Source organism: Patiria miniata, unplaced genomic scaffold (assembly GCF_015706575.1).
Source record: "Patiria miniata isolate m_02_andy unplaced genomic scaffold, ASM1570657v1 HiC_scaffold_20, whole genome shotgun sequence".
In the NCBI taxonomy this organism is placed as follows: domain Eukaryota; kingdom Metazoa; phylum Echinodermata; class Asteroidea; order Valvatida; family Asterinidae; genus Patiria; species Patiria miniata.
In genome coordinates, this window is record NW_024037059.1 from 28,648,422 (window position 1) to 28,769,622 (window position 121,201).

The 121,201-nt window shown below is 39.5% G+C and overlaps 7 protein-coding genes across 8 annotated transcripts; 3 read left to right on the forward strand and 4 right to left on the reverse strand.

Moving 5' to 3' along the window:
* The first annotated feature begins 1,497 nt into the window (after positions 1–1,497).
* On the forward strand, positions 1,498–4,620 carry LOC119727213. Its single transcript, XM_038199076.1, has 3 exons — positions 1,498–1,694; positions 2,135–2,286; positions 3,033–4,620. The coding sequence occupies exons 1-3, from the start codon at positions 1,574–1,576 to the stop codon at positions 3,294–3,296; spliced, it is 537 nt and encodes a 178-aa protein (XP_038055004.1). The 5' UTR covers positions 1,498–1,573; the 3' UTR covers positions 3,297–4,620.
* Positions 4,621–38,007: 33,387 nt separating this feature from the next.
* Positions 38,008–45,514, reverse strand: LOC119728498 (DNA-binding protein inhibitor ID-2-like). Its single transcript, XM_038200760.1, has 3 exons — positions 44,482–45,514; positions 40,940–41,081; positions 38,008–39,976 (listed from the first exon to the last, which is right to left on the reverse strand). Exons 1-2 carry the CDS (start codon positions 44,947–44,949, stop codon positions 40,983–40,985), a joined length of 567 nt encoding a protein of 188 aa, XP_038056688.1. The 5' UTR covers positions 44,950–45,514; the 3' UTR covers positions 38,008–39,976; positions 40,940–40,982.
* A 22,570-nt stretch (positions 45,515–68,084) lies between these two features.
* On the forward strand, positions 68,085–72,923 carry LOC119728501. The gene is made up of 4 exons (XM_038200763.1): positions 68,085–68,311; positions 68,922–69,071; positions 70,394–70,547; positions 71,678–72,923. Exons 1-4 carry the CDS (start codon positions 68,233–68,235, stop codon positions 71,760–71,762), a joined length of 468 nt encoding a protein of 155 aa, XP_038056691.1. The 5' UTR covers positions 68,085–68,232; the 3' UTR covers positions 71,763–72,923.
* Positions 72,924–73,879: 956 nt separating this feature from the next.
* On the reverse strand, positions 73,880–81,779 carry LOC119728502 (peptidase M20 domain-containing protein 2-like). Its single transcript, XM_038200765.1, has 7 exons — positions 81,525–81,779; positions 80,876–81,047; positions 80,223–80,371; positions 78,989–79,131; positions 78,308–78,462; positions 76,995–77,235; positions 73,880–75,898 (listed from the first exon to the last, which is right to left on the reverse strand). The coding sequence occupies exons 1-7, from the start codon at positions 81,746–81,748 to the stop codon at positions 75,744–75,746; spliced, it is 1,239 nt and encodes a 412-aa protein (XP_038056693.1). The 5' UTR covers positions 81,749–81,779; the 3' UTR covers positions 73,880–75,743.
* A 1,613-nt stretch (positions 81,780–83,392) lies between these two features.
* On the reverse strand, positions 83,393–92,470 carry LOC119728503 (ADP-ribosylation factor-related protein 1-like). Of its 2 annotated transcripts, none has more exons than XM_038200766.1 (8): positions 92,375–92,470; positions 91,639–91,773; positions 90,189–90,276; positions 88,930–89,012; positions 88,705–88,786; positions 88,110–88,180; positions 87,890–87,990; positions 83,393–86,149 (listed from the first exon to the last, which is right to left on the reverse strand). In XM_038200766.1, the coding sequence occupies exons 2-8, from the start codon at positions 91,729–91,731 to the stop codon at positions 86,059–86,061; spliced, it is 609 nt and encodes a 202-aa protein (XP_038056694.1). In that variant the 5' UTR covers positions 91,732–91,773; positions 92,375–92,470; the 3' UTR covers positions 83,393–86,058. The 2 variants fall into 2 exon arrangements, with proteins under 2 accessions (XP_038056694.1, XP_038056695.1); XM_038200767.1 differs by having other exon boundaries at positions 92,409–92,428.
* A 519-nt stretch (positions 92,471–92,989) lies between these two features.
* LOC119728504 (prostamide/prostaglandin F synthase-like) lies at positions 92,990–98,503 on the forward strand. The gene is made up of 5 exons (XM_038200768.1): positions 92,990–93,224; positions 94,474–94,678; positions 95,397–95,512; positions 96,131–96,206; positions 96,735–98,503. Exons 1-5 carry the CDS (start codon positions 93,159–93,161, stop codon positions 96,899–96,901), a joined length of 630 nt encoding a protein of 209 aa, XP_038056696.1. The 5' UTR covers positions 92,990–93,158; the 3' UTR covers positions 96,902–98,503.
* Positions 98,504–105,243: 6,740 nt separating this feature from the next.
* LOC119728505 (NIPA-like protein 2) lies at positions 105,244–120,560 on the reverse strand. The gene is made up of 13 exons (XM_038200769.1): positions 120,160–120,560; positions 117,274–117,342; positions 114,313–114,496; positions 113,900–113,959; positions 113,024–113,076; positions 112,096–112,164; positions 111,671–111,767; positions 110,784–110,919; positions 107,755–107,843; positions 107,193–107,256; positions 106,912–107,018; positions 106,036–106,163; positions 105,244–105,579 (listed from the first exon to the last, which is right to left on the reverse strand). Exons 1-13 carry the CDS (start codon positions 120,175–120,177, stop codon positions 105,427–105,429), a joined length of 1,227 nt encoding a protein of 408 aa, XP_038056697.1. The 5' UTR covers positions 120,178–120,560; the 3' UTR covers positions 105,244–105,426.
* Between the last annotated feature and the right edge of the window lie 641 nt (positions 120,561–121,201).

Below are 121,201 nucleotides of genomic sequence, written 5' to 3' on the forward strand. Positions count from 1 at the left end.
CATGAGCATAAGAACCAAAAAGGCACCCTCTAAAATGGCCAAAAAAAAATAATAATAAGGTTAAATGGGACTTAAATGCGCATTTTGAAGGATTGCATTAAAAAATTACATTGCATGGTCCTTTAAGCCAGTCCTGGTCTACTTCACAAATAACAGTCGCTGCGATTGGTCGAAAGAGGACGCTATAGGCTGGCCCTCTGGGACCAGCACACAGATCCTATAAAATGTAAAATTGGCTCATTTATTGACTCAGTTTCTTGCAAAAGCGGACTTTTTAATAAGAAAGCACCGTGAAAGAATTGTAAACATTTGCCAGACTTGGAATTCTAATCCCTTGGGAGGTATTAAATGTTATACATGAACGAAACCAACCTGCCAGATGACAGAAAATGAGCATAAATCAAACATTCTGGCTCAGTGTTTCTCCGTGGGGGCGTTCAAGATTAACCTATATACACTCTAGCAGGCTTTATCGCAAAATACCATGCAAGTTTATGGAATGTGATGATATAAATACAGTTGTTGTGTATACAAATCCTTAGAATCATTTCTCAGTTGGTAGAGGAGAAACAAGGTTTATCATATTCAGTTTGGACTTTATTTTGTGTATATTGGAAACAAAGCTTTCCGATCATAAGACACTCCCTCCCCCGATTTAAGCTCCGCCTTTAAAAAAAAGTATTCGTAGTCTCCCCTCGCATGACAAACATGCATTAAAAGAAGACAAACTCCACACAGTTTCATAGACTGTGGTGATTGCCGTGCTTACAAATGCTAAGATAACCATGTCTCATTTTGGTAAAAGAGGAACAAATTGTAGGTCTTCGAATTGTTACTTGCTTGTAGTGCCTAAACTAACAAAACATGGTGAACCGTTCATTTTCTCATGCTGGATGTTATGGATCAAACTTCCTCAACATATTGCTACCTCCCAAGAGTTTAAATGTGCTCTGAAGACCCGCTTATTTCTAGCAGCATTTCATTAGCTCGTCCATTTTGATTTGTTTCTCATGTTGTACTGCTGTTTTATAGTTCTCCTTAGTGTGAATCTTATTGTTCCCTCCGGTTTTTGTTGTATTAGTTATTGTTCCTTCTGCGCCATGAGCATCTAATTAAGGCGGATCTGGCGCACCGTAAATGTTCTGTCCTCGATATTCACTTATAGTTTGGACATTTGTGTACATTTGGAAACACTACAGCTTTCCCACGAAGTTAAGAACCGTCCCACATTTAAGCCCGCCACTGAAAAATGTAAGGTTTTTAGTCTCCCTATGCGTGACAATTTTGCTGTAGATAAAACAAACTTGATCGTCATTCGGCAGTCGGCATCTAACGGTCATCTATCAGCTTCCCATGACGACACCATAACACAATTCAGGTCGAGCATATAATTGGGGGTATTTTTAAGTGATGATTCACGCACATTTCCCGTGCGTTGCCTGACAAGAAGTTTATGCATTTAAAAGATGCTCCTCGCCGGATTGCGTTGCTTAGTGCTGTCCGAGGCATTGAACTTTCAAGGCAGTGATCATCCTATTAAGGACAAGTTACGCTGCCTGAATATTTGTGCAACATGAATCGGTCTGTTGTATTGACTGCGTTGTTGTTGGTGTTTGTTTACGGCGTACATGGATGTAGGCGGTCGGGCACCACCGGTAGCAGCATACCACCGAAAGGCCAAGAACCCACGCAAGGTAAGAACAATGAATTACAATGTATTAAGAGTCAAACTTATTTAGTGGGTCATTAGTTTGTCAACGGTCGTAAATCTCGCAGTGACGTCACCAACGTCTGGAACTGCAACACCTCTGGGGGAAGGATCGTCGACTATAGTTCTAACTGCCATTTTGTGACATAACTGGGAACAATGCCAAGTTGAATTTTTCATGAAGCCATGTTTATCAATGCACCTTTCAGACTGATCTTTATGTTAAAGTAAGTGAAAGTTTGATGGTTTCAAGGCAAATATCAGAAACCTGAACTATGTCACAATTTAGGCCTATATTGCTCTTCACTAACGAAACGACGTACAAAAATCGCAAACTTTTATCTCGACTCGGCCTACTTTACTAGAGCAGACTAATAAGATATTACAATCCGTGAATCTTTCCTCACATTTTCATTTAAATTTTAGATCCCATTTCTGATGTCTGGTTGGGTCGACTCCCTTTCGTAAACTACATGTGTGGTTGGCCTAATGACACCATGCGAGTTGGTATCGTTCGTCGGCAGGTCATCGACCCCTTCAAGTTTCTCCCCAGCAATCTGGAACCGGTTCATACGATGGTAATACCATAGAGAGCATACAAGGATCCATTTTTCCGTTTCTCGGTGGTAACAGAATTTGAATGTAAATCATATAATGGTCAAGTGATGTGTTAGGCTTTAGGTAGGCCTTAGCCCTATATAACATGATTAATACTGTGAGAGGTTTGAGGTCTACATGTTTTCGAAATACCAAGATGGTCATTTTCGGGGTTTCTCTGCTTTCAAAAGGGTGACATATCTAATGTCCTTTTGTATACGAAAGGGAAAAGTTAGGTAAAGAGGGAGCAAAATGATTAAGGGAATTGGGTGTTCTCTTTAATTGGAAGGGGAGCCAGGTTGGCGCAGTGGTTCCTCGCCTTCCACCGCTATGACCAAGGTTCGATTCCTGCCTTGGTCCACATGTGGATTGGGGTCCAGTCCCACCTGATACCGTGGGTTTTTCCCAAAATATTCTGCTAAGGTTTTCCTCCCACATCTAAAACTGTAGTTTCTTCTCATTGTCTCTTCTTCTCGGGTTTCTAAAGGCTTTCGAGCTACAGTGCCTGTGGCATTTTTTAGGAATCCTTGGTTTCATTACCAGAAATAAATGCATATTATAAAATGAAATCAATAAGACTATTCTAAGAAATAAAAAAGCAAACAAACAAAACCCAACATTCTTGTGTATGTTTTTCTATATCCTCTATTTTTGACTTAAAGGGTGATGTTTCAATTCATGAGATGGAAGGTGATGTTTCTGTTTCTTTCTGGGGGTTTTTCTTAAGGTGTATTTCCGAGGAGACGTGTACGAGTGGGGAGCCGGTTTGTTGCGATCCTACGACCGGGGCACCCTGGGTCGTGATCCCCACGGCTGCCCAGCCCAGTGGATGCTGCACGGACAGAGTAACTGCTCAGCCACGGAGATCAAACAGGTGGCCGCGAGCTACCTGCCTCGTTACGGACCTTACAGCCTGCTGAGTAATAACTGCCATAACTTCTCGGAGAGATTAGCTGAGAAGTTGCTGAGGGGAGAGTGTAGTCCTTTTTGAAGACACCCGAGAGACAAGCAAGTGTGAAGAACTGAGTAACAAGGAAGAAACTACATAAACAAAAAAAGGATGAGACTTACAGGGTGGTCCATAAAGACGTTTACACTTTTTCAGTTGCAGATTTCATGGAATCGGGGAGGCATATTAAAATTGTTTCAAGATACATGTATTTCTAAACTACAGCATGCATCTTCGTGATGGTATAATTACGGTGAAAACGGCACTGAAAATAAAGCCTAATTTAAGAAATGGCAATATTGTTTAAAGAAAGATGGTCAAAAATTCACACGGTCAACACAATAGCACTGCACACACAATTAAAAGAACTGCGCAATAATTGTAATTAGGTCTACATGACTGCCATAGACGTGGGCAAACTAGTTTTTGACCATTTTTCTGCAAGTGGCCGCTATTTCTTAACTTGATTTAATTTCAGCTCCGTTTTCACCATATATGACCAAGATCTTGCAGTTTAGGAATATCTTAAAACAATTTCAACATATCTTTTCAATTTTGAGGAATCTGCCTCTAAAAAAGTCTTTTTTGGACCACCCTGTAGAACTTTTCGCAGATTTAGAAAGGCTCACAAAGATGCATCTAAAAACAAGAACAAACTTTAGTGCAAAACTTTTGTTACTAGTGAAGGGAGTACAAAAACTGGGGTTTTACGTTTCGTTTGAAATTGAAACGAAAATGTTTAATACTTAACCCTATTGGAGGACAGTTTGGACTGAGTTTATCCTAGGTAAAATCATTTTAAATGTCAAGCTGTTTCTAAACAACTTCTGTTACTAAAATAAGTTTGTTGACAGGATGTATTAAGCCTACTGATTCACACCGACCTATCTTGTTGGTGAACATTTTATTCAATAAACCAATTTACACACAAAATTGCTCTGCGGAAATAATAAATAACGGCATGAGTCATGTTCTGTCAACTACTGAGTCAACCACTATACCGACGTAGAAGCTCTGTCTACACTCGTACTCCACAACTTTCTTCAAGTGCGCCCTCCCCGACAATCGATTGCTACAAAGTTTACGTTTACCATTTTGTTAAACGATATGAGGGCGCTCTACAGTTAAAACTGTCGGGGCTGAAAATTGCACTGGTGTCTTATGAAATTTGGACTCCTATGAAATCTAGTCTCTTTTTCCTTGTATGGAGTCTTACCCTCACACCTGGCCTGTCACTGTCCAAATTATCTTCATTTAGGCATGCGCAATACAATGAAGGAGTCTGTATTTGTTAGAGACCAGATTTTCCACCACACCGGCAACGAGCACCCTGGGTTGGTAAAAACAGGTTTCTGCGAATGTGGGGAAAAAACGCACACATCTTCACTGCAGTAAGATAGATGTCTTTGCAACATAGGCCTAGTAATGGTAAACACATCCTTATTGTCTCGGAGAAGATTGTTTTGTGGCCTTCTTCGTGTTGTAATTGGGAGAGAATAACATTTGAAGTTTGAATTTCCTTGGAAAAAGCACTTTTTTAAATAAGAGTTTTACTTAACAGGAACATCATACCATGGAGCTATAGCTCCATGATCATACCAACGGTACAGCGCCCCCAAGTTGTGAATGGTAATGATCAGTCGTTATGTTCCACGACTGTTCCATCTTATTTTGAGCAATTACATTTTGGGACGTCATTCTATTTTGCGACCTCATCAAGATTCGTTTGGATTTTTTTTAGGGAATATGTCTTGATTGTCTATGGGCTATAGTAAGACAGTCATCATGTTTTTTAAAGCGAAATATCGTTATACAGCAATGACATGAATACATTAATGACTCATTGCAAACGTTAAACAGCCGCCGGCTACATTGACGTACAAGTACATGTCATGTATGCAGACGCGCAGCTGTGCAACGACTCTCCATCACGACTGTTTGCGGACCTCAAGATAATCCCTCCACTAATTGCTCAATTTGTTTTATGAGAAAAATGTACATCGCTTCTGAGCGAGCACAAACAGGTGGTAGAGAGCGTGGGAAAACATTGCGGACATGAAACATTGAACAATGAATGTGAAATTAATGGGAAGATGAGGATTTGTGGGCAACATTTCGATTAGTTTGGTTGGCATCTGCATGGCTTGTATCTCCGTAAGGTGTTATGTAATTTTCCCCCTGTCTTTAGCTTTTCCCACGTATATTAATTATTGAGACAAGATATGGACTTAATGAGTCTTAATGACCGTGTGAACAGTACAGGAAGAATACGTACGTCGCTGTGGTGGAGGGAGACGTGCCCTATTTAGCCGAATGATGTCGGTCTGATATTGGATGAAGAAGGGCAGTGTTTAGAACTAAAATAAACAAACACGACAGACAAATTGTCCTGTAATGTATAGGTAGACCTGTACGTGCGATTACGGGTTTTTTTAATCTCGAAGATTGAACATCATGGCAATCTTCCAGGGGTTGGGAGACGTATGCAAGTTAAGTGCATGCAGAGAGAAATGATTCTGAAATGGATGTGGAGATAATTTTTATGCTCGTATCGTGTTTTAGTGCGAGAGATCTCGGTTTAACATGGGGAGAATGTCTCAGACACTTGTACTCGATAACGCAGTATTTTGCAGCTGAAAGACTGGTTCCATTGAGGCATCAATCGCAATTTGAGAGTAAAGACCATTCTCCTGAGTTGTTACCATGGAAATAGAAGAAGAGCTATGTGCACGGAAATGAAAGGTCTTGAACAGTCGCGAGTATCATACAAGGGGTTGGGATGCCATATTTTGGGAAGTACAGACTGTGTGCCCTGTGACGTCATGCTGACGTCATGTTACGTGGCCTACATTTAACAGTATTATGTAAACAGTTTCAAGCCATTCACATTTTAAGAAATATATATATGCAGCGCAAAAGTGACCCGTTTGCTGAATTAAAGCTTGCATCACGTGACCACAACATCCAATTTTTGAAAACAAATATCACTTGGTCTATAAAAGAGTGTAACTCTTTCTAAAAATATGTTTTTAAGGGGTTAAGGGGGGAGTTGTTTAATCATAATTATAGGTGTCCCCCAATACTCTGTGCTATAAAAGCGTTAAACCTTGACAGAATAAATTGCCATTGTTTGGTCGCACACGGGGCAGGTTTTATGATAACAAATTGAGGCATGGGCCTTATTCACGAGTCGGCCATGATTGGATTGAGAGTGACGTAAAATCTTCATTTTTTAAACTTTTGTAGAGAAATGAAAGTAATGACGTTACAAATTAATACCAGACTCTGCTCTGATGAATAATTGAACATTTGTGATTAAACATACTCTAATGATTTAAGCCACATTTTAAAAATAAATGAAAGCGAGTCTAGAGTGAATAAATAGTCTGGCACCATCCCATTCAACAGTTCACAATTTATGAAATACATTCAGGGAACACGACAACAATGGCCAACTTGAACATAAGGCCCTGGGGCTGGTTTTATGATAATTATTATGAAGACTTTTTTCTAATCATAAAAGTGTCAGTCTACGTGTCCATCCTAATGGAGTGACATAGGTCCATGAAGCGTGGGAAAACACATAGCCTCGCCGCGGATTAATTAGTGAATGCAGGTGTGTTCTGGCTGTAGATGAAGATTAAAGTGACTCATTAATAATAGCTCCAGTAATATCACAGGATCCCCGGCTGCCCGTGAGACTCGTAAACACGGCGCGACTTATTATGATAGCAGGCTGAATTGCTGTATACTGCGTACCAGAACCAATGAAATATAGATGATGGAACATCTGTTTACTTGCGGCAAGGCAGCCAATGACAAAGAAATTAAACGAAGCTTTTCCAGTCGGGTTCTTGTACTCTGATACAATTGATATACGTAAAACATATTGCAACAATTTGGGCGGTAGTTTTGCCTGAATATGCTTGTGTATGTATTTCAGTGTGATACTACCATTGCCAGTGTATCACCGTTTCGAACTTACCGGGGTGTTTGTTTGTTAGGGTGCTAGGTGTTTGTTTGTTTGCTTGTTTTGTATGTGTTATGTTTGCAATATTCAAACTGCTACCATGGAGGAAACTATTCCTTTCACCATGCTGCTACAAGAAGGTTAATAAAAATAGGGGGACAACAATTAACCAAAATATTTCTGGTAATGAAACCAAGGATTCCTCAAAAGCACAATAGGCACTGTAGCTCGCAAGCCTGAAGAAACCCGTAGAGAGAAGACAATGAGAAGAAATTACAGTTTTAGAGGTGGGAGGAAAACCCCAGAAGAACATTCTGGGGAGAACCCACGGAATCGGGTAGGGACTGAAAACCCAATCCACATATTGGCCCGGGTGGGATTCGAACCCGGGTCACAGCGGTGGAAGGCAAGGAAAGAACTGCTGCGCCAACCTGACTCCCCAGTATGCTTGAAATTAACATGGACCTACTCAAAAGTCCATGGAATTACCCCCCCCCCCACTCCAAAAAATAAGTTCAGAAGCGAAAAGTCGTTTCGAATTTGGACCTGCGTGTTACAACGATCCCATCTCTTTTCTTAAATTTATTAACAAACTCATATTTAATCATTTTTTTATAACCGTGACTACTGCTGTGACCAGCTGTTTGCAATGAAATAAAACAAACATGAATAAAGATATTATTGCAATAAATTCAATCAAAAAAGTAATAAATGAGAATATCATTTTTATGCCTCCCAATTAACTTTTTTGTGATCCGTGGACAGAGCCTTAAAACGGCGGTTGTGTTTAAAATTCCGTAACTTGAAAGGTATATGAGTGATTTGAATGATTCTTGTACTAAAAGAAAGCTCATGAATTAGGCTTTCATATCCTAGGTTTTGAAAGTGCTACATGCAGAACTTCAATCAAACAATAGTCCCGACATTTGGGTTTCGATTTTTTTTACTCGCGCTGTATATTTAAGTTTTGATGGTATTTATTTTTTTCAAGAGGGTTTCTTGCAATCTCGGAATTTAAATATTTGAATAATTCATCATTGTGCATTACAAAAGTAGGAATTATATAGCCAGCCGACCTGCATGATTTATTTGTATTATGGTTTATTTATTTATTTGAATTAAAAGCAGCCAACAGGCTGAAAACAGTCAACTTTACAACTTTTTTTTTTTTAACTTAAAAAGTATATAACCCCCCCTCAATTTTTTTTTAAATACATCTAAATAAATTAATAATTATCATTATTACTAAAAATTACAAGATAAACAAAGATATTGCTGATTAAAACAGCAACTGCACCGAAAAGGGGGAGACAATTGGGGGAAATCATAAGAAAAAAATGGATCTTAAAAGGAGGAAACACAAATGTGAATTCAACAAAATAAATGGAGGATGATTGTTAAAAAACAACTAAAAGAAATCAAAGTCCAGCATAAACAAATTTATGTTAAATTATTTCAAATTGGTACAATTTATGTTAAATTATGTAAAATTTGTATACAAAATTTATAGATTGCAGAGGCTATATTCATATTAAACAGAATATTTTACAATTGTGGCCAGTGAAGGAATAGTAGATTAAAAAATATACTTAAAAATATTATAAAAATATTAATAAAAGATTTATTTCAGCTTGTAATTTATTTTGATATTATAATCTTCTTATGCTTGATGACATTCAAGTGAGGAACAGACTGTTCAAATTTGGCATAAAACACTGGATTACTTGCATCATATAAAGGATTTTTTTTAATAGTCATGATTTTTAGGAGAATAATTCAACGATCACCTTGATCCTTGATTAAAATTGAGAATTCATTGTTTTACTAATTAATAGCTCCGCTCTTTTTTTCTCCATGAAATTTATTCTTATTATTGTTTGCTTCTTGTCCGAATACGTCATAATTATTTTATTGGTTTATGATTATTATAATAACTTTTTATATTTTTGGTATTGGATTACAGTTTTCAATATGACATGAGAAAAACATTCGCTGGGCATGTAGTGCGACACGATCTTGTAAACATTATTGATTGAAAACTGTATGTTTTTTAACAAATATGCTATTTGTTATCTTATAAACATCTTGTAGTAAGAATTTAAACTGAACATTCTCCCTAATTATTATTATTAATATTTCTGCATTAATATCTGTTTTAGGACCATACTTGGTACGTGCATCACATCTATAAATATATCGTAGGCCTAATCTGTTCATATGAAACGAGCAACATGTCATTTCAAAATTTCATTTCTTCGCATTCCCTTTTTTTTTTTTTTTGGGTCGATAAGCACAATAAATCGTTCCTTTTCCCGAGACTTCAATTCAGAGCTTCGGTTCAGCAAAAGTCAATTCCTATTTCTCCATACTTGTTATCAAACCACAAGGCTCACGTCATGCCCGAGGTAAATGACGCAAAAATAAAACCAGATTTTAAAAATTAGAACACAAGAAAGGATAACATAAAATACGATCTGACAGATTTATTTACAAGTGACCATTGAGAGCATGCGGCTGGATTATATTTTCCCCCAAATGCAGGCCTTAAAACGTCTGAGACGTGTGGCGATGAATCTTTTCTTTCTGTGCCTAAAAGAGCACATCTTTTCAGTCTCGCATTACTTTGCTTTTCTTTACATACTTACCCAGCAGCAACTGTCATGTTTATTCGTTTCTCCCCAAACTGTCTTGAAACTAATGAAAACGAACGCGCTCTTCTCTCGTTTTTTATCTTTGGATGTTATCTTTGGAGGATTTTTTTCGGCGCGGGAATCGGATCCTGAGGCGCCTAGCAACTGATTTATTTCATCCGCGTTATGAGATGGAGATATCTAATCACAGGGATCGCTCCTTGTCCAGACCCGCGAGTTATTGTGCATTGGTTGTTGGATGCTGGAATCCCCCTTCTAGATCATTATCATGTTGCGGCCATCTTGATTTCTTCCCATTGAAATCAGCGTAACCAAAGCGAGGCTGGAAGGAAAAATAGTCTGGTACCTTTTTTTGTACCAATTTTTTTTTTTATAATTCATTACTGTTATTGGATACAGGGAACATGGCAGAAATGGTGGCAGCATGATAAAGGTCTATACCATAATCGAACAATACCCATAGCTTTGGATAGTATTGAATTGAGTAAAGAACTCATGAACTTCAGCTCAATTATTGGATGAAGTTGCAGATGGCAGAATTCTCGTTCCGCTTTTCTGCTTACGAAATTTGGCAGTCAGATTGACTTGAAACTAAGCACAGACAAAGACCACTTAGTGGCGGGGTGGGTTTTTTTCTAGAGAGGGCAGCCTGCGATATTAATATCTGAAGACTGTGCGTGTGTGACTTGGATAATTTACATGCTCCAATTTGCGAAAAAGCAGCATCGACCACACAACGGAAACAGATTTTTTTTCACATGGTATTTTTGGTTGTAAGACGGCAAGACTCGTCTGTAGCTGTATACAGCGCATGTGTGTTTATTTGAGCAATGTAATCGGCCGCTGTTGTTCTAATTTAGGTATGTCATAAGGTCATAAAAAAATCAGCAAAGGGTACGGAAAGTTTGTCCATGGTTTATCGTGGCATGCAAATTCCCTAGAGCTGCAAACGACGGTACACTTGAATGCACCAAGCTTTTTTTCACTGAAGGTTGTAGGCCCTACAAATAATCGCATGCATAGACATGGTTTGTGATTTTTTTTGTCAGTCATTAAGGTTGGTCTGATTCATCAGTTTAGATTCAAAGCCTAGCCAATGGCAGTTCAGATCGCAGTGGAGCAATGTCTGTATCCAAGCTTCTTCCTCGGTACGATTCGTCATCAGAGAAACGCTAATAAACGCAGTGGCTGCAGCGCTGCAGAGCAGCGCACGTCGCGGCGCAAGCACGAACCCAGCCCCGCTATCCACTCTCTCCAACACAGGAAACCACGAACCTGCGCCGGAGAGCGCTTCAGATGGATGGCCTGCCGACTTCTATTCATTATCTTGTCATATTTGCCCCGAGGCCCTGCACACCTGCATGTTGGCGAAATGAAGGCAACATAAAAGCCTCATAAAAACCCTGTGTTTTGGAGCAGCAATCGCTCAATAAAACGCCAGTCCCCTCTCGTCATCCAAAAAAATCTCCGGTAAAATAAAAGCCGTTTGTGGAATTCGAGCCGGGTCTGCGTAATTACATTTTCTTCTTAATCAAAAATGTTAGATTCGTCCTCTTGTATTGCTTCTCTCTGTGTGCCTTCTCTTGTTTCCTTGAGTCAGTCGTATTGACGGGATGATTCTGCCAGCGGGGTTTGCAGGTCGACTTCTACGGTAATTACTCGGGGAGTGGGGCTCCCCTTCCTGGGGCGAGAGGCCGGGGGAGAGTGGGGGAAAGAGACTGCATTAGGCCGCATCCGGCTCTGACGCACGTGTTCGTGCTCGGACTACGGCGAGGTTTCTGCGGGCTTCTCCTCTCACGCGAGTTTCATCCTCTGACCTTCTCTTTTTATGAGTTCCAAGGAGATGGATTGAAAAGATGCGTGCTTTTATACCGTTGTCATAGTAACAGTAGTTATCATGTATGTTACACACTATAGGATTCGGGGTTCATAGTCTCACGAGTGCCTCCACGCGCTTGTCAATTTTTTGAAAGCTATTATGAATGAACTCTGTAGAATGATCGGGTTCTTCCTTCAACTTTTTTTTTCTCGAAAAGTTGTCCTAATTTATGTTGTAAATTGTGTGGATTTTATTATGAATGATATGTGTAGAATGATCTAGTTCTTTCTTCACCTTTTCTCGAAAAGTTGTCCGTATTTCTTTCCTGAAATTGTGTTTTAAATTGTGTTATTTTGGTGCCATTTTGGTTTTTATTCTCAAATGCGAATTTCCATATTCATGAGCAAAAGTGTGAGGTCATTTCAGGCAGAACCGTCCATGTTACAGCTATTTCAGCACCAGACATTGCCAGAATTTCGGAACTTTTTTTCAGTCGTGAATTTAGTTTTCTTTGGTGATTCGTTGTTGTGTCAGTACATGGCAGTATTGCCAGTGAGCAAATTTTTCTCACAAACTTTTTCAATGAGCAAAGTTTTGGGTTCACAAGTTGAGCAGAAAACCCCTTAAACTGAACAGTGTCTTCCTGAAATGATATCACAGCAACAGTGCCCTCAGCTGTCCAGAAAAGCATGGAAGATATTTTATGTTGAAAGAAATGCAGTTTTCAATAACATTAACCAAAAAGGGATATCAAGTAGTTTTCATACATTTGAGGAGGAGTAGAAAATTGCACAAAACGTGTTCCTAAAAAACAATAATCGCATGGACCCTTTAAGTTTTGTTCGATGTTGGAAAAAAATCAAAGTTGGCTATCCACTCTGTACTGTCAATGTGTCACTGAGAAAGCTAATGCACATTGGAATTAATTTGGCAATATGAGTAGTCAGTCATGTATTGTGCGGCTACCTGTGATAAAATGTGAACATTTTGACCGATGGAGGGTCATTATTATGCTTGTATTGCGATATGCAAACTACTTCAAACCGTAACGCAAACAGCAGTGGAAAATAAAATCACACTTAGTGTTGGCCTAATTTTCACTGTGTACACTTACAGTCTTACCATCTTGAATGTCTTCATTCTGTGAAGACCGCTCTATATGTAATCTGATCGATATCTGTGGCTCATCTTTCATGAGATCCCTCTTGTAAAAGCTTTAATTTGATATACGTGAATAATGCTATGTGGAATGATAGTGAGTTTCGAGAACAAAAATGCGCAACCCAAGTCCGACTTGTAAGTGATATATACGTGTTTTATGTTCATACAAAAAAGGACATTATGCACTTTGGTGTGTAAATAAGCATGTAGATTTGAACCCGAAGTAACAAAGGGCGGATCCAGTGCCAAAAGGTTTTTTTTGGGGGGGGGGGGGGAGAGGGCTTCACTATATTTTTTCAGAAAGGAGAAGGGGATTAAGTATAGGCCTATAAAAAAAATTATCGTGCGCTATTTCCACATTGTACTATTAAAACTAAAAGGCATATGTGAAGCTGATGGCTTGCAAGGGAAGTACACAGCGTTTTCAATATTTTCTGAACATTAAAACCAAAAGGGGGGGGGGAAATGTTGGGGTTTTTTATTGGGGGGGAGCAATGGCCCATTGTCCCCCCCCCCCCCCCACCGCCAATGTAAGCAACTATAGTTGACTCGTAAAAATACTAAGTACTAAGTGCTCACATATTATTTTATCAATAGTCCTCACCCACGCATTTCCGACATTTTGTACCCCAAGAAAATGTCAAATTCGCGAAGTGTTTGTTCTTATAATATAAAAGTGGAGACTGGATACGCTTTCAACATACTGAGTAAATTAATGTTTCTGTCTATTTGTTTTGCTGGGTAGTACATGAGGTATAGTAGGATCATCATTGTCGTGTAGTGACGTAAGATGAGAGGCTCAGAGAAGGTCGCAGACCTTAAAGGCTTATCGTAGATTCTTTGCGATCAACGCATCCATCGTTAACATTCTGTATAACATTTGGGAAGAGGCCTCTTTCAGGACTGTTGTGAAGTTGTCTGTGAACTGCTCGTTATGATTACGCTGGCCATGCCCTACACCTGTACCGCCCAATAGTGATAGCCTTGTTGCCAATGATTCGTGGCTCTGGAGGATTTTTGAAGGGTCTGACTCCCGCCGCCCCTCAAGTCACAACGAGAATGCAAGCGCGATACCAGACGACTACAAGGCTACCACTAACGCGAAGTTACACACCTGTAAAGTTGTCGGCGCAGGTTGCAGCCCACAGCCCTGTGCTCAAGGTTGCAAGGTGGATTGAAAGAACTTTCATATTCGTTACTTAATTAGTGAAAAGAAAAAGTCACGGAGAATGACAAATTGTACATCGACTGCCACAGACAGAGCTGCAAGTGTGTGCACACGATCAGACAAAGAGCTACCGTCCTCAAGTCACAGGCGTAGCCACTCCAACACCTGACTAGACGGAGCGCCAGCCGGCTCGGCACGCGGACCCAAAGCCCCTCAGCCACGCGCAGCAAACGGCTACATTGTTACAAAAGTCACTTAATTGGCTCAGGGTTAATAAGATATTAATTGTTTGTAGTAAATTGACTGAGGCAAAAGAGGGGGAAAAGACGGTGGCTTTAGGAAAACCGCTTCATTTAGAAGTTGCATAGTGGCTCTTGCCCCTTGAAATGACATTGTTCCCAGCCGTACGTCCGAGCGAATTGTTCCTGCAGTCGGCTAGTCGTACCGTGCGGTGCGAGCGTGTGGCAGCATTTCATACGCCGGTTTGGTTCTGAAAAGATCGGCGGTGAAAATCAAGGGGTGAGCGGGAAGTCCGGGAACTGATGACTCCCTCCCCAGCTGAAAACTCCCTACCCCTTCATTCAATACAGCCCCTAACACCCGACTCTTTCCCAACCCAGCCCCGGTGCCGTTGCTGTTCTTAAACAAAAAAGCTGGTCGGCTAGGTGGGGGAAAAATACCCCCGATTAGTTCATAAAGCGGGGGAGAAGGCTTCTGTGAGTGGAAACGTGGACGGATTGAGTGCGCGGACAATGGACGCGTGGTCGGGCGCGTGCGCGTCGAACCGGTGTTGAAGCAATGGAATTTTCACAGCGTTTCATGACATGAAAAGAAAGGTCTTCGCGGTAAAAAAAAAAAAAAAAAAAAGGCCTATATTAAATTTTTACCGTTGTAAGTGTAGGCTATATTTCTCGTTGTGGTAATTTATTACGGATGAAAAAGAAGGGCAAAATGAGGTCATGAAAAAAGTATGAGGAGACCAGTCATGTTAGCCTACGGAATACTGATCAAGAAATGTAATGATGTATCACAGAAAGGACTGGGCATTTAGAAATGATAAGCACTGTTTGTGTCAATATAGTGGGGCAGATACAAGCATGGAATTTGGCACACAGTCAGAGTTTGTCTTAAGAAAGATATTAGGCTATAGGACCATCGCAATTTTGTCCTTTGAAAAAATATAGGTAAAATAACAAGCAATTTTAAAAAATTTCAAAATGACTGCCATTGCTTGTTATTCTACCTATATTTTCTCAAAGGACAAACCTGCGATGGCCCTATAGCCAGATATCATTCTCATAACATACTCTGACAGTGTGCCAAATGCCATGCTTGTATCATCAAAGGCACAATCCCATCACCTATCTGTCGTGCTAAAAAGGCAAGTAGACGTGGTTTATGTTATACGAAAGAAAAATATGGCATACAAATCACGAAATGTAATGATGTACCAGTTGGAGGACAGGGCATTTAGAAAAACAGACACTGCTCCTGTAAAAGACAAATTAGACTTGGTTATAATAATGGATGATATATACACGCATAGAAGTTTTTGCAATTGATGGGTGTCTTGGGGAAAGGGAGAATATATAATATTACACATTTTTATGATGATTGAGGAGAGTTGTTTACAAAATCAGGACTCATTAATTTGGTTGTGACAAAATGAGAACATGTATACGATTTCATGGAGATTGGAGAGATAAGCTAATGAATATTTGAAGATGATCTATGGAGTGGCATGCACGTGAATATAACGAAAATTAAAATGAAAATATTGTATCTGGAAGAAATAAAATCCAAAAGATGTAAACGATAGTTCAGAATAAATCTGATGATCAGAGTATAGAAAAAGGGATATACAGTAAACTGTAAGGAATATTGTGATTAAAAAGCAGGGTTTTCAAATGTGTGTTGATATATGATGAAGATGGTGATGAAAATAAGGCGGAGATTTGGGGTTTAAGTATTAAGCGCCAACATTCAAATCGTTCCATTGTTGTGAAGAATTCATGAGAAGATGTATGATGACAATGAAGCTTGAAGATAGAGTGTTTGATTTGATAAATTATGCAGAAAAAAAAAATCAGTGTATTGAGTGTAAAAGAACAATATACAATATGCAGTGTACAAGATGAAAAATGATTGACTTCGGAACATGGTAATAGTATAAAATATTCAGACGCTCGACAGGAACGAAAAGGGCGCAGAAGTAACATAAATTCAACGTGATCTTTTATTCATGGCTTAGCACATGATTTACTCTCCAAGGGCAAAACTCCCCGTGTTGAATTCTGCACAGAGAGGGAGACAGAAAATACATGAATAAATCTAAGCTCAATCTCCTTGGTGACACTATACCGAAAGATTCGTCAGTTTCCAACCATTATGCAAATTTACACACGGTACAGTGATTTCCCCAGCTTTGACTGTTCCCAGCGCGTGAGATATTGCCATATCCGGAGGCCAAATTCGCTCCGATTCTCAAAAGTCAATCATCTCGAAGAATCGATACTCGTCTCGTACGGGGCTGGGCGGACAAATAATCCGAGTCATTTCCAATCGATTTTTCTTTTCTTTTTCCCCCATTTTTCTGCTCAGTCTGTGAGCGTGGGATTGAACACACTTTGCAGTAAATCAAGACATTTAAATATCTGATTCTTTGGTGTGAGTTATTGTCACAGAAAATATGCTTCAAATGACTTTTTTTTAACGGGGCAGAACTATTGAGAAATATTTTGCGCTGGAGTTTATCACCATATGTTTCGACTGACAGGCAAAAAGGACTGAGAAATAAGACATTTACTTATTTTTTAATAAAAAAATAAATTTAATGCACCCACACAGGCATATCAAATTATACATTTAGCTGGTTCTTGTAGAGTGGATGTTGCATCTGCCAATTATCGACATAATTTACCCCAAAAAATTCAATTCTCTTCCTTACAATATTAGAAATGATATTTTCAATTCCTCCAGAACGGTTACACACCTATGTTCCGACACACCTATGTTCCGACACACCTATGTTCCGACACCCCTCCCGACACACCTATGTTCTGACACCCCTATGTTCCGACACCCCTATGTTCCGACACCCCTATGTTCCGACACCCTATACGTTCCGACAAACCTATATTCCGACAAACCTATGTTCCGACGCACCTATGTTCCGACTACACATATTCCTACCCCTAACCCTAACCCTAACACGAACCGGGAGTAACAAAATATTATTATGTCAGTGCGGGTTGTCGAAACATAGGGGTGGGGGTGTCGGAACATAGGGCAGTCACCCTCCAGTGTAATGTGAACATCTTAAGGAGTTGTATTTTCCAAAATTTGAACATTTTGTGGGTATGAAACCTAATTGATGTTCCTATCTACAATCAGCGAGGCAGTAATTTGTTTAATAGTATGCAGAGTACTCTAATTATAAGAATGTGCTCTTAATTCATTTCCCCTGAACTATTATGTATATTTATTTTTTTTTTCAAATGTAAAAAACAAACATAATTGTCGATAGCAGTCCTGGGAGCTCCTAATACAGAAGGCCAGTCCTTCTCTGGATAACACCCCCATTCATACTGTCTTTTTGTATTGTTTTTTTTTCTTATTTTTTTGATACCATGTATTAGTAATATGTTTGTTTATCACTAAACAATATACATGTATGAATGTATGAATGGAGATAAACAAACAAACAAATCTTCTTACAACTCTCTTACTGTCTTCACCATTCACTGTCTTTTAAAAAATCAATAGTTTCTAATTAAGAAGTTTTTATATTAAGCTGAAAGCAAAAACCTAGATTCGCATGTTTCGAGTACGCGAGATTCATTTGAGTGATTTTGTTTCCTAAGGAGAAAGCCTTCCCAATCCCAGCGTCTTCTTGTAAACTCATTAAATCGTTTTTCCACCCCGGAGCACAATCGCCGGCTTTCAGAAGGCTTCGTGTTTTCATATTTTGGCCGGCTCATATCGATTTTATCTAGAAGGGAAGTCACCCACTCTTACAGTTATGACCGGATCGGCAAAGAGATCCCTTAGATGATGAGATAGGAGCGCGGAATAATGCTGGAGGCAGAACACGTGCGCTTATGAATAACCGAGAAGCTGTGGTGCGCCTCGAACCCGTACGAAGGGTATATAATACGTCACGTGATCACACCTGTGTGTCGTGTGAGGGCGTTTCTCATTTCCACAGCTATTTTTTTGATTAAAGAGACTACCCATAAAAGCAGATTCAAACTGTAGTTTCTTGATTAAACGTCATCATGATGTCATTTGGTGGCTTATATACTCGGTGGACAAAAACTGGAAAATGAGTACTGCGTATTTTTTTAGAATGTACATGTAATATTTTATGGCTTGTGTTGGATTATCTCAGTGATGTTCGAACAAAATTGTCTTACGGTTGAAGACGATACTGATGCGGTGAAGGTGGGAATAGAAATTCAAACGGTGATTAAATGAGATGAAAATGGTAACTAGATGAACTAGTTATTGTGGCGACAATCCTTTAACTTGGACAAGGATTAAAGCATAGAAGAGCATGGAGAACTCTTTGTGTTGTCAAGGCAACAGAAAATTTAGAAATTTTGATGACATTTTGTAATATGATTCATTTAGGGCTTATGACTCTGCCTCAATGTGTGAAGAAACATGCAGGTTGTTAGAATTCGTATACATGAAGAGTAACTTTCCCAAAAAGGAATGGCAATGCGTAATTCAAGAAACTTGTCACGTCTACTTGCGCATATGTGAGGAGGATGCGTTGTAAGGGAAGGATGCATTGTAAGGGAGATGACTAAAAGTGGAGTATTACAAGACCATAGTAGAGTGTAAGTCAGCATTAACATTATGCACGGCTATGCAGGTAGGCACACAGACCTGCGTTGAATAAAACATGCGTCAAGATTGCCGCTCAGAATAATATCACCCCAAAAAAAATGCATGAGCGCTGCTGGCTATGCAACCTCCGTTCTCTCTCAACGAGGTCTCTGTTGGCATGACAACCCGTCAGAGCAAAAAGAGGAGAGAATGAGACGGAGGGAGAGAAGGCAAAGAGAGACGGGATCTATTGTCGACTTATCCAAACAAGTCCCCGGTAGAGATCTTAAGCCCATCTCTTGCCCCGAGATGAAATCTCGCTCAGCCGTACGTCAGTCGTGGCCATTCTGTGACCGCTGATTCCCCCCGTACATTTGCCGTTATTTTACGGTCGTTGAAACGAGCTGGGCTTGTTGTCAGCTTCTTGCCGCCGGCCTCACGATATCTCGCGTGGCTTACACAGGAAAGAGTCGAACCTGTATAAATGTCTCTGCAAAAAGTCTGTTATGAGGATCATCTTGGCCAGTTTGGGCTACATTAAAAAGAAGCAACGATGTAGAAATTTCATTTGGAACTTGAAATCGATTATGTTCAAGTCAAAATGTATTTTAAGACAAGAGTTAAATTTGACATGAGAAACTTTATAGTCTTATTCATCTTAATGTACCCTAAAGGAGATCTTTTTCGTCATTCGTTATACGTTAGGGAGAATGTCACAGTTCCTATGGTTTTGAAAATAGGCTAGATCGTTGCTCGTGATCCAAAACATAAATATACCCAAATTCGTGGGGCAGGATAAGAAAATTGGGGTTACGGGACATTAAAGTTGGAACATTTTTGTACACAACCCTATGGGAATGCCTCCCTATATGGCACCATTTCCCGTAATAATAGTTATATTTAGCATGATAGCGAATTGGCTCTACATTGCAATATTTCCAGTGATTTGTAGCACCTGTAACTGGCCTATTCCCGCCAAGATTAACGATGAAACCTCGACATTATCCAGTATGTGCAAATTCACTATACGACTCATAAAAATACCTATATATCGGGGGGAAATTCTATGTAATTTATGCTAAGAAAGCGATGTCTATGATTATGTTCATATAAATGTGTGAGTTGCTCTTCATGTGCTCCGCAGTAGGCCTATATAGACGAAACAAGATATAATCTTTGAGATGTTATCTTGCCGATGAGCAAACCTACTTACTTCATCAGTTACTTCCTTCGAGTCTCTCTTGAAAAGATATCCAAAGATTAATTTGACGGTGGAGTTTTCAGAGGCAGTTTCATAAGATTCAACGAGCTTGCTATATTATGATCATACGTGAGCACAGCTTCAGCGCATAGCCCTATGAGTTCTATTCTCTGTCTGAACAATTAAAATGCTGAATACAATTTTTGATAGTTTGCCTTAGGAAAATAAAATAATTACATCAGCCCAAAGAACTATACGGTTCTATTTTTATGAATACGAATGAGTTTGAATAAGAGGACATTATTCTTGTATGCAGTTTGTTGATCTTGCTTTCGTAGATGCTTAACATTAAATGTAATTATCTCATAACTTCTGCAGATGTCGTTTATGCTCAATTATACTTCCCCCTTTGTTACCAAGGACGAGAGACATAATGCCTTTATATGAAACATTTCAGTTTTCAAATATTTGTTCTGTAGTTGATAGAATAGTGCACAAATGGCAAACACAATTTATGAAATCCTTGCACGGCTGCAGACAGCGCGGTGTAAAAATGATTACTTTGCGCTATTACCAGGTATAATTTTTTACTTCGATGCCGGCGTTCCGATTTCAAGCATATGCAAAACCACCCAACCGCGATTCAGCGCCTGCGGCGGCCGAAGAAAATGTCCTCATTTCCCCACAATTGCGTTGGTAAACAGCCGGCGCGGCGAGCCTAAATTTGCGCTAATAGAGAAGAGAGAACCTTTAGTTTGTGACTCACTTCTTCTCTTTTGGGTAGTTCTTCTCTTTTTCGCTCGAGTGGAGGTTAATCGATCGGATGAAAGTCGGGAGCCGGGGGTGGGGGAGCGTCTTCGGTGAATGGTGGATCGATAGAAATCAAGGTGGTGAAGACGGTAACTGCTGGACACGAGATGTTGGAGCAACATTTAAGACGGCTGGGTGTTCCAAAGTAATATTATGTGTCGCAATCCCAAACCCGCCTATGCAAACATACATCCTGTGCCAAGTTGTCCTTTCAGTCAAAACCAATCAAGTGACTGTTTTCAACAGTTAAGAGTTCCAAGCCTACACTAAACATGATTGACTGGCTGTGACTGTTAATGTAACTGCTATGCTTGGACTGTAGGTGATTGATAAGCCAGCTGTGCCCATACCACTTGTCTGCTTTTGTCTGTTGACTGAATTTGACTAGCCACAGTGCTTGCTTGGAATATGAATCGGACTGTTGGTGACTAGCCTGTGTAAAAAGGCATGGCAGGGGAAGAGGATTGATTTTTTTTTTACTGCCTGGGACTGTTCAGATTTAAGTTTATTTCATGACTTCTTCAAACAATGCTGGTTGGACTTGAAGCACACGAAATGTTGGCGCAGCAAGACGGTTGGGCGTTCCACTGAGAATTATTTTGTGTCACAATCACAGTAACCCTCCTACGCAAACATACATTCTGCGCTAAGTTGTCCTTTCAGTCAAAATCAATCAACTGACTATTTTTAACAGTTAAGAATTCTCAGCGTACATAAAGCAGGATTGACTGGCAGTGACTGTTTATATAACTTGATACAGCTTTGCTTTGACTGGGTAATTGATAAGCCAGCTGTGCCACAACTTGCTTGTCTGTTCATGGTCTGTTGACTGAGTTTGACTAGTCACAGTGCTTGCTTGACATGCGATCTGACTGCTGGTGACTAGCCTGTGTTAAAAGTATAGCAGGGGAAGAGGATAGACATGTTGACTGTCTGTGACTGTTTAAATAGCAGTAGGGTTAATCAATGATGTAAATTAGGAAAGAATGGAAGGTTTGCGGTAACACCACGTGAATAATATCCATTTTGAGTTGTGTGGTTCTGAGAAGAACTAGTTGTTTTAACTCGACGTTTGGAACAGTGTGTTCTGTTCGTCATCAGCAGACACAAAATTAAAGCATACATGCTGTATTTTTTTGCTGTCAGTATAATTTTGCTTGATATTTATTAATAATATATTTCTCACCATAGTATGCTAAAGACGACTGGTGAATTCAGAAATTCATGTTTAAATAATAAAGAAAAATAAAGGAAGTTAAGAAATCATTAACTTCAGCCTGTCCACATACATGTATTTAGGTATTTTCATCCTGTACTTTCGTGGAATATTAAAATCAGACAGATTGTAAGATATTTGTTGGTATGGTATACACAAAATGACAAAAATGATTTGAATAATTACCACAACCATATGAATGAATAACTATGAATGACTTTATAGTTATACAAGAATTTGTCTCCAAATAAATGAAATTATCTGTAATAAATTACGCGTCTCTCACTCCCGCGTTGCTAAGCTTGTGACTCGCGCGAGGTCTTTTTTAAATTCATTTCTCATCTCCAAATTCCTTCTCTCACACTCGGCATTTCCTTCCGTCATCTCGCCCGTCTCCGCGCTGCCTCAAATTAAGACCACGTTCTTGGTAATAATATCAAGCAATTAATAATTCCTGGAGCAAAGTACGGCTGCATTTTATTCCCTCTCTACCCAGGTCTTTCGTTATCAATCTCAGAAACCTGACGACGAGAGACTCGCGACTTATTAGCAAGCGCTCCATCCACATCGTCAATATTGACCTAAACCCAACAACCATCCATTAATATTGCAATAAAATCTTAATGACTAATGAGGTATTATTGATCGTAGAAAAAAAAACAAATACAGTATTTTTTTTATTCCAATTCAATACATCAGCATGTGTATACAGCACTGGGGAAGAATATGTGAAATCTGTGCTGCATTTGGGTTTTTTGGTAAACACTTGACTTAAATGTAAATTAGACGTGGATGTCGCCATGATAATGAGAACACCTGCAAGACACTGATATGTGGGGTTTTGTTGATTTAAGAACTCCCTGAAAGGATGACAAACAGTGTCTGGAGACTATGGGGGATTCGGTGTCATAGAATATTGGGTGTGATGATCCTTCGTGTCGGGTCTTCTGAATTTATGTAATTAAGACTGCAGTCCTATACACATCGGTCAATTTAAAGGGAATGTACATCATTGGCTTTTGCTGTAATTTTCGGAAATGGAGTATTTGAGGGGTTAGTATAATATATCAAATATTGTTACACTGACATGTTTGAAGTTTTATGTTCGAAAATGCTGGAAAAACCAAGAAAAACAAAATTGTTCAAGTAGTCTGGTTCCCTGACTCCTCTAAGGATGAACTGGATCAATTTATAGTTGCCAGAAAATTGTAAGGTAGGGGAACCAGTCTAGCTGGCCTGCACCCGTTCATGAACATGTAACAAATACCAACAAAATTTGGACTGAAAAAAAGGTAAATTTGGAGCAGTAGTTGAAATATAGTTAGGTTTTTCCAACGGTGGTCGGCCGACCACCGTTGGAAAAGTATACAAAAATACCATTTTCTTGGAAATGACTTCACACCAGGTGCCATAATTTTACAGGACGCTTTAGACTCTCATTTACCAACATCCTGGTAAGGTATTTCTTAAAAACTTGGTAGTTTTATTTTTCGATGTTTGCAAATGTTGTATATTCCCTTTAAATTAAAGGGCAAGACGTTGAATGTTATCTTGAAAGGCTCTTTTAAGTATTATTCGACAACTAGATCACAGGATACAGGTAAATACTTTTTAATGATTTACACATTTTTATTTGCTTATAGTTTTTATGTTTTATTACCCCCGCCAAGAACGATATGTTTTCATCGGATTTTGTTGGTTGGTTGGTTGGTTGGTTGGTTGGTTGGTTGGTTGGTTGGTTGGTTGGTTGGTTGGTTGGTTTGTCTGTTTAACAAGATAACTCAAATACGTCATGGATGGAATGGCATGAGAAAAATAAACGGGTGGTCTCTTGTACAAGTACAAATCGATTAGATTTTGGAAGAGATCCGGATCTGGGTCTGGATCCAGAATTTTTTAAGGATTCTTCACCATTTATGGAGTTTTTTTTTGGGGGGGTGGAATTGTTCAACAAAGGCAGAGGTTTGCGCTCTCTGAGTGCATTCTAGTTGCTTTACTGTTACTTGAATTACTTTTAGAAATAAATAACGAGAAATAACGAACTTCATTATTCAGTTGATGAGAAACTATTTACTTTTATTGTTATTGCTTTATTATACCTCAATTACTTTTAGAAAAAACGAGAAATTGTTAACTTCATTGACCAGTTTGATGAGAAATTTTACCCGTCAGAAATGTCTGGGGAAATCATTAATACGGGGCAGAAGATGCTATCGAAATCTTGTGATTAAATCCAACTCGCGAACTCCAGTTTCGTTTTTTAATACTGCAATTTTTTGTCAGCCTGTACCGTCAACTTTCCCCTTCCTTCCCTCTGCCTAAACCGTCTTTTGTGCGGTGCAATCGTTGTTTCTCTCCCTCTTGAGAAGTCGCCTCCTCCTTCCTCCATTCCAAGCATCAGTTTCATGCTATTGATTCTTGTTTCATCTCCGTTGCTTTCATCCAAGCTCACTTCTGGTTTCCTCCCGAGAACCATGTCTCTTTGTGTCCGTGCAGCTATATTTCTTTCTCCTCTTTTCTCTTCACGGGGATATTTTCTGCGGTTCATCTTCGTCTTTCCTCATCCCAGCCGTTTGGCAATCTCATTTCGAGCTCGTCATAACCCAGGCTGACTCTCTTTTCCCCCTCCCCCGTCTCGGATCAAATTTCCTGCCAGGCAAAAGACTTCCACAATGACTGGCAATTTGGCGGTGAGTTTTTCGTATCGTCAGGCGAGGCAGCGACACTGGATGAGAGAACGGTTATTGTGATCCATCACAATGCCTCACAATGCCTCGCCCAGCAGAACAAAAGACCGCACTTTAATTGTGAGATGTGTCACTTGAATTGTGGCGGTAATATCTTCATAAACGTCCGAGCTATCGAGGTCTGCACACCACGGTTAGAAGCAACCCAATCTGAATTGATTTTAATTGCCATCACAATTAAAGTAGCGGCCACGCACGCAAGTCGATACGGCTCCAACTGCCCAACACAAAATCTAGGTAAATTGTAGGTCCTTTTCCCCCTAATTTTATTAAATACTTTAACAGATGCCCGAAAAGTGATTGAAACAGCTCTCAAGATAAAGCCTTGCTCATTTTTTTCATTTCATTCTTTTTCTACCATCATTTTATAGGCTTCGTGAAGGCTAACGGATTTGATATACGTCTAACGTTTTAGCTTCTGATGGGAAAACCACGATGAAGAAAAATTGCTTCCGAGGTAGACTGTCAAAAATCATCTCCCAACAGAGATATTTGATACACTAAGACCACGGCAAAAAGCCCAGGAGAACAAAATTATACCCGGAAAAACGGTAATGGAAGACAAGGATGTTTATTCTTTCCCTAATGAGAAGAGACAGCGACACTTTTCGAGAGACAGAACTGTCAGGAAAGTCTCTGGCTACAAATTGCAATCTTTGGGATGGGAATTTAGCCGATGTGTTTATCAGGCCAGTGCAAATAAACAAAACAGGCGGGGGAAAATGTCGGCCATTATAAAACATGTCGCCGTGCCGTTCCCTTATTAATCACTCACGAATTGGGTGATGGAAAGAGATGAGAAATTGGCTTGTGAACTTGGCGGTTAGTCGCAGGCAAAGGACGGAGACATTAACATAAAGGATTACGCAAAGTGATGGTGCACGACTCGCATCTTCAAGATGCAGACTGCATCGTCTTAGAGTCTCCATCAAAGCTGAGATGTGACTGGCGTTTCTGTCTCTATACTTCTTCATGTTTTAATATTTTGAAGACCTATATCTACAGAAATATAGGTCTGATTGGATTGAAACTTGGTATATGTATGTACCTAAAACGGGATGTGTTATAGATGGAATTGACGTTGTGATGAAATCATCATATGACATGTGACGTAACATTCAAGGAGCATTTTTCGTAGTCCTATATGTACAGAACTACAGGTCCGATTGGGTTGATATTTTGTATGCACTTAGTCCAAGATGTGTTAAATTGAAATGATGTCATGATTGCGTCATCAGGTGTCAAGTTACACCGCATTAAATGTACATTATATGAAGCTCATTACATGAAGCTCTATGTCTTTTCAACCACAGAGCCCGGTATTCGCTTGCATTTTGCACACTAATATTATTAATGCTACAATATACTGAATCACAACTCGCCGAAACAGCCCTGTGTTTGTTAGATACTACAAACAGTCTAGATTGTCATTTTACTCTTCCCAATTCGAGGTTGTCAAACAGTTGATTTTATAACTCAGTTACACAATCCTCAACCCTACTTCGATTGTCACCTCTGTAGACCAATCATTTTTATTTTAACTTGTCCATTATCACACACCTCCATCTCGTCATATTGACCACCTCATCCAATCCAAAAACCCTCGCTTCAAACTCAACAACAATGGCATCTTCGTGAGAGTGTCTAGATGTAATTACCCAACGTCATTAACTGCGATGGACAATTTTCCAGATTGAATATTCCGGGGACAAATTAATTTCCTGGGACCCCCGCTCCGCTCGGCAATCACGAAGCGTTTGGATGCGGCAGCTTCCTCGAGAGGCGAAAGAGGAGAAAAATAATATGTGTGTCATCATCATCGTCGTCATAATCATCATGAGAATCATAATCTGCTGTTGAAATGCCAGAGGGTTGTTACAACAATCAGGAAAAGACGAGAAACAACGAAGTGATCACGTTATGACCACCAGAAAATAAGGCTGCATGTACACCGTGCACATTGAAAAATCTCTGTTATTTCCATTCGTTAATTGTTCTGAAGATTTGGCACCCTGAAGGGACGAAATTTAGTTATAACAACGAGATGTTTAAAGCTGAAAGCATCCAATAATATATTACCCTTCACCGATGTATTCTGTAAACACTGTTGTCCGAGTGCTTGTGAGAGTTAAATCACCAAGTACTCGGGTGGGAGTCGAACCCACGGCCTCCGCGAATTCCATCTCATGAATAACTGAATTTCATCTAATAACTGACACCATGTTGAGTTTTGTGAAATTGTATATATGAAGCAATGACAAACTACTCGGGTTGGAGTCGAACCTACGGCCTCCGCAAATTCCATCTGATGAATAACTGAATTCCATCTTATGAATTTCTGAAACCATGTTTTGTCTTGTGAAATTGTATATTTGAAGCAATGAACGGCAAGAGTCAGAGTATACGCTGGCTAAGACAAACTACTCTGGTGGGACTCGAACCCACGGCCTCCGCAAATTCCATCTTATGAATAACTGAATTACATCTTATGTATATCTGAAACCATATTGCATTTTTTTTGTGCAGTTATAAATACATGTATGAAGCAATAAAAGGCGGAGTATCTATACGCTGGCTATAAGAAGACATGGCGGTTTCTTAAAGTTAGATGCAGAGAGGTTGAGGCTGGCGCTAGATGATGATGATGATGATGATGATGAAGATGATGATGAGGGACAAGATGGAAAGGATGAGGTTGATGACAGAGAAGATGATACGCCTGGTCGCCAGTAAAATGAGGCTTGACTTCATGGAAACGGCAGACATGATAGGCCCGTACTCAATGGCTTCATTTAGAGCTCAACTATGGACTTCGTAAAATGACTGGTTAATGATAATCATCTTGATGTCTCTGTTGTTGTGTGGATAAGTCGGCTTCTTTTGACTGATCGTCATTCGTTGATATTAGTATGTGGGTAAACTCGATTTTCACAAAAAGGCTCCTCGACTCATGGATAATCGTTGATGATAGTTTGTGGATTAATATTCGATTCTCATAAAATTACTAGTTGACTCATGATCGGCATTCGTTGATATTAATATGCGGTGCGGACAAACTCAATTTTCATAGAATTTGATTCTCCTTGACTTATTGATAATCGTTGATAAGAGTTTGTGGATAAATTCGATTTTCACAAACTTAGTTGACTTATTGGTATTCGTTGATATAAATATGCGGACAAATTCGATTTTCATATTATTTAATTCTTGACTTATCGAAAATCGTTGATGATACTTTGTGCATTCATCGTTTTTCATAAAAAAAAGTTAATTGTTGACTTATCGACATTCGTTTTTTGTTATTTTGCGAAGAAAACTCGATTTTCATATAAATTTCTTCTTCACTTATCGAAATAAACTCTAGTGGGTTAACTCGAGTTTTATAGAATTTAATTCTCCTTGACTAATCGATAATCGTTGCTGATAGTTTGTGGATTAATTCGATTTTCATAAATTTACTAGTTGACTTATTGGTATTCGTTGATATAAATATGCGGACAAACTCGATTTTCATATAATTTAATTCTCCTTGACTTATCGATAATCGTTGATGATACTTTGTGCATTTATCGTTTTTCATTAAAAAAACATTAATTGTTGACTTATCGACATTCGTTTGTGTTATTTGCGAAAAAAACTCGATTTTCATATAAACTTCTTCACCACTTATCGATATTCGTTGACATTAGTTTTTTAACTCGATTTTCATAAAATTACTAGTTGAGTTATCAACATTTGTTATGTGAGTTTGTGGATAAACTCGATTCCCCAAAGTAACTGGTAACTTGATAATCATCAGCATTGTTTTGTTGATAATCATCAGCATTGTTTTGTCAAGATGTTGCTCATTTCAGATGTGATAAATCAGTGGACATGTTTATGATGCATGAATGACTTTATCTCTCTTAAATTGCAGATAGAATCGATTAGAAAACGGTTGTTGCATTTGTGGATGTACTAGACCTCCACAAGAAGTTGGAGTACGTCCCCCCCCCCCCCGCACTTCTTGGTTTCCCCGCCCCCTTCATACTCCCCTCGTACACTCCTTGTAAATCTTGACTAAAGATTTCTACTCAAAATCAAAGATGTCAACATCTGGTGGCAACGAACTCTCTTCGCGGCTAAATATATACGCAGTGGTATTCCGAATTTGTTTTTCTTCAAAACTGGATCATCAATGCAGACACGTTGACGCTAACGTCTGACAACTGTCGTCGCACTCTTGACGAAAATGTCAAATTTATTATTGTATTATTTTAAGGAAACTCTGGCGAAGGAGTAGGGTCCTTTACTGCTAACAAAAATTATCAACATTTCTGTCTTTTGGGGGAGGGAGCGTGTTTATTGTGATAGTGCATCGGTGAGAGTCATTTGCACTCTTTACGTAGCGCCATTGATTCATTAATGATGAGTGTCAAAGGTCAAGTCCAATGTGACGACGACTGTTACATGTTTAGAAATGTACCACCCGTCAAAGGCATTGTGTAAACATCAGTTGCCGTATCGCTGAAATGCCAACTTTGTATTGATAAAACAAGGAGGAAAGTTTGAGTTCGAAAACCTTGAACACGGACGGAATAACCCAGGTAAACCGTAATCAGGCGAGGACTGAAAAGGGCCGCCCATGAAGCTCTGACGGGAATCGAAACGGGATCTTTAGAAACTGCTGACTTTTTGGCAAAACGACTTTAAATGGCAGTCACTCTACAGGATACACGACTGGGTCGCTACACATTTCAAGGCCATTGTGGAAACAATTATTTTAGAAGTCGTGAGATGAAGGCTTTCATGTTTCAAACTAATGACGAAATCGTGCCTTCTACAAACCGGAACGAACTAATGAGTTAACCCCCTCCTCCTTGGGGATTAGTCAAACATAAACAGCCGTCGGGGAAGACCACGGCGGACCCGTCCCATCCCCCAAAAGACCTAACCTACGGAATCCAGGCCAATTATTTCAGAAGTATCATTAGCGAAGACACGGAAGAAAAGTGCCTGCCGTGGCATGTATATTTGATGGGCCGAGGTGCGAGATATTTATTTCAAGGTGCTTGGCCCTGCGAGTGATTGATTGGACGAGCCTAACGTGCGCGTCCATCTGTTTCTTCCTTTCGTACCGACGGCCGTTTCGTGATTTGAATTTTTGAAGTCGCGTGTCAATTCTTATGTAGTACATAGAACCGAATGCGATAAATAATAACTGATATGCAGCATATAGGAACAAACGAAATGTGGATATTTTATAGGAAAATAATTTCGCCATTGTATGTTTCGTCTAAAAAAATGCTTTAGTTGAACATATATGTACATGTACAACTAAATTGAGCTTAGAAAGATAACCCATTGGTTAACATTAATGCAAAACTTATTATTCTTTTAAGGGATATCTGTTTGTTTGGACCGTTTTCGTGGTTGTAGAAGAATAAACTAGTTGAATTGGATTCTTGAAATCTAAATTACAACCAGTTTTTAATAAATGATACAAACAGTAGAAAATAACAGGCCTGCAATTTTGAAGATGTAATTATATTGTGCACCCAGTATGATGTAAAGTCAATGTGTAAAGATAATTTTTACCATTTTATTTTAGAATTATGGAGTGATCGTGCCAAGCTATGCAAGTATCCGATAGATCCTTCGATAAGGTGTGTCGGGGGGGGGGGGTCTTCAATGATTATTAGAAATAATGTTATCAAGTTTTTTTTTCTGGCAAGTGTTTGTCTGACATATAAGTTTTCAAAAATTACATCTCAAGTCGGAGTGGCTTTTGTGAGAGTGAAAATTGTCACAGATATATTTGAGTATTAGTTAATATCTATGAGCGTTTAAAGCCACAAAATGTAAACCATATTATTCATTGAATATGGGGGGAAATTTCATTAGCAGATTATTGCCAGAACATGAAATGACATTTAATGAATACCTACTTGACATCAGTTTCTTGATCATGTGAATGATAACTTAGGAATTTGTAAAACAGGTAAATAACGCAACTACATTCGCAGTGGCCTACGCAAACCCACACACAGGCAAATGCATATATTCTAGTCTTGAATAATTACATCCGACCGTCAAAATTCTGCATTTAGATTAGATTTATAAATAATTTCCAGCTTCAATCATCAGGAACAGTGCTTGCCTTAAGGAAGTACATGTACACGGACAAACAGAGACCTACACAAAACCGCATCTGAGCTCAGAAGAGATCGCATCATGCATAAGTAAAGTTTACCACGGCAGAAGGGGACACTAAGCTTGTCTCGGTTGTGCAGCAAGGGTTTAAGAGACGAGATTGAAAGCTTGGGTCAGGCAAACACAGTGCCATATGGAAGGCTACTTCTCATTACAAGAATGGGTCCATATGGGGATCCCAGGCTGAAGATTGTCTTGATAGGCAAAGAAAATAAACCCCTGGTCCTCGTGACTGGGAGGTAAAGGGGGGTTCGTCCCGAGAGAGGGGGAGGGGGACTGGGGGAGATGATGAGGAAGATGTGGTTGAGATGGCTGTGATGTGATGTATCATTGCGAGTGGTGTATCGGTTTGGGGTGGCCAGATGGGGCATACACGACGGCTGTTTCGTGTGTACAACAGTCATTTACCCATCGTTGTCATTTAGGCGTGTTTGCACACGACAAACAGGTTCAATTTTATTCCTTAATCAATTTTATTTTAATGGATGAAAATATAAATGCCCAATCGTAATATTCTGAGATGTGTCTTGGGATATGGCCACACTATCATTCTGAATAAAAACGTATTAGCTAACCTGCTAATAAGATTGCTTCAGTCTCGTCAAACAAGCTTATCATGTCGCCGAAATATAACAACAACATTTACTCAGCAAACCATCCAGCCACGAAAGTGCGGAAACGACAACAACCGACCAAACCCGAGGTCGTGGGTTCGAGTCCCACCTGTGTGAACCTGTGACTATTTTTCACGGATAACACTACACATATACCCAGTGTTCATAAAATCACGCCAATGAAACTGGCAAAAATCAATCTTGAATTTCCATATTGTCCCCAACACACACAAAATTCATCTAGCGACCAAAAACTGGCTAACTTCTTTAAACATTCACCCAACAGCCGTAGAGTTGATCCCACCCTCAAAGCCGAAACTAGTGAACAGGTTTTTTGGTTGAGAGTGTTGATGAGTAGACCCGTACAGCCTGGCCATGTCGCCTCACTCTGCTCGCCCGTGTAAAACTGGCAATTAGTCCAATAAGGAGTACACGGCCAAACATGTTACACTGAATCAAGTCCTACCGTCTGTCGTCCCCACAAAATTCCCCGCTGTCATCATCAAATTTTGAAGTGGTAAAATTCCTCACACATGTCACGATTGCCTGTGTGTCAAGCCTTTGTTTTAAATTGAGGTTGCTGATTGCCATGGCTACGCATCTTTTCCTTGCTCTTAGACAGATGTGTGCTGATGTGTACTGTCAGTAGGTCAAACTCATTATTGCTAATTCGAGTTTCCTATCATTGTCCTCCAAATAGTCGGAGAAATCTAAATACCAATCGTTGTTTGTTGGTCAAATATCTGAATTTAATTTTAAAGGACCCATGCAATGATGCAATGTAATTTTTACATCCACCAAAGAGGTTATGTTTTCATCGGACTTTGTTAGTTTGTTTGTTGGTTGGTTGGTTTGTTGGTTGGTTGGTTGGTTGGTTGGTTGGTTGGTTGGTTGGTTGGTTGGTTGGTTGGTTGGTTGGTTGGTTGGTTGGTTGGTTGGTTGGTTGTTGGTTGGTTGGTTGGTTGGTTGGTTGGTTGGTTGGTTTGTCTGTTAACAAGATAACTAAAAGTTATGGACGGATTTGCATAAAAACATTTTAGGGGTGGTCCTTGGTACAAGTACAAATCGATTAGGTTTTGGAAGTGATCCGGATCTGGGTCTGGATCCAGGAATTTTTATAAATTCTTCATCATTTATGCGAGTTTTTCTTTTATTTTTGGGGTGTGTGACAATATGGCGGGGATTTGTTTAGCCTTGGCGGAGGTTTGCGCTCTCAGTGCTTTCTAGTTTTTTATAATGCTGTCCTTGAAAATGCACCTTTGTGTCCCATTCAACCTCATTTTTAATTTTCGTTTTACCATTTTGAAGGGTATTTTCGTGCCTTTTTGGTTTTTATGCTAATGCTGATTTCGCTACTCATGAGCAAAACTGTGATGCCATTCCGGGCAGAAACCTAAATGTTACAGCTATTTCAGCACGACAAAATTCTAGAATTTGTGTAAAACACAAAAAGTGCAAAAGAGGGTTCATATTGTACAACCTTGTTTTCTCCAAAATAAATTCGAAACCGCGATTTTATAGACAGACATGCATAGAATCCATTGCGTTTGTTTGAGCCGCTTCGTTTTATCAGCATGAATAAATTATGTAAATTCGTGTACACAGAGACACTTCTGTTTACTTGGTATACCCTCACTTTTCAAAAACAATACGTGACCACGTTTTGGTCACGTCGTTTTGAGTTTTTGTTTTCAACCTTTTGTTATCATGAAATATCTACCTGCATCTTTGCAAGTACATACAGGCTTGCTTGTTGACTTGACAAACAAGATACGAAGTTGAACAGGATACGAAAACGAATTCGTAAATCAATTATTCCCGAGTTTAGACCGTGTTTCCAGCAAACGATATACAATAAATATTCATATATAAATACAAATTAAAGCGATTGAAGCCATGGTAAGCGGGCCGCGTGATGAATCTAATTTGAATTAATTAACGTCGATATTTCGTAGTGATTTTTGTGTTTTGTCCAAAATATTGTATTTGCTTGTTTGTATTCGAAATTTACGAAATTGAATTCGTAAATCAATTATTCCCGAGTTTATAACGTGTTTTCAGCAAACGATTTACAAGAAATAATCATATATAAATGCAAATTAAGTGATTAAAGTCAGGATAAATATGCCGTGTGGTGAATCTAATTTGAATTAATTAATGTCGACATTTCGTAGTGATTTTTGTGCTTTATCAAAAATAATTTATTTGTTTGTTTCAAGGCGAAACCAACAACTTAAACAAGAATTATTTTCGAATCAAAGTATTGAACAAGACGTATTTTAAAAACAACTTGTTCAACAAGAAGTGTTTCAAAAACATTTATGATGTTGGATACTACAGATAAAACTCGTATCGCTGTCGTTGGAATTAGGAAAACCAATTATTAAATCGACAAGGCAAGAACTTAAAAAGAGACGCTTTACACAGCGATATATTTATTGCGATGCATATTGTGGTGATGGATGGTGAATTGTGATTTTTGTTTCCATTTTGAAAAGGAGTTCAATCCTCTCGATTTTGACTCATTTTGAGACTAGAATATAATTATCTTGCGATAATGTTGGTGCACAGGGTGAGTCAAAGAAAATGTGACCCCGATTAATTATACTTCCCCTAAAAATGCAATTAAATTTGACTCACCAACGAAGCATGTATTAAAAGAGCATGTTCTTCAACTCATATGGAAAAAAAGAATCAGAAATTGATCCATGCATGCTATCAGAAGTTTTGCATGTTTTACTAAAAAAACCTTGTACACCTGTCCATGGATTGCTAAATGCTTAGAGCTGACACACAGGCATTCAAATACAGAATGAGATTTTAATGAGTCAAGACTAAACCATTATTTTCACCGTCAGATTTTGTGTTTTGTATAATATGAGAAACAAATCAAGTCTCTTTCTGTAATGATGATGGTGACTTTTGCAAGTTTTCGTTCATTCATGGAGGTAGGAAGGCCCATGATTCATTGTATTTAAATGATCATTGTATCGGTAAATGATCAGTGGTGGAAAGCTGAATGTTGTGGTGTTTCTACGAAAATTGAAATAACTTGTGATCAGAAGATGCAAATTACGTGAACTTTTCAAAATTACAAGTCAATAACATGTACTTTATTCCTATGTTATTTTACTGAATGGGCCAAGCCATATATTTTTTTACATATTTGTCTTAGTCTGTAACTTTCTTTTTGACTCACCCTGTAAATGTATTTATTACATGAAATGAATAATGTATGCTAAAAATGGTGGACCATTTCCCCAAACTGTCGTCCCGATACCGTATGGCCATATTTTATTGCTGTGAATACTAAGCAACAGCTCCCTAGTTTTTCACGAACTCTTAGAACAACGCATAATCTATATTCATAGGTGCCCGGTTTTGTATTAAGCTGGTAGGGATTTCATGGCATTCGTAAATATAAATTGCCCATGTTGTTATATACGATGACTATGTGGTTGTAATTCTCCTTTTCATTTGTGTTTTGGAGCATAGTTTTCTTTGTGTACTTTTTTTAATGTTTTTTTTTTATGTCTATCATGTTATTGCATGGGGATTCAGAGTAGAATGCTCATGAAGGCAAATACATGTTTTATTGTAATCCAACTTATAAATTGTATTTACTTAAAGGGTCAATGAGATGGATTTTTCTTATGAACATATTTTGTGCAACTTTCTACTCCTCATTCAATGTATGAGAACTATCTGACATCCCTTTTTTGTTAATTTGATTAAAAAGTGCACTTTTTTAACGTTTTTCCGGACAACGGAGAGCGCTGTTGCTGTGATGTCATTTCAAGAAGGCACTGTTTAGGTTAAAGGTTTTCTGTTCAATTGTGAACCCACAAATTTGTTCCTTGAAAGGATATGTGAGAAAAGTTTGCTCACCGGCTTACTGCCATGTACCGACATAGGCTAGCGAATCACCAAAGAAAAGAAAATTTACTACAGCAACATTTCCAAAATTCTGGTGCTGGAATAACATTGAGGTTTCTGCCTGGAATGACATCACACTTTTGCTCATGAATATGAATTCGTATTGGCTTAAAAACCAAAAAGGCACGAAAATACCCTTGAAAATGGCAAAACGAAAATGGAAAAAAAAGGTTCAATGGGACACAAAGGTGCATGTGCAAGGATTGCAGTAAAAAATATTACATTCCATGGGCCATTTAAAATATATCTACAAAGTCTTGAAACTTGGCTGGAATAGCGTTGTTTTTATCATTAATTAATTTGATTTACTCCACGTGTTCTTCGTTTTTATGTTTCTGTATGAGTGTACGTCCTCTGCCGCATAAGATGGATGTCCTTCAGGAGAAACACTTTGCCATGATGAAAATGCATTTCCAGATGTGTCATATATTACAGATTCCATCTTGTAAAACATGCCAGCCAGGATGCGTGTTCCCGTCGTGGCTTTAGTCGTCTTCGACCATCTGCATAGGTCTAAAGTACCTTAGGGAGCAGGGGGAAAGCGATGGGGAAAAACTCCGCGGAGTGAGTAAGTTATCAGCGGGGAACGCAGGGAGAGTGCCCGGTGTGCTACGGGGAGCGAGAACCCGCCATTCCGGTAATAGGATTAGCGTCGACCGCGGATGCGCTGGGCGATACCCAAGCTTCCATTAGAACAAATTGAATCGCGGGGAAACTCCGATGTAAAGACAGAGAAAAAGCCAGAAAGGCATAGGGAGCTCTTACCAATTTGTGTAAATGCAGCACCTTGGTTGCACACGACGGTGACATATTGCACGCAGTGTGTGTTCGTTCACTTAGAGGCATCCGTTGCCTAGGTTTCACCATGGTTTCAGCTAGGCATCCCACCATCTCACGAGATGCGCCATTCCATTATTTAATTTAGCCTGTCGGCGTTTTTTTTGTTATATCTTGGATGGAAAACGGAATATAATATGGCGCTCTTATTCATTATGGAAACAAAGGGTGTGTAAATTTAGGTTCGTGCCGTAGTCCTAATCATCAAAACGTGCATAATGTTTCAAACACTCATGAAATGATTGAAGTGTGCTATTTATAATATCTGCTATAATGGTAGCACATAACATTTGCCTGAATTGTGTTTGCTTAAGAAGATGGGTTTTACAAAAGATGTAAACAACTGTTTAGCAAATATCTACGGTACGCAGCTTAATTAAATTCAACAGAAAATTTCCATTAAACAAATTCAGCACTCAGATATAAATAGTTTTAATTTTTAGCACGCAAGCGAAAATGCTTTTAATTTGTCAGTACATGAACATACGAAAGTCTTACTAATTTTTGCTTTTTGTTGTACACCGTGCCTACATGATAAATGCATTCATGTTTATGTTCACTGAGTGGTGAATGATACGGTCATTACAGTCGATTCTCGTTAGTACAAACTCTGTTAATACAAAATTCTGGTTGTAACAAACATAAAGCCCTAGTCCCGACTGTGCGGGACTCGACTGTATTTTGTGCGTCTAAGGTTTTGAAAGCCGTTTGAACTGTGTTATATGTGATTGGACATAGCGCCCTCTATGCAACTCAATGACGTGAATTATGTCGAGTACAGTACATGTACATGAACAGTGTACATTCTGTACATGTTCAAGATGTATAATTATGTACATGTACATGTACATTTACACATACATATGTAGTACCAATATCCAATGTATATTGTGCGTTTATACACCTGTTCATACGACAGTCATAGGGCCTTAATATTATCGAGAATGACTCTACCAAGTACAATTGTTGTTTGAATCTTACAGTTTCACTGGATACGCGTGAGTTTTCGTACTCTTAATGCACAGTATAGCCTTTTCAGCGGCTATACCCCCCCCCCCCCCACACACACACACACACACACTTACTGTTTTGAGCTACGCCCATTTCAAAACACCCAACGATTGAATGCATTTGGAATTGACAGAAATGTTAGTAGGTGTTACATAACCTAACGAATTAACAACAATGGGATTTTAATCATATTTCAACAAATGGTTGGCAAATTGGGTCATTGTGGTAAAGACGTTCACATGACGTAGCAAGGATATCGTTCACATGACGTAGCAAGGATATCTTTATTCTGATAAATTACTCCACCACGCGCATGCTCAGTTGCGAGAGTACAATTTCATCACGGGTACAACCTCATCACATTGATTTCTATCAAATGGCTGTGAAATGTTTTTATCAAATTCTGCATTTCTTTGTTGATGACCTTTTTTATGTCCATGACCTAAGAAACATTGAATTTCTGCAACACGCACGTAGACGACATCGTCCGTTACAGAATACAGAACACTAATTTCTATATACGCATATTGCATTACTTCACGAAGATAACACGCAACACGGAAATCCAACACGCAAGGACACAGAGGTTAAATTCTTCGAGTGTTTTTTATTCTTTTATAACAATCATTATATACATGTACATGTAGACATAACATATCAAGATAAAGAATGAGCCGAATGTCCGTAATATTTATATGACATTGGAGAGCCACATTATTTCAATGCAACTTCACATTGTTCAAACGGTTCGCATGAACCACAATTCAATCTCTGATACAAAACATAGAACATTTGTTTAAAATTCTAAATGTAATGGTCCCAAAACGTAAATGTCTTCAACACGAGCAAGTACTCATTACAATTGTATAATGTAACCAAAGAAAGTCAAGGTGTTAACAAGGTTTGACGAGATTTTAAGCATGTATAAATATATTATATATTGTTTTAGAAATCTTCCATTCTTCAAAGGTACATGTATATTGTAGTAACGGACAGTTATAAAAAGCTGGTCAAATATCGGGTAACGATAACAAAACCTGGTAGGACGTATTGTTAGTTAGCATTTTTTTCTGAACTTTCCTTTCATTTTCTGGCGCTTTACTGAAAGACAGAACCAGGACAAAATGTAAGGGTACTTCACAAGGAGTATAAGAGAAATATGCGGGTTGGTTTTCTTGCGGACGAAGTTAATTACTTTTGGAAGGTTCCGTACTGGCGCACGGCTTACGGATTTGATTAGATTTCATGAATAAATTCATGTTCTCGGTCACAGCTTGATTTCACAGGTTTCTGCTGGTCACCTACTCATCCATTTCCATAATGACCACAGAAAAGGGTCTGGAAGTTGTCACAAAAATCAGAAGGTTTAACACCCGACGGGGAAGCACTGTAATGTAAAGAAGGGACAAAGACTATCATTCGGCTCTGTTAAATAGAAACCCAGCGATTGTTCGTCTTACAAGGACAGTTTCTCGAGCAACAATGAGACATTTTCAGCGTGGATGACCCCACCAAGGTTTTCTTCTTTTTTTTTTACATCGAACATTGCCCCCGTTTAACACCGTTTGACCTCAAAAAGACAAATAACATAGTAACAGCCAAGACAATTTGTGTGTTTACAAAGAAATGTGCAAGGTTGCAATCAAAGCTATATCGTGGCAAGTTTCAACAACACATGAATGACGTACATTACAAAATATATCGCTAACATTCAACATCTCTGTAATAATGTCAATTTAATTGACACAAGTAATACCATATATGAGTACTCAATCTTTATTGTTGTAGTGACTCCAGTGCTTAAAAGCCACCTATGAAATAAATTGGAATTTAGTCTTATCTTCTTAAGATACAAAGCCGGATAATCACAAATATTTGATTTATTTTGGAATAACCTTTATTAGAATAATTGGGTGCGAACTTTAATAACAAGCCTAGTGTTTCAATTCCAATAATCTTTTGGTAATGTTTATTGTGTGACTTGATGTTATCGTTCCTCAAAATTCATCTTTTTTTTTCCATTTTATTTTGGAACTATGTTCCATCCCAAAAAAAACACAGAAAAACAATTGACACAACTCTTCAAGTCCCAATGTTAAAATCGAAAAAGTCAATGAATTGGTTTTCAATGAATAAATGTTCGGGGGTAAATGTAGTATTTTGTTCTCAAAGGCTGTTTAAAAATTCCTCTAGTTCTAACCAAAGAGTACTGAACTGTATGCAGTAAGCACCATGGTTCACCCACGATATGAATTTATGTATAAGCGTGTCATCAGACGTGCTGCCACCTTCTCGTGACTGAGTGATATACGCCTGAATAATGCATAAACAGGTGCCAGCGCTGATCTCTCGCGCAGTGTTACTACATGTACAGGTATTAACACCTCCGAGGAGAGATACTGTGACACCGGTGATCCGTGCAACGCGTCTGCCGTCTAAAGTGTCGAGTTGACGGTAGCAGTCGGCACCCGGAGCTACGGTGTATACAGATAGGTCCTCGTAGTGTGGCCAGTGTCATAGGGGTATCTCGTATAAAGACGACTCACATATGTACAGCTGGAGAAACAGAAAGAGAAAAATTAACTTGATAAATAAAAGTAATTAATACTGATATTTTTATATCGTTAAAGAGAATCAGTAGCTTTAAACAGGAGGTGGGCGTGGCTTAAGAAATTTGTTTTTAAAAAGTTGAGGATTTTTAATCAACCAGCATGGACTCAATGTCAACGAAGAATATTTTGACACAAATTGAAATCAATCACAAATCCGCGGTTGCACCTTTTGTGTTCTCAGGGTTTTGATCTGCAATTTCAAAAACGATACAAGTCATGTTCAAAAGCCACGTAACACCCCGGTAAGAATGCCACCAATTACGGCAAAACACCTGTTCTTTGATAGAATCCAGCCGGGCAGGTCTGTTACCAGTGAGTCAATTACAAGTTTACTTTTTTAATGTGACGGTACATTTGAGCCGAGTTTGAGCAATTTCTTTTTCTTCATCCAAGCATGATTCAATTTCACGGTTCGCCGAACGGCGGGACGCAAGTACCAAAAAGGCCTCCATAATTTATTACTGGCATGGAATGTTAACTATGCATACACGACTCCGACTTTGTGCAAGATTATAAATCTCCATTTGTATCAATTTACTCATTGTTTCAAAAGCAAGAATAGCAAGGGGGCAAACTGTATGTATATTATCAACAGCACATTCCAATTTTCTTGGAGACTTTGATTTCAGAAGCCTGCCTCTGAACATATTTCGGAAAGATGATAGCAAAGTGTGTCATGTCATTTTGCTATATGTGATTTTGAAGTAATTCGTTCACTTTAGGTTTAAATACATAGCCATTTCTTTTACTTATTGTATTCCCAAAAAAATCTTTCTGCCGCAATTTATAACTGAAATGTAAAAACCACACCCCAAATATTTTGTCCGATACAACATTTCTGCGTAGAAACCTACTGAAATGTCTCAGTTGTTTAAGACGAGTAGTTCAAGCACTATTTTCAACCTACCTTTTTCATATTTACAGCATTATGTACACGTGTCGACAAATCGCTAGCAACTACACGTTGATAATGCCTCAGGTGAGCTGTCGGGCGTCTCGTAGGGGTGTAACTTTGTTCCTCTTGTCGATGACGTCAGATTGAGCAATGTCTGAAAAGATACAACCAAAAGACAGAAAACGGGTTAAATAATTGTCCCAAATTCATTGGTTCCTTTAAAATGAGTTGTTGCTCAAACTAACTTTTGAAGGTTAATAATGAACTGCGTGCAAATTCATGTGAAACTCTCTCCTTAATTAGCCATTTTAAAATTTCAACGAATCAACAGTTGTTCTTCAAATTCAGTTTCACAGGGAAAAAAATCAGAAATGAAACTGCCTAAATTTGAAGAAATTCTTACAAGCTTTTTTACATTTTACAGAGGACTGTCCACCTTGTTAAGCCAAAACACAACCTGTACGCTCATAATGACCGAATCTGCCAAAGCGAAACTAGGTGGGCCAGTAAGCATATTTGCTGGTTGCGATCACTCAGGAAGTAAACGAAATAAAAACTGGCTGAATCTATTTTTTCCCAGCAGCTGCCACTTAACGAAATACAACTCTATAGCAGGTGCATGAGTCAATTATAAAAGGGTTATATATCAGTCATAGGAATGGGAAACCGTGGGGAAACAATTTCAAATAATTTGTTGAGGAGTTATTAGTTGTGGCATAGCCCTCCGAGTCTGAAGAATGTTATCGATACAAACAAGTTAGAATATCGAAACTAGAAACACATGTCCATTGTCGGATCCTGAAAAGCAGCAGGTCGATAACACATGGCAGATACAGCCAGCATAATACTTGTCTTTGAGTTTGGGATATTTTCATATTTGTTGCAAGAATAGCATCTCCTTAATTATAGTTTACTCTTCAATTCATTTATCTGTTCCTTGCTCTATCATCTATGCTTCATCTAAGCTTCGGTCGTATTCAAGATTCTACTTTTATTTAGATGACAATCTGATATTTTGGTGTATTTTTTTTCATGCTCGAAATACGGGGGAGTGATTACATCAAATGTTGGACAAGTTTGGTTTTGTTCAAAAGGACAATCACACATCCTGTGGAACACCAAATGTCAAACCTCAAGATAAGTCAACAGCTGGATCATGTTTCACGATGTTTCTTAGATGGTGGAAGGCAATAAAAATACGCCCACATTTGCTTCAACTTGCATTATTTACAGTTACCACCGAAGGATAAAACTCACATCGGGCATTTTTAGTTATTTCATGGCAATAAAATATCGTAATTATTTCATCCACGTGAACTTTTCGACCTGTGGTGTATGAGTGGAGTGTATGGGTGGAGTCCTACATCAGCTAGTGAGAACCAAATTCATAGTGCGAAACAAAAATACTGAAACGCAAATATTAGGATCTTGAAATGTCCAGAGAGAGTGCCGTGTGTTTATTATTGCTGCTCACCAGGCAGGCATTCCCCAGATTACCAAGCCTGCGTGACATGGCTTTCCCACGATACACCGACGCCAAACTAACCCAGATCACGGCCTCATTTGAGTCCCGAGAAAACCAAGCCCAGGGAAAGAAAGACTCCATTGCAAATTGTAAGAAACTGGGACAACTGAGATCCAGCAAGTGTTTTACTCGGTCCAGGCAAGATCTATTTTCTTCAGAATTGGAAGGCAAACGCGGAGGACTATTTCATCGATTTGGATTGATTTTGTAGGGTCGGCAACCTCCAGGGAGACAGGTGATGATTTCTCGAACAAAACTCCTCACTTAAAAATTCTGTCTGAAGTTTGACGATGTCATGCAAGGATAGAATAGAAATGTAAAGTTATCAATGGGTAAATAATTAATGGTGTATCTGTTATGTCCTATCGCATTTCAACAGACTTTTCTTTGACATGAACATTATTTCCTCATGCTGATCAGCGACACTGACTGGTCAACCTCATCCTGGTCAAACAAAGGTCAACTTTCACCTATTGTCTTTTACTCCATCCTTCCGCCGAACAAAATGCGTAAAAGGAGAATAATTGATTATTTATACAGATGCCAGTAGGCCAAACACAAAGCTCCTTGATTTCAAGTCTAAGCAAATAAAACATAAAAACCTCAAAACCACATCGCTGATATCTTTTAAAATAATGCCAGAAGTTTAGGCTTGCTCTTCTGCACTTCAACAGGAAGTAAAAGGTGGATGGTTGGGAGTGGGACCATGGAACAGAGTGACATCTTATCTTTAATAAGAAAATGTGGCGTGGACATATCTTCGTCACCCCTCCCGGTCCAAATCGTGGCGCCAGGGCCAGCGGCCGCACATTACCCCCAAACAGATCGTAATTTTTCGGTAAATAAATCAAACAAGTGGCACGAGGACCACCGTGAGCTTGTGTTGATGTGTCCTCGTGCCCAGTCCGAGGGCGTCAGCGATATACGAACCGCCGACGGCAGAGGGGTTAATGTCGGCGCAAGTGACCCGGGGAGAAGGGAGTGATTGACAGCGATGGCTGGGGATTTCTCAAGATCTTCCAAACCCACCACTCCCTCCTACAGAAGAAACCTCAACATTTCTTGTTTATCGTCCAAGAAAAACGAACTGACAGCTTCACGACTGTCCGGGTTATTTATAACAATCATCTCGATGAACTAAGTTGTACCCGGCAAACACACGGCAAAAGAAGGAAAGTGTAACGAATTGGGAAAGTGATCTCTGCGACAAGTGTAATTGCAATTTGGAGGTGAATTCCTAGGGTGCCATTTCAGCTTGTTCAAAGTGTATATCAAGACAGCTGGCAGTGGAAGACAACTCCGACCGAAATTAGAAAACGGAGAGGATTATGGGTGCTGTTTCAGCTCCACTACTCGGTCAGTGAACTTGAAGTTGTTCTCTTTTTTTAGGGGAAGATGGAAATGAAGTGAGCACAGACAGTTTGTGGTCTGACATGATAAGGTCTGGTTTCCTTCCTTGAATCATTGTAAACACACGGAAGGAAAGATCCCTGTCGGTGTGGAAACCAGATTGCAAAGAGAACTTCCCGCTTCAGGCCAAACAGATGTGCACCAGAAATTGCGTTCTCAATTAACAGAGAAATGTTCAACTTTCGGTATAAAAGCAAAGAGCTGCCACTCCATGCACTAAGATTAACTTCTTAACTAAAGATAATGATAATCATATGCATGACCAGGATGACCTCCAGGTTACCTAGGCAACGGTCAACATCTAGCATCATTTTTTTACTAGACAGTAAATAGTGAAAGATACAATTTTCATATGAACAATTAAATTGGACAGTTGGAATAAAATGGTTACATTGATATTTAGATATTGATGAAACTGACAATGCAATGTTGAATAGAAAATAGGGAAAATATAATTTGTAATGAAGTTAGCAATGGGTCCATGAATAAATTAAGACAAATATAGAGACCAGAGACTAGAAATTCATGAAATTGGTGCAATTCAATACGATTATTATTTCGCAATGCCTACTGTTGATGAACAAGAAAACAATTTCCGATGTTATATGACTGAACTCACTCTTTGCCAGTCGCAGTTTTCTAAGTCCGCTAACCCGCTCAACATGTCGAGGTTTTGCTGGGGCGTCAGGGATGTGAAGGGTGTTCTGCTGTTCTGGCCACCAGGCATACCAGGCATCGCGGACCTCCTGACATTGATGTTGTGTGATTCCAGAGCCGACTGCAAGTCCTGAATGTAATCAATGACATGCTGTAAGATCTCCACCCGTGTGATCTTCTTGTTCTTGGGGATGGTTGGCACTAGCTCCTTGAGTCTCTCGTAGCAGTCGTGCATCGTGTAGTTGAAGGCGCGACTCTTGGAGGAGGATGTTGTGGCTTTCTTGGGATGCACTCCTGATCCTCCTGCCGCGTGATGATGCGACATTATACTCTCCTCAGTGGGACGAGTTCTGTGCATCGCGAGATGAGATTGCGACGCTAAGGAGTGGGAGGACTGAGCTAAATTCTGACCGGCAAGTGTGTTCTTCATCTTGAAAGTTGAAGGAGTATAAATTCCTCGGGCTGAGAGGTCGGAGAATTACAAGATGGATGCTGTGACTCGAAGAGAACTGATGTGCATGTACGATGTACCGTCCGCAAGTTCGCGTTTGATATGAACGGAGTATCAGCGACAACACAATTTTTTCACGTCAGCTGGGTACACAGCTCTGACGCGGGGTCTAAAGTATGCAGCACAGCCGGAGTGGACCAATGAACGAGCTCCCTCCTGATTAATTATGGAACGCACACTGTGGGAATTTTATGAGCAGCGTGACAGCAGTGACGCGCGTTGGACCAATCAGCGGTCAGTATGACGCCCCCAGCTGTCAATCACCCTTATCCCGCGGCATATCACAGTCGGCGCTGACTTTGTCGACCCCGAGACATCAACCCGCCCCTTTTAAATGTCCACAGCTGCACACAACTCCGAAATCTCTCCGTTTTCACTCGGAGAAATAAGCCCCTAAACCCGATCCTGCACCTCTGGAGGGTTTGTAGGGGTAAGGTTCTGATCCCCTTCGAAAAGATTTAGCTGTTTGGGGGCCCGGTGTTGGACATCTGTGCCGGTCCGGTTGTGTATCTTTCGCATGAGGATCAGAATAAGAATTGACACGTGATTAATTGTTGAGTGTTGGTCACAATCAACAACAGGGAGCTCCGCCAGACTGGCGCCGTGCCGTGTGACGTCACCCATTCAGGCTGTGCACTACTCTGCCGGGCTGGCGACAAGATGGCGGTCGCCCTAGCAACCGCCCTGTCAGTCAAACCCGAACACAAGGGGGCCGCGCTTGAGTCAATTACTTACACGCCGTTGAGAGGTGATAAATAGCTTTTTAAATCGCCACCTCGAATCTGGTGTCAAGTCGGCCCAGCACACCTGCAATCCTGCCCGGGTTATCTGGCCGCTAATTATCGGCACCCGCCAACAAGTCAACGGTGAAATATTTTCACACCCAGAGATGGTCTGGAGTCGGGGAATTCCGAGTGTTCCTTGTCAATAAAAATATGCCAGCGATACGCTGATTATGCTCCAGAAAAATGATACCATAAAAATTGAATAAAATTAGACGGGTTTTTTAACCGATAACTGCAGAGGAGAGATCCCGCCGGTTTGTTGCAAATTGTGACCGTTCCAGTTTGTGATAGATTGTTAACATGTTGACACTGATGTCAGCTATCTGAACCTGTTGCACAAGTATCATAATTTTTACCTTAGCTGAATTTTAATCTGGATGTACCAAAATTGGAATCAAATTTCGTTTAGTCCTTTTTTACAAAATGATGTAAAAGCTATTTTCATTCATACTTTAACTCATAATATCTGCCTTTTATGACCCTTCGCATGACAATTTCAAACCAAGAATATGTTATGTTATATCATTCATAATGACTACACCTTTCAATATTCAATGACATCTGTCTCTTCTGATATTAACTTGAGAAAAATTAACGAAAAATAAAATCAGTACACAGACGTTTTTGCCAAGGTTTGAGCATAGAGCTAGGAAGTGTGCAAAGAGCTTGACTAATAAGTCTTCATCCTAAATATGTCGTCTGTTAATTGCAAAAACGAGATTGAAAACCTGTCGGATTAAATTACTGGCAAACCTTTTCTCACGGTCCGAGAGCCCAAGTCCTGAAAAGAAATAACTCCACAAAGCACCAGCCAGCAAAGCAAGGGGTAGGCGGGACCACTGAGCCCACCCCAGCTGGCAATTTACACGTTTGTTGTGGCAAGTTTTTTTTTTAACTGACAGGAAAGTTTACGTAGCACCCCGATCCCCCAGACAAGCCGGCGCCGCCCGCTGTAAATTACACGAAATTATCTGGCGGCTCGAGTAGCGGTAAGCACTTGAGGTATTCAAGGGTTAGTACTGGGCAAATATTGGCCTCCCCAAATCGTTAGCGCCCCTGTGTACCGCCTGTCCCGGCATTGTACCCCACACACACACACCATCAGTAACATCTGGGCCCCATTCCGCTACTTGGAACACGGAGGAAGTAAAATAGGACAGACCACTCAGCTCGGAACTCCTCCAAACTCAACGACAGGCCTCAAACTTATAAAAATAGACTTATCGATATTTATAATCCTCAACTTTGATCCGATTTTTTTTGAACCTGTAAAACTTGTGGCTTTTTGCAAAGAAATGCTTGTCATTTGTCTGTGAAGGATTGCCTGTAGCCACATTCTGTCGTAATTCGTGTCGAGTTTTTTGGTGTGGAATTGATGGTAATTATAAAAATATATATGTTGTAACTTGTAGTTGGCCGAAGAGGTTCAGTATTGGGGAAGGAAGTACGATTTGAAGGCATGAACCAGTCTTCAGTAAAACTTTGACCGGGTGAGGTGCAGGATATTTCCCTTTTTGTCAGTAAGTTTGCCATGGAGGAATAAAACAATACACCATCAGTCCCTTGCAAAAGTCTGAGGTTCATTGCCAACATATTCTCCGTCGTTTTGATTGGAGTTGAATTCAAAATCGGATTTCAGCAATCAGAAAAAACCTGATGTTTCATTTGTTTTCGAAAAATGACAATGTTGTTGTCCTATTACTTAGGTTGACAGAAAAAAGGGGGTCAGTACCAATCTTACTTGCATCATGATCATTGATCATTGCACTTCATTTTGTTTCAAAACAGATTCATGCGAGCCTTCCTCCATAGCTGCGTCAAGCCGTCAACGAACTATCTAACTGTCTGAAATTTAGGCCAAGAAAACAGGCAGACACAACAGAGCGAACAGAAAGTCTAGGCGAGGTCAGACAGTTGTTATGAACCTTGTTTCTCCTACAACAAAGTTTATAAACTTCGGGTGTTAGTGAGCGGTGGACGGTGGTTGCCATCTTTTTGGAGGCAAAACAGGATCAAATTGCTTATTTGAACCGTGGACTAAACAGCACATAACACAAACTGCCGAACCAACAAACCCACCAAACTTTCCCCCTGTAAACCAGAACACGAAAACACAAGAGCAACAGAGCGCGTCGAGGTATTTACTTTTGCGACCTAGCTAACCCTGACTGGCGCCACGATGTCTGCGACACCCCCACACCCGCTGAACACCTGTGCCAGGCCAACAATGCCGACATGATTACTCATATCAGGTCCGGACTTGATAAAAGGGGTGCTAGATGCTTGATCACAAACCCAAAATAATAATCCTTGTTTTGTAAAGTGCTGGCTGTAAATTGGTGTAAAGATTGATGGCCCGACCGGTGTCGTTTTTTTTTTCGACAAATTGATTTTGGTGCTTGTAAATTTGTTAATGGCTTTTCCTGATGTGAGGTTACTTTTTTCTTCGCTGTAGAGCGGTCGCCTGGAATCATTTCAGCGGCTGTCTGGTTGAGTGTTTTAGTGAACGCTAGACTAAAATCCAGGTAAAATGTCGTGAGAATAAGGTACTGTAAGGGTTTCATCAAAATCCTGATGACAAAATATGTTTTGCATCAGAATTCGCTTTGGGCGTCTTGAATTTTTGAAGGATCGTCATGGCAGCATGTAATAAATCAGTGTCTTAATGAAGAACAGGTGGTGAGCAGAAGTGCGCAGTTTCAGTTCTCCTATACGTCCCGAGAAATTGCCGGGCCGGTATTTTGTGCCTCTCGCAAGAGTGGAATGATAACAGTTGCTGCTGACATGGTGAACTTGTGTTGAGTTGACAGTTTGTGAGGTTTGGAATGTTTAGGGTCAGCTGGCTTTTATTGGGGTGCAACTGGAGATGTGTTTGACCGGGTGACGTAGGGGGAGCTCATGGTGTGTGTGCCGGCTCCTAACGGCTTACATCTCAGCCGAAGGCCTTGCCAAGTTCTGTTGGAGATGTTTTGCTTCTGTCATGCATTAATGGAGTTCCGTGATTTAAGTTTGACATCGTGTGTTGCCAATTAACGTCAAATTGGAAACAAGGCTGAAAATGACAGGCCCTTTCTCGATGTTTCATGTCTTTCAGCTTAAAAACACTGAAGAATGATTTGTGTCGAAAAGAATTTACACAATTTAAGAAGTTATCACTACTCTTTCAAACCATACAGCACCTCTAATGTTCAAAGTCTTCTTGCGTCTGAAAAAAATATATCATGCGATAAAGTTTGCCTTTAAAAGAAGTTTAGAATCCTTTTCGTTCATAAACCAAAATAACCTAAGCTGAAAGCTCGACATACGAATACTCTTCTCTATCTCTATGGAACCATATGAGTCTTCTTTTTGCAAGATAATTAACAGCAAATTCTTGTAAGACGTGGCAAACCCGTGTGTTAGTCTGTGGATGATTCATGCATTTTCTGCTGTTTGTAGTATAAATTAAGTACGTTTTCCTTTTTTGTTTTGGCTAGTCAGGCAACGAAGGAATGTACATGGAAGTGTTCAGTTCTCCGCGCTATGAAATCAGAGCTCTACTTTTAAACGAGGTCTCGACCTCTGACGTGCCCTCTCTCACAGACAACCATGACTCCGCGTGCAAACCCACGATAACGGCACAGAAATGTGCAGCTGCCTAGTTGATCATTGAACACATTTTATGGAGTGCTCTATTGTGGGATGTATTGATAATGCTGATGTCACAATGGAGTATCTAAATGGAAGAAGTTAGTCAATAATGTAGTGAGTTTTTTTTTGGAATTGTGGACCCGAAGTGCCCGGCAAAGTGACCGTGCTTTGCCGGGCACTTTTTACATGCATGGAGTAGTACGTTTTATTGCTAACTTAAAAATACCAACGTCGTACAACTTGACATGAAAATGTTACAATTTGGCAGGTAATTTGTTTCTCTTATGTATTCTATTACTAGTTTTTTTTGATTAATTTTTAATCGAGAGACGTCTTCGTTCTGAATGTAGATTTGTTGGTTTTTGGTATAAAAATATTCAAGTCGACTATAGAGAGTGACATGGATTTTAGTTCTCAAAATATCACCATAAGATTAAGAGCGTTCCTTTGCTTCTTGCAGTAACATGATTTTAGTTAGGATGCACTGGACTGGTCATGGTTGGACCTGTTGGTCAATCTATAGAGCAGGGAATAGAGCTCTATGGTCAATCGTGGTCGTTCTTTTGAACAGATTCTCTGTGCCTTATCCCGACCCAATTAAGTCACATCTGCGGTAGCTCTGTGGCCTGAATCCCAAGTTCCAACTGCCGATGGGCCGTGCTTTCCAAGAAATCTGTCCAAGCAAAACACCTGTTAGTAACTTTAAGGGTTCGTTTAGAACAAATCAGCTTGAAAACCCGCGGGTAAAAAGTCTCGACATGCATCCATCGTCACACAACATTGTAGACCTCAAGACTGCTGCGAAAGTTCTGAAAATACACTCTTTTAGTTTGCATTAGTTATTTACTTGGTTTAATTGAACTCCATTTTGAATTCCGATAGTATCATTGTATTAAAGTGTACTTTAGTGGTAAAGTTGAGGGGAAACAATTGGGAAAATTTCTTCAACCTAATGTGGGTAATGTAAGCGCATGTAATCCTTAATCTACTGTGATAGTTCTCAAGTTTATACATTTGCATCTTGGCACGATGAAAAAAGAAGTAGACCTACTTATTACTAGTACTTGAAAGGGGAATGTTGAGGTTGATCCTTTAAATTAAAGAAGTTGACAAGTTCCATTTTTTAAATACCTGATGTACATGTACATTACAGTAGCAACTGTAAAGTTTGAACTTTTCTCATGGCTTCAAATTCAGACCTATACTTGGGCCTCTTAACATTTTAAGAAACTCCAACTTTTAACTTTTGACATACCCCGGTGCGATAGTGCATATTCATTTAAATTGTAAGTTTAATGTGTAAAGTTTCATATAATGTCGCCTCTTAATTCAACCAAACTTTCTCAAAATTGAGAATAAAAAAAGTGATATCCGTAACTGTAAGTGCAAGTCTGATTGCCAGAGAAGTGATACTTTCAACTTCAAACTTTTAAACTTAAACTTCTAACCGACCAACCTTAGGTCTTTGAAGTTTTCCAATGGTTGAAAAACACGAAATGCAATTAATAATGTGAATATGAGACAAAATCATTTTAGATCCTAAAATTAGGTCACTTACCATTCAAACATCTAGCTTGCAACTTCGTTAGCCTAGATGACAATCACTCGTCCTGTGGTCATTGCACTTACACTCGTCACACAGTGCAGTGCCGAACCACCTGAAACTTGCGCCAAATCTCCACAAAAAACAGCGGCAAATTGGTGTCAATTATTCGATTTCCCACGGCTGAGCACTCGGCAGTTTCTCCCTAATCACCCTTCCACTCCAAGCAATTAATTTCATCCCGGTTAAAACAGGTGCAAACATGGCCAGTTTTCCCCACGAGAAGGGGGCGAGGAGGCTCCCCCGGAAACAAAAGATGTCGCCGGGACAGTTTCCTATGCGTTCCCTTGAGGGTTGGTTGAAACCCATGCCGTGGACCCACTGACACCCCAAAGATATTCCTCTTGTAGAAATCTTCATCTTCTCTAAGATTCAGACTCGCATCCACTTGTCCGGAATTATTAAACATCCTCCGAGGAATCCAGTAATGCGATACCCAAAAGAAAGTGACTTTAGGGGCACAAGAATCGTGGCGAACCCTTTTGGTGCGAAGTGCTCGTGTCGCGTGCCGCGGAGTGAATGACAGCCCGCAGCGCGTGCCGGCTGCATTCAAATGAGGGGAGGCGTGGCTTCGGCCAGCAGGTGAACAATACAGCACCGCTAAGTCGGTATGGTAAGGTGGTTTGCGTACATAGCATGTGATCATGCCCGAATCTACCTCCATAAGGATACACGCTTAATAAGTTACCAAATTATAATACGACCCTGAAAGAACATGGGGGTATAATTGTGGCTTTTTACCTCAGGGTGCCGTCAGACCATGTAGCTATCAGACCAAACCCTGGACTAGCAATTATTGACGAGTCAAGTGGTAGGATCAGATCTTGTGACCTGCCCGGCTGACCGCACTAATTAGCCGACTGGATTTATTTTTACAGGTCTATAGGGCGCCACTTTGGCTCCTGACTACGTGATCTTTGCTTCGATTCGTGCCCTTAGAACCGTTTAGAGGGGTAAGATCCTGCTATCTGCACCCTGGCTCCCTATCCGAGTTCCCTCTGGAGTTCACTCCCGGGGCGTGCTTCGGGATCCCAGTGCTCACCCCGTGGCGGGAATTTACGAAACAGGTGCCGGGATGCTAGCATGCCACTTGCACCCCTTGTTAAAAGGTTACTCGGGGTCGTGATGGCAAAACAATTAAGGACAACCATTACATTCATTCAGTTCGGTACGCGCTGTAAAAACAGCATGAACAAAAGATTTTGAAAAAAAAGTTGAGTATCTGTAATTGTTCGTGAAGTGCCACGAAATCTGCGAATTTGTGCCTGAATAAAAATTAAACTGATATAAGGTGTGATAAAAATAAAATATATCACAATTTCTTAATTTGTTCTTACAAATTTTGGAGTGGGAGCCACAGCTAAATAACCGTTCAAACTCTAGTCTGGTTCCCAGACCTGACAATTATTCCCGACGCTAACGTCTAAATTGTAGTCAGGCAGCCTCCGTGGCTAAAAATAAACATGACGACATACACGGCCCTTTTTCAAAGCTCGGCTTCGTATCCGAGTTCGCTTTATCACTTACAGCTCTTAATGTTGGGATCAAATTTTTTAATAAATCACTTGCTTCATAATATCATACAGTAATGATAATGCAGTTTGGTATTTCCGTAAGAAACATTGACTAATGTTGACCTGGAATCTTCAAAGTTAGGCACCCGAATAGCACTGTTACTTAGCAGGCGGAGCCGAATGAAGACCGAGTTTTGGAAAATCCAGGTAACGGTCGTCAAATTCAAAACAGTACATGACGCAGCAAAATTAAAGTTCGCCCCTCGCATACGATCCGAGTGCATGATGCACAAAAATCGTCGTTGAATTTCAAGTTTTCTAAATGAAAGCAATGAATATTAATTATCAACTCATATTTAAAGTTTTTGATAAGCAATTAGCAGTTTATAAAACCTATATTATACTCGGAAATACTCGGGCACTATCCGATTGTCGACGATATTGAATTCGGCAAACTTCGGACATTTTCGGAAAAAGGATGAATTCCTCCCGTTTCAGTCACGCGACGTAAATTGTAATACGATGTATTACTGACGGCTACCTGACCAAAGATTCATCAGGAATAGTCAGAATCTGTTGGTCTGGAAACCAGACTATTCAAACGCCAGTCACAGAACATATATTCATATATCACCCATCGTTTGTCAAATTTCATCGTGAATTACTCCTGTCAAATTCATTTTGAATTTGTCATGTTGAAAGTTCAGGACGTTTCCAGTAGTTAGTTGAAGTTGTAACGAGTCACAAAATTGTCGAGTCGAGTCAGTTTAAGGAAGTAACTCGAGTCGAGTCGAGTCACAGTGTGTAGTCAAGTCGAGTCGAGTCGAGTCAAATGTATGCTCTAGTCAATTCGAGTCACTGATATTTGTACACCATCTAATGAATTACAGAATGGAAGAATGAACGCAGGGCACCATTTTATTATGAAAGTCCAAAGACTTAAAATATGCTGCATGGTACCCAATAGACAGCTATGCTGCATGGTACCCAATAGACTATTGCTGGACGTTTGTACCAAATCTATTTAACAGAAAACAAGAAGTGACATTTCTAAGTCCTTTGGGTTCTCCTTGTTCTTTATTTAGATGTGACGACACTCATTCGAGTTCAGTCCCAAGAACGAAACAAATAAATCACTGTGAAAAATGACCCTGTCTGAATAACTGTCAAGGGCAGGACACTGTGTGCATTGTTCCATCGTTGTGTAATACTAAACCAGACTGAAAACTCGACATATTGCTACAAGTCATGAATGATGATTGAAACCAGACCGATTACACGTGCTGAAAATGCTGGAATCAAATCCGGGCAGAGAAAATGAAGAAATTAAACTAGAGACGAATAATAAAAACTAGAAGTGATAAATTAACCAATCATCTCCCCGGTTGTCGTGCGTGGATGTGAGGCAGCGAGATCCTGGGGGAATGGTCAAATTAAAACTGAAATATCCCCAGTGGGAGCGATTTGGAACGGCGGCAGGTGCAGCGGGTAATTCCTGAAATGACTGGCCGAGTAATTTACAGTTTAATCGGTACCCCAAACAATGCCGGGTCCGCTCGGTGATAGTCGTGGGAGAGGATTGGTATGCGACTTGCCATGCACTGAAAAACACACCTGCAGCAGATATTTATGATATCGAAACTACGATGGAAAGTATGTGTCATATTGAAGGTAACGCTGAACGTCATTGGTGATATTTCTAATTTGAAGTCGGCTTACATACTTGGAATTCGCAAGTACAAATGCAGATGGTTTGTGTGAAATTGTGTGAAGTAAGTTTAATATTGACCTATACTCAGGAAGTCTACGGTTAAACAATGGAACAAATACGTGGTTTTGGTCTCGTTTCATTGTTTGCCGCTCTACCCGAAGTTGTCAAAACTTTGGAATTGAAATGAAGTGGAACTAACGACCAAAACCGCAACCACCACAAAACAGGAACAAAAATATCGTTTTGTCCAATCAAGCCATTCATCCGTACGCTCACATATCTGGGAACACAAAACAAAACTTCTTATCTCGTTATTATATTGTACAAGTAGGCCTACATTTATAGTCAAAAGCCCACATTTTTCAATAAAAAAAAACAGGAAGTAAAATTTTATTTAAAACAATAGATCTCACACTGTGGAGATGATCGTTTTTGGAGTATTAAAGTTGACGTCATTTTGTGTTGAACTATGAGTTTAATGTAACTAACAGAACTCAACCCATCAAACCCCAACGGCATGTTTTGTTGGAATCTGTCAGGATGGGTACAGTACCCCTAAACTGACAGTCTTTTACATTGGGTTGGCACACCTCCAGAATCAAAGTCAGAAATATGTGTGTGCAGTTTCCCATATGGTGTTGGACTTTGCCAGGATGGGTGTGGCTCCCAGTAAATCATGCCAGGGAGTAAGGTATTTTATGTAGTTATGATGCACGCTTCAGCTATGCCGAAACCATTGCGTAAACGCTCCTTTGCAGACAACCAAACAATTCACGAATTTCACAGTATAAACAGCTTTAGAAAGCGACCAAATATGACTGATCGTCAACTGACGTCAGGGGAAACTTCCTCTTCAACATTTTTAGAATTGCCGCTCATGCATCATAGAGGCCAGGTGTTCAAATCGAGCGTGTAGGGTACAATCATGTACGGAGACCCTTGACCAGTTATTGTAAGATGTCAAGTGACTGTTGTATTGGACTACCCAACTCATCATATATCCACACGCGGATTTTCAAGAGGCAGGTCGGTTTGGAATTCACCTGTAATATAATTCGGTTGAGTACCCTAGACTGTATATGACCGGGTTTTCTTTTTCCCTGTCTAACTTCCTGGCTTTATCCCCGTTTGATCATATTGCAGTTTAAAAGTTGTCAGGTCAGAAATTTGGTTTTCTGCTTTTGTAGTAGGCAAATTGTTTCACTAAGCAGAAAATATCAGAAATGTCACATATTCATTTAAAAGGAATATACATCATTTGCTTTTGCTGTAATTTTCAGAAATGGTTGGAATTGGGGGGTTGGAAATATATAGCAAATATAGTTACACTGACTTTTTTGAGGTTTTGGGTTCGAAAATGCTATAAAAACCAAGAAAAACAATCATTTTCCTGTAGTCTGGTTCCCTGACTCCATATAAGAAGAACTGCAGTTAACATACATTGGGGAATTGTAATGTCAGGGAACCAGTCTAGCTGGCTTGTACCCGTTCATAGGTGTGTAATCGATTGCAAACAAGTGCGATGGTCCATTGGGGCCAGTATTTGAAAAAAGCCAATTTTTTTTCCAACGCTGGTCGGCCGACCAGCGCTGGAAATTGATAAAAAAATACCACTTTTCGTGAAAATGACAGTATACCAGGTGCCATGATTTTACAGGATTCTTTACACTGTCATTCACTAACAGTCCAGCAAGGTATTTCAAAATGATTTGGTAGTTTTATTTTTTGATGTTTGCAAATGTTGTATTTTCCCTTTAACTGAAAAGACAAATGAGCATTATTTTTTTCTAGTAGTTTGCGATTTAGATTTCACGACTTAGATTTAGCGTAAGCCTTCATGGTAGGAGTGTGAAACGGAAAAGAAATGGTGCCAAATCTGCAGCAAGAAGATAATTTGAAGTAATACAGGCCTACTGTACACCACTTGCAAGATATGACAATAAGATCAAGTACCTTTTTGCAATGTACACGTTTTCCAAAACATTAATGACATTATCGACATTATCGTCAAACTTTCTGCATTCTTATTTCTAGCACAGTCATATCGAACAGAACTGTTTTTTATTTATTTTGGCATAACGTGTCCTGGAAATTTCTTGGGGAAATAGGCCTACCACCTGAGCTGAACGCACAGCTTTAAGCGTTTTTCTTGTTGTGGGTTGAATTTCATAACTATATATTTTCCTGTTGTTTATTTTACATGTTTGATCGTAGATAACTCGTCTTGTCGGCGACATCAAAGCCCTCAAGTGCAAAACTATTTCTCGCTTTTTATTTTCGGGAACACAATGTACGTGCCGCTGGCTACCGAAGTAGCGCTCATCGATCCAGCTTATCTACGGCTGTTTCATGAATCATGTCGAGGCCATTATGGCAGCTCGCGCCTTCATCGATTTAATTTCCATAAAATTTCAAGAACTACTGTAAAACCGGTGACGAGGATGAGTGTAAAATTCATGTTTATTTTTAGGGACTGAAATAATTTTTTATGTTCTGAACTTGACCTTTTGTCAGCAATTGAAACTTCCTTGAAGTGTCAATGGTTATGCTACATTGATCATTTCACGTCAACATGAAACAGTCGTCGCCAGCAACCGACACGGAACGCCCGAACAATAGCCGAGCACACCTGCACACTTGTCGTGTGTAAAACGATACGGGAATACCACTTCTAAAAATCAACACCACCACAAAAACCGCACTCGGGAAGAATGTCAACAGCTGAACGGTAAACACGAATAGAATACGCTTTTACTCGGTCACGGTCGTAGCTTGGCCGTCGCCACAGCTGTTCAATTGTAATAAGACCTTACAAATTTCCGAAGAATTAAAATCCAATGCTTGTAGTCACCACCTCTGATCCGCTGCCACAATTTCTTTCTGCGAAAGTTTCCCATGATTTTTCTTGGTCATTGTACGGGTGGACAATGAGGCGTCGGTTTTTGTTTTCTAAACGATTTCCTCTGATATCGCAGGTGGCGTTTTGTGTTTAGCGCGATTTGACCGCGTGGACAATAGCCCTTGACTAATTGGGCTTTTGAAGGTGACAATTGGGGTTTAACGGATTAAAGCAAGCTTGCTATAAACTGCCCATTTATTGATTTTCTCGAGGAAGCTGGTGAAGTTGTATTTCATCAGTCGTCTGTTTTAGGCAGAGAGCACACCTGCAAAATGTGCAGCCATGAAAAAAGGGTTCGGTCTCCGACAAATTAGAACTAATTAGGAGACACTTAAAAGGTTAGAAGGTTAAATAGCTCCTAATAATCCGTTGAAAATGGTGGTGTTCTTCCAGCTTAAATTACCATTTTTTTTCTCGAGTCATTGGATAAACCTTCGCTGCAGGATGCACTTAATCGTGATTGTCGTATCAGGATCAATGCATTTATTGAAGGGGCAAACAATACAGATTAGCAGTAGGTTTTCTTGTCGATTTAAAACGTGATATCGAGTTTGATTGGTGAATTTAAACATCTGCAGGCTAATGCTGTATGCACTTTCAATTATGATGTCTAAAAATGAACGACCATTTATAAAGCATGATGCTAACAACTTGATCTTTTGGTTTCGGATCTTAATAGCTAATCAGAATATCAGACTTTTCATCCATCGTAAATGTTTCTTCACTCTAAATGTTACCACCAATAACATCTTCTTTTTCTTGAGCAATGATCTTTCCTTTGAGAAAGCAATGCCATTATCAGCGAATCAAACAAAACAAAGAACTGTTGATGGTGGAAGATTGAATGATAATTACCATCCGAGTTCAAAACGGTCACATGTATGTCTTCACCGCTCCGAGTGCCCGTTGGCGAGCCCGCCCTGGTAATTCTCGCAAATCCTTCACCAAATTACATCCCCATCTGGATCGCTTCCCGCCAAAAAAAATCCTTAAACAAAATTTGTAACGCAACATAAGAACGCTTCGTAGCCAGAGGGCCATGACCCCTTTTCCTCAGAAGATGGAAATCCAATTGATAATAGGGAGTCAGGTTCGTACAGTGGTTCGATTCCTCACCTTCCATCTCTGTGCTCCGGGTTCTATTCCCGCCCGGGCCCACGTGCGGATTTCTTTTTTAATTCCTGCTAAAATCTTCAAGTTTCAACTTGAACCAAATCTACAGGGCGAGTCAAAAAAGGACACCCACATGGCAGGAACATATTCTTAATTTTAAACACAACCATTTTAAAGTTCTGTCCACGGATCACCCAAAAAAACAATTTACACACATCCCTATGTGAATTGTGTTTAAAATTCCTTAACTTTAGTGATTTGAATGATTCTTGTACTACAAGAAAGCTTATTGGGCTTCATATCCTGGAGTTTGAAAGTGCAACATTCCGAACTTAATCAAAATCGGTCCTGCCATTTTGGTTTGTTTCATGAACAGAACATAGGGCTTTTCCGCATATGATTTGTTTTTGAGTTCATGCTCATTCTGTCCATGTGCAGTCAGGCAAATGATGAATTAAATACAAGAACAAAGTTCCATTACTTATTTGCTACTTGGCAAGCCTTGCAGTTCTCTATTTGTATGCATTAAAGATGACGTCACATTACCCATGATGACCTAATCATGACGTCACCTCAATTGCTACCTACAACACATCCCTGTCAGTATACAGTTTTTACTTGAACAGATGTTCCGGAGTTTGATCCAACTCTTATAAAGATCACCCCCAACACCACACGTGTCTTCTAGGTTTCTCCAAGATCAGAGTCACAGTGCCTATTTAAGAGTCATTACCTTTACAAGAATAAAGACAAGCCTATTGGTCCCAGTCCAATTGGGGTCAAAAGTGTCTAGGCAAGCAGTCATCCGAGTCAATTTTGGCCCACGGTGGGGCTTGAGCGGTCTAATTCACAAGTTGTAGTGGCTGAGTCAGTCAGTCAGTCAGTCAGTCAGACTCAGATAAGCATAAAAGCGGACACTATGCTTGCCATCTGCATTGAACCAGCAAAAGTAGAACTATAGAAGATGCGAATTCATCAAGTTTCATTGGATTCACACATTCAAAGGCGACTCCCCTAGCTGATAACACATTTTTGGTTGATGTAGGAAGTTACATGTATATTTGTAGTAATATTGCTTAGATGTCCAGTTGTTAGATGAATCTGGACGCTCGATCCCTTCAGGGTTCGCCGGTTATTCAGCCTCTGGTCTCGCCTCAAAACTTTCAGGCAACATGGAGCAAAAGAAATCCAAAAGCTCCATTGTGCTACCAAAGCTTTATTGTGCACCTCCTCCCGAAATAGTTCTGTGATTGTCACCTCATTAAGAGATGTTCTTTATCACCTTAATACCCTCCCCTCCCCCCTCCCCCCCCCCCCCCCCCCCCCCAAGACGACACCTCCACGATGAAACCTCTTCCGTCCTCCAATTTCAGTCCACAAACTGAGGTCCTTGCACCGCGATTCGACCGTGACGGTTCCCAGACACGCAACCTTAAAACTTTGTTTCCCTTCCCTTCACCGGCGATCTCACCTACTCTTCCCACGTGTTTGTAAACACTACTATCGGAATGCCGCGCCGGCACGCCAAGCCCATTCACCGCGCCCAGACAAGCTGGCGCCGGCAGCAGGTGTCATGAATAGAGACGAGATGGGAACACTGCCCGAACCAGAACACGTGTGTGGAGTTAGACTTCCCTGACAATAGGTATTACATCAAGTGGTTTATAGATCGGACAATAGGCCCTTTGGCAAGCAGATAAAGAGGCGATTATTGTACCCCAGCGGTTCGTAAATTTCTGTTCGCTGTTCAGACTGGATCGCACCCGATTTTTTAAGTTGAATTATGAAGATGAATTGATGCTAAAGGTTATTAAAAGTAATATTGGATGATCGTTCAGATAAGTTGAATTTTAAAATAGGATTGGTGCTATGTTTTGGATATTTGTTCTAGTCTGACTAATGGCCATTTTGATAAGTTGTTCGTTTACTCCCCTAGTTTGGTTTTGTTTGTTTTCTATCCACAATTATACAGATTTGAACACTGTTGATAAGTATTTTGAATATGATATACTTTTTGATCATCCTAGCACTTCATGAGCAGGTCAAGGGGCCGGGGGTCAATCGCTTCTCAAAGTGGGGGGCATACCTTGATCAGAACTAATGCGAGCCCTAACGACTTGTGGGAAATTTTGGATTCTTTCTAGACGCTGTGTGGTGCGATCTGAGGTAATTTCTGACCATTTGTTTTTAGCGAAAGATCATCATTTAAACATCATTTTTGAGTTTGAAGTCATCGAACCAGCTATTCTGAGCTATAGAAACAAATGCAGGCTACCATTTGGAGACGAAAAAAGTGGTGGAGGGGCGGGACAAACTATATGAACCCCACCCCACCCCCACTTTAAAAAGTGGGGGATACGTCCCCCGTCCCCCACCGATCGACGCCACATTAATTGCAACGCGTACAGATAAAATCGTTCCGAGTTTCAAAACCATTCCATCTTCGTGCAAAATCCATGCTCTTTCTATTCACCATGAATATGAATCAAAAAGAGAGTTGTCAGTCGAATTTTTCAGAAAACGACATTCGCGTAACTTTTTGTTTTGCCATGGAGAAAAATTGTTCATTCCTCCATGGTTTGGCATGACACACTATTGAGTATGTTCAAGACAACTCCAAAATGTTGCAGAAATTGTGTAGTACAATACGCGCCCATAAACTTACTTTTTTTGTGAAGCAAGAGGGCGCTTTGTTGATTGCGCGCGGGCACAAAAATGACAGTCATAAAAGACCAAATGTTTCTTCAATCATAGAGGCGTTGACAGGATGGCAGGAGGGTCTACGGTCGCTACAAGGCCATGTCGCCTATAGGATAATACATGGTAATTGTTGATGGTGATCCGTTGCGGTGGGACACGATGGGCCCGTAGTTAGGACCTTCACACGTGTCAAATGCCAGAGCTCTAATGATCATAATGGAGGCCCCAACCCTAAATACCACCACCCATAGATTCTACGAAACACATAACATTCCCCCGTGTCATCCAGTGACATTGTTCAAAACGGTCGTAGATGTTTTATAAACTCCAGATGTCCCCAACACTCGCAGCCCTGGGCGTACCCGTACGGTCACCGTATTGTATTCCTCCTTGCTCCCTCATTTCTCCATGCTCTCTGTCAGAAAACATTTGATTTTTTTCAAGGAAATATTGGTGCATCGGCCGTAGGAGGAAGGAGAAGGGATTGGACGTTGATTCTAGGCAAATTGAACAATCTGCCTGAATGTTCCGTGCACGCCTTGGGTTGCAGACCGGTGATGAACTGCCATTGACACCAGTGATAAATACGCCCAACTCCGAAATTCAGGGGAAAAAATACTCACAACTGTCAGCGGTGTTTGAGACAAACGTCAAATTAAAGCTTATTTCATAATTTTCATTTTTTTTCAATTTTTGGGGGTCAACCTGTGACTTTTGGGAGAAAATTGCATCCAGAGATAATCACCCGTTAAAGTAGTCCAGTAGCCCATCGCCATCGCCAATTTCATCCGAATTTCACAGAAAGGGAGCTCACAGTCCTGTGCACGGCTTCCATCCTTCTTTATTTTATTGAAACCCTCAAGTTCATGACCCATAAAAATGCTCTTATACCCGAAAATGTGAGGGCATGCAAATCTTGATTTGGCCGGCGCAGGCACTTTCGGGCCTATTTACTGGCCTGCATCCTTAGTGCCTACCCGTACCTCCATGCCTGTTTCAAGTATCTACTGCTGCTTGCTTGCTTGTTTGCCTCGTGTTATACTAAATTATACTGTACAGATGTAGGTTTTCTGCCCACTCTATATTGCTAATGTATCTCTGTGCCATTCGCTTGTTCCATCACGTTTATTAACCTTCATTGAAAAAAATAGGATTACTCCATGAACCTTTCAAACAACGTTGGCTGAAGCAGCGATACTGAGCAAATATCTTACTTCTGTTTTCGACCTTTTGAACAATAAAAAACCCAATCTACCAATTTATTGTAATTGTCTGCACTCGGCTGTTGTTTTCCTCTCCGACTCGTATTCCGCAAGGTAAAGACCATCACGTGTCAAGTGTCCATCATTTAAAAAATAATGTTAAACAAAAATCATTCAGCAATTATTTTACTCCAGCATTTGTCATTTTTATCAGTGTACAACTGACAGAATTCATCATATAATTTAATTTTTTTTAAATTGCTCTGAAATATTTATGAGGAAGCAACGGCAAAGCTTCGTTTTCAGGGCAGATGATGTCCACTGATAATAAAAGAAGGACAATGTGGACGGACAGGGGTCACTTTGTGATCAACTGGCCGGAAAATTGACCAGTTAGCTTGACCATCTGCTTGCACCACTCAACCAGCAAGGAGCCTAGCGTGGGAACGTGTAAAGACGGGTGGACGCGTACGTACAAAATAAGAATATCATTTCAGTGATTGTTCATGAAAATTTAATTATAAGGGTGGTATTGCTAACTTCTTGTAAGACAGAGGAGGTTGGTGTATTGATACGCGTGGGAAGCGCCTTGTGAATAAGAACTTCGCACGGATGGTGCCAGATGACACGCTATTAAACACTGACTCGCTGACGTAACCCTTTTGTTGATTGTAATGATTTGGGAGAGTTGTTTCTAATGAGCAATATGACGGAGTGGTATGGTATTGGCTCCAACTCCAACCCACCCTCTGGTAGGGCATGGGTGACAGTGGGGAAGGGGAGGAGCTTACAGAAATGAGTAGGGGGTAGTCACGTTTGAAATCTCGTGGATGACGAGATTTCAAGAAACTGGTTTGACTTTCCGGTTTGACTTTCATGAGGTGTCTCCTGATGACGAGCAGAGCATACTGTTCGAAACGTCGATTCATACCAACTGGTTCTTCTCGGAACTTCACAGGAGATATCTTTCATTCACATGGTGTTACCGCGAAGTTCCTCACCAGAGTTGACTTGTACGTTTATGACGTACTATAGGCGTACATGTTGAGACCGGTAATTTGTGATTATCTCCTTGTGTTTCAAGGATATAACACAAAACTGCAAGTTGCAAGTTAAGTGTGATTTCTGTTTCTATTTAAAAGGGAGGAGTTAAACTTTCTTAGTAAAGGCACTGTGCGAGTAGTGCAGCAACCAGAACACAGACAAACGACTGTGATGCGGTGACCAAATGGTGGCGCTGTTCAAGTTTTTTAATAACATTTGATGCACATTTCATGAGGTGTTGAGTTATGAGCGGTTAGCTGCGTTCATTGCATGGGCCGTTTCGCCGCTGCTTTCCCTTCGATCGTTCCACCGTTGCCGTGGGCCATTACCATCGTAAATTCGAAGCTAAGCCCCACAATTTGTGCCGGCTTGAAAGATGGGTGTTATATCGAGTGTTTTGACTGCCATACGGGTGTCGAGTCTGTGTATAAACCCAAGGACGCTGTGTAAATGTCTTGTAGACGCCAAGTCTAGCCTCCAGATGGCTAAATGATAGTTGATATGTGTTGGTTAGTCTACGGTGTGGTACCAGCAGTAGAATCGAACACCACCGTGAGTCTTGTCGAATTAATGAGGTTTATAGAAGAGAAAGTAGTTCACGCATTTATTGATGCCCGTGTGGGGTCTTTAGTATAGGCATCGGCCCTGCCAAAGCCAGATTTTTGTTGCAACTTCTAAAAAAAAAAAAGGTAAAGGGGCGAACCTGTGTTAACAGGAACGGAATGCCCATCTCTCTTTCGTTAGCGATTGGGCCAGACCATGGCCATACTATATGCTGCTGCGGGGGATCGCCACACCTCCTCCACAGCAAGTCTGTTACCTTCCCAGCATTGAATAATGCCGGTATCCATTTAACACCTGAATTGAGAGGAGTAATTGAGGTAAAGTGCCTTACTCAAGGGCACAACACGCATGGCCACGGCGGGGCTCGAACCCACAACCTCACGATCACGAATCCTGTGCTCCACCGATCACCACACGTGCCCACATCTATAAGCAACTTCTATAAACAATTCTGTTGTTGAGTTTAGATTAGAAACAAAACAGCAGGCTTGCGCACCTTAAAGACTCATCATTTAAGATCTTTATTTACAGTGCACCAAATTAATATAATTAATTGCGCCTATACAGTAACCTATTTCTTGCGGAACGTCCACAGATCCCGTTCGCCGTCCGTTTTGTCCTCATAAATTCAACTTTATACCCGCAGTATGTAGTATCGACAGGGCCAGGGGAAATACAGTGTAAGTTGAAACTCCATTTTGTGATTCAGTGTCTTTTTGTTTTTCAGTAATTTCGATTGTTGCATGGTACTCGTATACTTCGTGAAATCGTTTCGTTGTTTCTGCAGTGAAGTCTGCCGGGCATAGTTTTTTTTATTCCAGGTCTATAGTACGTATTGGTTGGCCGAAAAGACGCTACGATGTATCCAAAGAATATAGCGGGTTTTGGAAGATAAAAGACTTTAGGCAGTCGAACCAGTCATTATTAACCATGGAGCTTAAGAAAAAATCTAACCGGGGTCTACCCGATGTTCCCCAAAATTTATTTCTCCATGGTTAGGGTTAGGGCATGGAGTACAGCGGTCTAGATAGGACTGGAAACACTAAGAGGAAGTACGATGAAGAATCCTTCGGATGAAAGTAGCCCGTAAAATGGGGATGCCGCTCGAAATAGCATGTAGGCCTATTTCTATATGTACCAGTTGGTGTGTCCATGTGATGGGCCTTATCCATGAGACGGCCATAAAGAATTGAAACTTAGTAAAATCTTAATTTTTGGAACTTGCGAAGAGAAATGAACTAAATTAATTTATAATAAATTCCAGTCTGCTTCAAAAGTTCAATGAATAATTTAAAATGTGTAATTGAATATTCCCTAATGTTTAGCCATATTTAACAAAAAAATACAGTAAAATAAGGCCGCATTAATGCCTGCATAAATAGTCTGGCACCATCCCATTCAACAGTTAACAATTAATGAAATACATTCAGGGAACTCGACAAAAATGACGTTACTAAGGCCCATGGACTTAGTGTGTCAGTCACTAGTGCGCAAAATCCCCAGTATGTCAACATGCCTGACCTGTATAATTTCAAAGAGGGCGCACTGTAAGCTGTTTGAGGATCGTAGGGTAGGGTACGGGTCTAGACCAGTATATACTAGACCGCCGTATCCGCGTAGACCTCAGTGGTAATTACGCGCACTTCCCAAACTTATTTAAAAATACTCACAACTCTCCAAGGTGTTTGATAAACACATCAAACTAAAGCTTATTTCATCATCTTTCATTTTCCGTTCAATTTGCGCGGGGTTATTCAATGACTTTTGGGAGAAAATTCCATCCAATGGTGATCACCCCTAAAAGCAGTCCAAAAGCCCATCGCCATTTTCAAAATGGACGCCTATACTCTCCACTGCAAACTAGAGCCATTTTAGGGCCTGATTTCATCCACATCACACTGATACGAGCTCGCAGTCCTCTGCACGGCTTCCACCCTTCTTGTTAATCCTCAAGTTCACGGCCCAAATGCTCTAACATTAACACTGGAGAATTTCAGGGCATGCAAATCGTGATTTGGACGGCGTAAGCAATTTCGGGCCTATTGCTGCACCCGTTAGGGTACAGGCAAGTTTTTTTGTTGTTATTACAGCATTTTGTGGGCCATGAACTTGAGGGTTTGGGGAAATGGGTGGAGGCCGTGAACATGACTGCGACATTGTTTTTCTGTGAAATTTGGATGAATGATGGGGCCCTAAATTTGTTCTATTTTGGCGTAGGCATCATTTTTCTAAAATGGCGATGGGCCACAGGAGCTGGGGTGATTGTCCTTAGATGGAATTTTCGCCCAAAAGTCTTCGGATAACCTCCCTATAAAATGAAACTGATGAGATAAGCTTTAATTTGATGTGATTTTCAAAACACCTTGGAGAATTGTGAGTATTTTTCCTGATCTTGAGAAGTGGCAGTATTCACCATTGAATTCTGTGGCAGTTTCGTTAAAATAATATATTGCAACCGTAGGTTTTTTGCTTTACACGCATTATCGATACCGCCCTCTGTACCGATGTACCGCTTTATATCATCATACCGCCCTCTCTTGGTTCAAAGTTATACAGTACGCCATACAAAAATCACACTGCGTTTAGTACATACATAGTTAGTCACTGACTGCTGCCTCCGACATGTCATAGCTAGAATCTTATTGGGCTGCAGAATAAAATCGGGGGTTTTTTCACATCGTGCAAATAGTTCATTATTTTCTACCTTACCAACTGAAAAATCTGAAACGATAAAGTCAACGAATATTTGTATTTGTCAAGATGACCATTTTTGACCAGTTGTTATTGTTTGTGACCATATTTTTTAATCTACTTTGAATTTAAAGGGCCCATTTTTTTAAATTTTTAAAGGGCAAATTATGCAATCCTTGAAAAAGCACCTTTGTGTCCCATTCAACCTTGTCTTCATTTTTCGTTTTGCCATTTTCAGGAGTGTTTTAGTGCCTTGTCGGCTTTTATGCAAATATCAATATTCTGTTAGCAAAAGTATGTCATTTCAGGTATCAATTTTACAGCTTTTTCACCACTCAAATGTTTCCAGAATTGTGGATACAGTCGAACCCTGATAAGAAGAGCACTGTTAATACAAGGTCCTGCTTATAACGGTGTGAGTGTGTACGCCACTGCTAAGATGTCCTACATTTTTCTTTTTCTTGACAGAGGGACCCCCCCCCCCTCCTTTGTGTTGGTCATTGTGTTACCAGAATCTCAGGAATTCTTTGGAGATATCTAGAGGAATGTGTTAGGTAACAATAGTCTGGGGTGTGTATAGGGTATAGGGGTGCAATCCTGTATTGAAATTCCCACAGACACTAGTGCTTAATGCCCATACTCTAAAATTCGTTTTAAAATACGCAGAACTCTCACAGGTATTTACGCTACACAGAAAAATAATGAGCAACATGACTTGTCATCTTTCATTTTCTTTTCATTTTTTGGTGGGTTGACATTGACTTTTCGAGGTATTCTCACCCAAAGAAGACGACCATTATTTTCCCCAGAGCGGAAAAGTAGCCATCTTGTAAAACGATCCCTCCACAACATGGCAAAATAGAATTGGAAGGCCCAAGTCCGGGCAAGAGGTTCATTGCAATATCTCTTCAATTCCTCAATTGTATGGCTCTCAAAACTATCTAATATAGAATATTTTGAGGTGTAACTTTTATCCATGAGCTCGGCGGATGGATCTAGGCCTTTTTACCCATAGAGTGAGGACCTAGCTCTATGATTTACCTGTGTGCAACCATGGAAGGTTTATAGCTCCATGGTGCAACCATATAAAGGGAGATTGGAGGTAGTTAACCCTCTGCAATAATCATGCTGGGTATATTGTCAAGCCTCATGCACCAGTGGTTTACCCTGTTGCTTGGCCCTGTATAGTCCCTATTTGGCGTACTGGCCCGCCGTGGGGATAATCGCCTTGCTTTGCTTTACTTCTGGATTTAAAAGGAAAATCACAATGATCAATTCAGCGATTCGTATTTTGTCTCAGCCTTGCGACAAAGTCCTCGGTGATCCATTGTAAATCCAACAAAAGTTGCCCATTCACGGTTCATTTCATTTGATAGTCTTGCTCCAAAATCGTATGCACAAAATGAAACATCCAGGCTAGCGAAAAATGCGTCTCTTGGAAAAGATTCGTGGCCCTAAAAACCGGTTTAAAGAAAAGACATTCGCTTCGGATGACTGGGAACGGCATTTGCAGGGGTAATCTGGGTTTTGATTGGTTGGGATCTCGGAGCTTAGGTTATTATTGTGTCAGATTCATGAATATTCATGAGGGGCCATTTAATTTCGTCAGGACCGGGCGTGGCCCAGAGCCGTTCCTCTAGCGCGCCGCGAAACGCTACCGCACTCGCGCCACTTCGACGCTGAGACTTTCTGCAGTTAACATCTTCAATCTTGTCTCCTGGCACGAAACTGTCACGTCCGTTCACCATGTCTGCTTGGACATCTCTCGTCGTCCTGCTGGTGGCATGCGCCTTAGTGCCATGTCATGACGCAAGGAGTATTGCATGTAAGTTGGCAAAAGAAATCATTGTAGAATCAAATATCCTATAATTATAAGATGAGGCAAAAAAATGTACTTCTGCTTCCGGTTACCATACCTACCCTATTTTGACATCCCCTACCCTAATTCTTCTCCTTTTTTTGGTGGGGGTCAATGAGGAAAAAACGGAAACCATTACTACACGCCGACACCTCCATACGATCGTACACAAACAAAATGCCAAAAAAATCCCTATGCTACCTACACTATTTTCAAAATGCCATGTAATCGGAAGCAGAAGTATTTTTTTGGCACATTACTTCGTTTGACGGCGTTGCGAGGACGACCGAGAACCTTTGAAACCAAAGTTGCAACCTGACGCCACTCTTTTTTTCTTCATGTATCATGTCAACGACGGTCAGCCATTGTAAAAATATGACATGAATATGGAACTGAGAATCATTTCCAACTTGTTAGAAAATACTTAGAAAAATGTTCTTGACTCTCCAAAAACTTTGTACACAACCGCTCAAGTGGCGTCAGGTTGCAACATTCTTTCCGTTTTATCATTTTCTTCCAAAATGTGATGTGTTTGAATATTTGATGTTTCCATCATTTTTCATTTCTGTGCTTCTAGATTTACAGCAAGGACTGCAAAAGATTAGAGCACAGAATGCGAAGTATATGGACGCAGTGGCAGCGAACAACATTGATGCAATCTTGGAACTGTACACCGATAACTGTCTCTATATGCCCCAGAATCATCCCGCTACCATTGGAAAGGAGGGTAAGTTTAAAGGGTAACAATGAAGAGGCATTGACACTTCAAATGATCAAATGAACAATTCAATCATACTGTGTACCAATCTGCCTCACTATTTACATCTGCAATGTCTCAAACGCCTCCTCCGTCTTGTGAGACGCAGCAATGTGTGCTAAATTTCCTAAAAAGTTGTGTTCCCTGAATTTGAAATCTAGACTGTTTTCTTCTTGATACTCGCCATGGAAGTTACTTACCTCGCTAAAAAGCAGAACAGATTAAATGTCTAATACAAAGTCTATGGGGAAGAGTGCATTTTCAAAGTATTTTCTAACAAAAGTGTTTCGGAAAGATTCCATATCTGGCCATCACTTGTCACCCTATGCACAAACCGTGTGAGACTGGTCTGAAAAATTCTAAGTGTTTTCTCAGTAAATACTTCAATATTTTGTTCTGCTAAAATTGACTTTTTAGGACATATCATCACTTTCTGATGGTTGATAAAGTCACTGAAGGGAAAAATTAGTGATGGTCAGATATGGGAATCCTCTAGTGTTTCTCGGTCCCAGATTCATGTCTTTTCCACATTTTTGTTGAAGAATGTTGCAACCTGACGCTACTTCAGCGGAAGTTGTGTACAAAGTCTATGGAGACTGAAAATGTTTCTCAGTCCCAGATTCATGCCTTATCATTTCTGCTATGAATGACCTTCATTCAGATGATATATGAAGAAAAAAAGCAGCGTCCGGTTGCAACGTTCTTTCTCATCTTTGCAATGACCGACATCATGTCGTTGCGATCTTATGATGAAAACAAGTGGCGTCAGGATGCAACATTCCTTCCAATAAATTCCCTACCTCTAACATTAGATGTCCAAGTATTCTGTAATTTTGTGGGAAAAGTTTGTCCCAAATGACTACAGCATAGAGGTATAGGCAGTTATTAGTTTCCTGCTTTAATCTGGTATGGACATAAATACAGTAACATTCGTAGTGATATATCGAGGGAGGGGACAGTCTAGATTTTAAATTCAGGGAACACAACTTGGAGGAAGTCAAGTATTTGAGACACGAATGCATGAGTGAGGCTGCTATTCCTTATAATATATGGTGGTTGTTTTTTTCCGTAATTATGTGCTTTTTAATCCATTCGGAAGTACATGGAACCGGATTGTATGCAATTTCATCAGTGATGCAAACTAGAGATTTGTTCGAACAGTGATATTGCAGTTGACTCCCATTCGTCGGGTGTTTCGAATTCTTGAGAAGACCGCTTTCCCCAATTGTTAACATTGATTTGGTATGCGCACCGTGTTTTTGATGGTAAATATTACCTTTATTTTCTTTCAGGCATGCGCTCGCACTTGGGTTGGGTTGCGTATGCTGAAAAGATCGAGTATGAAATCCAGTACCTGGATTATTTGAATACGAACACGGGGGAAGCCCTCGAGTGGAAGACAATTACAGTGTACGCCAAGACCGGCGACGTCTTGTTCGAGGGAAAGTAAGTCTTTGCGATAATCCAAACATTAAAATGCTATTATAAGTTTCATATTTTGTTTTATTTCTTTTTGGTAATGAAACCAAGGATTCCCCAAAGGTGCCCTAGGCACTGTAGCTCGAACGCCCGAAGAAACCCGTAGAGATGAGACAGTGAGAAGAAATTACAGTTTTAGAGGTGGGGGGAAAACCCCGGAAGTATATTCTGAGGAAAACCCACGGGGACTGAAAACCCAATCCACTTGTTGTCCAGGCAGGAATCGAACCTAGGTCGTTGAGGTGGAGGGCGAGGAAAGTAACCACTGCGCCAACATGACTCCCTGAAGTAAGAATCAAAACAAACTGAAAAGACAGGCATCTAAACAATACTTTGGTCTGGAAACTGTCGTTTTTTTATGTACCATTAGAACCCTTGCTTTCCTTTATATTGACGAACTATTTAAGTATTTTGGAAGGTTAAGCAAAGCCTAATTTGCATGAATACCTAATTTGCATGGAATTTGCATGGATACCTAATTTGCATGGATACCTTATTTGCATAGTTTAGGGCTGGGTTGACCCTCACCTGACTCCCCTCGGAAATTTGTTTTACATCCGCTTTATGGTTTTTCTTTTCTTTAACTGGTCTTCAAGGTAATATACCACATTTACAAATATCAAAAACAAAACTACCAAATTATTATGATACCTTACTTGACTGCAAGTGAATAATAGTCTCAAGCATCCTGTGCAATCATGGCACCTGGTGTGCTGTCAATTTCAAGAAAAATGGAATTTTTGTATCGTTGGAAAACAACTGACCCTTTTCAAATACTGCCACCAATACCAAAATTAGTTAGTCCACATTTTGTTTGCAATTGGTTACACATCCGTGAACGCGTGCAAGCCAGCTAGTCTTGTTCCCTGACCAAGTATGGTCAGGGAACCAGACTACAAGAACAGCATTTTTTTTCTTGGTTTTGCCAGCATCGATGAACACAAAACTTTAAACAGGTCATTGTAACAATATTAATTAAAACACTTGCCCCAAATGCATCCTTTTCTATAACGTACAGCAAAAGCAAATGTTATACATGTATATTACCTTTACTTTACAACAGGGAGAATAAGTTTGGTTAAATTCTTCTCTTCTAGGACTCTCATTATTTGGACGTTTGATTCAGCCACCAACAACTTTAAGGTCGGTTTGGAGATGTACAACAGTAACGGCAAGCAGTAACGAACCACTTCTCCATATTGCGAGACGACGAGATTGCGCACGGCATAGACAGAGAACGGATCGACCCACGATACAGAACTCACATTAAATATAATTTTTTTACATGTTTCTTCTGCCTACACTTAATAGTTTTTATAGTAATTTTATGGGCAATGTTATTGGTTTGTGTGTTGGTTGGTCGGTTGGTTAGTGACATGTGTTTGTCTGTGAACAGGCTATAACTCAAACAAATTTGGACGGATTTTAATGAAAACAAATAATTAGGGGTGATATTTGTACAAATTGATTAATTTTTGAAGTGATCTGGATCTGCGTCTGGATGCAGGATTTTAAAAAAAGAATTTCTTAACCATTATATGGAAAAACTTTCACCAGATCGCTCTGACCAGATCGCTCTGTGTCACCATCTTCATGTGCGTGCACTGACCCGGTGACCCTGTACTGTATGCCTTATCACCCACCTAATCTAACCACACAGGTCAATGGACTAGACCATTTTATACAATGGGGAGTGGAGAGGTAGGCCAACACAGGCATATACATGTAGAGGGGTACTTGGTCCTTGGTACAAGTACAAATCGATTGGATTTTGTTTATCCTTGGCGGAGGTGTGCGCTCTCCGAGTGTCTTCTAGTATCCTTAAATTGACTACCTATTTGAATCTATGTCATGATTGAAGTTGGGATGAGAACGTAGTGTATGTTTCTTGATAATGATTCGTTCTTACATGATGGTTCATACCAGTGACGTTTTCTCCTTTAACCAAAAGCCTTTTTTATCCTCTCAAAACCAACTCGGGTGGGGGATTTCTCCCTTACACTACGCCTCTGCGTTGGTAGTCACGGTCTAAAACTCCTTCATGGGCATACCTAGATCCCGTGCTGCTACAAACATTCAATCCGATCGGATTTCTGAATATTCACAAAGCCCGAGAATCAATTTTTATTGTGTACATCAATGGAAAAAAATGTTGCCGTATGATTAAGACAATTCGAAGATTATTCAACTCCCTTGAAAATGAAGCAAGAAACACAAGTTAGAGCAGCATTTCATACCTGCTCTTCATATTACTTGTTGGGATCTCTACTAAACCAAACTTTCTTTTGGGGGTGGGTAGCTAACAAGGTTTGCTTAAAAATAAAGAAAAGTTTTGCATCGAAATTTCAAGCTTGTCCAGCGTAGTGGTTGTAACGGTTGTGTCTAATTGAACTTGTAAAGGTTTGAGTCGAGTTTACATCATGTGGAACTCGGAAGGATCCTTTTTGAGATGTTTGGTTTTGAAAAGAACCGATTGGTTCTGAAACTTGAACGTTCCGTTCAGAATGTGATCGCCCTTAGATCGTCTCACTAGTTTACACTATACGGCCATGCAAACTTTCATTTGTGTGTTTGTGTTTCTAAATGGTTTTGGGGACTCTGGGAGTGAATCAGCCGAGGTAACTTCAAACAATCTCTCACAAATCACACAATTATCTGACTTGAAGTTATTGATGAGTTTCTGGTTTTTGGTCCTTGAGAGTTTTTACTTATAGGCCTAGGTGGATTATCTGGTCACGCAGTGTAGGCATACACAACACTTCTTTCTTCCCAGATTTTATAATTTCCTGGGAACGACTTACAAGAAACGTTAACGGCTAATCCGTCCTTGTTATTAACTTAGTGGCGCTCAGATAAAGCGCCAAAAGAACAACAAATTTCGGCGGTTGCAAACATCGAGGGACGCGTGAAATCCTTGGTTGTATTGCGCATGTGTGTAATGAGAATAGCGATAGGTCACGTGTGAGGGGCAGAGTCCATATCGGGCATCGGACAAAAGACACCGGATTTCCAAAGAGTCCAATTAAGCCATTTGCGTGTTAAATTTGCATAAAATCTGGAACACTGACTTAATCCAGTGCTTTGCACGTTTTAAGTTTGCATTCTCCCGACCAAAGAGACTGTTACTATATCACGTGATTCGGGGCAAGCCTTATGCTAGCAACCCCCAGCTCCAGCATGGTCTTTGTGCCATTCTCACCCATTGTGAACAATGTATTGGTGCTGAGCGTCTCTTACGTAACCATGCAAGAGCTTGCCCCGAATCATGTGATTAGCAACAGTGTCTTTGGTCTGGAGTATTCAAAGTTAAAATGTGCCAAGCATTCTGAGCAAGTCAGTGTACCAGATGTTTTTGAAATGTAAATCCCAAAGGGTATAGGTTACTCGCAAATGGCTTATTACATATGACGCCGGTATTAATTACTCGAGATGAATATGCAGGTTCGAAAAAAGAGTTATGGGGAGCTCATGGGCGTGTCGACGGGACACCACGTGACACGGATTGGCAGTGTTCATTGTATAGAATTTTGTCACGTGATGGGATAAGTTCACGCCACAGAAGCACACTTATATCATTTATAGGCTTTTTTTTTTTTTTTTTAAAGATGGCGGACAATATGAATTGGTAAATACACAAGATTTTCACCACTCCAAATTGTAGCGCACTGATGTTGTGTGCACCGTACTTCAAAAGTAATCAGTGCAATAGTTTTATAGGCCTACAGTGATTTTTTTTAAACATGTATCGATGTTAAAATGGATTGGCAGTTCTTTTCCAATTTTCCCCACGGTTGAATTGCCGAAAAACACAATCCCTCCCTGTAATATTGCTGGATACGCGCTAGCTTGCAGGCCAAACAGCCAAGACGTCCCCATCTCTCATTTCGTCCTCCCCCCCCCCGGACTTTATGTGACAAGAACAACAATAGGGTGATTGCCAATCCCTTACGATTAAAAGGCTGAGCATAAGCAAGGTCAGCAGACAGAATTGAGATGACAAAAAGATCCCCAGATTTTGTGGAGCTCAGTCTCCTTATATGCAAAATCTCCGTTGGAGTGGAAAGCGATTTCATCTCCACTGCAATTATCCTCGCTGCAATTATCCTTAATGGCCTCCTGAATGACCAGGGATGACCCCCTTGAAGAAAGTTAACAACGATTGTAATTTGTGGTGGATGACAGGGGCGGATCTAGCTTCCAGAAAACGGGGGTATATGAAGGGGGAGTAAAGCGTGATACTACGGGGCAAGGGGGAAAGCTCCGAAAACTTTTGACGATGTTTAAAGCATTTTGAGAATAAATCTAGGAATCTTTATAGCATTCCATTTATTATGCATGGCCCCGTTTCACCTGTGTTTAATCTACGATATCATTAAAAACTTGGTTAATGACAATAAGAGTAATAATATAGCGAAACCTTAAATAAACCTCAATACATGATCAAAATGTCTTCCTTTTTTTGTAGCCGACCGAAGTCAGTCGAGGGATGTGGCCCACATTAAGCTTTGCAGTAACTGAACTGTGAAGTTATCTGGCAGTCGATCGAACAAACACGGCGAGCAAATGTGAGATCATCCATTAAAGTTGAAATTTAAAGTGCCGCATGAAGGATTTCTTCGGGGGGGGGGCAGCCCACAATCTAGCAGACGCCAAGTATGCCAGGATGTAGAATCATAATATTTGTGTAATGACTCTCCATCCTACCCTCATACGCCTGTGTTATCCGTTGAGTTCTGCATGTATTTCTTAATTTAATACCCTACCATTGCATTTCCTCTAAAATCAGGCAAAATTAATGTACAAATCACACGTTGAAATAATTGACGGGTTAACATATTGTCATGTTCAGTGATTCACAGTTGCCACACCCGGGTACCAGTGGCCGCAAGTTGTAGCAATTATTGTGGTCAGCTATCTTGCTCGAGAACATTAACCCGAATCATTAATCCAATGACATCACAGCAACAGCGCCCTCAATTGTCCGGAGAAGCATGGACAGAAATGCACTTGTAATTGTCAATAAGTCTAGACAAACCAAAATGGGATGTCAAGTTATTTTCATACATTTTAAGAGGAGTAGAAATTTGTCATGAGTCCTTGAGTCATGAGGTTTTTTTTATTTTTCATGAAACTAAGACAGTCCACATCGTCTGTATTGAGACTTCAGTATTCCGGAGGCGACAGCGTCTTGACCTCTTCTTTGAATTCTTTGCGGATGTTATCGAGGGTTTCTTGTCCGCTCGGATGTAAGAGTTCTACGGCGATCAATGAGAGGATCTTTGCTTGGACGAGTGTTGACGCCTCGGCACGCTGCGACACTACAGGACAAAATCAGAGATATTTGGACAGCGTCAAAGTCATGGTCTTTATAAAATATAAAGACCAGGTGGCTGACCCGTCAGCCTTTACCCGTGTCGACTCGGGTGAGCCAAACCAACGCACCCAATGCAATTACAAAGTGTCTACACATGCGTATTAGAGTGGAACAGAGACCTTCGCCAAGAGAGGGCGCTCTATGCAATTACGTTTTCTGCATGTCCTCTTTTAACTCATCATCTGTAGGCCTAAGGATGTTGTGATTTATTTTGTAAACGTTTAGCAAACGTTTAAGAGCCCTTTAAACGTTTGAACGTTCAGCAATTTCAAAGTGAAGGCTGACGCCTGCCCATTATGTCTGCAGACCATCGTGATAGACATGATAAATAAACAACGATTGATATAATAAATATCGGGCAGTCATTGGGAACAGTAAAAACTTAACTACGTGTACCCGAATGTGATCAATCACTGCGGTGCTTCTAAGGTTTTGTAAATTAGGTTTGAAAACGTTGTTGATTATTTGTGCTATGTATGTTTAACTCAAAGGAAGATCATTATCATGTTGCGACCAGCTTGATTTTTCCCCATTCAAATCAACATAACCAAAGCGGGGCTGGAAGGAAAAAAATAGTTCTTTTTTGCACAATTATCATGCAGTACTGTTATTTGATACAGGGAACATGACTGAAATGGTGGCAGCATCTACTGCGTAAACGAAAGTGTTTTCATTTTCGTTTAAACATTTAACTACGTAAACGTCACAGTATTCAGGGGTGTCAGGTTGGCCTAACGATACTTTCCTCGCCTTCCACCGCTGTGACCCGGGTTCGAATCCCGCCTTGGCCAATATGTGGGTTTTCAGTCCCTGCCTGATTCCGTGAGCTTCCCCTGAATATTCTGGGGTAGTCCTCCCACCTCTAAAACTGTGATTTCTTCTCAGTGTCTTCCCTCTATACAGGTTTCGTCAGGCTTGCGAGCTACAGTGCCTAGGGCGCTTTTGAGGAATCCTTGGTTTCATTACCAGAATTGATATCAATAATAATATTAATAATAAAAAAATCAAGCATTTTTTTCTCTCGAGTGATTCTCTCTTACCTGTTTTAGCCGTGAAATCATGCGTGTGGTAGCTGGCCTCGTCACAGATTTGATATTCAGGGTGGATTGTAGGGACCACGTAGGAGACATTCCCAACATCTGATGATCCAGTCATCCTGATGCTATCAGAGAGTTCAGGGTTATTATCCCACCCGAGCCTCTTAGCCTGCTTCTCGTACAGGGATAGAAGCCGATTGTTTGTGATGAGGCTGGCAAAAGATGACGACTGTTTCCAGTCAACCTTCAAGAAGAAATAATAGAGGTCAGAAGACACTCATCAAACAGTCGTTGAGATAATTATTGAGTCTCACTATCATGTGCGTTGAACTTGAAATTGCAATGGTACATTGAATCATAGAGCTAAGGAACAGAGTCTTCAGAGATCTCACATACAACAGTCGTTGAGATAATCATCAGATCCCGATATCATGCATGTTAAAACTGAAATTATTTCCTTTGGTACTACACTGAATTTTTCATAGAAGGATTTTCAGAGGACTCACACGCAACAGTCGTTGAGATAATCATCAGGTCCCAGTATCATGTTGGAAACTATACAATGTGATTTCCATATGGTAAATTGCATGTCTCATGCAACAATGACAGTTTCTTTAAAATGTCACCTATAAAGGTACAGTAAATCTAAGATTTGTTTGCTCAATGACATTTTTGCAGTGTTGTAGTATTCAGTACTCGTACTCGAGTACAACTCGCGAATATTCTATTTGTACTCGCATTCGTACTCGGAGTCGAATTCACGGGTACTCGTACTCGAGAAACACAGTACATGTCTAGAATCGACTATTCGATATCGTACTCCATCATCAAAGTACTCGTACTCGATGATAAGGAAATGGGGGGAATCATGTAATTAAGTTTGAATGAAAATGTAAATGAATATGTAAATGAAGTACGTGTTAGAAACGTTACAATAGGCCATATACTTGAGCATTCTCTGGGTAGAAACAGTAGAAATTTAGAAACTTCACTTCAATCTTAAAATTAAAGAGTGTAAAAATGTCATTTTAAAGTAAAACAACATCTTTTACTTTTAATAACCTTAGATTCACCATGCATTGTTGTACCTTAAAAAAATGATGTCATACAACACCCTCATTCGCCCAAAGACGTGACCATTGATCCACTAAGCCCCGCCCAGTGTTGTTTTGACCAATCACAGCCGTGATTTATGTCCGAACATGCGCGCATGTAGTAAGGCATTGGAGAAGCACGCGCGTGTTGATGTCACGTGCGCCGTGGGCGGGGTCTATTTTGACCAATCTCCATTCAGCAGACTTTTCTTGACTTCTCACCTTACATCCCGATGCTGTAGCTGCACCGTTCGCGCAGGCGAGGAGTTTCTTCTTCAAGACATTCAAGTCGGCTTCGTCTAAAGCTCGGATGCAGCAGGTTATCTCAGCTTCCTCCGGGATCACATTAATGGCAGAGCCACCATTTGTTATAATTGCTGAATTTAGAAAAAAAAATACAGTAAATGGATTATAATAACTTACAGATATATTTGATATATAAATAGTTTTGATTTGTAAAAAAAAATCATAAAACATATTTCATATTTGTGCATGGTGTACATCGATTAAGTAAAAAACTGACCTAAGTGCATAAAGTCATCAAAATCATTAAAATCTTAAACTTGAGCATTAATTGAACATGCATGTATTAAAGAAAATGTCAAAAGTTGGAAATTTGGAAAATAAATTGCCTTAAACGCACTCATTTGTACACAAAATAATAAAATTAACAAAACAATTATTTTATACCCGGAAATACCCGGGTGCTATCCGAGAGTGTCGACGAAATGCATTCGGCAAACTTCGGACATTTTCGGAAACGGAGGCATTCCTCCCGTTTTGGTCATGTGCCGTAGCGGCTACCTGGCTTAAGATTCAACAGAAATATTCAGAATCTTGGTCAGGGAACCAGACTAGTTACGGTATTGTACGGAAGTCCTTGGTTTTCTTTTGAAGACCCACCGTGAACGCGCCATGTTGGTTTCATCTGTTGTCTGAGTGCGGATATGGCGTTGTAGCACGCGACTGCCGCGTCCAACGCGTTGACGCCGACCCATGGATCGGTCGCCGCGTGGGTCGCAAAACCGTGGAAATTGATGACAAAGCTTGGAAAAGAAACAAAAATCATACTTTTAGGAAGAATAAAGGAAGATGAAGGAGAATCCTTTATGGCCTATAATAAGAAACAAAACCCACTCATCTTCTCTGTCCTCGAGCACTTTGTATGTAGGTATTGAGAAACCATTAAACTTTAAAGACACTGATCAAATTTATTTTCCACGCACTTTATTGCTATGTTTACCCAAAACAAATTTGTAATTTCAGTACATGTACATGTATATAAACAAGACAGGAAAAGCCCAGTAAAGTTAGTACAGAGCGCAAAGCATTCCATTCGATTGATTAATGATGGCTATTCACTGGAAGTCTTTTCATGCATCAGGTGTACACAATGATTGAGCCCGGTGTAATCCTATATGAGAGCACTGCCCGGCTCTCTTCACCAGGCTAAGGCACAAGTGACTAAATACTTAAAGGGAATATACAACATTTGCAAACATCGAAAAATAAAACTACCAAGTTTTTACGAAATACCTTACTAGGATGTTGGTAAATGACAGTCACAAGCATTCTGTAAAATTACGGCACCTGGTGTAAAGTCATTTTCAAGAAAATGGTATTTTTGTATACATTTCCAACGGTGGTCGGCCGACCACCGTTGGAAAAACCTAACTATTGTTCAATTACTGCTCCATATTGACCATTTGTTTCAGTTCAAATTGTGTTTGCTATTGGTAACATGTTCATGAATGGGTGCAGGCCAGCTAGACTGGTTCCCCTTATCTTACAATTTTCCGGCATCTATAATTTGATCCATTTCATCTTTAGTGGAGTCAGGGAACCAGACTACTTGAACATTTTTGTTTTTCTTGTTTTTTTCGAGCATTTTCGGACACAAAACTTCAAACATGTCAGTGTAACAATATTTTGATCTATTATACTAACCCCTTAACTAGTTCATTTCTGAAAATCACAGCGAAACCCAATGATGTACATTCCCTTTAATGTTGCCCTCTCTTTGACTATAGAAAAAATCTTTTCTTCAAAACAAACCAGTGTGTGCTTTTGAAACTGATCAGCACTAAACTATTTGAGCAGTGTTCTAGTTGATACATTTTATGAAGCAATGTCTTACATGGCCAAAGATAGATAGATAGGTCGCAGTATATTGTATTTGGAAGGATGAACCATCATCGCCACCGTAACGTCGTCAAATGCTCCTGCATCTATCAAGAATTTCTTGCCGCCGCCTCCCTCTTCGGCGGGCGTGCCCATTACTGTAACCTGATAAAAACAAAAGAATTGCATACTTATCTCTACTACCTTGAAGGGACGCTTGGACTCCTATTCCAGCCGCTACTCCGGCCTCTGCTTTAAGGGTATGACCACAAGTGTGTTCACCATTACATACTTGTTTCCACTAGCTTGAAGGGTTCCTTTGACTCTCATTCCAGCCGGTTTTCCGGCCTCTACTATCAGGTTATGTCCATGGAGCAAGGAATAGATGTCATACTCAACTTAACACACTTTATTTCTACTAGCTTGGAGGTGTTTTGGTCTCCCATTCCAGCCGCAACTCCGATCTCTGCTATCAGGTTATGACCATTAGTGTATCCAGTTTCAAGCAGTGAATCATACTCACCTTTCCATACTTTTTTTCCACTAGCTTGGAGGTGTTTTAAGTCTCCCATTCCAGCCGTTACTACAGCCTCTGCTGTATCAGGTTATGTCTAAGCGTGTCTGGTCCATAGCTTTATGGTATGGTCTCAAGCAGTGCGTCATACTCACCTTTCCGTACTTATTTCCACCAGCCTGGAGGGCTGCTTTGACTCCCATTCCAGCCGCAACTCCAGCCTCTGCTATCAGGTTATGACCACAAGCGTGTCCGATTCCAGGCAGTGCGTCATACTCGCACATCACGCAAATATTAGGACCGGCGTCATCACAGCCAAATGTAGCCCTGCCAAAAAAATGTATACCTCTTTCAAATTGTTTTAAGTAAAGCAGCTTTTTTATGTAATGGACACGACTTTTGAGAAATAATTGGCTGCGATCTTACTCGTATCAAATGAGTTACAAGGAACTAGAACGTACGCATTTTAACATAGAGAACTTGATTTTGTTGAAAATCACATGGTGGCGGTACTCATATCATGACTTTGTCGTCACTTACCTTTTGATGACGTCACAGTGACGTCATCGTTAAAAATGGCTACTGGAGAGGTTCTCGAGATACAAGAGATAAGTTTTGATTCATATGTAAATCATAAAGTGAAAGATATTAGGGCATAGTTTTTATGTAATTTAATTTCCGAAAAGAGAATCATGTTTTTCATTGTACGATCTTCATCGATTAAAAAAAGGGAGGTAATGCCGACTCCGCCTACTTTGAAGGAACCTACGGCTCTTTCAGTTTAATCCACTAGCTTCTACCAACCTGAATGCTGTCTCCAGTACAAAGTGTCGTTCCACCTGAAACCCTTCCTTCTCCAGGAATTCCGTTAATACTTTGTGTGCGTGGTGTTCCTTAAAGTTTGTCTCCGGATGGTTCCAGATGTCCCGACTGAGTTCATTCAGGCTGCCCACCGACTGATCAATCTCCAATTCAGCCTGTTTCATCAGATGCTGTAGCTCGTCACTGACACAAGATTTTGAAGTCATCTTGACTGAATCTTGTTTTCTTTGAACACTTCTTCCTGGTTGAAACACCAAATTACAATCAGAACTTTTAACTGTATAACATCTGTGGCTGTTTATAAACATTATTATTGGGTCACGCGCCGGTATGTAATCCGGAGGTCGCAGGTTCAAACCCCACTCCAGTCAATTTCTTTGTTCAATATTTGTATAAATTTATATTTTAATTTGTATTTATTTAAATTCAGAAATGAAACTAGGCTTACACACGTTAGGCCCTATTACCGTTCGAGAATTTCGGCAATTGGCCATGGGTATAGTCCTTTTTGCAATAACCTGTGAGCTCCAAAACACCCATACTTTTAATGTTAATATAGGAGTAATACGTTACCGTTGCTTAAGAACAAGACAACGCCCAAAATTTACCCTCACCCATCCCACCTTCACCACCCTACCTTTCCACACTACCCTCCCAAACCCACCTTCCCCACCCACCTTCCCCACCCTACCTTCCCCACCCTACCTTCCCCACCCCACCTTCCCCACCCCCCACCCCACCTTCCCCACCCCGCCTTCCCCACCCCGCCTTCCCCAACCCGCCTTCCCCACCCCGCCTTCCCCACCCCGCCTTCCCACCCCGCCTTCCCACCGCCCTCCTTCCCCACCCCACCTTCCCACCGCCCTCCTTCCCCACCCCACCTTCCCCACCCTATACCTTCCCTACCCTACCTACCCCACCCCACCTTCCCCACCCCGCCTTCCAACACCACCTTCCGAAACCCACCTTTACTTCCCCACCTACTGTCCCCACCCCACCTTCCCAACCCTACCTTCCCTATCCCACCTTTCCCACCCCAACCCACCCCTTCTTACCTCCCAACCCCATCCCCACCCCAACTGCCCTACCCCCTCCCCGATTTCGCACTCTACATAACAGTACACAATGTTCGTGTTATCCATCTATATCAATTATCAATCCAATATAATAAATACGAAAGTACATTCATTTTAAAATACATTTACAATTATTGACGTTACTATATCTCTGCGCTTACCTATATTATTGCAGGGTTTTTTTCAATACAAACAAGGGGCGTGTTTAATACTGACGACTACTTTACCGATGTACATGCACAGCTGTAAATGTGTATCGAAGTAGCCCTAAATGCTGAACACTCGATAATAAGCTTTGATAATAGATCAACACATTGTACCAAAGATCAAAGTTAAAGTTAAAAAGGGAACGGCTGGTGAATGCAGATATTGACTGCTTCGAGTGGTGTATAGTATAACTATAACCTCCCGAGTTGATCTATGGGGCGTTCTATTTCCCTAGGCATAGCTTTTATAATCATACAAGCTATTTGCCTGTCACTAGGGATTTAAAGGGGCAACAGCATTAAGTGCACTAATATCAATATTTATGCCAGAATATAAATTCACCTTTAATGTCATCTATATAATATCACGTGACATTCTATAAACACTTTCTATCCCATGCTCCATCTTTTTCACCTGTAGGGTGTTCACTACAGGACATTTGGATTTGACTTCTTGGTCAAATTTTTTTCAGCAAGTCATCAGAAGATTGGACATCAACACGAACTAGCGACTTATAAAACGAGATATGAACCCAAAAGCCGTATTAATAAAGAGTTACCCAGCAAATTAATTACTTTTAATCCTCAAAAAGATTTTATTCAATAAATACATCACAGTGAGGCTGTATTATTGACAATTCCAAGTTGCTTCGAAACATAATTTCGTTTACAACAAAATAAACGTTTTACTTCAACTTTTCAAAGAGAACTTGATTTTCGAGGGGAAAAAAGACTTTTAAAATACTTTTCCAGCATTTTTGCAGAGATACTGTCTATTTTTTCCCTTCTATAACTTTGTTGTAAAGAAATTCTTCAGATCAGAACCCAAAAGCACTGGCCCATTACGTTTGTGTTATTTAAATAAAAAGTTCTGTAACCTTTTGTGACTTTTAGGTTTAAAAGTCCCGTAAAATTCACTGAGGCTCAAACCATAGAATATGTTACAACGTTCCCAGTCAATTGAATATTTTGCATATTTCCCAGACATGTTGCACAACATTGCTGCAAATGGCCTTGACATAGCCTACGTAGTACTAAAAATAGACATTATTCATGAGTTGGCCATATCAAATTTGAAGCGAGGCACATAGTGACCGTTTTAGCCGATTTTCGGCTAACTTTGACAGATTTTTTGTTAAAAAGCAAGTTTGACAGAAAATTTGACAGAATGGATTTTTTTGGCAGATTTCTGGCAGAATTCTGCAAAAATGGTTATTTGAAAGAAAAAATAGCAAATTTGCAAAAAAAATGGTACATTGGTTCACAAGCTTCAATCTTTTGAAACAAACCCTTGCAAAATAGGACAGGTTGCCTGGTCTAGGTGCTGAGGTTCACTGGGAACCGGATTTCGTCAAGACGCAACCGCGTTTTTGCCTGAAATTTACGTAATTTCAGATTATCTATATTTGGCTTTTGAACATTAATTTGAATATTAATTAAGGCAATATTACACAACATCTGCATGTGATTTAAAGTGTTAATAGTGTATTTCGAGCAATTCTGGGGAATTTGGCAGATTGTTGATAAATCTGACAGATTTTTGAAGTGCATTTAGCAGAATTTAGCCATGACCTTACGGTCACCCTGGCGAGGCAAACTTGTCATTTTTGGAATGAAATAAAAGTAGAAATGAAAGCAATGAAATAAAGTTCATTACAAATTCATACCAGTCTGCTCTGATAAATAACTTAAAACTTGTGATTAAACATACCCTTATGTTTTAAGCCACATTTAAAAATAAATGAAAGTGAGGCTTTGAACGCCGTCCAATCATGAAATAGTCTGGCACCATCCCATTCCACAATTCACAATTTGTAATATAGATTAAGGGAACACATCGAAAATAGCTTTCACATGAATATGGTCTGTTATAGCAGCTATGGATATCACATTTTGCAACACCTATGCCAACTTTAAGATGAGCTACAAACCAAACAAAAAATATCACACCCCCAATGTTTGGATATTTTGTAGCAAACTGGCTAAAAGAATTTAGAAAGACCAGCGCTAAGCGACTGATTCGATTGGAGAGGTAACGAATAATTAATCTCAGAATAGGCCGATAAATTTAAATACAAAATATTAACATATAAAAATAATGCAATACAACCAAGTGCATTTATACATGTATAAATGCATATACATGTACATTGATGTTTATAAATGCAATGAACCACACAGTGATTCATATTAACAGACCAAACTCACACGAAATACACCAAAAGTATCTTGCGACTTAAAAGAAACATGGGGATTTATACATGTTTCAGTAGTAGTACGGTAACCGGGTACACCACTGAAGTAAACCACGGGTATCCGAATACCCGTATACACGTAAAAGAAACCCAACCCCCAAATTCAAATCAAGTTGTTCGAAGGGCTTTATAGCTTAACTGTGTAAACTTCAACTTTCGCAAGCGTCATCTGTTGCGCATCAAAATGCGCATAAACGTAAAATCTGTTTTAGTTTTCCACGTAGCCTGGTTTTCGTTTTGAAAGTTCCCCACAATTTCCCACATTTCTTTTCCATAATCTGAGAAGTTACTAAGTAATTTGTAAAGTTGGTTACGGGTACCCGATCCCATTATCTGGAACCGGTTCCTGACATCAGCGGTCGGGTACTCCGGTATCCGGCTCCAATGCCCACCCCTACGTACGAGTCTTATTCTTCCAACAGGGGTGATTAACATGATGTATTTAAATTTAACAAGCTTCTTGTATTCTTAGATCGATATTGAGCCATTTTTCAAAACTTGGCACTGTTTTCAGCTCTGGCTTCATGTCTGGCTCTAGAGTGATTTTAGAAGCCTCTCGGGCTTGAACAACTGAACATAAACATACTTAACATTTTGTCTTGATATAATTCTTATGATTTGACATTTATAAACATACTGTATGCATTTGACCCAACACTGAAACTGAGTCTCCTACATCCAGGAGCTGACATCACAAAACTTGAGCTTGAAGGCGAAGCTGAACTCAATCCAAAGTTTGAAAAAAGCCTCTGGTATTGGCTCTGTGCATAAACTAATGAGGGCGCTGTGTACGGTTATATCCACCAACCACCAGGCATGATGTCACATCATCATATTAGTTTTCATGAGAACCTCCAAACAGTGTATCAGTTTTTCACTAAATGTTTCTTGTGAAGTTTACATCAAGTTCTGAACACATGTAGGACCGTCAACAATAAGTCCATTACGAGTTGACCTGACCCTTGACCTTTTGACCTCATCAGCTGATCTCTTTCGCATGCGGTGGTCTCTGGTACGTATTCCGTTTGACGCATTCCACCAGCCAGTCGATTCCTTCATTTACTCCTTGTCTGACCACAAAAACAAAAACAAATCCTCAATCTGAGATGGGATCAGATTTAGTGCACAATTTATGTACCTGACATGTCAAGCACAAAATGCATTTGTGCAAAAAGTTGTAAACTATATTAACCCTAACAGAACTCAACCCATCAAACCCCAACAGCATGTTTTGTTGGAATCTGTCAGGATGGGTACAGTACCCCTAAACTGACAGTTTTTTACATTGGGTTGGCACACCTCCAGAATCAAAGTCAGAAATATGTGCGTGCAGTTTCCCATATGGTGTTGGAATTTGCCAGGATGCGTATGGTTCCTAGTAAATCATGCTGGGAAGTTAGGGTTAAAAAGGCCTTACAGCCTGAATTCCCCACAAATTTTATGTTTAGGATTGTTTACTTATCCTATTTCGAAGGTCTGGTTGAAAGGAAACTAACCGTTCCCGAGGAAAGACGGAAAAAAACATGGTTGTTTACATCGGACGTGGCGGACATTTTGTGGCATACGCAAATGTATTTGCAGCCGCTTCAATTCAATGTACGGTATTCGTTGTTTATGTGTCACATAATACACACAGCACCATTACATGAATGTTGTTTCTCGCACGTCCGCAGAATGCGATGCACTGTATGGCAGGATTCACAACTAGCACTCAACAGCTCGATTTTTGAGAGTCAAAATTATGACCCCCGAAATTCTTTCTCGCGTGGTTCTCGCAAGAACAACACAAACACGCCCAGTTTTAAAGGATGGTTGTGTGGACGTACATATCCTACTTCAAAATGCTCTTTCCAATTAATATTGTTTCATTTAAAACACGTTTTGTAGCCCAATTGGGCGTATTCCAGGACGTTATGTCCCTTTAAATTGATCATTCAACTCCAAATGATTGATGTTTACATACTGTTGTGTTAAAGGGAATATACATCATTTGCTTTTGCTGTAATTTTCAGAAATGGATGGAATTGGGGGGTTGGAAATATATAGCAAATATAGTTACACTGACTTTTTTGAGGTTTTGGGTTCAAAAATGCTATAAAAACCAAGAAAAACAATCATTTTCCTGTAGTCTGGTTCCCTGACTCCATATAGGAAGCAGTTTACATACATTGGGGAATTGTAAGGTCAGGGAACCAGTCTAGCTGGCTCATACCCGTTCATAGGTTTGTAATCGATTGCAAACAAGTGCGATGGTCAATTGGGGCCAGTATTTGAAAAAAAGGGCCAGTTGTTTCCAACGCTGATCGGCCGAATCAGCGTTGGAAATTGATACGAAAATACCACTTTTCTTGAAAATGACAGTATACCAGGTGCCATGATTTTACAGGATGCTTTACACTGTCATTCACTAACACTAACAGTCCAGCAAGGTATTTCAAAATGATGTGGTAGTTTTATTTTTTGATGTTTGCAAATGTTGTATTTTCCCTTTAATAAGATTTTCATCACTGAGGAGTCGGTTTCAACTCTAGGAACAAAAATATGCAAATTCCATATAATCTGTTTTGATTGTAACAAAGTTGTGTCCAAAATAGTCTGGTGCCTACAACATTGTGATTAACTTATTATGATTACCCCAAGGCTAGGGATACTAGACAGGGATAGCTACAATACATACCTTGATTTACAAGGTACGAGGTACATACTAGCTAAATGGTCTGATGCCTTTGCGAAGGAAAAATTTCTTAGTGATATGCATAATGGGATAGTGGATACCAGACCAATATGGCGGCAGTGCGACTACGCCTTACCCAGTAAGTGCCGATACAGGCTGAATGTGGCAATCTCGTCTTCCAATACTTGATGAACTTTTGTTGAATTCTGCTTTAATGTCCGACACATGTAGAACATCCTAGTACAGTAAAGAAGAGAGATTCTCATTATATTATAACTTCTGAGGTTATTCTGATTTGTTTGGTAAAAATTATAGTTCATCTTTCTTTTTTAAATTTAGTATTTGGGTGTACGTACCTGTAAGTCTTGTTTATTGGCAAGGACAAGCAACGGTACACCGTGTAGCGCTTCACTAGACAACATTTCATCTAGAAGAGAAATAGTCAAGTTCAATTAACGCTCAGTGCAAATCTTAGTCTATGGAATGTGAGCAAAATATGCAAGTTTTAAATATGCAAAACAAGACTGCGTCTTGACCTCGAGATTCTGACATTCAGCGGGCGCCTTCTATCGGGTCTTCCGTGGGATCCGTAACCCATTGTTGTATTACAAATTCACGGCAGCCAAATTGACCAAACAACAGCTTAGTCAACATTTTTGATCGAAACGACGTCACAATTTCTAAAGTTGACTCCGATTGGCTGCATGCTGGTCGCATAAAATGTGCATGCTTGGATAATATCAGACATTCGTCCGTGTGGCTCTACACACATGAACGTCCGATACTCAGACTCGTTTGGTGGGTCAACAAAATCGCACATGCCTTATGTTTCAAGGTCTGATTCACCATCTGAATTTTTTAAGGAAGGCAAATTTCCGATGATGAATGAATGTGATATTAACAAGATGAAACTGGATTGATAATTTTACTTGACATTTTCATGAAACTTACCAAATGCTCGTCTGGATTCTTCTAATCTCTCTTTGTCTGCTGAATCCACAACGTAAATAACGCCATGAGATTCGGCATAATACTGCAAGGAAATGGTTCAAAACAAATCAATATCAGTTATTGCCGCCTGATACTTGATTTTAGGTCAAGAAGCTCCAAAGAATTGACCTTGTGCTTATCACAAAAACAACTTGTCGTGATTTCAGCGTCAAAACCTTTCCGTACCTTATCCCATAGGGCCTGAAGTTCCTCCTGTCCGCCAAGATCCCAGAACATCAAACGGATCGGTCCAGTGTCTATCTTACCAACTGTAAGACAAACATAAGGCACTGTTAGCTTGAAAGTTCAACTGTGTTGGATGGTGAAAGTTAAGACAAGATTTGAGGTAAGGTATTGTTCTTTTAAAACTCGCCATGTTGAAAGGGTCACAGTAAAGCATCCGTAAAACATCTTAAGGCTTTTCACACTAGAGCCACTCAACCCTGGGTGAACCCAGTGCCGCCCCGGGTTGAGCTCTTGATTTTTCAATCCGCGTTCAACCCCGCATCGTTTCACACTTGTTTCTAGCAAATCGAGCTTATTTCGCTCGGTTACTACTGCTTTGAAACCTGGCAAGAGTTTCAACCCGGGTTGAAAATCTCAACCCTGATCTGGAACAGGGTTGAGTGCAACCAGGGGCAAAATCAATCTTAGGGTTGACACAGGATTGACGCAGGGTTGAAAATTGTCAAGTGTGAAACGCCGCATGTGTTCAGCCCTGCGTCAACCCCGCGTCAACCGTGACATTTGTCTAGTGTGAAAAAGCATTTAGGTATTGAATGCAACGTGAACGAGTAGTTCTAAATATTGCACTTCTACACTTTTATCAGCTACTTTAACCCTTACTCTCTGAGGGTAGTTTACTGCATGTCAGTTGGTTACGCCAATGCCCTCCAGCTGCAGTTTATTGGCAGATAGTTTGTCTTAACAGTGAAGGCTCCAATTGGCAGGAGTTGGAGGCCCTGGAGGGTGCCTGATACTGACCAGCTGGGGGCACTCACTTTGTTATCAGAGGACTCTCATTGTTCTCTGTGGCATGTATTGGAGTGCCTGTCCAGTTACCCTTGAAATGACATGGCAGATATTGGAGGGCCATGCAAAAAACATAGGAGATTTTCTTGAGGCACATATTGGCATGCGTTGGAGGGTCTAGTAGGGTAAGGGTTAATCCCTTACTAATATTCTCTCTCATCAAATTATATTGGACTTCAACTCAGGTTAAGAATTCTTACTTTGCCGTTGGACAGTTGCTGCACCACGAAGTGACATATCGTGTACACAAAGGCGATCTGTCATTTAGTAGTGCGGTAAAATCATATCCTTCACTTTTTGTACTAAATGTTCTTCGTGAATTGCTACATAAATCACACTGGAACCTTGTGCTCGCACAGAGGGCTAGCTACGACACTGAAATAAGAACTTTAGTTTTTAGTGGAATAACTTACTGTTAAGCCCAACTGTTGTCGTGATCTTATCCAACGGCATGCCTTTGTAATTCTTGTTGAACTGCATCTGAGTTGTTTGTAGGAATGTCTGATGAAAGGAAACAATGTTCACAAATCAGCATGAGACAATTTGAAATGAAAAAGATTGGTGAAATTTATTTTGCAGGGTCACTTTTCAAACTTTGGGGAGTGTGGCCTCATGGTTAGTGTTTGTGACTCATGATCAAAGGGTCAGGGGTTCGAATTCAGCTGCTGGCCATGTTGTGTCCTTGGGCAAGCCACTTCACCCTACTTGCCTCTCTCCATCCAGGAGTATAAATGGGTACCGGCATTAGCTGGGGAGTAACCTGCGATGGACTGGTATCCCATCCAGGGGGAATAGAAATATTCTCAGTCGTTTCATGCCAAGGAAACCAGAGATAAACGCCGGCCTGATGGGCCATATTGACTCGTGACTAGCTGGAGTTACCCAGCCCTGAGTTTTATCATTGGGTTGTCATCTAGGGCTGGAGCGCATTTTTCTCAAAACTTGTAGTATTTGCAAAAAAAAATTGGAAAATGTTCAATTTTGTCCCCGTTACACACTAATTGCAACTGCAACTCACCCCAAACTTGCCTGGAATAACCATTACACAGGTCCTTGAAGTAAAAAACGATCCACGATGAAGATTCAGCCCACAATTGCAGTGAAAACAGGAGGAATAACCGCTAACTTGACAACCTTGCTGGATTGGCCAGGACCGCTATTGGTTTGTGCACAAAAAAAATTGTGTACAATGAATGGCGGTCGATTAACAGGCGCAGAGAGCGATCGCTGTCAACTACTCGTTTTGGCCGGCTGCGCTGGCTGTTGGCGCATGACGTCACGCGGAAGCGTAACACCCGATGACTGTTTCATGCACTAGTATAAGGTTTACCACTCGCATCACAGCTTTGGTACTGGAACCGCAACCAATAGTGCATGAAACAGTCATCGGGTGTTACGCTTCCGCGTGACGTCATGCGCCAACTGCCAGCGCAGCCGGCAAAACGAGTAGTTGACAGCGATCGCTCTCTGCGCCTGTTAATCGACCGCCATTCATTGTACACAATTTTTTTTGTGCACAAACCAATAGCGGTCCTAGCCAATCCAGCAAGGTTGTCAAGTTAGCGGTTATTCCTCCTGTTTTCACTGCAATTGTAGGCTGAATCTTCATCGTGGATCGTTTTTTACTTCAAGGACCTGTGTAATGGTTATTCCAGGCAAGTTTGGGGTGAGTTGCAGTTGCAATTAGTGTGTAACGGGGACAAAATTGAACATTTTCCAATTTTTTTTTGCAAATACTACAAGTTTTGAGAAAAATGCGCTCCAGCCCTAGATGACAACCCAATGATAAAACTCAGGGCTGGGTAACTCCAGCTAACTCGTGACAGACTTTAGTTTTTTACTACATTACTTTTTCAGACTTACAGTTTTTCCAGCATTGTCCAGGCCAAGAATCAAGACAAAGTATTCATCTCGTCGGAACATATACTGCCATAATCCATACAGTAAACTGAACATTGTGGAGCTTGACTTAAATCCTGAACACACTGGTCACTGCCTCTGCAATTCCAACCAAAAGATGATTAACATTTATAACATTTATAACAATTTAAAAAAGGTCTGATTTGTTGAAGAATTGATATTAACTGTAATACTAACTAGAGCTAGATTTTACTGTCCCAAAATACTACCTACAGCCAGATCATAATGTCTATGATTCCCATCTTGTGAATACGAATTCACAACGACAATGTTGGAGTGGAACAAAGTAATGTTTGTCAGGGTAAAAATGTAAGTGCTGCATAAAAAACAGTCACTCACTGCGCATGTTCATTGCATATCCGGCAAAATATCGTTTACTAAAGAAAGCCAGATCCGGTCGAACACAAATATTGAACGATCATGAAGCTAGTACATGTAGTATCGGTCGATTGCGCTGCAAAGTCAAACACCTATTCTTTCAAATAAACGTTTACATATCCGCTGCCTTTTTTTATCACGAATTAGATAAAACATACACTGTGGCAAAATCACTTTGTCAATCACTACGATTTTCTAAAGTTCCTTCTTTCAGAATACACTGATTTCACTTAAAATACCCCAGAAGTAATCTCAACTTTGAATCTGACATGCAATTCTTACAAACCTTTAAAATACTTACATTAAACCAGTTAAAAAAGGAAAAGAGAACTCACAAGTTACAGAAAGTACACGTCTGCACGTAGTGTCATCAAAACAAACCCGCGCAAATGATAGTGCGCCCTCTTGGGTCAGTGTCAGTATTCCAGATCAGGGGTGGTAACTGTTTTTGAGAGGGGGGGGGGTTACAACTACTGAACAAATTACCCAATATAACGGTACTTAATTGAGTTGACAAAGCCTCTAGAGTCACACAGTTATCTTGATTTACAACTTTTAGTACATTTTGTACAGATTTTTACAACAAACTGTTTAGCATCCCCAATATTTTTATTCCAAACAGCGGACCACGACTAGACTTTATTCCAATCGGTGGTTATCCGAAGGACAGTGAGTTCAAAATTATTAGTTGCCTTGTCGTCATCAAATTTGCAAAGTACAGTTGCAACAAAAATTGCAGTTACATGTATATAATGACACAACAAAAAGCCATTCGATACCTCAGGGGAAAAAGAGGAAATTGCGAAACTAAATAACTGATTTCCCCTGAAGATTAAAAGGTTATTGTGCCGACAGGAAATGAGTTCACGAAAATAGCCTGGCACTGAGGATGCCATGATCTCAATCGTACAATAGCCGCGAGGAAGTCTGGATTTCTGACCGTATTACATAACGAAGATTTTGTACACAAAGATCTTGTGATTTCTCGGGGATGAGATAAGCAAAAAACTTACCAGAACTGCGGACAAATTTGCGGATTTCGGAACCTACTTCAGGACAGCTCTAGGGCTGTTAAGCTGAGCGCGATGGACAGCGCCGGAATGCTCACCAAAATAGCTGGCAATCTCGTCAAGAGTGCTTCCAGTGGCGAGGTGAGATGAAATCGCATTTTTTTTGGGGGGGGGGGGGATATTGGGCCCAGTTTCCGGACATATTTAAATTTATTGTTCAAATTATTTTATTTAAAAAAATGTATACATGTATTTTCGAGATGATTAATTTGATTATACCACCAAGTAGAAAAAGAATGCAGTATTTGGGTGCCACTCTTCATAACACTTATTACATGTATTATCTGCCAATACATATGCGGGGAAAAACCGTTTTTGACTTAGAAAAATTCCCAGATTTGTTGAAAAAAAATTGCTGTAGGCCTAATTAAATTATAATAAAACTACTTTTTAATTTTATATTATATTGCAACCTGACGCCACTTCAGCGATTGTGTACAAACTTCAAGGAGAGTCAAAAACATTTTCCAAGTATTTCCTAACAAAATTGGAAATGTTTCTCAGTCCCTAGCCCGAATTTCCCCTAGCCCCAATGTGGCCAATTTACTGGACTACCTCTGTAAATAAAGGCCACACTTGGAACCTGTACCAAAAATGAAGAAACTTTGTCAAATTTTGATTTTCACATTTAGACTTTTTTTTATTTGTAGTTTATTTATGCTTTGGAAGCATACTCACCCTCTTTTTATAGCGATAGAAAAGAAGGGGAAAATTCGGCTACCCGATCACCACTTACCTGCCGCCAAACATCCAAATTTTCACCTCACCTTGTGATTTCAACCAAGAGGAATCCAGGAAACAGTGGACATGCAAAAAAAAATTAGTAAAAATGTGTTTTTAGAGCACATTTTGCATGCACATGTAGTGCAGATCTGAGTTGAAGCAGCCGGTCAAAACTGATTGAAGTGTCTGGAACAGCGGTACGTTATACGCATGACATCGATAACTATGACGTCGCATGAGCCGGCCAATGATAGTGCAATACGTCATTATGAATATTTATTTTCTCATGAATATTTAGTTTATTTCAATAGATACTTCAAATACGTCCAAAGATTGATTATTGCAACAGCGATCGTACGCGGCCTAGCGGTTAAGAGTCTCGTGTATCAAGCAAGCGTCAGAGGTTCGAATCCCGATGAAGTAACTGACTGATTAATAAATAGAAATTAAGGAAAGGAGAGGGTGAGAGTAGAGGAGGGAAAGTGGAGGAATAACCATAAATTGAAAAAAGTGGTGATCGGGTAGCCGAATTTTTCCAAAAGAAGTCCCGCATTTTTCAGATGTCTGTTTTCAAACAATTATTCTGTTCTATTTTTTTTCATCTTAGATGGTAGCCGTTGGCTCCTTTTGGAAGACACAGACCTGCGTCATCCATTTCATGCGTCGTTTTGGATGACCTTTGTGCAGGCTGGGCGCCAGAGAGTTAAGCACTCTTAAGCCCCAGCTGGATGCACATAATATTCGTCTTATTGGTATTGGACTCGAAGAGTTTGGTCTGCAAGAATTTGTCGAAGGGAAGTTTTGGGACGGGGGTAAGTCGCAGCATAGAGCTAGGGGTTTTTGGTCAACTCGGTCCGAGTCAACAGTCCAGATCAGCTCAGTCCCACATCAACTCGGTCCCAAGTCAATTCAGTCCCAAGTCAACTCCGTCCCAGGTCAACTGTGAAAATTAAAGGGAAAAAATGCTCTAGCAATGCACTTGGGCAAAAATCAACTTGCACCGCATTAGGGTCACATTAGGGGGCCATGCCACATCAGGCCAAAAAAAAAAGTCTCCGGTTTCTGGAATGAGCGCGCGTCGCCGTAGCCATGCGCGTCGGCAAAATGAAAAAGTTTTTTTTTCAATAAAAGATGATGTCTCAAAACCGCCAAACTCACTGGTTTGAATGGAATCCTGCTGCTGCACAATTTTAACGTGTTTTTAGATGGGATTATGATCGAGAATAAGCTTTATGTGGCCTCTCTGGACTCCCATATATTTGCACTAAGTTTAGTCGGGCACCATTTGCAGTCATCAGCCGACATTTGAAGCAAAAAAAACAGGTAAAAAAAAAAAAAAGCCGCGTCGCCGCACCACTTTTTGGGCAAGCTCCATACCAGAAACCGGAGACTTTTTTTTTTTGGCCTTAGGGTACATTTATTTTTACTAAGCTTTATGCTCAGAAATTAATTAAGTTGTACAAGCTGTTAATTTTGCTTTGTTACTGTAAATTTTGATATGCTGTTATTTACTATTTACTTCTTTTTCAGAATTGTACGTTGATCTTAAGAAGCAAACTTATGCTGCTATCGGTTATAAACGTTTTTCATATTGGAACATCTTGGCTGCCGTCTTCAGCAAGAAAGCAAGAGAAGCCTTGAACAAGGTAAACACTCGGAGAAAGACGTTTGCCGTGATTCTGATAAATGCTTCTTGGTTCTCTGCTCTTTATAATTTCTTGGCAAAGCAGAGTAAATTAACGGAATTTTCATTATGAATCATAATCTGTAGAGTCTGTACTAAACTTTATTATCTTCACAAACGGGATTTACTATAAAACAGTAGAAATGTCGTGAATTCAGCTGACCTTCGTTAGGAAAAAATGACTTTTATTCAAGAACTGCCCCAATTTCCTAACTTTAGTTATGCCACATTTTGTTTGCAATTGATTACACACCTATGAACTGGTACAAGCCAGCTAGACTGGTTCCCTGACCTTACAATTCCCCAACGTCTATAAATTGCTCCATTTTGTCTGAAGTACGTTCAGGGAACCTGACTACAATGTTCAGCGTTCTTTTCTTGGTTTTCCCAGCATCTATGAACTCAAAACTTTAAACATTGTAACAATATTAGCTCTGAAATACTTAACCCAAATCGATCCATTTCTGAAAATTACAGCAAAAGCAAATGTATATTATAACCTTTCAGAAGACAGAAAAACCCACATCTGTCGCTCTACTTCTGTTTTATTGTTTGTATTTTGTTTGTTCATTTTCTTCAGTCTAAAGCTCAAGGTATCACAGGCAACATGAAGGGAGATGGTTTAGGAACGGGCGGAGTACTCATCGTCAGTGAAGGTATTGTCAAATGTTTACATTCATGAGTTACATTTCAAAATCAACCAGGCACTTTTGGACGATTTTGGAGGATTGAGGCTGTATGCCTTTGAAGTTGATTTTTGGAGGATGCATTGTGCCGAGGCCTTAAGCTGTGCCTTGCTTTGTTTAAGTTCAGCTGTGCATGGAGGTAGACCAACACCATACTAGATATATCATCCACAGTCATTCTCACTGCCTCTACGTCTTAAAAATGAGTCAGAGAATTTGAAGGATTAACCCTAACAGAACTCAACCCATCGAACCCCAATGGCATGTTTTGTTGGAATCTGTCAGGATGGGTGCATTTTTTTGGAGGATTTTGCAGGACTGAGGATGCTTCTGAGCCAGTACAATCTAAAATTATTTTTAAAAAATACGATCAAATGTTCTGATCCAGCGCGATTACGCAGGCCTAGTATTGTTCCTTCAGTCAATATTCGTATGCAAATTCCATTGTTGTAATATGCAAATTCCATTGTACTTCTTTGTTTCCATTTTGTTATCCAGGTGGTAAACAGGTGCTTCTAGACTTCAAGCAATCCTCCCCAGGTGATCACGTCCAGCTGGTCGACGTCCTCAAGGCTCTCGGCATCGACGAACCCGTCCCAAGTCTGGAGTCTCCGAAAAAAGCAGAGGAGAACAAGAGTGATGCAGCGGAAGGAGGCAAACTATAAGATGATGTCATTGATCCATTAAGCCCTGCCCCTTGATTGTTTTGGACCAATCACAGCTGTGTATGACGATGTGGGCGTAGACTAATGGATCTGTCTATAGAGCCTGAAAGTGTAACATCACGCGACAAACTTCTGGAACCCTCACTCGGCCCACCCATGGGCATACACTCGGTTTCCCTTTCTCTAGCTATAATTTTTGGCAGCATGATTTCTTATTGTAACCACCCCAAGAAACATTCATGTTGGAATATAATCTCGGAATTCTTAGGAAAAAAATGATGAGAAATCACTTCGAGATTGAGAAAAAAGGAATTTTGTTTACGACCTTTCACATCTGGCATTTTTGTTGCTAGGTCTCCTTGTTCGTTCACGTTTGTTGTTACATTGCGTATTCGTGTGAGTACGAAAATGTATTGTATAACGACGCGAAGATTTACCTACCTTCAGCCGATGGGTTCTAGATTTAGTCAGGTTGGCTTGAATGCAGACCTTATCAGCGTTCACTTAAGATTTTATTCGTCAATGATCGAGGTCCCATAAGTTTATTTAAAATAAATTGTAAACCCTAAAAGACGTATTGGTCTTACATTTAACTTTCCATTTTCACTTAATGACCGCCACAAAATTATTTCATAATTTTCATCTATGCACGAGTACACCAAGTTTAGCCCGCTTGCATTTTTAGATTTTGGAAAGTGAGAGGTCAATTTTTGGATTAATACTTCTCTTTCACGTCTGTGATTTACCAATTTCCACAAATTGAAATGCTGGAACAATTTTACTATGTCCTTTTTGAGGGGTGATTTTCTTAAAAAATCAATGAACCAAAAAGAATTGCAAATTCTGGAACATTTGCAAATTAATTTTCCTGTTCAAGGGTTCCGGAAGCGCGTCATCAGGGTGAACTTTCAGGCTTTATTGACATTTGAGGTTTGAAGTCAACAGCGTTGTAATCATTCCACCAAAAGTAAAATTCAAGTAATTATTTAAATGTGCAAATATTTATTTGTTCTTAGTTTGAATCGTTTGACTGAAGTGTGGTTCCATAAATTCCTTTGCAAGCAGATAAATAAAACCTGATTTTTTAGTGAAAATTTCTTTTTGAAATCATAGGTTAGAAAATGTTGCCTTGATATTATGAATTCCTTAAAAATATTTTCTAAAACTTTTTCTTTTAAATTTTCGAGAAGAACACTTGCGTCTGGAATTCAGATGTTATTTTTAAATCCAACATTTCTGTCCAATAAACTATTTGTTTACCTAACCACCGCAAAAATATTACCAAAGGTAGATTTTCAAAAGCACTTAGTTGATTGCAGCTGATTTTCTTTGATTGCAGCTGATTTTGCAATATTTTTGTGATTTTTTTTGTAGAGTATTCCAAGCTGATGAATGGGCCTGAATTCTGCGGCAAATTGTCCTATGACGTCGCAAGGCAAAACTCGTCTTTAAGAGTGTCTTGCGACTGAACCTCTTTGCATTTTTGCCGTCTAATTCAGAATTTTCATCAGCTTAGGAATTCCAATAGATATCTTTGTGGACGGATTAACCGTCATCGTGTGTTCATCAAATTGATTAAACTGATCAAATGTGTGTAAAGTTTTCTTGACTATTGTGAATTTATAATGTGTGGTATTTGCCGATGAATTCAAACTCAAATTCTCTATAAACTCACAGGGAAAATTGTTGAAATAATTTCATACTGAAACAAAAGCAGAAAAACATCCAGTTGAAGTTGATTTTGAGAACACTTTTTGAATGTGCGATGAAAAACATGAATGCACATTCAACTGCACTGTTCATACTCATACTCGAGAACATTTTTGTGACCAGTGTACTCATTCTCGAAATCGCAAGAGGTGAAATACCATTACTTGTACTCACCTAGGGGGAGTCAGGTTGGCGTAGCGGTACTTTCATCGCCTTCCACCGCTGTGACCCGGGTTCGAATCCCGTCTGGGCCAATATGTGGATTGGGTTTTCAGTCCCTACCTGATTCCGTGGGTTTTCCTCGGAATATTCTTCTGGGGTTTTCCTCCCACCTCTAAAACTGTCATTTCTTCTCATTGTCTCCTCTCTACAGGTTTCGTCAGGCTTGCGAGCTACAGTGCCTGGGGCGCTTTTGAGGAATCCTTTGTTCATTACCAGAAATGAAATAATAATAATAATAATGGCAAAGTACTTGTACTCGTTTTCATACTCGTGGCAAGTACTTTTACTCGTGAAAATTTAGTCAACAACATGTGCTGGTATGATGCGATTGCCTTGGTCAGATCAACATTCATCACAAACTACATGTATAAGTCTCAACACAGTCTCGAAATCTTGTGGAGACATTTCTTTGTTCTCGTGTAGTAAAGTTTTCGAGTTTGTGAAAGTGAAGTTTCAAAATGCTCTTATTTTAACCAGAATTAATTTCCTTGGCTGAAATTCGGACTTAATATCCCTTTTCTAAAACTCTTCCATTTGCGACAGATCAACCCACCTTGGAAATTCCTAGCTTTTGAGTAAAATCCATATATCTATTTCGTGAAAACCTTGTGGAGACGTATTCAACTATAGAAATTGCCCTGTGGAGACGTATACAATCTTTTGTTCCCAATTGTGTGCTTGTCTCCAGAGGGCACGGTGTATCAGATCTATGATGTAGGGTCATAAACAACATTTGTGTATTGGTGCCGTGTGTATTATGCGTTACACACGCAACGTGTACCATACATTGAATGGACACGGCTGGAAATACGTATGCATGTGTTGCAAAATGTCCGGTGTTAGAAGCAGTAAGCAAATATGAGTTTCGTCTTTTCTTGGGAATGGTAAGACATAAGGTTGGTTTCCTTCCAACCAGACCTTCGAAAAAGGATAAGTAGACAATCCAAAAACATAACATTTTCTGGGATTTCAGGCCGTAGTGCCCCTCTATTTTGAATATCCACGCAAATAGTGCACTGCAGAAGTAGTCCAATCGGACTAGATAGAAAGCATCATGACAAGACATAGAAACCGGTAAAATTTCAGAATACCAATGTCACTTCCTGTTCTCATATACACGTGTGGTATGAAGTCTGGTTTCTCTAGACTATTGACGTGTGCCTTGCTAGCTGATGGAGCAACAAGGCAAAGTCAACCTGCGTTAACTTAAAAAATTATAAGTCAGGGAGCTAGACCTGATTCAAAGGTTCAATACTAGTTCTCGGTTCTTTCTCCAAAAGTACATTTATTTATATTCAGTGCACATTACAACTCAATCACCACCTTTTCTCACCTTTACAATAAATATATCGCAGTTAGTTCGTTGTATAAAAGTATTCTATACAAATAAAATTTCATATTAAACTTCCTAACTGTTTCAACTAAACCACAATTATATGCTTCCAAACCCTGCTTTTCTACTGACATATATTGATTTATTCGGTTGAGTACCGGGACGAATTAGAATAAATCTGCTTTATCATTGATATGTAAATGAGACACGGTAGAGTGGTTAAGGGCGCGTAATTTGAATAGGGAGTGGCACAGGAATGTGTGCGTGGTTGGATTGAAGGTAGATCACTTCACGCTTGCGAGCAGCAACGACAACACACAATTTTTAACACAGTTGTTAAGTCTGGTTGTAATTTCATAGTTGTTCAATGTCTCAAACAGTATTTATAAGAGACGAACATTGCTACCCTTGCCTGAAGGAGTTGTCTTGCATAGTTCAGGTGTACGTTTCCATTTTTCCAAATATGGTTTTGGTTTTTCGTATCTGGCAGTCAACACAGCAATGTTAGATGGGGTACAATTCCAGAAACAGCCATAATGTAATAGATGAGTGGTATCTTGCGATTATTCAATTAAGTTTAGCTAAAGGCTCTGAAGCCTAAAGGAAAGTTCTGTGAAACTTAAAGGTTCAAATGAAATCCACAAGTGGCAATCAAGGTATGGTCGGAGTAGTTTCTGACGGAGGTATAAAACGAGATTTACAGGTTGGCAGTAAGATTCATAAAGATCAGATCTACTAGATGAGATGCTAGAATTGTTCTAGCGATCTAATGCGTTCAGAACGCAAACAAGTCTGAATAGACATGCACCATAGTATGCGTGATTTATCCTCAGCGGAAGATATCTGGTATTGTACAAAACCAAAAGAGATAATTCTGAAAAGCTTGCCTTAATATAATATCAAATGTGGAACGATTATTCAGAAATAACCATGACAATTGTAAAGAGGAGGGAAGTCTCAAGGTTAATTCTAGTATTGATTACGCAAATATGATAAATGAAAGGCTCTTACGCCTAAATGATAGACCCTAGTTCTGTAAATATTGTCTTCATCAAGACGTCTTTAAGGTTCAAATTATTGAATGACCGTTATTAAAACACTGTCGTACCTGGTAGTCATCACAGCGATGAGACTAAACATAATATCAAATGGGGTACGAATAATTAGAATTAATCATAACAATTGCAAAAAGAGTGTTGTCTCAGGTATAATTCTGTATAATTAATTGATCACTTAAATGTGTCTATAATGAAAGGCTCTTACGCCTAGATAATAGATGATAGTTCTGTAAATACTATCAAGTCTTTAAAGGTTCGAATTATTGAAAGATGTAATTAAAACATTGGGTCGTCGTACCCGGTTGCTGCTGCAAGCACAAATACCAAAATCAGGATGATTTGATTGTTTATTGTGTAGAATGGTGTTGAAATGACATTTCTGGTTTTCAGCAGTGTAACCTTCTTTGAAAGCATTTCTTTTTGGAATTTGAATGTGATAAGGCCCGTTCGTACTTCATGCTAATGTCAGTACAAAGCGCATTTGTTAAGGCAACAGAACGTCACAAACAGAATTCACTTCGGAAGTAGTGTCATAAAAGTAGTGAGAAGGTACCATGTTATTACTGTGCATATTAAAATCATTAATATTAAGTAAAAAGTATATTTTTACAATTTTGAAGACATTTTTGGTCTGACCCTAACCTTCCCAAATGCTCCAAAATCCTCTTTGCAAAATGGAGGATTTTGCAGGATTGAGGCTATATGGCAAAATTGTGTGGCTGAGTTTGGAGGATGCACTGTGTCAAGGTCTTGGGCTGGACCTTGTGTTGTTTATGCTCAGCCATGCACAAATTATTTTACTTGAAATCCTCCACACTGCTCCAGGATATCACTGCCTCAACATATTGACAGTGATTGCTGGAGTTTTTTGCAGGATCGAGGCAGTGGTCACCCCTCCAAGGACCACGCAAGAAATAACGGATGATTTTGGAGGATTAAGGCTGTATGCAATTTTTATATGGAGGCAATTGGAGGATTTTGCAGGATTGAGGTTGCATCCTAGCAAAAATGCCAAGGGAGTTGATTGAAACATAAATAATAATCCTCTCAAATGAGTACATGTACTTTGAAAATTCTGATAAGAAATAACCAATTATTTTTCAGGATGATTGATCCTTAACAACGCGACCCACCACCGGAAGCAGCGAATATAGTTCTTGTTTTTTTAATTCACTAACAATAAAAGCACATTATATCTACCCATGTGTATCAAAGAGTTACAAAAGACAATCTACTAGACATTTTTTGTTTAACTGAAACATAAGTAATCATACTCTCAGATTAGTACTTTCAAAACTGATAATAAATAACCAATTATTTTTCAGGATGATTAACTCTCTAAACAACTCCAGAAACAACCACCGGAAGCACAGGAAAAAGACAAAATTATGATAAATACATCGGTTGTGTTCACAAAATAAATACATTTAGGGTATTTAGTTGGTTTACACGATTCGTCCTTCAGTGAATACTTTTACCCTTTGTTCATGCATTCTTGCTGATCAAAACCCATTGAGTAGCACACAAAGAAGTCTGGGTCTTGTGCAATGAAGCACAGCATTGCACTAAACACTAGCCAACTACCAGCACTATTATCAAAACGTTTTTCTACTTGAAAACAATAAATCAGTGTCATCAGAAAAACACCACATACCAATTGGCAGAAACGAGTTGAACTTTTGCAAAACAGAAATAAGGTCATTTGAACTTGATGAAACTCAACATACGTGTGTGTGTTGTGTTACGTTTCTTCATCTTAATTTTCGTCATTAATATGAAATTTAGTTATATCACTGCACTTCGCATTCCTGCGAAAATACAAAATAACAAATATTAAAGAGAAATCATCATAGAAACCTGTTTTACCCATAATTTTAAAGAATATCATTTTCCAAGTAGAACCTTTAAAAAGTTCAAATGTGAAAGACAGCAAAAGAAGTGATAAGCACTATTATAAAAACAACTCAATAAAAAAAGATACAATGTCGGAAAAATATGAATCAATATAGATAAACTACAAGAGATTGTTAAAGTCTAAAATTGCACCAAAAAACCCTTGTTACTAACAATAAACTACAGGAAAATATTAACGCCTAAAATTGCACCAAATCTAGCATAGATGTGTTAAAAGAGAACGCAGTCACAAACTATAGAGACCTACTAACGAGCACCAAACTATGCGTAGCAATGTTTTTGCACAAACTAATGTTATCTAGAAATAGATAAAAAAAAAATATGAGGCGTTCTGGCAAAACGAGGGTTTGCGGGTATTAGGAAAGAGAATAAAACTCTCCTTGCAATACTGTTTGTTGCACTTCAATCGGGCATTATGTTGACAAGTTATGACTGTTTAAAGTTTTTATTTATCGACATGTCAAAAAAGGGGGAAAAATGGAAAAAGGGCCTTTAAAATTTCGAGTTTTGTATTTGTGAAAGCAAAAGATGCCAATTGTTTTTTCTTTAAACACTTTTAGTCCATGATTTTTATATTAAATATGTGTAGTAGACATATCAAAAACAAATATCAATAAATCTGAAAATCGAACAAAACTCATTTTTCTCCACTACGGCCCGAGACCAGTTCATTCTGCCAGAACGCCTCACAGCTAAAACTTTGTACTCTTCAAAACTAACGAAGCAGATAGTTTTAAAAAATATAGTATGAAAGAAACAATAAAAATACAACAGAGATGTATCAAGAAGAGTTGGTTTAACATTTGGTTTTGGAGTAAAAAGTGAAAACAAGTTTTGAACATTCGTTGATTAGAAGATAAAAAGTGGAGTTGCTTAGGCCTAGTTACTTTTACTTTCTTTTTTTATTTCTAAAAATTAGCATTATTTTTATAACTTATTACTTATCACAAATAAACATGATTTTGTGGATTTTTCTTCTGAAGTTTATCATGTTTAACACAAGACCCACCATGTTTAGTTATAAAATATTTGATTGTATAAAACACAATCTTAATTAGCAAATATATACATATAATTTATATTATGAATACATCACCAAGCACCTCTGTTTTAAAGTAACACGTTGGGTTATAAAATATCATCTATATTTACAACAACAAAAAAGAATTATGAAACCAGTGTCTCCTTCCAATGTAGCTAGTTGCTCCATGCGCAAACACGGGAGGGCGCTTTTCATCAGTTTTGACAGTAGAGTAGACGGGACACACCGCGTGCTGATTCAAGCGTGTATTGCGCGAAGTACGTACGACTACTTTTATGCGGAATGTGCACAAAGACATAGTGTCTTCGCGTGAACGTCAGCGTCATCAGCAAATGCGTTCAAATGTCTCTTCCAGTGGTCCTCCCCAACTCTCCCTTTCTTACCGTTGAGGGCGTACTTGTGCACGGAGCCATTTGGGTGAAAATCAGCAATTTTTGGTTTCGTAACATTTCTTCATAACTTGCTGTTTTATTGCCAAGCATTTGCTTGAGGTTTTCGTTTCTAAGCACACAAGCATAGAATGGTAGAAAATGAAAAAACTACAATCAAACAAAACTCTACTGTAACTTAGCTTGTGTGGGCATCAAAAGACGTTTCAGATGTATCTGTGTCACTTTCGTCCAATGTTATTAACCGCAGTTTGCACTCTTCGCCTTCCTCATATGATCATGAGCACCAATATCGAAGGACAACTGGGCGCCATCTTGGCTCACACAAACTGGTATACTTCAATTATGTAAACCGTAAACATTGTGTGTGAGTCAGCAAAGGCCAAGTTCGGGCAAGGACGTACCATTAGATGACTAGTGGTTGATTTGTAACGTACCTTACGCCTGCGCACTTATAGCAACGTGCGAACGTCTCTAGTCAAACACTGGTCAAATTGTCATCGCAAAACTTCTGGATCCTGGCTCTCTGCTTGCGTTATGAATGCGCGCGGCTATTGGTTACCAGCGAAGCAACCAACCCCAGTAGGCTGGTTCCAAATAGTCGACTGGCGTAGTCAACCACCGTCGACTAGACAGAGTTCGGGCAAACGTTAGTTAACCATTGGTCAACTATAGTCCTTGCGCGAACTTGGCCAAAGTGTCCTTTGCAAGCTCACGTTGTTAGACAGCGCCCTCTGGTGTCCAAGTCCGAGTTCACGATTGGCTTCAAATCGACCTGGCATGTTCAACGTCTTATAGCTCGGAATCTCACCAGGCCATCACAAAAAGCCATCAGAGTTGGGCGATTTCGCATCAGATCACGTCGTTTCACCTCCGGTGGATGTCCTTGCCATCCCAGAATCCCCTTGCGTGAAATCAGAAGGTTTCAGTGACGACTTCTCCTTCGTGTCGGTCTTCGTCATCTGTAGGGCCGGATTGAAGAGCGACTTCCCCGTTCCGTTGGAAAAGACCTTTGAGAAGAGAGAAGTGAACAAGAATTTCTTGAACCAAAATTTGACTCTGTTCTGTTTCAAGAGGAACATTAATTCCTACCTCCAGTTTTTCCAAGTACATGTACCTAATCTTTTTATTTCTCTTGTAGCCCTGGGGAGTCAGGCTGGCGTAGATTACTTTCCTTGCTTCCACCGCTGTGACCCGGGTTCGAATCCCGCCTGGCCAATATGTGGATTGGGTTTTCAGTCCCTGCCTGATTCCGTGGGTTTCCCCAAAACATTCTTCTGGGCTTTTCCTCCCACCTCTAAAACTGTAATTTCTTCTCATTGTCTTCTCTCTACAGGTTTCTTCAGGCTTGCGAGCTACAGTGCCTAGGGCGCTTTTGAGGAATCCTTGGTTTCATTAACAGAAATTAATTAATCAAAACAATAGTTCTAAAATGTTCAATTCACTGTGTAAGCCACAACACTTACTGATTCAGAAACATCCGTTTCGTCACCATCCACCAATGATTTCAACTCCACCTCTTTCGGATCATCGTCATTGTCATCATCTGATGGCTGCACAAGATGATTCGTGCATGGGAACGGACAGATTGGCACTGTGGACAAAGAAAACAGGTTTAGGAACGACAATTTCAGAGAACAGTCTTTTCAAAGATTTCAACTCATGATTGGGAATTAAGCAAGAGCACGACAAAGACTCAAAATGGCATTTGGCACTCATAAAATCTTGTTCCTAATCATTGTAGTAAAACATAAGCAATGTCAATATATCAATACTACTCGATATTATTTCGATATCAATATTTTTTTCATCATATCGAAATATTGAAATTTTTCGATACTGAGGAATCGTATCGAAAATACAACAAATTATCATCAACATAAATCTCCCGTTCGGGCTTTTACTTTATGTTTATCGTTTGCTGTATAATGACATAAAACTTGGCAGCAATTTGTGTTTGTGATTCAAAATAAAAACATCGCCAAATGCCAAGCGGCATCGCTTTGTGCTCTGCAATCGCTGGAATTTTTTTTTTAAAACCCGTTCTGGAAGAACTCCCAATGCTGAGTTGTTTGAAAAACTTTTGAGCAATATGCTCCAGAGAAAGCTGTGGTATTGGGACTTTAACGTGCATTACACAACACACGGGACCTGCGGCTTTATGTCCCATCCGAAGGGCGAAGCAATATATAAAGTGCCTTGCTCAAGAGCACAAGCACCATGTTCTTACGGTCAGGCTTCGACCCATGTACCACGACACACAAGCCGAACACCGTTACCACTGGACAACAGCACCCCACAGTCTGTAATGTAAATCACTTTCATTGACACTTCATACTCACTCAGTGCTTTCGGTGGTCCTGCGTGATACTGACTGTCTAGCGGCGCCAACTGTTCACCGTTCCGTCCCTGAGTTATGAACAGCACTCCCACAAATGAACAAAAACACCTGAAAATAAAGAGAAGCAATTTTACTTTCAAATCGTTTTACCAGAAGTAAATGTGCAGTCACTTGAAATGCAGATGCACAGACAAAAACAAAATTATAACCTGAAACTTAACCAGCAAAAAAAGAAATCAAATTAAAAACGGGAAATATTGAACACACAGTATTAGCACTTACCCGAATAGAAACATCACAACTTGCACAAACGTGAGCCCGTTGAATTCCCCGTAGAAAAAGATACCTGAGCAAAGAGAACGGTACAAGTACAAAGAAAATTAGCTCACTGATAATAGCAGTTGCAAATTCGCATTCTACTTTAGCCTATTTCTTTGTTTATCAGAAAAGTTGATTGAAGTGTGATTTATTGTACTTTATTTCACAATACATGTATATATCCCTTCAAGAGTGATGTTGTTGGTCCAGCGGTTATGGTGTTTGACTCATGTACGATGGTGCGTGGGTTGGAACCCTGCCAGGAACATGGTGTTTGTGCCCTTGGGCAAGACACTTAACTACAATTGCCTCTCTCCACCCAGGAGTATAAATGGGTACCTGTGAGGGTAGAGGACCGAATGTGCGCTGATATCAGCTGCCTTGATTCTCGTGGCCTGATGAACAGGTGTATAATTGTAAAACGCTCTGAGATTGTTGATACCATCCAAAGTGCTATAAAATCATTACAAATTATTTACATATTTATTTGTGATGCAGGTATTTGTCTTGACTTATTGTTGCTTACCTGCCAATATTGCACTAACAGTGAAAAACACAAAGAATGTCGGGACTACTACGGTCGCTTGGAAGGACTGCATGGCTCGAGTGACATATCTGGAAAAATCCACAATAGTTAAAAATTGATTTACCGTAAATTTAATACAAGTTTCTATATTCATAAAACTTACTTGCGTTTTGATTGAGCAATACATTACTTCTTGTGTTTGGTAATTAAAAAAACTATTTTGAAATATTAATTTGTTTAAATATTGAAATGTTGATTTACTATTAGGCCAAAAAAAAAAAGTCTCCGGTTTCTGGTATGGAGCTTGCCCAAAAAGTGGTGCGGCGACGCGGCTTTTTTTTTTTTTACCCTGATTTTTTTGCTTCAAATGTCGGCTGATGACTGCAAATGGTGCCCGACTAAACTTAGTGCAAATATATGGGAGTCCAGAGAGGCCACATAAAGCTTATTCTCGACCATAACCCAATCTAAAGACACGTTAAAATTGTGCAGCAGCAGGATTCCAGTCAAACCAGTGAATTTGGCGGTTTTGAGACATCATCTTTCATTGAAAAAAAAAACTTTTTCATTTTGCTGACGCGCATGGCTAGGGCGATGCGCGCGCATACCAGAAACCGGAGACTTTTTTTTTTGGCCTTAAGTACTGATAGTAATATAATCTCCTCATGGCATGTTTTTTGTTTGTTCTTTTTCTGGGATGACTATGGGTGTAAGTGATTCTAAATGACATTCTGTTAATCTGATTTTGGAATGGTTACTCACTGTTTCAAACTTATGTTTTACAACATGTTATGTGGAATTCAGAAGACTATACTTGCTGATAGCTATAGGCATATAGGACCATTTGCTTTCCATGCATTGTGTTCAGTTCCAATAATAACACCACTCAGAATCCAAAGGAGAAAGTTCAAAACCTAACCTGTTGAAGTTTCAGCTCAGTGAATATCACACTTTTCGCGAAAACAGTAAAAAAACAAAAAAAAGCATGCACAACCTTTTGATCATGAAATAAGATTTTGTCCATAGCACTCTTTATTTCACATAATCAGTTTGATTGTTGCAAAATCATCTCACTTCTAAACAATAGCAAACCAGATGGAATAATTTCACAGGGTGTTTAGTACCATTACGATCTTTAATCTAAGTAAGTTTTTTTTTATAATAATTTGGTAGGTAACTTTTGGGATAATCCTATATGCCCAATGATTTTGCATCCTTGTTAAGCAAATAACATGTACAAACATACAAACTACAGTACCATTCACTGAACCACTTCACAATGGTACAGTGTGCTAAGCACTGTGACCTTCACACCGGAAAGCCAGTGGAATTAAGCTGTTCATTCTGTGATGGTAATCCAGACATTTGCATGTTGATATTTAATTAATAACTGCTGCTCATTACATGTATTGAACCGTGGTTAAGCCTAGCATTTAAACACGCAAAATATAAATTTGTTGTTTTAAAATGTGGAACGGAGAGGTTTTTCTGATTCTGTCAACGCACGTTTGTTCTAACAGGAATTATATTTCAAAAATGTAAATTTAGAAATCAAGGAAATCAAATAAAAACTTTCACGTGAATCATAAATATATACAATGTATATCCGCGGATATCCCCGGATATTGGGATATCTGGTTCGTAAGTGACTGCATCATACACGCCCACGCACCACTAATTACTAACGCCCATGGGCTAAACACGCCACTCTGAACCACTTCTGGTTCCGGTGTTTCCAATGATTTTCAATGCTATCAATGTGTAGCGGGCATGGTTTAAGTTGAAATGGGGTCTCACTTACGAACCGGATAAAGCAGGCGAGTTTAAACATTATTTATTGAAGCTGTCAGTTTCAGGAACCAGACTAATTCAGACCACATACAGTTTGAAGCATCACGCTTTGGTCACTCTACAAGCAACAGCTCAATTTCATGCTTATTCCAATAAAAAAAACTTGGCAGAATCATCGTTATGCTACTATAATCAAAAGTAGATGCCAAACCATTGCAGTTTCATGGGTTTTTTTTACGAGTATCCTACTGTATTGAAAAACTTTGTCCTTGCATAGTCTGAAATGCTGTCAACATGATTTTCCCCTCCAATCCTTCATGAAATACAATTCCCCATACTCGGCATCCAGACTCCATACCTCAGCTGGACTTATCAACCTTAATTTGCAGAATCTCATTAAACATTACGACATCAAATATCATAGCATGCTCGCCTGCTAGTTGCCTGGGCCATTCACGGACCAAGCTGTTGCACTGAAGTCGGTGAAGCATTCATTTGGAAATTGGAATTAAGTTACGGCCTACTGGAAAATTGGTTTGCCATGAAAACATACGGCACACCAGGTGTCGTTCTGCTTATTCAATCTGTATTAATCTTCACGACATCAGCAGCCAATTTCACGATACCGTGCAAAGGACTTACACAACAAATTTGTTGCGCAGCTGCACAATAAACTTACAATCCATTTCACTAAACTTGGCTTAGCTGCGCAATGTTTTTAAATAACCTAAACATCTTGGACTAGGATAGCAGCATTTACAGCTGTTTGTGTATGATTTTGTTCGTTCACGAAACAGCCGTTGAATCACCTCTGCCTGCCATATTGAATCTAGTTTTGTCAAACTTTCTTCGGAATCGTGCGGCAACTCTAAAAAATTCTGTCCCAAGTAAAATAGCAATTTATTTACTTCAAACACAAAGCTGTGAGTGTCTTGTAACAAATCAACCTTGATAAGTTGTGCAATAACAGACAATACGACGATCACAATTTGCTTGTAAAATAGTTAATTTTCAGTCGCTACGCCACAACTAATACGCCACCTAAAATGAATGCACAAGTTACGCAATAATTTGTTGTGCAACTCGCGGACTTACGCATGATGAATCTCATGTTAATTTTTATCTCAGAAATTATCGGATGAATGAAAAATGCACAAAAACTGGGAAGGGAGAGAAACTGACCAATTATTAGACCCAACTTAAAAAGAGATTTTGGAATAATTTTTAGAGTGACGTACCTTATTTGTATTACTCCTGTAACGAAGATGACAATGATCATAATGTAGAAGATGGCGTAAGTGAGTTGACTGTCGCCCCCTACAGTCAGAGTGATCATCCCCGATACAGCCTTCGAACTAATAACTGTCAGAGAAGCTAAGAAAAAAATTAATTAAACAAAAATGAATATTAATATTTCTAGGAAATATTACATTTATTAATCTCGCAGCGCCACAAATCAGGATCAACGATGTCTAAAAAGTGTGAAATACTAAGAAATTGAAAGACTAATAAAACAAAAATGAAGTATTCATTTGAAATCTGGAAATCAATGTGAGGTTTTGAACATAATGATATTTCAAAACTATTTTCTTTTTCTTAACACAGTTGACAGAATTTGTCATTTAAATGTAATAATCAACATTTGCTTTTGCTGTAATTTTCAGAAATGGATGGATTTAGGGTTAGTATTTTATAGCAAACATTGCTACACTGACCTGTTTTAAGTTTTGTGTTCATAGATGCTGGGAAAAACAAGAAAAAAATGCTGTTCTTGTAGTCTGGATCCTGACACTACTTCATACAAAACGGAGCAATTTATGGACGTCGGTGAATTGTCGGGTCAGGGAACCAGACTAGCTGGCTTGCACCCGTTCACTATGTTTAACCAATTCCAAAAAAAATGTGAACTAACTAAATTTGGTATGGGTGCAGCATTTGAAAAAAGTCAAGTTTTTTCCAACGATGGTCGGCCGACCATTGTTGGAAATTGACACAAAAATTCCACTTTTCTTGAAAATGACAGCACACCAGGTGCCATGATTTCACAGGATGCTTGAGACTATTATTCACTTGCAGTCAAGTAAGCTATTTCATAAGTTAAAGTATTTTACTTTCAAATTCTTACCTAGAATAGCGGCTGGTAGAATAAATAGAATGACATGCAGTGCTCCATAGTGATGAATAATTATATTTACAGCGATGAAAACAACAACTTCCGCTCCCTGAAAAGAGAAATTATAATGGCCAGCGTGACAATGTTTTGCATGTTTAATGTGCGGATTTAAGACAGGTTTCGAGTTTAAGTTTTACTGAGCTAAGTTATAAAAGTTTGTGTGGAGTGCTGTGGCCTCGTGGACTGGAGCATTGAATTCTTGGTCTGCGGGTAATTCTGCAGGTTGTGGGTTCAAGTCCAGCCTGGGGTTATGGTGCCTGTGCCTTGGGTAAGGCACTCATTGCCTCTCTCCACCCAGGAGTAAATGGGTACCTGAGAGGGAGAGATGGTTATTGTGGTTGATGGTTATTGTGAACATATTTTCTACTTTTCCTCACCAAGTAAACTAGAAATGCCGGCTTCAATATATGACTGTCGATCTGTTCAGCCGATAATCTGGTGTTATCCTGTAAGAGAAAAGGACAGTCCCTTTAGAAGTCGCAAAAACAAAAGGGATAATTTTTCTTGTTGCAATTCAAGAGAGATGGTCTGGAAACAACCGCTTTTAGACAATATGAAACATGCTGTTTGAACTCAAAACCGTACACTTACATGTCCTTTGTTAATACAAGTTGCCCCACAAAAAACCTAACAGTCGATTGGGGCATGTTTTCAGAAAAGTGGGGTAGTTTTCAAAATTGTGTCTAATGAATTGCTGAGTAGAATAATTGGTCTTCCAAATGCTTTTTAATTGGTTTCATTAGGATGTTTTGTTCAAAAGACACAGCAATCACAATACGGGACTTGAAAAACCACTTGGGCCACGTTTATTATTTATCAAGTTTACAGATTGAAGCCAGTAGATTAAGTCACACGTTACTCTTGAACAAAGGAAATCAACTCTTTGTGTGTTTCTCTAACTGCGCTTTCTCACTTTCAAGGAAAGTGGCCCAAGACGATTTTCAACCCTTGAGTTTGATGAAGAATAGCGTTTGTTCTAATGCATCGATTTGAATGAAATAAAGTTTGGAAGGTAGATTGGTTATCTGACTTTAAGAGGTAATTTGAAAATATTCCAAAACATGCAATATTCCTTTATTAATTGGTTTTCGACTGTTAAGTTTTTTGTGGGTCAAACCTGCATGTACTTTCAAAGCTTATAAAAGTATGTATATGTGGATTTACACTATAAATACTGTTGCTGTAGTAACATCATTGAAATCCTGGAATATTTTATGTGATTGTTCGCGCATGGATTCTTTTTATGAACAGTTTTATTTAAAACAACAATGTATGAAATTTCATATTGTATATGGCATTGCTAACCTGTGTTGAAAATACAACTATAAGAAAAGCACCGACAATGATGAGATATGTTCCTGCAAAAAAAACAAATAAAACAGACTATCGTGAGCAAAAATATAACTGACTGAGAATACAAAACATGTCAGAAGACCATGAATGTAAGATTAAATCACACAGCCTTTCTCATTGCAAAATGTGTGATATTTAGTTTCTCTAGTCCTAATAATGTCATAGTATCGTCATCCGACACTGCATGAGTATAGTACAGAACTAGATATCAAAATTTAGGAAATGTGTAAATTGACGTATAGGTTAAGTTTTTCAAAAATGTACTTGTCAGTTTAAAATTGGCATACCACTTTCCTATATACTAAGGATATAACTTTGCGTTTAATTTTGTAGGCCTAAACGTTTAGCAAAATATTTTAAGAAACATTTAAATGTTTAGCAATTCACAAAGGCTGACACCTGCGCATTATGTCTGCAGACGCACGGCGCGATTGACATGATAAATCAACAATGCCAGTCATTGAAAAAGCTTTCAGTTTTTGAAAAACTTACCTAGGCCTAGGTATACCTCTAAAGTAATCAATTACTGCAGGGCTTCTAAGGTTTTGTAAATTAATAGGTTTGAAAACATCGTTAATTATTTGTGCTTTGAAGGTTTAACTCAAAGGAAGATCGCGTGAACGTAGGTCCCTTTTCTTATAATCAGGTTTCGTTTAAACATTTGGAAAATATGTAAACGGATTTCGAATTGTATTCGTTTCAACATTTAAATGTGTAAACATCACATCGCTACTAATTACTATATACCATCGCATATTCTAGACTTTAATTTCAGTTAAATTTGGATGGAAAAAGAAGGATTTACTTTGGTTTAAAAAAAAAACTTACCTAGTACATCCCTTGCTCTGAGCTTTTCTCCTAAAAAGACAATTGCTATATAAGCATTCGCTGCAAGAAAAGGGAAATTAAACAATTAATGTATCAGTCTTTACAAATATTGTCAGAGGAGACAAGAGAATAATTTGCGGTATTCTTTCTCTTTCGAAGACTCTACAAAAACCAGAAATCAAAGTACAGAAATCTAAAAACTTAGAGTTTTAAATAGGGCACAGTTGGGTGGGTACAACTGTATCTGATTCAGCCTTTAATATTTACAAAACTATAAATTCATATGTTATACATATTGATGTTTTTCCGCTAAGATACAGTCATGTCAAAATCTGTATTATAAATTTTTTTTGTCGGATTTGACGGGTCTACTCTTTTCATGAAATGGTAAAGATACATTGTTCTAGGCTCACCTACTACTGTCGTGGTGCCTAGCGGTGCAACCACCGTGGCTGGCCCGAAGCCGTACGCCATGAAGTTACCGATCTCACCGGTGACCATCATGGCGATTCCCAGCCACCATAGTCTGCTCTTCAGGTAATCGTGACTTGTCTCGGCGTGAAAGCCTTGGTTTTCTAGTCTCATCAGAGCATATTTCTAGAGAGGAGAAAAATGTGTAGGGAGTCTTTGCGTAGTATTATGACTTGTAGCATATAAGATAATTCTTTTCCAAAGTGATTAGTTGCTTTTGGAGTGCCATGGCCTCGTGGTCTTGGGCATTGAATTCATGGTCTGCGGGTAATTCTGCAGGTAGTGGGTTTGAGTCCAGCCTGGGGTTATGGTGCATGTGCCCTTGAGCAAGGCGCTTTGTCACTCATTGCTTCTCCCCACCCAGGAGTAAATGGTTACCTGTGAGGGCAGAGATGGTTATTGTGGTTGATTTAGCTGCTTTGTGCCGAAATGGCAGCACCGAGCTGTATACTCCCCAGGGAGCTGAGATAGTATTTCGTACGTTTAATTGGCCCAATGATCAGGGGTAATAATGATGTAAAAATGCTTTGATCTTAGTTAAAGCACTATATAAGCACCCGATTTTATTATTCTATATTAGGCTCAGTGCTGATTGAAGGTAAACCTCAAATGCTTACTAAGGTAGGACTTGAACCAATGACCTCCTGCTTACAAGTGCAAATGTCTTACCACTCGACCACCGAGCTTACCGGAGTTGACCGGCTGCCGCTGGTTTGAAATGGATAAAGCAACCAATCACTTGGATCCTGAGATATACTGTTACCTCCAGTACTTTGAAGTCATTGGATAGGAAATATCAGAGTTGCAATGTTTCAACTTACAACAGTTCTCAGATTTTTGTGTTGTTTTGTTTGTGCTTTGTGTGTCACCATCGTATTTTTACCCACACCCCAATGTAAATTCCATCTTATGATTTTTTGTGTCACTAATTTCGAAGAAAAATGTCTTGAAGGTAAATTGTGGGGCTAGTTTAAGTCTCAAAGTTAAAGGAAAATTCTGTGACAAATTCTGACAAGGTCTTACACCAGTTAAGTCGTAAATCGAGTAAGACAATGCTCCACTGCATGACTAGTCAAGTAGCACCATGTAGACTTTTATCTTTCTAGTAGACGCATTCAAGTCTGTAGGATGATCGTGGTTCTACTGGTATATACTGTTTGAGGTGACATAAAATGTAGACGCCTACGTATGTACGGAGACAGATTTGCTTGTAGAAGGTGGTGCCAGCATTTTATTTACTTCTGGTCAAGTCCAAATCAGGCTTTTGGAACTCAAAGAAATGCACTTGTAAGCAGTTGAATTTTATGCAGACTTTTATTTACACTCGTAAATTTAAAAGTCAATAAGTACAATTTCACATGGGTGAATGGAATACATGTATTCCCATGTAATGTGTTTGTGCTACATATTTTTTTAAAATTCAATTGTGCTATTTTCTACATTTATTCCACATCACCTTTCTATTGCCCGTGCAAAAGTAGGCTATATATTGTTTAAACAGTCACAGACAGTCAAAATTTACCCACACTTGTCACAAACAGTCAGATCATATTTTTTTGGAAGCACTCTGACTAGTCAAATTTAGTCAACAGACAAAAGCAGGAAATGGGCACAGCTGTCTTATCAATCACCTACAGTCAAAGCATAGCTGTATTAAGTTACACAAACAGTCACAGCCTGTCAATCCTGCTTTATGTAGGCTAGGAGCTCTTAACTGTTGAAAACAGTCACTTGATTGATTTTGACTGAAAGGACAACTTAGCACAGAATAAATAACTTTTTATCTGCATCGTAAATTTCTGTTTCTCATCCAAAAACAAAATATATTCAATGAAATGGGTTGACTAAAACAGAAAGATATTTTGACAAGATAATCCATTCATAATTGTTTGTTTTGAATACCAAAAGTCCTAAAAATCTCCAACAAAGAACTCATTTTGTTCAATTGGCAACAAACAAAATAACAAACTGTTTTAAATACCAGTCTGACATTATGCATTGTGGTCATGATCACAATAGGCCAGTGTACAGAAAACCATTATTATAGATCTTATTCACAAGGAAGTCATTTTTGATCGTGTTCCCTGACTGTATTTTATAAATTGTAAACTGTTGAATGGGATGGTACCAGACTATTTATACGAAAATCCAAGCCTCCCCTTTAATTATACTTTAAATGTGGCTTAAAACATTAAGATATGTTTAATCACAAATTTTAAATTATTCATCAGAGCAGACTGGTATAAATTTGTAATTAACTTTATTTCATAGCTTCCACTTCAATTCGCAAGTTCCAAAAATGAAGATTTTACCTCGCTTTCAATTTAATATGGCCGACTTGTAAATAAGCCTATAGCCTATTACAAGCAACAGGCTGCAATATACGTACAGTTCATACATACACATAAAATATGCAATGATATTTAGTACTGGTAGACATGTACATATTCGTACCACACGCCTAGTATTCTATACTTCACCATCTGTTTAATCTCATTGCTTTAACGCTAGTGACTTTTGACTGGTACTACAATACATGTAGCTGTGCATTACAAGTAGAATATTTTGTAACAAAACTGCCAATTCATCATAGAATTGTTACATCCGCTACAAAAATGCAACATTGTCATCAACCATTAAGTGGTCCTATTATTTACGTTTAAAAGTAATTTGGTCATATTTGTCATAAATTATTAAATATAATGACGATAATGGTTGTTGAAACAGATATCTTTTCTCGGTCGTCAGACACTGATGTATCGCAGCGCCCGTAGTAGCTGAATACCATTTCATTTTTTTCATTGTAATTAACATTATCCAATGCATCAAATATTAACAGTTATTATCTGTATTGTAAATCCATTGTCGTGGTTCTAGAAAAATTGGGTTTGAATGATTCTTACCTGTATGTTCATCGACACACTGATCAGGAGATTGCCGCCAATGGCCAAGCAGGCACCGATAATGATCATCTGGAAATAGAATAAGCAAAAGTAAAATTGTACAAGTTTAGAAATGTCACATATTTTTTTTGTATAAAAAGTAGGGCATGGGTGGGAAGTTGATGGGGTGGGGCTTGGTGCGTGTGGTAAGGGGGGGGGTTACAAAAACAACCACGCTGATAGAGAAGGACAATTGTGAATGTCAGAAAAGATATGTTTTTAACCCTCCTGCTATCTGAACAGTCACAGACAGTCAAAAACATCAATCCTCTTCCCTGCCATGCCTTTTACACAGGCTAGTCACCAACAGTCAGATCATATTTCAAGCAAGCACTGTGACTAGTCAACTTCAGTCAACAGACAATATGCAGTAGGTACAGGCTTATCAATCACCTACAGTCAAAGCATAGCTGTATCAAGTTACATAAACAGTCACAGCCAGTCAATCTTGCTTTATGTAGGCTGGGAGCTCTTAACTGTTAAAACAGTCACTTGACTGATTTTGACTGAAAGGACAACTTGGCACAGAATGAATGCAATAGGAGGGTAAAGGGTTCTTTGACAAATTTATTGATTTCACCTTTTGTATTCATGGTAACAAAATTTAAATGACAAAGAAAAACCTTTGAAATACCTGCAATGCAGTTCATGTGAATATAACCCTAGGATCGAAGTTACAACTTCGATTTTGACAATTGTGAATGACCATGAGACTTCTTTTGTGTCTTTTGTTACGACTGTCCGGAACTGTTCCAGTTGGATGAGTTTCATAGTTCAATTATATAACTCTTCGATTTCACAAGGCAGAATGGGTCAGTTTGTTAACCTTCAATGCAATATGAATACATGCAGTTCAGACATTAGACCAACGGACTGGTTTTAAGGAAAGTGATGTCCATGTTTGCTGTAATTTGAAAAGCTTGTTTTCCTAATTGTTCACTGTTACATGAAAAGGTTAAAGGCCTATAGGCCTATAAAGAGTTGTTGAAACTTAGGATGGGAATAACTTCTGCAAAAGCAAGAATATTCTGTTTGTTGGTCTACCATATAATAAACCTAAAAACATCATTTGATATTACAAAAATTTCAATTTATCAAACCTTAAACAACTTAACACCCGAACTATCATGTTTCATATTTGTTTTTGAATGCACCAAAGCTGCGTGATGTCAAACATTAATATAAATGTAATTTGTATTAACTTGGATGCATGTGTATTTCTCAAAATATGAACATTCTGCATTCTGATGTTGTTTAGAAATGCTTAATTATGACTTCTGGTAACAATTATCAAAGCCAAAAGCAATTGATTTATCATTCATAAATACCTAAGACAGTTTACCCATTCCTATTGGTCGAGAGCCCAGAGACCGGCTGGCTGGTCTTAAACACTTTTCCAGTGTCGCATGAAATTTGGACTCCTACGGAATCTGGTGCATTTTACCGCTTTATTGGTTGAACATTGACAATCCCCACATAGGCTGCAGGCATGCGCAATACTACCATTGAGTCAGTATTTCATAGTCCTAAATTCACATTACACCGGCACAGCTGCGTTCTGTGCCACATCGTGCAGTACATGTATATCTCCATATAAAGAGTTGTTAACGACTACTTGCGGAGGGACATACCTATGATATTGCTAGAGGGGCATCCCAAAAAACATAAAGGAAAATTGTTAATAAAATCTTTGGCAACTTATAATTTTGGACTTGTTTTGACTTTTGGACTAAAAAGTTTGGATTTTATATCGAAAAGGGATTTATTCGGCTCAGGGTAATTATCAGCATCGAGACTCCAACTGGTGTTAAACATAGTGTTTAAAACTGGTCAAGCATACATTTAATATTCCCTACATTGTATATTATAAAACTAATGAAAACTCAGACATCTACTTCTGATAGAACATAATGAACGCTGTACATGTCCATGTGTGACATTTGTATTGATGTTGGCAACGACTGAGTATCAATGTGTCCTCGATAATTCAGCAGGTGGTCAATTAATTAACAGGTGCAATGCAACAAAAAAGGTTTCATGGGCTAAGTAAAAGTAAGCTAAACTAACCATTGAAATAATGGACAGGATCATTAATTTGGTTGAAACAATGGAAAAACAAATGTCATGTTAATTGATTAAGCCTATTTAATTGTTAGATGTGTTTAAAAACCTGAATTTTAATAAAATTAAATTTTAATTTTTAGAATAAATTCCTGTTTGATCATATGGCAAATTATTTGGTTTGTAAAAACTCTCAAAAAAATTCCTCATATTTTGAGATTTTTAACTGCCTTGAAGAAAGAATGTTGCATTCATGCATCATACGTTATCTGAATAAATGTCAGTCCGTTGCAAAAATGTTGAAAAGACATGAATCTGGGACTGAGAAAATTTTCAATTTTGTTAGAAAATAGAAAATGCACTCGACTCTCCATAGACTTTGTACACAACCAAAGAAGTGGCATCTGGATACTGCATTATTTCCGAATTGGAATTTTGTCCTACCCAGAATTATTTTTAAAAACCTTATTTGTGATAAGTTATCATAAAGATAAAAACAAGATACATTTAATAATAAGCAGGATTGCCAAATTATTATATTTAAAACAAGTTTGCAAAACAAAAAATAATCAAACAGGATATAATCTATTTATCGATCCTAAAAAACAACCTGAAAGCTCATAAAGTAACAAGAAACACATTGACTATTCGATTTCTTGCGATATTTGATTTCTCGAACATGCAATAACGTTACACAAACTGAAGTTTAGGTTATGGTCCAACTTTCACAAGTTTCAAAAACAACTTGTTGAAATTACTGTATAAATCTAATCTAGGTACACTTACCACACTACTGCTCTCCATGTTGCCGCGTCTAAAGTCCAGGGATTATTACGAGAAAAAGTACTACAGAGTACAATGGCTTAACAGATTTTCAGCGAGCTATTCAGGGTTGGGCCGTGGGATTGGCACAGTCCAATGTACGTGTACGAGAGTTGTGAGCGTGGGTGTGACACGCATTGTGTACGGTGAAGAAGTGTCAATACACGGTACAGCACAGGTCAAAGCGCTACGGTACCGTCAACATCATTGGACTCCACAAACATCATCGTTTCACAAAATCGGTGGCACTTTTCTCTCAGTTTGATGAATCACAGTAGATGATGAACACACAGCATGATTAAGGAATGAGCTTTGTGGTCTTTCTTCGCCATTTTGGGTAGTTTTGGCCTAAAAACACTACTAAAGCATGTAAAGTATGGTGGTTCAGCAAGGAAAGTTGCACTGCAATGCAGCGCGCGGCCGGTAACAAAATCACTTGTTTGCCGGTACGGTTCAGTGAGCATTGGATGGATGAACTGCACCGAGCTGTGTAGGCGCTGGTAGCGGACTGTATGCAAATTTCAGCTTTAGGCATAAAAGCACATTAGATGGGCGTGTAGGCGTAGAGAAATATGAGGGTTATCTTTAAAATATTTTAATCATGATTTGAGGGTTGATCGGATCAGTTTAGTCTCTATTTTTGGTCATCGAAGTATGGTGGTGTACCCTAACGTGGCGCACTTCGAAGCATGCCCAAATTTCCTCGTGTAGTGTTGCCAAACCTCTTTGTTGACAAACCTCAAATTCATGCAGTGAAATACTGGTACTTTTACCTTATTAATGCTTGCTGTTTAACCTCTGTGAACAATTTCGGTTTCTAAAAATTTAAGCCGAAATTAAAAAACGGTGGCGTCCGGAAATTGGGCACAATTTGGCGGAGTGTTCCCTAACGTGGCGCACTTAAATAAATCTCGGAAAAATCCAAATTAACATTTAAGAATTTCTGAAAACTTGATAAATTCTGATAAATCATTATTATCTCTACTTACATACCCAGCCAGATGTT

Bases quoted from the DNA above. Each gene is read 5' to 3' on its own strand.
- LOC119728501 (XM_038200763.1), top strand. From the start codon at position 68,233: ATGTCTGCTTGGACATCTCTCGTCGTCCTGCTGGTGGCATGCGCCTTA. The intron at 68,312-68,921 runs GTAAGTTGGCAA...CTGTGCTTCTAG, and splicing joins TGACGCAAGGAGTATTGCAT to ATTTACAGCAAGGACTGCAA. The intron at 70,548-71,677 runs GTAAGTCTTTGC...CTTCTCTTCTAG, and splicing joins GACGTCTTGTTCGAGGGAAA to GACTCTCATTATTTGGACGT.
- LOC119728498 (XM_038200760.1), bottom strand. From the start codon at position 44,949: ATGAAGAACACACTTGCCGGTCAGAATTTAGCTCAGTCCTCCCACTCC. The intron at 41,082-44,481 runs GTGAGTTCAGTC...GTATCTTTTCAG, and splicing joins AAAACTGCGACTGGCAAAGA to ACATTGCTCAATCTGACGTC.
- LOC119727213 (XM_038199076.1), top strand. From the start codon at position 1,574: ATGAATCGGTCTGTTGTATTGACTGCGTTGTTGTTGGTGTTTGTTTAC. The intron at 1,695-2,134 runs GTAAGAACAATG...TTTAAATTTTAG, and splicing joins AGGCCAAGAACCCACGCAAG to ATCCCATTTCTGATGTCTGG. The intron at 2,287-3,032 runs GTAATACCATAG...GTTTTTCTTAAG, and splicing joins TGGAACCGGTTCATACGATG to GTGTATTTCCGAGGAGACGT.
- LOC119728503 (XM_038200766.1), bottom strand. From the start codon at position 91,731: ATGTTCAGTTTACTGTATGGATTATGGCAGTATATGTTCCGACGAGAT. The intron at 87,991-88,109 runs GTACGTACACCC...TTACTGTACTAG, and splicing joins CCAATAAACAAGACTTACAG to GATGTTCTACATGTGTCGGA. The intron at 86,150-87,889 runs GTAAGGCGTAGT...TTTTGTGGTCAG, and splicing joins CCTGTATCGGCACTTACTGG to ACAAGGAGTAAATGAAGGAA.
- LOC119728502 (XM_038200765.1), bottom strand. From the start codon at position 81,748: ATGACTTCAAAATCTTGTGTCAGTGACGAGCTACAGCATCTGATGAAA. The intron at 80,372-80,875 runs GTGAGTATGACG...TGTTTTTATCAG, and splicing joins GTGGAAATAAGTACGGAAAG to GTTACAGTAATGGGCACGCC. The intron at 79,132-80,222 runs GTAAGACATTGC...TTCTTTTCCAAG, and splicing joins ATCTATCTATCTTTGGCCAT to CTTTGTCATCAATTTCCACG.
- LOC119728505 (XM_038200769.1), bottom strand. The intron at 113,077-113,899 runs GTAAGTTTTTTT...TTTTTTTTGCAG, and splicing joins CAGAGCAAGGGATGTACTAG to GAACATATCTCATCATTGTC. The intron at 105,580-106,035 runs GTAAGTGTTGTG...CTCTTCTCAAAG, and splicing joins AAACGGATGTTTCTGAATCA to GTCTTTTCCAACGGAACGGG.